This window comes from Hetaerina americana, unplaced genomic scaffold (genome assembly GCF_022747635.1).
Source record: "Hetaerina americana unplaced genomic scaffold, ioHetAmer1.1.p SCAF_3, whole genome shotgun sequence".
Lineage (NCBI taxonomy): Eukaryota > Metazoa > Arthropoda > Insecta > Odonata > Calopterygidae > Hetaerina > Hetaerina americana.
The window spans coordinates 102,600,362-102,744,540 of record NW_027286874.1 but is presented as its reverse complement, the minus strand read 5'-3'; the positions used below and the strand labels follow the sequence as shown (position 1 = coordinate 102,744,540).

Below are 144,179 nucleotides of genomic sequence, written 5' to 3'. Positions count from 1 at the left end.
AGGAGATAGTTGAACAATTTAATTTATTCTGTTTTTGCATTGCTTTTATCTATTGTAGATTTGGCAATCGTTACGAAAATGTTATTCTGTTGAATTATTTTCAAAGTGCCCCTTGCCAACTTCTATGACAATCCCAAATTTCTTGGAAATGAGCTTTTAAAAACAAACGCTTACTACAGAACTACCCTTGTTCAATTCGAAAATCAATTATTGATGTGCTCTCTCTCTATCTCTCTCTCCTTATAACAACGTTAAGCAGGTACAAGTCTAAAGAGTAATGAACAAAGATAAAGAAAGTGCAGGTCGAGAGGCCCAACATAATATTCCTCAATTTTTGTCGAATCCAAAACAAAAAATTGCAATCAGACATTTATTCTCAATTAAAGATTTCGGTATAGTTTACAGAACGGAGAGCAGACTAATCGAGGATATTAAGGGTAGTTGCGGACAAATTTGGATAAGTTAGGAAAAATGGGTGATCAATAGCCACGCTAAGATTCTATGGGAACGAGTACCAGAGACTAACTGCAATAGCAGGTGTGCAATGAATTCAGATATTCCACGTCACGAGGAAAATCACTTGATATGCGAATTGCTCGCTTTGGAAGGTGCTGTTATAGCGAGGTTCAACTGTACTTCCTCCCCTCATCACGTCCAATAACCCTATCCTATTCCTGTCCCTTCCAAGCTTACCTAACAATGTCTATCTGCACTATCCCTTTGTCGATCAAAATGGACTGCATCTATCTGTCCTACCCTCTTTAGATTTCTCATAACAATCCTCTCCCCTCCCCCACTATGTCTATCTCTTACTCATTTGTTTTGCCTTCTGTCCACTTCACCTTTTCCATCCTAATCCACACCCAAATTTCAAAACCCCTTCAACCTACTCATATCATCCTGCTTTGGTGACCATGTTTCCGCGCCGTACATAACTACACTCCATATCAAAGTATTAGCAAGCCTTTTCTTAAAATCCTTGCTCAATGGCCCTGTCATCAACTCCGTCCTCCTTGTGAAAGCCTCTTTCCCAAGTGAAATTCTTCTCCTTACGTCCCTACTACTTTCACCACTTCGATCCCAAACACTTACCGAGGTATGTAAACTGTTCCGCCTGCTCTATTTTTTGCCTCTCTACAGGCATGTATTTTAATATTTAGCTTAGCCTTTTTCTTTCTGGAAAATTTCAAAACCATTATTTTATTTATATTGAATCTTATCCCATATCTATCGCAGTACAAATGGGAGGGAGTCCTTTGCCACATTTCTTAGAGTGAGCTTGAAACTTCAACCCGCCATTTAAATAGGACATTTATCCCTTCGAACCGCATTGTCTTCGGAGTTCGGCCGTCCGTCCCATTGACCACAAAACGTCAAGGGCTTCCACCATCTTCTATACCTTCCATGCATTCTTAGGCGGCAACCCGAGGTATGCCAATTCATAGTATCATTTCGGGCTTATCACAATTGTACAATGATTAATCAACATTGTCTACATCATCACAAAAACGTTAATTTCATACTTTTGTCTTGCCTAGTTAAAGTCACTTTCGTGGCTTTTTTTATGGTTTCAATTCATCATGAACGATTGACCAATATCAGTAAAGGGGATGTTGATAAAACTTGGGGAACATTGCTAGCTCTAGTAAGAAAAACTAATATCTGCTCCGTAGGTAACTCTGGATCGAAAGAACACTGATGCATAGAAGGTAGTAAAGAGTGCTGACTTTAAATTGGGGTGTTCCATTCATCAATAAACTGGGAAATAAATTAAAAATAAAGGGGAGAATCAGGCAAACGGCGACCTTGAAGCTTACTTTTACAAATACGGCGAAGGGGTCCTTACCTTATTTTTGGAGAGTTCTTCCGGGTGGTAAAATATTAAGAAATGTTGAAAATGACTGCAAAGGGGAAGTGGGCACGGGATATTTTATGGAAGGGGCTAACTTCTCGACTGCCCTCCCAGATGCTGAATTTGGAGTCCAAAACTGGAGGCACCACAGTACACGGATGCTTCCTGGGGAGCGGGAGGTATCGCACCCCCGTCTTCGTTGGTGTTTGCCGGGGGCCTTATGTCTTTCGCACGTACCGCCGAATTCCACGATCGGTGTCAAGGTTGCGGATACTTGGAGTAACCAATAACTGTTGGGGAAAATTCGGCACCATCGAATCGGAGGGTCCTGGGTATTACCTTTTGATGATCTCATTGGAATTCCAAACAATGCAAATTGCTAAACAACAAAAGTTTGAAAGTTTAGAAATTAGAACTTTTATTTTTGAGCCATTTCGTGAACAAAGTTGAATATTTTATGCTATTAGTACAAATTGGAGGGATTCCTTTGCCATATTTCTTAGAGTGAGCTTCAAATTCACCCTTTGGATGACCCGCCATCTAAATAGGATGTGTATCGTACGGCTTCGGATCCCGTTGGCACTGGAGTTCAGTCGTCCATCGACCACAAAATGTCAAGGGCTTCCAGCATCTTGTATACCTCCCGTGCGTTCTTAGGCGGCAGAATGCCAAGGCAAAAATGAGAATATGGCGAATCGTGGTATTGGAAGAGGAGGAGGAGCGTTTGTCATCTCTTAATCACATTAAGTTAAATTATCTAAATGATTGCAATTTCGACGAAGATTTTCTGATTGAGGGTATATTTGGGTAACATTCCTTTTACAGAACTATAATAAAATGTAATGTAAAATAACAAGTTATAAAACATTCATCCATTTAAAACATTCATTTCAATTACGAAAAAGATAATATTTTTGTTATTTCTTTTTTCGAATTAATGCATTGCTTGAGTCTGCATTAGATGTGGTAATCATTACGAATAACGGAATCTGTTGACTGATTTTTAAAATGTGCCGTGACAATTTTCATGGTCGTCTCAATTTCAAGGGAATTGAATTTCTAAGTTATTAGTTTCGTTCAGAAAAACCCACAAAGAGAAAGAAAGTGCAGGCCTAGAAGCTATTCATTCGGCAGATGTGTCGCCTTATTTGCCCGTGCCACGCTCAGCTCCCTGCAAAGTTTTGGTCTCTAGCAGTTTCCTCCATTCGTAATTTAAAAGATATCGTCAAAAAGTATTAGCCCGGGTACTCAAATCCCATTTCATAATATCAATATCAGGCTAATTAAAAATTTTCACTGATCAATCAATATTTGCTTCATTTTTTATCTTCATAGAACCATAATTTTCATACGTTCTTCATACCTTTAGAATTTCACTTCCGTTGCCATTTTATGTTTTGAAATTAATTACACATTTGTTATACTTAGTGATTGTTTTACTAAATCAGCTCAGAGTTAACTAGGGCTTAGTTTTCATTACGTGCGCACATTCAGTCGGAAGATGTGTTGCCTAATTTGCCCGTACCACACTCAGCTCAACGCAAAATTTAAGTCGCCAGCAATCTTCTCTGTTCTTAATTCAAAAGATATCGCTGGAAGTTATTGCCACGGATACTCGAATCCTCTCTAGCCGACTTTTCTACACACTGGCCTACCATGGCCTGGTCCACTGGTTCAATTATACTGCTCAATCCATCGTTCCATAACAGTTATTGGTTACTCCAAGTATCGGCAACCCTGACACCGATCGTGGTATTCGGCGGCTCCTGCGAGCGACGGAAGGCGTCACGGCCCGGAGAAACACCAGCGAAGACGGGGGTGAGATGCCTCGTATGCCGCTGACCTCCAGGAAGAGTGGTGCTTTTACTACTGGAATGCCGATGGTGCCATCCTCGTTCCCATCGCTGTGCCTTTGGTCTGTATGTAAAAACAGTTTAGGAATGAGAATGCGTTTTTAGTAAGGGCGAAAGTGGCAAGATTGAGTAGAAATACAGTCAAGGGGGCGTAGAGAAAGATAATTCCGGAGGGAGGATAAGCCTCCTGCATTGGGAATAGAGGTATAGAGGGAGGTGACGTCGATGGTGGCCATAAGTAGGTTGGGGGTGGAGGGAATAGAGACAGAATTTAGACGGTTGAGGAAGTGGTATGTGTCTTTCGTGAAGGAGGGCAAGGAGAGTACAAGTGGTAGTAGGTGGTGGTCAAGGAACGCGGAGATCCATTCGGCGGGAGAATTGCAACTGGAAACTATATGGCGAAAGGGGATGTTTGGTTTGTGTATTTTTGGGAGGAGATAAAACTAGGGTGTTCGGGGGTTGGGGGGTGAAAGTAGGGATATTTCTTGGGAGGTGAGGCCTTCTTCTGGTCCAGAGTGGAGGAGGAAAAACCAATCATATAAATTATAAAATCTTTTGCAAAAACGATTATTTGGACTGCGGAAAGAACATTATTATATGGATACGATACTTGTATTTTGGGAATGAGGAAACAGGTTTGGTTGGAAGCAATGAAACCGTGAATTTGGAGCAGAATAACAAGAACAAGATGGACGGACAAGAAAAGCAATATAGAAGTTTTGACATAAATTAAAGAGGAAAGTAATTTTGTATAAGAGATAGATTAAATGAAAATTAATATTGTTGGACATGTTCTCAGACATAACAACCTGCCGGAAAACATAATTGAGGGTAAAACAATGGGAAAAAAGGAAGATGAAGGTCAAGAAAGAAATTTATAGATGAAATTAAAAGTACTATGAGAGTGACAACCTACAGTGAACTGAAAAGTACGGCAATGGAGAGGGTGACCAATGGCTGCAACGGCAAGGCTCCACCTTCAGAAGATAATGATGATGAAATGCTATGAATTAGAACAAGGAAACTCATTCTCCCTCTTTTTTCTCTGCGTTTCAGTAGTCCTGCAGAGATATGGTCAACCCCTACGGCCCTATTTGATTTCGATGCCCTTATTGCCCTTTCTATCTTGATCTCAAGTAAACATAGACCTATGCTATCCTAATCTAAGTCATACTTTTTATGCCCAAACTTGCTGACCTCCTGTTTTTGCCATACAGTTCTTCTATATATTCCTCCTATCTCTCTTGGATATTTTCTGGTTAAACTAATAATTTTCCCGACTTAACTCTGATTGTTCGTAATTTTCCTTCTTGATTCCCGACATTGTTTTAACCTACCTGCAAAGCGTTCTGCCCTCTATCACATTCTTCAACATGCCACTGCAAATCAAAATACTTCCCATCTATTTTTCTGTGTTCTTATAATTTCTCCCCGCAATCCCCTTTCCTCCACCACCCCACCTAGCACCTCATTTGTTTTCCTTTCTACCCTCTTCACCTTTCCCATCCTTCTCTATGCCCACATTTCAAGTACCTCCAGTCTACTTCTATCATCCTGCTTCAGTGACCACGTTTCCACGCCGTACATAACTACGTCTCATATCAAAGTTTTAACAAGCCTTTTCTTAACATCCTTACTCAGCGTTCCTGTCATCTAATCCCTCCTCCTGGTGAAAGCCTCTTTCCCATGCGCAATTCTCCTCCTCACTTCCCTTCCACTTTGATCCTTTTGGTGTAAAACATTTCCGAGACACATTAACAGTTCTACCTGCTCTATATTTTGCCCTCCTATTTTAACGTTTAACTTAGCCTTTCTCTTCCTGAAAATCAGCATAACCTTTGTTTTATTAATATTGATTCTCATCCCATATCGATCGCACTGAATCTTCAATTCACTCAAGCCATTGGCTGACCAACAAACCAAAGCTTGATCATCAGCATACCTAACTGATTTTCTAAATTCCTCGTCGACTTTCATTCCTACCTCCGGTCCTTCCCATGCCTCTTTAATAATTTCCTCCACATATCCTTTGGGCAGTACGGGCAATATTTGGCAAACCTGACTTACTCCTCTTCCTAACACTACCCATTCGGACTCTCCGTCCCTTATTCGCACACGTGAGCAGTCTGAGACATGCACAGGTTACGGATTAATCTCCTATCCCTCCATTCTATTCCTATATTCTGCAATATATTCATTAGCTTTCCCAATTTACTCTATCAAACGCTTTTTGAAATCACCGAAACCAGCAAATATATCCTGAATGTACGAGGGTCATCCGGAAAGTAGTACCCGTTCGTGAAATAAAGACACAAAAGTAAATATTAACAAACATAAAAAATTTTATTTGAAAGAGGATACTTTAAACTACTTCTCAACATAATCTCCAAGCAAATTAAGGCATTTGTCATAACGTGTGACAAGTTTCTGTATTCCTGCTGCATAGTCCTTCGCCGCCAGCTCATTGAGATACGCGAGGGACCCATCTTGCACAAATTTTTGCATAATGCAGATGGTGTTTAACAATTTCATGAACAATTGTTCGAGAAACATTGGGAAAATGCTCACAGATGTCATCAATTGTGACGCGCCGATCGTTCCTCACGAATTCGTCAACTGAGCTCACCAGTTGGTCTGTAATGACAGACGGTCTCTCCGAACGCTCATCGTCGTGTGTGTTCCCCCTCCCCATGTTGAAGTTGCGACACCACCGCCGAACAGACGACTCGTCCATTACATTGTCTCCATACACCTCCTTTAATTGGCGATGAATATCACATGGGCGAACGTTTCTTGCATTGAGGAATTTAATCACTGCCCTCACTTCACAACTGGCGGCGTTCTCAATTTTTTTAAACATTGTAAACAATCACAGAAACAACACAGGCAATGCTAGCGTCACGCAACTTGGCTCAGAGAAGGCAGACAAGCCACTGAAGCTATCTGACCTCGTCCAGCGGCTACTCGCGTCGTCAGCACTTCATGCGGCACGAACGGGTACTACTTTCCGGATGACCCTCGTACTTCATATTCCTCTTAATTAGTGACTTCATGATTGCAATGACGCGTGCCTCTCCCTTTCCTAAACCCAAACTGATTATCTCATAAGTAATCATTTGCTCTACTCTCCATTCTTTTGTTATGATCCAGTAAACTACTTCAGTTGCGTGCGAAAACGAACTTCTTGTTCTGTAGTCCTCATATGATGTAAATGTTGCCTTTACCTTTTTTGGAACAGGAACTTACTCTGATCTGACAAAGGCTTTCGTCCTAAGTCCTCTGTCATAGATGAACGATTTAGACCATGAAAACTCTTTCACTCACTCTTTTTTCTGAACGCTATACCCCTATGCCTTTATTTGATTTCATTTCCCTCAATGCCCGTTCTGTCTCGCTGTCAAGTAAGCCGAGATCTATACGCACTATCCTCATACGTACGACGTCAATTTACGTCATATTTTCTTTATGTGTTTAAACTTGTTGGCCTACTCATTTTACCATACAGTTGTTCTATATATTCCTTCCATCTCTCTTGGATTTTTTCTGGTTCAACTAATCTGTTTCCCGACTTATCTCTAACTGTTAACAATGATCTTCCCTTCTTATTTGCCGATAGTGTTTTAACCTTCTTGTATAGCGCACCGATTTCACCCCCCCCCCCTCTGCAAACTTGCCAAATCCTCGCACTGCGTCTTCCACCATGCTCCTTTTACTCTATTTCTTACAGTCTCATTTTATTATTGTAATTTTTGTACTTTCTTCTGGCTAACCCTGTGTTTAAATTCTTCAATTTTCTTCTGTCTTTCTAATCATTCCATCCCTAATCCATGGTTTCATTGTCCTTTTGCTGCCAACACTTCCTAAGGTTTCTCTTTCGGAATTCGATATCCTTTGATCTAAGTCTGCATCCGCTCGCGGCAGCTGTGCGAATTGATCACGCTGTTCCTAAATCTGTGCCTAACCATGATATATCCTAACTGATCTATTTCTGAGCCCCGTGGAGTTTTCTATGGACACTTACGCGTTCTGTGGTGTCTAAAAACTGAGTGTTGGTGATGACTAGCCCCTTTCCCATGCAAAATTCAATTGCTTTCTCTCCGCACCAAAACCGTTAGTCCCCCACCCCATCATCATCTCTGCGTTCGCCTACCGTCACATTTCAATACCCTATCACTATCAAATGTTTCCCTGCAGGAACCCACGCTATTATTTCCTCTAACTAATCGTATACCCTATAGATATTTCCATCCTTATGATTTTTCGGTGGTATGTATACATGAATGATGACCAAGTTCGTCGGTTCTTCTTTTATCTTTCCTAGTAATATTCTATCCGTTGCTTGCTCTTCAAAATAATGGCAACCCCTCGCTGGCCCTCATCCCCTCCGCTTTTATCATTACTCTATATTTGTCACTAGGTCGAAGGTTAGGAGCCAGATGAAAGGTAGTCCACGCAGCGTCTGTTCCTTAGTGAGGCAGCTGCAATGGCGTCTGACCCCAGAGGGACGGCCAGTAGGTGATGGTGTCACGTTAAAAACACTATTGAGGAAGGCAACGGGAAATCACCTCGATTATCATTCCCAAGATTTACATGATGGACAAAACAGAGATTTTGAGTCCTGGCAACTACGGGGCTCGGCCCAATCGGCCGTGTGTCGTGCCCGGCAGCGGGGAAGGCAAGGCTTTCGCGGTAGTCATCCCACGAAACCCTTGCAAGGGAAAACCAGCAGCAGCAGGGAAGAAGACGCAGGAGAAGAAGACAACATTAGTTAGAATAGGAACGTGGAATGTTAGGAAAATGATGAGGACAGGGAAATTGGAGAATGTTAAGCCAGAGATGGAAAGGGGAAAATAGATATTTTAGGTCTATGCGAGGTGAGATGGAAGGATAGCGGGGATTACTGGAGTGATAATTATATAATAATATACAGCAGGGACGAGAGCAAAAGAGGGGTTGTCATAGTATTAAAAAGAGGTAGGAAGAAGCGTAGTCAACATAGAACAGGTAACGGATAGAATACTACTAGTAGAGATAAAAGTAGAACCGATAAACTTGGTTATTATTCAGGATTACATGCCACCGAGCAACCATAAGGAAGAAGAGATCGATAGGATATACGATCAGTTAGAGGACATAATCGCGTGTGTTCCTGCAGGGAAATATTTGATAGTGATGGAGGATTGGAATGTGACGGTAGGCGAAGGAAGAGATGGTGATGACGTCGGGGACTACGGTTTAGGCACGAGGAATGACCACGGGGAGAAAGCAGTTGAGTTCTGCAGGAGACAGGGGTTAGTCATCATTAACACTTGGTTTAGACACCACAAAAGACACAGGTACACATGGAAAATGCCAGGTGACTCAGGAAGATATTAGCTAGATTATATCCTGGTTAGACACAGGTTTAGGAACAGTGTGATAAATTCCCACAGCTTCCCGGGAGCGGATGCGGACTTAGACCACAATTTAGTTGTTATGAAATGTAGGGTCCGTTTCAAAAAGATAAGGCAGGGGCGGCGAGTTAGAAAATGGAATGTAGAAGCATTAAATGGCTTGAAAAGAAAGGAATACAAACAGGCGGTAAAGAAAATCATGGAACTAATCATGGAAGGTACTATCGAAGAAAAATGGGAATGTATCAAGAAAGGGTTAAGTAAGATCTGGTGCTTTCCCGGCGTATTTGATTCGTGAATGATTCTCGGGTCTTCCACCGGGTCAAGGGTTCCATATTGGCCGACGTTTCGATGCCCGACTCGTGCATCGTCTTCAGGGGGTCCCCCCTCCTCGGGCCAATCACAGGTCACCTGAGGCGGGAGCTCAGGTATATAAGACGGCCAAATACGGAATGGCAGCCATCAACCCTGAGGACGATGCACGAGTCGGGCATCGAAACGTCGGCCAATATGGAACCCTTGACCCGGTGGAAGACCCGAGAATCCTTCACGAAGAAAGGGTTGTCTAAAGCCGCAAAGAACACTATTGGAACCGTTAACGCTAAAAGGACTAGGAAACCATGGATCACGGATGAGATGATTACAAAGATGGATGAGCGGCGAAAATGGTAGAATGCAAATACAGAATTAGGCAAAATGAAGTACAAAGAATTAAACAATAAATTGAGGCGGGCAACAAATAAAGTAAAAGAAGCATGGTGGAAGACGCAGTGCGAGGATATGGAAAGTCTGCAGAGGAAGGGTGAAATCGGTGCGCTGTACAGCAAAGTTAAATCGTTATCGGGAAGTAAGAAAGGAAGATCTATGCTAACAGTTAGAGATAAGGCGGGTAAGGTAATAGTTGACGCAGGAAAGATCCAAGAGAGATGGAAGGAGTATATAGAAGAACTGTATAGTAAAGAACTCAGACCAACAAAGTTACACATAGAAAAGGAACATGACGTAGAGGAAGATAGCTTAGGTCCAGGCATACTAGACAATGAGATAGAAAGGGCATTAAGGGAGATGAAACTAAATAGGGCCGTGGGGGTGGATAACATTCCCGTGGAACTTTTAAAATGCTTAGGAAAGTGTGGGAGGAAGAGGCTATATGGGCTGATCCGTAGTATTTATGAGGAAGGAATTTGGCTGGAAGATTTTGTGAGATCAGTTTTAGTTCCTATCCCGAAAAAAGTAAAGACGACATCACGTGAGGACTACAGGACAATAAGTCTGATATCCCACGCCGCCGTTGTTCTCAGAATCATAAGCAAAAGGATTGAGAGTAGGGCGAATGATTACGGGCGAATGATCAGTTTGGGTTTAGGAAGGGAAGAGGTACGCGTGATGCCATTGCAGTAATGAGATTATTAATCGAGAGGAATATAGAACACAACCAGGAGGTATTTGCCTGTTTCGTAGATTTCGAAAAAAGCGTTTGATAGAGTGAATTGGGAAAAACTAATGAGTATATTGCAGAAAATAGGAATAGATTGGAGGGAAAGGAGGCTAATCCGCAACCTGTACATATCTCAGACTGCTCAGGTGCGGAAAAAGGCTAAGCTAAACATTAAAATAGGAGGGCAAATACCACTGGAGCAGGTAGAACTGTATACGTATCTCGGAAGTGTTTTGGACCAACACGGTCAAAGTAGTAGGGACGTAAGGAGAAGAATTGCGCTAGGCAAAGAGGCTTTCAGAAGGAGGAGGGAGTTGATGAGAGGGAAATTGAGTAAGGATATTAAGAAAAGACTCGTAAAAACTCTGATATAGAGCGTAGCTATGTACGGAGCGGAAACGTGGTCATTGAAGCAGGAGGATAGACGTAGACTGGAGGCTTTTGAAATGTGGGTGTGGAGAGGAATGGAGCAGGTGAAATGGACCGAGAAGAAAACAAATGAGGAAGTTCTTGGTATGGTGGGCGAAGAGAGGGGTTTGTTAGGAGAAATCCAATGGATCCAATGCAAATCCAAGGGGGTATTGACCGGCAGTGGGATGTTGAAGACTGTAATAGAGGGGAGAATGTTAGGCAAACCAGGAAAGGGAAGGAACAGGATAGGGATGTTGGACGGGATGTTGGACGGGATGAAGGGAGGAAAAGAGTACTCAGAGTTGAAGAGGGACCTGATATAGAGTAGGATACTGGATTTTGTATAAAAAGAGATGTTTTCCCCCTCCCCCCTCTTCCCCTCTTTTCCTCCACCCTCCCATTACTTGCCTTGAACCATATATATACTGGGCGCTGAGGTTTCACTGTCACCTGATGATGATGTAGTAACATTGAAACCGGTCGCATTAAACTTTAATTAACTGGATTTTGTGTTTTGTGAGGACCCCAAATATGTTTATTTGGTAGTTGTGTCCATCCAAAAACCTACCTTAACCGGTAGGTTACCTTACAATAATAAAATATTTGTGTGTATGTGTGTATTGACAAATTCGAAAACTCGCTAAATGGCGAGAATACGTTCACATGGATAGAGATATAAGGAAAAGGGATACATGTACTCAAGCACAGGACAAACACAAGATTGGTAGTCTCTTTAGCTAGAACTCGGGAAAATATCTTCCGCCTACAAAGGACTGGGAAATCTGTTTGTGGAAGGAAATGAGGTTCTCGGGATTTAATACGACGGTGAATATAGGCTAATACAAACATTAGGATGCATATTGCAGTCATACTACAGGTTTATCATAGGTGATAACATTTTTTTGCGAACGACAGTGATTTGATATCGGGGCAAATACTAAACCAAATTGAGCAAATATTACCCGGCTCGCAGTTCATCGACGGAATAAATATTTGCACCGCGGAAGGAAGTGAATATTCTCGCCAAATGGTCAATTTATTTAAACGAGAGTGTTTGACTGATTGATTATGGTTATTAGATATTGATGTTTGTATTATATTAATGAGCATTAAGGGACAACGAGACGCGTGACAACAGTTCCACGCTCCGTTTAAGGAATTACTCTCAATATCTAGCCTCTCTATTATTAGCTGTAGGAACGCTAGCAGTAAAATCGTGCGTTAGCATAACACGAACACCTCGTGAACACCTTATTCGTCGGAGTGGAGCTACCTTACGAAGAATTCCTGCGATTTCCAAAAAGGGACGAAACAATTGGGCGAAAGTTCATTCTACACTGCCTCTGACGACATGTCTAACGTTTTGGAATGAAGGGAACTGTGAATTGTAAAGTTAAAAAATGTAAAATATGGAAAACTATCCTAATCAATATAAAACGTTTACCAAGTTGGCGGAAGCGCTCGATTACAATTGGATGAATAGCGACGAGGAAAACCTGATGGGAGGCTGCATCGAATACAACATGCCTTCGGCACGGAACGAGAGGTCATGTGGCAAGAGGTTGCTTTGAGCCTAGGGGATCATCAACCTCAATCGTTAGAATAAAATTGGCACGTATTTTTTAAGACCAATTGAGTTTTGTGCATTTAAATTTTCGATAAGATACTTAAAATTTGAAATAACACAATTGACCGTGTTCTTGACTAACAGGGAAGAAATGGGACACAAAGTCATGCTTTTTCTTAACATGAATATCAAGGAAGTTATAATGGACGCCACATCACCCATACTCAATTCTGTGGCATATTTTAGGTAAAATATTTGGAGTAGTTTATAAAAAAATACGCAATAAAACTTTTTGGCAACTATAAAAGTAAGGAGAAGAAGAGGTAAATTATTTCCGATAAAACGAGAAACACAGTAATCAAGCCGAAGGTCGTTTTGAAATGAAATGGTTGAGTTCGGTTAATGCGATTTCTAAGCTCGACGGAGTTTGAAATATATTTATTTATTTATCGACTAAATAGGGCGAGGTTGAGACTTATAGTCCCTTCTTCCTCCTCACCCTTACATTACAGACATTGCATTGGAGAAAATTAGATGCAGCCAAGCCCTAGATGGAGAAAAATCCACCTAGAGGGGAATTGAACCTCGTCGCCATTGGGGCCGATAAAATTTACACGACTGGGTAGAGGGGAGGGAGCAGCTAATTTCCCTATGGTTTCTCAGGGAGATCTAGTACCCAAAAAATGGCACAGCTTAGGCGAAGCTGAGGGTGTTCAGAGGTGTCGCCAGTAATTGAACCCTGCCACTCCGGCCAGTAGACTAGGGTTTTACCCATTGTACTACCACACCTCTTAATTAATATGAATAACAGCCATTTTACGGATGAATTTCGTCTTTGTTCGTCCACATCTCCATCTCTGGTCAAATTTTTGGTTGGCTCGTTCTGAAACATTAGTCAGAGGAATAATAAAGTAGTTTCAAATTAATATAATTGCAGAGATGTATCACGTGTATCCCAGCACATCTTCCTTTAGGCAAAGTTGTTTCGACTATGTCTTGGAATTAACAATTTTTAGGTCTGACAAAACTAATACCTCCCCCTTCCTTCAAGTATTTCTGTAATCTGTCTGCGAAGAGCAAATACTGCCTTAAAAATAAAAGAACTTCTTGATTTTTGAAAGATTGATGCCGAATGACGAAGTATTAATTTCCGTCTGGGAAATAATACTCTGTCAGCATTCGTTTTGAATCTTGGGTCAATTGTGAACGGTAATTTATGGTTGGAATTAAAAGATAAGAGGTTAAGGAGTATGCCTGTTAGAAAATAGCCGAATTATCGATGGCAATACTATCTTGAATACTTCCCTCTAAACTAAATAGGCACATCGCCTTCCGCGTTTAATCCTTTTTCTTCATTTTAAAGATGATCGTTTGAAAAAGACAAGAACTCAGGCAAATACAAAAACTCTCAGAGATTGATCATATGCAGGTTTGGTTTGAATTCGGACAAGTGACGATTCGTCCCTCCGAAGCGCCACACGATCATCACGGCAGCCGTCCGAAGCAAAGAGCGCTGTTGTTGACGGCGGCAGCCTAAGTGATCGTGCTCCGTCGCTCGCCTGTTCCCTCTCTCTCTCTCGAGGGGGAGAGAGAATAGATATATCAGTGACCTCCTCAGGGGGAGAGAGGGGGCCAATCGTGATCGAGAGGCCCTCCGGGATATTAGACTGCCTCGGGCCGGGACCATCCGCCTTCGGCAGAAACGCCCTCCCTCTATGAGCGACACCGGGACACGGAAGGCGATTTGTGTACGCTCCCTGCTAGTGAATAACGGCGTAACCTGCTCAGATTGCACTAAACCCACCCACCCCTTCTCCATTTCATCCTTCGGGAACTCCAACTTCTACTTCAATCCGGGACACCGTCGCTTGTTTTCCGTGTGCGCAGTCGTGTTGTGTGCGTGCGTGTGTGTATCGGTGTGTATATGCTGTGTTGTGGTTTCCTTGGCGACTGCCGGCGTTCGAATCGGCTACGAGAAGGAGGAGTAGGGTTTATTTTTCTCTTAAAAGTTGGGCAGAGTGCTACCGCGGAGAGAGAACTGGTGATATCGTAGAGTTCGGGGTGTGCGGGACGAATTCCATTATTCCATCCATCTCAACCGTGGTGCCCCGACGTCTCTCGCCGGGACCGCCTGAGGGAGGAGGAGGAGGCGTCGTCCCCCCAGTGCACTTCCGCTTCACGAGGTGAGTGACTTCGCCGTCCATGATGTTATGTATGTGTGTGTGTGTGTAGAAGCCTCTTCTCCACCCCTAACCTCCCTCCCACTCCCCACACCCCTCTTTCCGTGTGGTGGAAGGCACGATTCGGGAAAATCGAAGTCTTGAATCGTGGTGTTGTGCGAGAAAGGTAGGGAGGGGGTCGGGATGGGTGGGGTAGGTTTTGTCCCCCCCCCAACCCACCCCCACTACTCCACCCCCGCCTCTTCGGGAAGACTTACTCGTCTCGTTTGTATATGTGTGTGTGTGTGTTTTCGGGGCGTGGGTCCTCTCTCTCTCTCTCTTCGTGAGAGAGAGGCAGGGAGATGGCGTTTATCGATCTCCCTGTCGGCGGACCGGCGCAGGAGAGAGCGACGCCGCCGGGCGCCCCCGCCCCATCAACCCTCCCCCCCCCCCGTTGGGTCGACTCGTACACGAGACCCTCCCCCACCAGAAACCAACGTCGCCTCCGTCCTGGGCGGCGTGAGTGCGTTCTCAGCCCCCTCGATCGCCACTCCCCCCTCGCTCAGCGAACGGTGCATTCACGTGCGTGTGTGTATGTTTGTCCGGGTCCACGTGCAGCACGGCGAATGACAACTCCCGCGGCCTAGTCCCGGAGATTGCCTTATCCGCTCGCATACACTCCTCCCCACGCCTACCGGTTCGAAAAGCGTCTTTTTAACCTTGTCAGTCAGAATCGGAAAACGATTCCGGGATAAATGAGGGGAATTCATCGTCATAACAGCTCCGGGGATTGTTGTTTCATCAACAATGCCGTGTCTGTGACGTCGAGGTCTCTCGATAACTCTAGTCATGTCCGCGTATTTCTCGTCATTTTGTCGTAATCGTCGAGGCTCGATAAACTTGATAATTACTCACTGGTTGTGGAAGTCTCTCAAAAATTAATCCACACGTCTAACTTCCAGGGGAGGAGAGCACGTGACTAAACACGGGAGCTTAGCCATGGCGATTTAGGTCTTCACTTCTTGAAAAGTGAATTTCGGCCTCACGAGAAAATTTAACTGCGGTTTTTCAAGCGCCCGTTCCTTTTCTGAGACAGGAAGGACGCTGGTCCAACGACAGCAGCTGGCCCCAGTACAAAGGCGTCGTGACTGAGGCCTAGTGGTGTGGGGATTCGGGCGGGGGGGGGCCCATTGATGTGAGGGCCTTTCGTGCTCGCTCGCCCTCCGCCCGCCGACCAAGCTCGGTCTGTAAATAATGGCCTGGAAGCACCCTCCCCGACGTTGTCACATTTCCCCACGTTACTCCCTCTCGCTCATTCGTTTCCCTCGGCTGTGTGGAGATTATCAAATTATACAGAAGTGCGGGCGTAGAAATAAATTCGATGCCGAAGTCAATCGTTCATCGGATGAAGGGTTTGAAGTCGTCGTCATCGGAAGGAAGCTCGTTGGGTGGACACCAGACATGACCGCTTTCGACGCACCCCGTTTCGTCCGCCAGACGCGGGCGAATTGATCGCGAAACTCGACCGGGTGCAGTTTTATTTTCAGCTGGTTGGAATAGTTTTCCCTAGTGGGTTTGCTGCATTGCTATAGTCACAGTTTCTCAGGTCGATCGCGGGTCGAATGTTTGCGACCCTGCGCAGTTGGATCTATGTACTCTCAGATTTATTTCACGGGAATATCCCATTTGTAATTTCATCGAGAATAATTTAATGAACCATAAATACAGGAATCAACTCGAAGTTCGGTTTAATATATGTTCGAGTTCATCCAGGACTAAGCCCTAAATGGCGTGGGAAATTCACACATCAGGATAGGGAGGGCCAGTTCCTTTCCCTGTGCCGGCGATGGTTTCCCAGGAGGATCTGGTACCCGAAAAATCAAACAGCTTGGGTGGAGCTGAGGTTCCTAAGAGAGGCATTCCCGTAAATCGAACCCGGGCTCTCCGGTCAGTAATCCAACGCTCTACCCACAGACTACCGCGCCCCTATGAATAATTGATACGCAAGTATTAAAAAAATTAACACTCTTTTTGGCAAGTAACGTTTCTAAGATGCAGCTAGGAATTATGTTTGAATACACGATGGTACATTGTAAGCATACATGCATAAACAACTATTTAAGAAAGATACTTGCTCGTAATTATAAAACCAATGATGTAATTAACTATCGATATGATTTTACAAGATACAGGAAACAGATTTAAGTTTATTGAGGTAAACGAAATGAAAATTGGAAATGCAAACATAGTCATAGTCTGCCATTCTACATCCACTTAATACCCCGCAAGGGCGTGTGGCGGGTGGTGTTAGGGCACCACCCGTAATCAAGAAAAAATACCTCGTGCAAAAGCCACAAATTTATACAATCCACAAACAAAACATGGTATACATTTATGCAAAAACCCTTACATCCCACACAATTTAAGTACCAACCAACATACACATGCATCTACAGATATACCTGATATCTCTGCAATGTTTTGTTCCGACTTGTAAAGTAAATTTTTTTAATATTTCTAAAGTGACTTCGGTTTCTTTTTATTATGATTCAGAGGTAACTCTTGAATTTAGGTAAGGTAATCGAAAAAATTACCGATACACGGAAAGTTAAAAATTAGGTTGAACGCCCTAGGCATAGTGTTTGGGGATTCCTTTTTAGATCCAACACAATTGTTGATTTTGTAGGCCGTGTTCAATTTCCACCAACCAACTAAGCTTACCCATTTCGCGAAGAATCGTCATGAAGGAAAGGAAAGCATTACATTGTTAAATGCATGGCTTGGGAGACACGTGAAAACGCGATGATCAACATGCCTGACTTATAAAATGTCTTATACATTCAAATAATTCACTTCTGCTCGAATTTAAATTTCATTCAGAAGCCATTATTTCAGCCGTACAATTTCAGCCACCTCCTTCAAATTTCCCTCGAGAGAGAATATTACGTATTATTGGTATTGTGAATTATTTTTTTCTTGCGCGATATTATGTATTATTTTTCGATATCATTTATTATTTTTCCTCCGCAAAATTCATGACCGTGACAGTAATAAATATAGCAAATGAAATTTTGAGCATCCCCAAATTCCATTGTTAAATTACGACGGCAGTTGGTGACATACCAACCCCTGAAACATGTCTTTGCAACGGCTTGCGGGGGAAGATGTTTAAAGATGGGGAAAAGGTTTTCTCGTATTGCAACTGTTTGCACCATGGAATTTTAACCTCCCTTAAAATTTTCCGGTTTGTTTTATATCCTACGAAGGTAATATCGCTGGATTCTCCTCTCCGCGACGTCGTCATAGTAAAGCTACTTTCGTCCCCCCCACGGTGCTCTTACTAAATTGTGTTTATTCGTGGTTCTCCCGTCCGCCGGACATTTTGTCCGGCGTTCCTTTCGCTCCCGGGAATCCCGATGAGCTGTGCACTTCCGACGCGAGTGCTTTCCCCATTTTGTGGAGGTCTCCAAATCCAGGGTCTGTGGGCTCCCACCGCCCCCTGGGGCCGTGATGAATGCAGTCGGGAGGGTGGGGGGGTGCATCGCGGGTGCTAAGCATCTCACGCCGGCACTGCTTCACGCCGGCTGAATTCTGTAATGGAAACGGACGCCGACGTTGCTCGACTCCCCTCGGGCCGCGTTCAGCTGTCTAGGTGGGAGCGGGAGCCCCTCGCGAGCGAACGAACAAATGAATGAATGAATGAGGTGCAATTTCGCGGCGCGGAGGATTGGTGTGGACCGTTGGAAGCTGATCGTGATGGGAATTAGCGAGTGTGTGTCACGTAGTGAAAAAGCAGGGCTGCCACCTATCTGGAAAATAGTAAAAAGGGAAAGAAGTCGTGGATATATTTGGGTATTGAATGTCGGGGTAAAGTCACTGGGGAATTTCTGAAGAAAAATCACTGTAGAAAATTGTCCTGATAAAATTCTTCACCTTCTCTTCTGTGATACGTACGATTGCCTATGCAACAGAGTTGGGTTTTTTATGGAAGAAGAGAAAGTCGTTAATTTTTCACGAAACGGGGAAGTTTTATTCAATTTCTAAAGTAAGTATGCGTCTAAATATTTTCTATCGAGGTTATTTTAACAAAATTAAAACTTTGATTTTCACATAATGTGCTGGGGAATGGTAAATTTAGTATGCACATGTAGATTATTCATGATGATTATACTTGGAAGCCATGCAGCTCATTCATGACCCTCTCAAGTAAAGTTTTAATGTAGGGTGGGGCAAAACATGGCCTGGGAGACCTGGAAAGGTCAGGTAATAAAGAAATTCAGAGGTAAATGGCAACCGTTAAGAGGGTATAACATCATTCAAGTCCATAAACAAAACAGGGAAAAGCATTTCGAAACATTTTTCGACGGTAAAATGACCTTGAGATAAATATTGTAACTATCCGCAATTTGTTCCTAATACATCTCCAGTTTGTGTTCCGTTTTTCTCTCTAAATGCTGAACCGATTACTGCAAAGACAAATCAGCGTCGCTATCTAATCCTGCGTTTTTTTATCAAGCATGTCTGAAACGACTTTGATGAATTTGTTGCCAATATTTTTCCAGAATCAATCGCGGTTTCTCACCGCCAGGCTATATTGCAAGTCCATTGGGGGTTAATAAGCATCTCCCTTCGGGATGCTCATCATTCAACCCCCTCCCCCCCTGGGCGGGGCGGGGGGAAGGGTGGGAAGGCGGAAGAACGGGGCCCCACCCCCCGTGCACATCCTTCGCGCCGCTGTATGAAGCAAGTCGTAAACGGCCCTCGTGTCGAATAACAAGTTGACTGACCTCCCCATCACATGCACACCTGACTCGCCCGCTAATTGTCGGGTGCTGCAGTGGTTGCCAGGAAGCGTGGTGTACCCACACACATCGCCCGTTTAACATTCAACCGCAGCGATCCATTGTTTCCTCTCCCGCTTCCCATCCGCCTTCACCCCCCGCCCCCACCGATATCATCCCTCCTCTCCTCACATTTCGCCACACGTCCTATTATTCATCGGCATCATCCCCTTCTCCTTCCGCCCCCCATACATACCCCACCTCACTTACCTTCTCTCAACGCCGGGAGAGTTGACGAGAGCGATTGCGACGTTGCCGCCGTGCTGAAGAAGCTGATGCCCCTCTGCCGCGCCCTCCCCCCCCCCCCTACTCCACGGGGCGATTGACTCCTCACTCTTCGCGCGGGGGTCTCTCTCCCGGGTCCGGGTTGTGAAGAGGGGGAGATGGAGCGAGGGTAGTCATGTGCTCCAAGTGGCGGCGGCTTCGGTCACAGGCGCCTCTCCTGACCGCTGCCCTCTCTCTTCCCCCCTCCCCCCTGTCCTCCCCGTGATCCAATTCTCGGGGTCGAGGGTCCGTGTACTCCAAGCGGGGAGAGATTCGATCCAGTCGCACATTCCGAAGCTTCGATCTCTTGAACGTTTCAACTTCCTTTACGTTTCGGCACCCGCAAGAGATTTGGAGGAGGATTAGCTCGTTGCTAGGCGGTGTCAGACTCATAAGAAAAAACTTGAAAAAAATTACGTTACAAATAAATTTATGGAAAAGTGTAAATTTGTTTTTCTCATAAGGACGAACTTCCACTACATCTCCCCTGAATATGTTGTTCATATTCGGTGTCAAGACTGTCGTGTTACTCACGCTTGTCCGTAGTACTTACTACTCCACCCACTTTCACTTGTCGCTTGAGGAGCGATCTCGATGGATCGTTCCAAAGGAATGGTTAATGTCGCCCGCACGACAAAGAGAGAAGCATCGAAAAAACTCCCAAAATGACGGAAATTAAAAATCTTTTACGATCTCCATACACATTCGCCATCCACATATCTCGTGAACCACTCAAACGTTCGCTCACAAAAAAATCTCTCTTCGGAAAAGTTACATTGATGCCTGACAACGTTCAGAAATAAAATTTGGTCGAAAAAAATGAACGGTCTACATAAATGAAAATAAAATTATTGCGGGAAAATATATATCTCTCGGGTTCATGACTTACATTACGTTCATATTACTTACAAGAGAAAGAGAAGTACCAAAAACGGAATGAGGAGGCCTATGAGGGTTCATTGGGACCCGAAAAGTATTGGAGAAACCCCTGCGGAGTATCGGTGGGAGAAGCAACTTTCAACTTGCCAGCGTGAAGTGTTAGGGATGATTTCCGATCCATTCTTTTTGCTTGAACCCTTCCCTCCCTCCTTGCATATCGAAAGGTTCGATTAGTTTCACTCCGCCCCTGATCCAGCGTGTGTCCCAACTTGTGCGTTCCTCGGAGGTCAATTGGGAAGTATGCTGCCTTAGCCACGTCATCCCCGATATGGTAACAAAATAACAGTGTCACAATTCATGTTCAGATGAACAAATTAAAAACAAGCTTACCTGTACCTTTAAGGTGCCATTAATCAATAAAGGCACTAAAATTTACCTGCTCCTTTTTTATGTGAAAAATGAACTTATTTATAACATTTTATTCAGGCCTTGGTTGGCTGTGATGGAGGGGAGGATTTTTATCAAATTCACTGAGGCCTTGAGCTGGGGCTTACTCTAAAAAGTCCGGAGAAACGAAAACTCTGCTCTTGTCCAAAATTTGAGTCTTAAGGCTGAAATGAATTTTTTTAAATGAAAAAGTGATCGATTCAGTTGGAGAATCAAATGAAGGACGGGAATGCGATTATATGATCGCCTGCGGTTGAATAACCACGCATTTCAAGTCGTCTTTTGTTCATGAGTGCCGTCTTCATTGAAATATATTTTTGCGACCGTTTAAGCTTTTTTAAGCGCTATCAAATGGATTTTATTTTCAATGTCTCATGGGTATGTAGGTTAGTGCATTAGGAATTCTTGATTTTGTTAGTATTCGAAATGAAATTTTGGAGAATTATTTATAAGGAGGGACACGCATATGTATGTGAGTACGCATTTTGCCAGTTAACGTGAAACAAACCGTAAGCCGAATTGATTTCGCGAATGGAATCACGAATCACGTGATTCATTCCATGAATGTATTTAAAATCGCATCCCTGACAGAATGTACGAAAATTTATATGATGGCCTGCTGAAGTAACATGAGTAATTGTAATTGATGGACCTGTTAATAACACTTGGAAGAAGTATTCATCCATTACTTGTAAAAGTCTGCAATATAACTTTCAAATGCGATACTTCTTCACAACGTCATTAAGATTCCATGACAAATTTGGTGATGAATTGAAATTGTTAATATATTTTCCACCTAAAGCGAAACGTTCACTGCACGCATATAGCATCTATGTAGTATACTGATTTTTAAACGCATTACAAGTCTTATTATTCTAGTAGGTTTTCCTATTAACCTTTTTATTTTCGTGACATGTATTGTTTAGAATATTATATTTTGTAAGCATACCATTTTAAACACAATGATCTCTTTATCTTCCTGTTTTTTTTTGGAAATTGGGCTTTGTACGTAAGATTGAATATTATTGTTTTTATTCGATGTTGTTTTCAACGAGTTACTTACCCTATACATGCCATGGGAGTGTTTTTCCCACACTTCTTGTATTTCAAACCAACATAACCTTTGCAGTTAAAAAGATCCTCCCGACGTGCGACTTCAGTTGCTATTTCCTGTCGAACGGCAAGATCAAAGTACGGTTTGTCACACTTGAGAATTAGCCATCACCTTGGCTACTCTCCAAGCTATCCGGTTAACTACCCATATTTCATTAATTCATTTCATTTATACGTTGTTCGTGGTAAAAATCTTCCATTCTCGTAATGGATGCTTGTTCTTCCTTTGTAATTCCTCGCCTCATCGCTTCCTCCTTGGTTTGGACGCTTGGCTTCCCCTCCCCTTTGAGAGCCCTCCTTAGGAACCGCCGTTCTCTTGCCGTTGATTCATCGGAGTGCTTTTTCATTTGTCACTCTATGGGAATGTGATGTGGCAACACGATAATGCATGTAACACGCATCATCGTGTTGTCAAACCGCATTCTCATCGCCTATTTATCTTTTTCTCTGCCGCTCTCTTGTCACGCAAGCAAATGAATGTACACTCCATATATACATAAATACATACATACATATATAATATATATATATGCACACACACACATATATATATACATATATATATATGCATATATATATGCATATATATATATATATATATATATACATATATAACACTTTTTGAAAGTCTCACGGACGTGAATAATAATGTATAACACTTAGCACTAGTGGACACAGACAAAAACACAGAAACACACAAAAAAAGAGACTCACTATTTTTCGAATTTTCGGTGGTCGTTGCCACCTTTATCAAGGAAGAGAGGAACAGAAGAGACAGAGGGACAGAGTTCTGTCCCTCTCTTCCTTGATAAAGGTGGCAACGACCACCGAAAATTCGAAAAATAGTGAGTCTCTTTTTTTGTGTGTTTCTGTGTTTTTGTCTGTGTGCACTAGTGCTAAGTGTTATATATTATATATATACATATATATATATATATATATATATATATATATATATATATATATATATATATATTATTGGGGCTTTTATGGCTGATAATAGGGAACGGACATCGTATTTGAAGGTTAACAGTTTCGAGGACCTGTACCTGTTTTGAAAATGTTCCAATTGATTGATTAAAGGGAATCATTATACGCTTATTATGCTTAGAAGAGAATGCCGATATCTTAGTGTCTAGCATGTTAAATATATTATTATTTTTTGATGAGTACTGTTCAATAAAATGTGAAGATAAATATATTATTAGCACATTTTTTGTGCAATAATTTTATTTTATATTTTTAGCATTAATGGGTAATGCATGGCTTGCGGTAGTCCAGGGGGTAGAGCGTTGGACTGCTGACCGGAGGGTCCCGGGTTCGATTCCCGGGCAAGTCTCTGTGCACCTGTAGCTCCACCCAAGCCATTTGATTTTTCAGGTTCCAGATCTTCCTGGGATACCATAACCGGTACAGGGAAAGGAATTGGCCCCCCTACCCTGCTTATGTGTGAATTTCACTCGCCGTATAGGGCTTAGTCCTGGGTGAACTCTGGCATCATCACCTACCAAACCGACCTTCGGATTGTTGCTTATGGTTTTTTATGGGTAATGCATGTATGGTGCAAATTTCACTGATTTGATTACACCAAAATGGTGTGTGGCAGGGGGTGCAAGCATCTGGTGGGATGGGTGTGGGATAAGGGAGAGGAAGGGTTAGGAAAAAGGTAAAAAGGAGGAGGAATGTTACTTCCACATGCCACCAGGAGTGCTTATGAAGGTCATTTTGTTTGTGGTCTGTGAGCATGTGTGCATTATATCTCAGCCTACCCTTGTATCATTGTCTACCAGTTTCACCACACTGTAGCATTATCAGGACTGGTGAGTCCAAAAGATATAGCATCTAGAAGATCTCGTAGCACAGCTAGTAGACGATTTCAAATGTTTAAAGGAAAGAGACAATCAATTCCAAATTAAGGTGAAACCGACCACTCCAGTCAATGTTCTTCAGCGGAAGCGTGCACCAATGCTGCTGTTGAGAGAGAAGATGGCCGAAGAGCAGTGTCGCAAACATTGAAAGTTTCATTGGACGCCACCCACAAGTTGGTGCCTGAAAAATTGCATTCGAGACATTTGCGCGCGGTCCGCGACACCACCTCAAAATTGCGACTCTCTCGCGAAAATCAATGGGAGATGTGTTCCTCGTCCTCCTTAGCGGCCATGCTCGACCCCACGTGACTTTTTCCTGTTCCACAATGTGAAAAAACAACCAATTGGTAAGAATTTTTCATTTTCAGAAAAATGAATAGGTGAAGTTTACATCATCATTAAATTTGCAACAGCTCTCTTTAAAGATATCATGGAGTCAACTCATTGAAATTTATGCCACATATACGTTAAACGTCAATGAAACAATTTAAATATAATGTATAAAACTTAAAACAATAAATTATATGAATGAAAAAAATTATGACTCTAATCTGAATATCCCTCGTACAATGGGGGACCTCGTCGGGAATATTTTGTCTTGAGGAGTCAAGTAGTATATGATTTCCCATAGTTGGGGAAGTGACAAGTTGGCATGAGTTCGATTTAAAAGTACGCAAAAGTTATTCACAAACATATTTTTCCATACCCTTAGTTTTCAAACGGTGAGTGATGAATGGATAGGATTTTGGATTCTCCACCGTTTATTATACCCAATTGCTTTTTCTGACGTGATAAGATAATTTATCGCCTGTCTGCTTCGTGCGAGTGTATGCTGAAAACTATTGCACACATTTCGTGGTTGCAAGCCTGGAAAAGCCATAAATGTTAATGAAACACGCAGGGGACGTCCAGAAACTGCCACAGACGATAAACAACGCAAACTCGTCGAAGATTTGATTCAAAATGACCGGCGAATCACTCAAAAGCGTATCGCAAACCATATTAAAATATCCAAGGAACGTGTCGGCTTCATTGTTGAACAATTTGGATACCGTAAAATATGCACGCGATGGGTTCCACACCGTCTCACAGAAAAGAGAACAGACCAACCCCTCCTTATTCCCCCGATCTTGCGCCTTGCGATTTTTATTTTTTTCCTCAACTCAAGATACACCCCTAGGGTAATAATGACACCTCGGACGATGAGGTGAAGGCAAAAATTCGATAACAGCACGCTGTTTAACTCGCGTTGGCATAGCACTAGAACACCTCTCCATACTTCCGCTTCTCAAAATACACTGGATGAATGTACATATCTCAAACCTGCGCATGCGTGTTGAGAGGGAATGTTACTTTCACATGCCAACAGGAGTCCTTCTGAAGGTCATTTTGTTTGTGGTCTACAAACATGTATGCATTAGCTGTCAGCCTACCCTCGTAATATTTAATAAACTCTGGCGTCTGGTGGTATGCAAAAAACTGCGCCTACGTAGACATGGTCGAGGATTTTCAATTCAGCACCTAACACTGTAAAACTGTTATCTGGAAACATCTGAACTCTGCTGGCGCACATGTTTTTACCTTTAATAAACACACCACCCCCGATGTTATCTCCTCTTTATCATTTCTGTCTATAGACGAGGAGTTTGGGAAAAATTCACTGTCAGCGAAAGAAGGTCTGGTGGGGGTGTTCTTCCATATGCCGCTCTGTCGTCTTCACTTTTCAGCGTGCTTATCTTCCTGCATTGGAATGCCATCTTTTAAAAATATGGCACCGTCGTCAACAATTCGCAGAATGCTGCTCTGGTTGCGTAAGTATACCGCCCATTATCATTTCTCAGAAATTGTTCTTGGCTTTCTCGATTGTGCTAATTAAGGGTCGAGGCTGGTTACCTAGGACCCTCACTCACTCGATGTTTTGGTTCATTCTCTGCTTTCCCTCTATTTGATCATTGCTGCCTGCTCTGTAAATACGGAAGTTGGCTCCTTTTTAGTCTTCTGTCGTCCTTGGTCATTCCAAATTATTTTTCAGAATTCCGTTGGAATCCTCTTTCTTTTTTAAACTCTCTGTGGTACGATTGCAGAAAAACTCGGTCGATAATTCTGTATCGCGTTCTCCTGGATCGTGGAATGCACAAAAATTGCTCCTTCGCAGCGATTCTCAAAATATTTGTACGGAATTGTTAATGTATCGTTTTTTTCGACCAAGTATCGAAAACTATTTTTATTTTAAGCTCTTTTGATAAATCGCACGTATCTTTATTTTTTTGATCGTATCGGTTGAATATTGTATTACATAATGTTTTACCCCCGAGTGTTAACGCTGCAATATAATTCTGTTCCAGTTTGTACAGAAATATTTAGAAATGAGTTACGTTATAATATTTTAACGTAAATGTTCATTTCAAATATGCCAATCTGTAAATATAGCTAAATATACCTTTATTTTCCATTATTAAAGCACAACAATGGAAAAGATACGCAGTATTTACACAATCTATTCTGTCTAAACTGACCCGTGTAAAATAATTTCGCTCAAAATAGATAAACGTCTATTGTGCAGAAAATGTGTAACAAGAAGGGGTCGTGTTTTTCATAAGTAAAAAATTGAACGAAAGTTTAATTTATCCAGAAAGGGAATAAAGTGGATCTAAATTACAATAGGATAAAGTGGATCTAAATTACAATCCACGAACGATAGGGGATCATAATAACATTGCTCGACCACGGTGGGGACATGTTCGGAAAAATTATTCGGGTGTTTATTGATCCCCTGCCACACATCCTGGCGGTGGTTTGAAGGGCATATATAAATAAAAAAATAAATGATCACTGGACGTTCATAAAAACGGAAATTTCGACTGTGAAATTGGATAAAGGGAAAGTACATCGCCGAAAAATAGTGCGTAGGTACCATTCTTTAGTACAATAATTTATTTTCCATTTATTCACGATCGCAATAGTATATGATGACGACATTTTGAGCATGAAAAATAAATAGGAGTTCGTCAAAGTTCAATTGCGTTCTGGAAAACCTTTCTCGGTAAAGTATGCGCAGATTCAATACTCAAAATATCTTACTCGAATTGTTGGTCCAAAACTAACGGCAGAAGTCGATTAATCCTGCTTTTCAAAGGAGGAAGTAAAACAGTGGCCGAGTATTTCCAGTGCAGTGGGTTTTCTATGGAATATGTCGCACAACAGAATGATTATTAATTTACTCTATGCCTGATCGTCCAAAAATACTTATTTTAATGTTTTAAAAACTTCATTGCAGGAGAATAAACGATCCAATTTGATGCGTCGAAATCTAACCGTAACATTGCTACAATTCCAGGGATTCAGTTTCAACATCTGATGGTGAATCATGGTGAACATTTTGTTTATTCCGAGGCAGTAGGATCTCTTACACCTCAACCATCGAAAGCATGTGGTCGTAGGCCTAGCGTCGCGACAATTACGACGCGTCGTGACAAGAAGAAGAGAATGGCAAAATTCGCATTGTGTGGAATCCAGTCATAATGAATTTTTGTGATGGCAGAGAAATTAAAACAATGACATAATTGACATAATAACGGGCTAACTAGGCAATTTTTGCGAAATTGCCGTATGAATTTAATTTGTTGTTTATTATTTTCGTATTGTTACATTCTTAATAATGTTTAAACGAATGTTTAAAATAACTATTACTAACTATGAACTTTACAAATTAGCTGACATAATGAGCAGGATAACAGACACATATTTTTATTTTATAAAGAAGTATACGTTAGCCTACAGTAAGCTGAAATATTAAAGTTAGGTAAAAAGTTGTTGGTATTTCTAAGTAGTGTTAAATTTTAATTAATATTTCGCGTTGATTAATTTAAATTTCCGAATTACTGATGATTATTAGACAAACTGCGGGTAGATGGAAACCTAAATTTGTCATGAAGTTCCTTGAAAAATTGTATAGCCCATAAGACTGAAATTTTAACTTTGAACTCAAAAAATATATTTTTCCAGATGCTAACTGACTGGTCTAATTAATTTTGAAATCCCCGTTTGTACTTCTAATCAAAATATCCTCCTCCTTCTTGTAATATGAGTGCTAACCCTTGCACCCTTTCTTGTATTTTCTCTTCATGAGGAATTAATGTATTGTCGGGGATGTCAAATAGTGTTTTGTTAGGGGAGACAAAGAAATTCATCGTTCAGTTTGTTTCCATTGAGGGCCTACCATAACGGATAATATGACAATAATAGCATTGTTTGGAATTTCATATATTCATTTCTTCATTCGTGTGTTTAATTGTGTTTTTGTATTCCCCCGTCGCCCGGCATATATGCATTCAAATAGGAAGGTTTCGGATGGACATAGGCCAAACAAAAATTCATTTGTAGGCTTAAGCTTTACACGACGCAACCTGACACTGCAATACAATACACGACAACAAACTTCTAATTCCGTATACTTACTGCCTCCCTTCATGCGGTTCAATATGTATGCTTGTTATCTCTTCCCTCCAAATCGCATGCCTTACATTCTCCCCTCTATCACAGTCTTCAACATCCCATCGCATCGAATGGAAATGCCCTGCATCCTTTGCCATTTTCTTCTGCCTCCTTTGTATTTCTCCCAACAATTCCTTTTTTCTCCCACACCATACACATAGCATTTTGTCATTTGTTTCTTTTCCGTCTATTTCACTTACTCCGAAGAGACCTCTCTATAGTTCCTAGGTTGCAACTATTATTTTGCCTCAACGACCAGGTTTCCCCTGCCTTCTAGCTTCTCTATCTTATCTATGCTCCCAATCAAACTCTTCAATAATCTTTTTCTTAAAGCCCACACTTAAAAGTGCTTATAATCAAATCCCCCCTTTTTTGAAGTTAGTCTAACGCAATTCTTCTTCTTATGTTTTAGCTACTTTAACCTTCCAAAACACTTTCTAGATGAGTAAACTTCCACTTTCTCAGTTTTATATCCTCTTTATGTTTAACTTCTTCCTATTTCGCTAAAATCTGAATATGCATATTTATTGTTTTTATTGGGGATTGTCCAGCAAGTAACTTACGTTGTAAAATAAAATATGAACTTGGTGTCAGGACAAATTTTTATTATGTACGTTTGAGAGGCACATTCTTAAAATATTTATCTACATAGCCGCTATTTAAATTGAGACATTTATCATAGCGATGTACTCAAGATTTTCAATTCAGTCTCCGAAGAAATCTGTCGCCTACTTAAATTTAAACCAATTGTTTCCACCGGAATGCAGTTCTGCGTCACTGTCAAAGCGCTGTGTGTCGCAAGCCACGTCTTCAACGCTGGCTGGAGTTGGTCATCGCTCGGCCCCAGATGTGGGCTGTGCGGCGGGAGATCAAACACCCCCCTCCCATCCAAATCCAGACAAGAGCTCTCGGTATCACTAAGCCGTGTGTGGACGTGCGTTGTCGTGAAAAAAAAACTTTTTGAGCTCAGTTTTCCTCGACGCGTGTTTTCTATCGCCCGCCTTAGTTTTTGCAATGTATCGCAATATCTATCCGAGTAAAGGAAATCAACCAGAAGCACACCCTCGGCGTTCCAAAAAACCAGTTGCCATGATCTTTCTGGCTGGTGATGTTTGGAAACATTTCCTTGGTTTCCTGGGAGAAATCGTGTGTCTCCGTTCCATAGACTGCCTTTTTGTCTCTCAATTGACATGCTTTACCCATGTCTCATCCCCAGTTAAGACACGGTATCAAGAGTGCGTTACCATCTTTGTCATAGGCTTCGAGGAAAGTCAGCGATGCAGCAAGACGCTAATTTTTGTGGTCTTCCGTCAAGATTTTCGGCACCCATTCGGTACAAAATTAGTGATAGCCAAGCTTTCCTTCTACGAACCAATTTTGATGGGGTGGACTTAATGACATTTGGGGAAAATGGAGCGAGAGATCCATAATCGTTAATCGGCAATTTTCACGAATTTTTTCGTTGATGTTCACCGTCTGTTCATTTGTCACAATGCTAGTGGCGACCACTGCGGTGTCCTCGTCGTGAACATTGGTGCGACCATTTTTAAACTCAATACACCACTGCCTCGCTCCGCCTTCACTCATTTATTCCATCTCCGTACACTTCACAAAGTTGCCTGTGAATTACAATTGGCTTGTGGTTTTTTGCCAGTTAACACCTAAATACAGATCGCACTTCAAAAGACGCGGGATTTTCTATTGCAGAGCACATTTAAATAGTTCCCAATGTGAGCAAAGTAGAAGAATCAAAGTCTGCACCCTACCACGCGAAGCGAACTGTTTCGGAGCGAATCAAACTGTTTCGATTATTAATAGCATAATTGAAAATTGCAAAATGTGGCTGCCTCATTCCTCATTTTATTGGAGAGGAAAATTACATCTCTGGAATGGTATTTTTGAGTTAAGGATTTATCCCGGGATTAGTCCAGAAAATAGATTTCTTTGCGGGGTCAGATCCTGAAAAAGAAACTTGATGGGAGGGAAAGATAATGTGTAGCAGTTAGAAGGGATAAAATAAATGCTACGAAGTGCATAAGCTTCCGACGACCATTTTATTTACATTTTTGGTGTTTTCTAGTGAATGATTTCGAAGAGCCATCGAAAATTTTACATTCCCCACCATTGACAGCACCATTCATTGGTTGTGATGAAGTCACGACATGTAAACCAAACATACTTACTTATGTATCGCGAGGTTTATTTCGTTCCACTGGGGAAATCTATACAAATTTAAGTAAATGGTTCACCCAGTTAAAAAAGTATTTTATTTTGTAATTTTTCATTTTGGAAAGTTTTCACATTACTTGAATCCGTAAAAGGGATTTGAGAAAAGTCATACATTCAAAGAACTAAGGGGGAGGCCGCGACGGTGACTTTTAACTGAGGCTACCGCTAATATGCATCAAGATACAACAATTCGCGGATGACTCCGTTAAAAGTTACTGTCGATATTGATATTTTAGAACCCTGTAAGCCACCACAAGGGTGTGTGCAGGGGGTGAATACACGCCTGACTAATTATGACCCGAATTTGACCCTACCGCAGTCGGATAGTGTTATTCTGATCCCTTATTATTCGTGGAAAAATTGCATCTTATATATATCTGTTCCACACTTAATCTATCTAATTTCGCTATCATGATCTCTCCTACTGCAGTACAGTGGGGGTAATAACACATTTTCAACATCACTGCTAAGGAGACGTACATTCAATTTATGTAAGAGCTTCAATCTGTAATTTAACCTTCGCTCCGTGAGTGATTCCCAGCCTAGCTGCTCTAATATTTTGGATACGCTACTCAGTTTCTCATAACAACGTTTTACATATCCAGTTCCTCTACGCTGCACGCGATCCGATTCGGCGATCAATCCAACTTCGTGAGGGTCCCATATACTTGCAGCTTATTCTAAATGAGTCCTAACCAGCGACAGATTGCATTTCTCTGCGGCCTTTCCATTATATTTACCCAGTGCTCTTCTAATAAATCCTAATTTTTTGTTAGCTTGTCCACATATTCCCCGTATGTGTTTCACCCGGGAGAGGTCGTGAGTGAGTGTAACGCCTAGGTATTTAATCGAGTTAACACTGTCTGAGTCTGTCGCGCAATCTCCCGCAGTTCTTCGAATTTGCCCAAGAACACCTCTGTGTTTGAATGTTGGCTCTGGCCTCGTAGACTGTGGCGCAACGCGCACGACTACGAATACCTGTGACACTCTGTGTGCAGTGTTTCATCATGGCATCTTGTTCCTTTCAAGCCTCCATTATTTCGGAGTGTAAGAGAAGGTCATGCTATTTTTCAAAGGTGTAATAAATATTCTTGATGGCAATTTCCAATATATTTAGTTCTGATTGCACTCGGACATTTTAAATATAAACGTCCGCGCAGAATGCAGTAAGCCAGCTATCGAATCGATGGAAGGTGTATGACACTTAATCTTATTTTTCATAAGTCGTCCTTAAGCAAAATTTTAAAAGTAAAAAAGTGCGTATAAATTCCATCTGCTGGCCAGAGATACTCTCAGAACGGCAATCTATGACCCTAATTACTCCTTCAACTGTTCGAAAATAAATGCCATACAAGGACACCAATAAGCGCCCTGGCTTGAAAGTTTTCTTATGCTTTAAGAACAGAAGAGCGCATTTCACACTGGGTGCCCCTACCGCTCTTCCCACGGGGAAGTTAAACTCACGAAATTGCCTCTGAAGGTCTTTCTTCTGATATAAATGGCCTCGGCCCTCTTGCCATCCATTTTCCCTTAACGCGAAATATTTTATCTTCTATCCGAATCATTTTGATTGCACGTTTTTGTAACTTCAATAGCACTTATAAAAATAGGTATATTAGCTGAAATCCTGTGCTGTGAGCAATTATAATGATTTTTAACATTCTTTACAGTTCAAACCACATTTAGTACAACGTTCACGCTATTCCCATGCTTCTATATTTATTTAGAAGGGTTGTATTTCATGTATCAATTGCGATTAGGTGCATAATAGTTGCGGAGTTTCCGTTCACATAACCCTGCTTGGTTGTGGCACATCCTCCTGCCCTTCCCCCGGTGCTTCATTATGCCGGCCGGCTTTCGAAATTGTGTCTCCTCTTAAAAATCAATCTCTCGAACTCTTTGAGAATGTTTCTGTTGCGCTTTCAGCAGCTTATCCTCACGATTACCTGCTGCTTATTTACTTTGCTGTGAAAAGCTTCCCGTATCCACTACTTAAGATAAGGGTGTGGCAAATCATTATACAAGTACATGATCATGATGAGTACCGCATTCGTGATATAGATTGTGCATTCGCTGTATGATAGATGCTCCGTCGTTCTATTTTCTTGGTAAAACTCTTTAATGCCGGAACCATTATCTGTGTTTACTGGAATGTGTACAGATACAGTTCCACGCATCACAACTAAGGAAACGTGTCGAGTACATCATTAAAAGTAATCTTTATTCAGAATGCGACGATTTTGACATTCGGACTTATGGTTGATTATGTTCGTAATCGATGGTCTTGAATGCCGAAAGGGAGAGGGAGAAAGGGGTGGGGAAATGAGGATCCCATCGTCTCCCCCTCCTCCCCTTACCCACACAAACTAACCTACTCCCCCTCCGTCCTCCCCTCATCCCCTTCCCCCCTCTCTTCCCCCTCCCCTCCGCTCTACTTCCACGCCCCCTTTCCCTCCCCACTTCATCCTTGCCCGCGATCAGTTGATTTGTGCAGTCATTCCGTAATCATACCTCGTCCGATGAAGCCATCAAAACGGTGTTGCGACATCCTCTCTTCCCCTCTCCTCTGATCATTTCTCCCCCGGGCACCTTTCCTCCCCACCCCCCGCGCCCCGTCCCCGACTTCCTTAATACAGATTTCTTTCCCCGGTGACCACCCCGTTACCTTGTGCCGTTCTTAAGTAGTGAGTGCAAGTGCCCTCAACATCGAATTGGCTCCTGCAGAGGCGTCCTTCGCCAGCGGATTCCGTCTTCAGATGACGGCCCGGCTCCGTGAGTTGCCATTCCCCTGTTCGATCCACTTGCCCCCCTCCCCACTCGTGCTTCTACTCCTCCCCATTCGCTCCCCCCAATTTCACCGATGACGCACACATTTAAATTTATGAATCTCTATTCCCTCTCGGAATCGCCATTCACCCGGGATCCTCTTCAGAATTTTAATTAAATTAATATTAACACTTCAGAATTAAGTGTTAATATTAATATTCGCATTAATAAACGACTTCGGGGGAATTATGGCATTTACCGAGTATCGAATGACATCATGCGTACGACATCGAATGAAGACAAATAAACTAGTTCCTCCTAATTGTATCGTCAGGGTTTTAGTCATAGAACAACCGTTCACGGTCAAGTACTCGTACATTGCTTGTGTGAAATCAAGAGGTAAGACTCAAAATTTCCTTCCTTCGTCTCACTTCTTTCTGTCTACCCACGTATTTCTTCTCTTTGGTGTCTGTCATTCCTCGCTCTGCATATGTCATATCTGTACTGGCTTATTTAGACTTTGACGTACCCGAGGAGCAGATTTTGGGATTCTCGTTAATTAAATCAATTATGCTCAATCTATATTTACATTACCATGTGAAATTAAATATAAGCTGCACAAATGAATTCATATTTCTTATAATGCTCATGTATCGTACATATAGTACATATAAATACAATGACCTATCGGAATTATATAATCGTATATATTTAAGTAATTTTTTTAAATGAAATTATTAATTATTTTATATTATTAATACTGCCACTAAATATGTTTATCTTGGAGAGATTTTTCTTTGAAAAGACACTTTTCTTCTTTTAGATACAGAAAATATTTCAGTGATGCTTTCCAAATATTATTCTCGTATGCCGTAGTCTCCGAGGTTTTAGCAGGTTTTAATGATGATGAATATTAAAACCCTGTGGAAATTGAAACTTAAATAGGAGTGAAAAGTTTAATATCGGTTAATCTCATTATCTCTTGTATAATTGTTAATTTTTTTCTCACTATTTTACCCAATACTGTTCCTCATACAATTTAGTGAGTTCATGTTCGGAAAAAGATTGTTCACGAATTGCATTCCATATTGTTACTGTTATTCAAATTATAATTATTCCAATTTGGGAAAGGTTAATGGAAAACCCTCCAGTATTATTCTGTTCATTTTGAAAGGGTTCGTATTATTTTTTCTTTGGTGCATCTTGAAAAAATGATCCATCGAAATAGCATTCATCGATATAGTTTACACATTTGATTATTTAAAATTAGGTACTTTTTTCAACATTGCTCATGTCGTGATCGAAGGGAAACTGAAAATAATTTTAATTCTGTCCTGTTAATGGCAGTTAGAGTTGAAATATACGTATGTGGTCATTTCATTGCCTGCAGCTTGATCGGTTTCTTCCGCAAATGGTTCGTATCCCTCAGGAAGTGTAGTATCATTCGTACTCGATTCAACACACTGTTTTTTACGTTAAATTTGGAAGACATTTCGATATAAATTACATAATTAGTTCTGTATATTTACTAACTCTTCTACTCGCTCGAAATCAATTCTAACGTCCATAAAGGAATTTAAAGAGATGCGTGACTTGCGTGACTCACTGAATTGCTTGCGTGATAATGAATCGCGTGAATTTGTCGTAATACCCGACTCCTGCTGTTTTTTTTCAAATATTGTATCCCTTAGGACTGTTAAAATGCAATTGCGTGCTCATGTAAATAATCAGATTGCTTCTGGGTTTGTAATCAGTTTGCATTTACGTTTTATGCAATGAGGTCAATTCTGTTTTCGTTGCCACCCGGATTTTGCACATTTGCAAATTACTTCAATAAATAAATTGACATTTTCATTTATATTAACAAGAATGGTTTTGCTGTTTTTATAGTTAATTTTGTAAAGCATAGACTTTCAGCTCTTGCCAGCAGGTGTTACCAAGAGTTTTTATTTTTTTACGCTAGGCATTTGGATGCATTAATCAGTAAGCGGAGTCCATCGATATGTAGTGAAGAAGAAATATTTTTAAAGGTAAATGTAATGACAGCTGCCGAACAGGCCTCCACGACTCAATTCACACTTAAATGAAGTGTGTGACTGAACAGGAATTTTCAAATGGCAGGTTTTTTTAAAAATTGTATTCTGTCTTGCAATAACAAAACGAATAGTTGGTTTTTGGATTCAATTAAATTTATTAAATTGGCAAGAAAAGGGTTTTTACTCGAAGTTAAATAAAAATCAGGATTTTGGAATTTCAGATTCGATATAAAAAACAATGATTCGAATCAAAAAACTTGGGATACAAATGGAATTCGTTTTCCATCGAAATTTGCATTCAATCTCTCACAGTATGAAATAAGACATAATACAACTGGCGCTCAGTTTTATGTATCTGAAATAACGTGAAATGGATATTATGGATATAATGGAAACGCAGAGCCCAGAATGCGTACCTTTGATTTCGGATTTATCTGCAAACCTGAAAAACTGATTTTACTAACAGGGAAAATTATTTTTCAAGGTTCTCACAAATGTAATAGTGTTATTACCGAAACTTTGACGTAGAATTATACCACATTTTACTTATAGTCCGAAGTAATTCTTCAGTAATATTTCTAAACTCAAATTTACCCAACAAAATACTAATATATCCCAAGGAAAAACACAGAAAATCGCATGCATTCAAAATTAAAGACTAGTTTGTGTTGTTTTCCAACCACCACATCTCTCTACTTCCTAGGAATTTCTTTCGCGCAATGAAATCGTTCGCCATTTGCTTTAGCCACGTGATTCATGAAGGTTTTTCAGGAAGAGGTGGTCGCTTGCATGGTCTCAAAGGGAGGAAGAAAGGAAGGAAGATATATGTTTTCCTATCACCGTTTGAGACATATCACCCATGTGACTTTTAACTCTTTGAATTTGCTTGGAATTCACGCTCACCGTCCTGATTCCTCGGATATCGCCTCCCCGTGGGGGTATTTTGTGAACCCCTCGCTAGGGTTTGACCCAAGGGAATCGAAAGAGGGATGGGAGAGTTGGGGAATGGGGATGAAGTGCAAACGCATGGTTGCCCGACTTCCTGTCGTAACCCAAGATGGCCACCAAAATGGACGTTTTTTTTTTAAGAGGGATGTTTGGGACAGCGGAGGGTAATCGAAATGAGACGGAAATTTTTCCAAGCGGGAACAAAAGAGCATCGCACATTGAGAGGTCACTTGGACATTCAATGAGGCCATGGACTTAAGAGGACACTTGACACTCCATGGGTAGAACCTTTCCCTCCTCCCCATCTCTCCTGCCAAACGTCACGTGGTCACCATTATTTCTTCGCCGGCTGTGTCGTATGGTGGTTGGGATACGCTACTAACCTTAACGGATATTTGGGCATCGTGCGCATTCGCGAAACACGGCAATATAAAGTGGTATATGAGCAATATTTGCCCCATTATTCCCCATGTGATTAAACTGGAAGAGGTAATTATCTTTAAATCCAAAGTGACTGCAATCATTCCGGCGTCCCTTTTCGTGCTCAGAGCTACCGTTCGCCGACTTTAAAGGTTTAAAATGTGGCGGCTTTATTGATCGATACTTGGAGTTCTTTTTAAAAGGCAAATAAAAGTTTTACCGCGCGTTGCCTTTTTAAATAAATCCGTTTCCATGTACGTAGAGATGCGTGTTTGAAATGAAATATCTCGGTCGCAAATGGTGCTTTGTAGTATTTTCCTCACTTATCATTTCGCAAAGGGGAATTAGCCAGAATTCAATCTTTTTTTTTTTTTAACGACTCAGAAATATAATAGACGCACCTTAACCGCTGGATAGGTGATAATTTTTTCAATTAAAAAAAAATTCATTTCAAAAATTTTTGGTGAACGGAAAATAATTTACAAATAGACCTGCATAGTTGGTTTTTTCGATGCATGTGCGAGAGACGTTTACCCCATCTACTGGCATTGATGCCGCCTGTAACATCAATCTAAAGAAGCACTTACGTGTTCACCCGGGTACAGAGATAGGTATTTTACCAATGAATTCCCGTCAGAAACGGTGGGGTCCCCTACAATGATGGGTGGCATATACAAAACCATTGCATTATTTTCTCCGTCTTTGGCGTCCGTCGCGGTGTGTCATATAATTTTGGAGACGTATTCAGATGGAAATATATGTACGAGTAAAAACAAGACCATAATTCAGCTACTTGGTAAATTACAAATCCCAATTGGAATGTTATACCCTGTGTTGTTGTTTTAATTCTAACGACCCCTTAAGTGGGGTATAGTATGTCGGGCCGTTAAATGGCCGTCGCGTGACTACAAACAATTTCCATAAAACTCCCTCGTTTCACCTAGAATTCCCGTCCGCTGAAGCCATTCGTCACTTTCCACCTCGAAGCAAATTGAACGTGCAGTCCGACGTATATGTGAAAAACATTATTATTTGCCACCAGCTTCCTCGGAATTTCTGATTTTCCAAGGAAACTCTTCCGAATACTATATGCCTGTCGATTGCAACTTGTCCGCAATTATTCTGTATAATCTCATTGTCAATGTGTAAGTTATCCATTGACGAGGAAGGTGGTCCTCCTTAGAAAGTTAACCTTAAATACAGCCGTTATTACCAATTCGAGATGCCCTTGGTGTTGGGCTTAAAAATATCTCCACAATGGTCCACTGCGAATTTGACAACCATTTACAAATATTTCGCCAGTTTGAAACAGAATTTCACCCTGAAGCATAGCTGTATTTAACACTTCATTGCTTAATTCATTGAAATACATGTACGCCTAAGGAACTAAATGTTCATTCAAGACGTGGTGTTGGATGAATAATCGCCGAGATTTCATGAAATGTTTGACAGAGCAAGCAAAACAATGAACCAGTGATCGATTTCGTGAATACATGCGTACTATATAAAACTTATGTAAATTTATTAACGCCCAGTACGTTTTTTTATGTCATTTCATTTTTAATTGCGTTTACAGCTGTCAAGAATCCACGTCATGCTTAACGATGCATGGGCGATGACATCCGAAATAGAAGGTTCCCGTTGTTCTCATAAGAGCCTTCACCAAGGCTTACTTCTTGGTGTTTTGGAATGCCACGATTCTATTTTACGCAAACTGCGGAGTAGGCGAATTCGGGACTTCCCTCCCCTGCCTTTTGCCACCTCCAGACTTTCCACGAGTGCTTAAGCTCACCAACGTGGTACCAAGCAAATTTATCGCACTCGCTCAACCGATTTACAAATTGGCTGGCTGAGTTTCACGCAAGCACACGGGATTCTGCTGTAAAGCCGTTGGAAAAATTAAGAGCCGTGTATCCTGCACCCCTAGCCATGGGGAAGTCTTGAATCCTTTCCTTTCAGCTGGCAATGAGAGGGAAGGGAAAAAGAGAGATGGTCATCGATGCACACGGGCAGTGGGGACTTGGCAACGGAAGCCAGTAGAATTAAATCAATAGAAAACGCTCCAGTTTCAAATGTTTTGACGGAGGTTTAATTTCTCAGAAATAATCACTGACCAAGCACTGCCACGACCTCTCGAGGTTTTGGGTTTTTTGCTCATCTCCTAGAGTCGCAGTCGTGGAAAGGACAGAGAGTGAGTGACACCGCGGTTTTTGGTTTTTCGACGCATTCATTCCTGGAAAAGCCATTACTGTTGATGAAACACGCAGCGGACGTCCGATCACTGCCACAGACGATAAACAACGCAAACTCGTCGAAGATTTCATTCAAAATGACCGGCGAATCACTCAAAAGCTTATCGCAAACCATATTGGAATATCCAAGGAACGCGTCGGTCTCATACGAGTATGTTATGAGGTGAGGGCAACTGACGGTAACGGCACGCTGTTTAACTCGCGTTGACATAGCACTGGAACACGTCTCCATACTTTCGCTTCTCAAAATACACTGGATGAAGGTAACGACCTCAAACCTGCGCATACGTGTTGAGAGGGAATGTTATTTCCACGTGCCATCAGAAGTGCTTCTGAAGGTCATTTTGTTTGTGGTCTACAAGCATGTGTGCATTAGTTTTCAGCCTACCTGACCATTACCATAATACTTCGTTGCATTTTTAACTGGTGTATTTCGCGCAGGGTCGAATATCACAGTCTGGCTTTTGATCATATGAAAGTGTCTTCTTGTAAATTCCGAAATACTGAGAGCTCATAGTTATGGGCACTATGTTTTCTCTCTTTTTTCTCGTCGTCTTTGACCTATGATGAAGGATGTTGATCAATGAGTCATTCTTTTTTCATGTAACTGTTCATTATTCGCCTTCATCACCCTCATACGAGCCCCGTTTACCCTCGTTAACATGCGGTAGTGGTGAATAAAGTCTTGGCCTACGAACCGATAAGTCTAACTCGGGCGAACTTAATGAAAATATTGGTAGTTTTGTAGAAATTAGAATTGCAATAAGTTTGGAAGATTCAAAATTAGAAATGCCAGCTTTTAACACCAAACTTCCAAATTAAGTGTACAATTAAAATTCGGTGTTGCGTGAAAAATTAGTTGGTTTTCAAACAAATCCTTAGCTCGACGTTAAGATTCTGGTGAAATGCGTAAATTACAGAAACTCGGAAGTTACGCTTTACTCTTGTCAGCATAAAAAGTTAGTATTATCTTGCATTATTGTAAGTACACTCAATATAAATACATGAAAATACGGAAAATTTACATTTAATAAGGTTTAAACAAGCATACCTGCCATATGTTTTGATTAAGGAAACAGTTTCTGGATGTTACCGTAAGTAAAGGCGTAAGTGGAAGGTATAAGACGGTTATTTTGCGAAGAACATATCTGGCTAATATAGCTATGGTCATTTATGACCCTCAACTTTATGTGTTTAAATAGAAATTAATTTTTTAAAGAGAGCATCGTCCAAATTGCCGTAGCATAACCTTCCAAATGTGTTCATATTCAGCAATCACTTTAATTTCTTATTGGAACGATTAAAAAATGTTTAGTTTTCATATTCCCAGTAATAGCGTAAAAATTGTTAGTTTATCATTCATACCTTTAAGTTCTACGTTTTTCTAGGGAGTGCTTTTGGGAAAAACCCTTGGAGCGTTGAATTATTAAATTGCTTGACCATCCCAGAAATAATTGTTTTTTTTGTGATGGTAGATCTCCTATCTTTTTTCCAATGGAAACTGAAACACGATTTTCGTTGGAAATGAAAAAATAGTAAGTTTGTGATTCCGCAGCAAATTTATTACGATACGAGCCGAGTTTCGACGTTCAACGTCATCTTCAGGTGGACACGTTGAGCGTCGAAACCCGGGTCGTATCGTAATAAATTTTCTGTGTAATCAAAAATAACTATTTTTTCATTTCTAACATGAGTCGATTCCATAAAGTTACGCCAGAAACCATCAATTACGATAATTTACGATACGATACGATATAAAAACTCTTTGAAATGCAGTTACATTCTAAATAATACAACTTATGAAGAAAGTAAAACAATTAAAGTAAAAAAATTCTTGTCGCCCAATGAACTCGGAGCACTCTTCTTTGAGGCTCTGAGACATCGTATGAAATGCATCCACCTCGGTCATTTTTCGTTGGACATTCTACGACCGCAATTATAGGTCTAATAATTGTAATGAGAAATTTGAATTCACATCAATCCTCACTTCTCACCTCAGACATAATACTTGAGTGACTCATCCTCCGACTGAATAATTTTTCACATTCCTACGAAACTTTGGCAAGGAACATTGAAATGCATTGACCCCCCCATTGCATGGCTGCCTCACTCCTCCGTTCCGTTCGCTCTCAAGACAGACCCCTGCCGCCATTCACAGCCGCATGCTTGGTCGCCGGTCGTTCTCTCCAAACGACCGGACTTAACATTTTCTCCGAAGTGCCCTTTGGCGGCACGGCACCACGTCCGATTCTTGCTCACTCGGACCAGCACGTCGTATGCTTTGGTGTTCCGTATGGTGCGAGTACCATTGGACCTTAATTCATCCTACACATCGTAGCTCATTCGAAACTTATTTTTAATCCAAGAATTGCGATGAAAAATTTCCTCAACTAAATAAATACGAGTACTCGTATCTCTCTGAATGATCCATGAAGAAAAGCATTCCTTCATGCAGCCGAACAAGTCGATGGTTTCTCTTCATTAAATGAAATCATTTTTATCCTTTCAGTTAAAGACTGAAGCGCCATTTCTCATTCCAAAAATTCAAGTAAACATTCAAATTCATTACCAGTTAGGAATTGCGCTGGTGCGCCGAGGTTCGTCGGTATTATAATGTCGTTTTCAAAAGTCTATAGGCAGTCACAGGCCCATCGTGTATTGTGGAAAGGTGAAAACGTTCATTATGTTGGCATTATATGGTTGGCTGGCACTTTGACCTCACAGAGTTACGTAAAATTAACTATTGCAGGCGTAGAGACTGACAGCCGCTGAATGACAACAGAAGGAAAGTTGTCACCATCTCCCAATACTCAGCATGTCGGTGACTGCTGGAAATGACAAGGACATTTTAACCTCCGTGATTTGTATTAGTTCTTATTCTGCTAGTTACATTGTCTTATAAAGAAAAACTATAAGTGTTCTGAGCGATGATTAAAGTTTACAACTTATTACGACATTTTTCACCACATCACACGCCATTTCTACGTGTACTACCGCGAGGAATATTCGAAAAGTAGCGGACGTTTTGTTATATTTAGATATTGACAGGTCGGAACAAAGTTGTTGGCTCGTATTGCCATCTATTGATTGTTTCAAAAGCCACTTAAGTAATTTTTTTGATTTAGTAGTCGTCTGCCTGTCGATAAATGCAGATAGCAATGTCCGCGAAAATCGTTGCTCCCGCCAGTTGCGAAATGCGCGCTGTTTAAGATTTTTGTTGGCAGAAGTATCATCGGCTGCCCAAATCTTTTTGTAGTTGTGCCTAGTTCATGAACCTAGAGTAATGAGTGAAGGAAAGGTTAGACAATGATGGCGAGACTTAAAAAATGGTCTCACAAATGTGCATGATGAAGAGTGCACTGGCAGACCCAGTATCCAGACCGATGAAATCGTTCAACAAGAGGACTCAGAACTCCGACGTGATCGAGGATTGACGACTAGTGTTCTGGCTGTTGAACATTCTATTGTTGGACGCCCCATTGTTCACACGATTGTTATGGAAAAGCTCGGATATCACAAATGGTTTGAAGAAGGGTGGGCACCGAAAATGCTTGAGAATGCCGAATGTTGAGTGGACGAGCGGTTTTGGATCGCTATCAACAAGACGGGCCTTGCAGCTAGCAACTATTCCCTCTTCTTGGGCATGAAACAGTGGTTTGGTGGACAACGGTTTGAAGACGACGAGGAACTCATGGCCGCCGTTGTCAGCTGCTTCACATTTCCCAAATGGCAAACTTCTACTGCTGAGCGATGAAAGAATCTGAAGCAGCGTTACGAAAATTGCTAAGAAATGAACAGCGATTATGCAGAAAAGTGAAGTAGGTTTGTATGAAACTAAAACTGTCAATAAAAAAACTTTTCTTAACGAGTGTAATATTTTTATGACCAAATGGTCCTTACCTTTTGAATATGCCTCGTAATTTGTAGGCATGGGCTTCTATTTTTTGCTAAGATCTCATTCGCCGACTCTCGTGTTAAAATGTCTGACCGAGGCATAGGATTTGGAAAAAGGCTCGTGTGAAGCTTTACCCCGTCCTCATATTCGTGGCAGAGTCGCTGGAAAAAATGTGTAGAGGCCCAAGGACAGTCCTTTGAAGAATTTTAAGTGTTTGTACAAATCTGTTCAATAAATTACTTTTTTTAAAATAATAATTGCATTACTTTTGGAATGCATCCTGTAAAACACCCGCTTGTCTTTGATATATGGGGTCACTAAAGAACAGACGGAAGCTGAATAGACTGTGTGCCATTTTTAAAATATTGAAAGCTGACGGAGGCTGGAAAGAACTGAACGAGAGTGTAAATAAGCCATGTTATCTCGGCAGGAATGATCACCCGCTTAAAATCAAATACATGCCCCAAAGGACAAACACCGCCAAGTTTTCGTTCCTAAATATGGGAATCAAAGAGTGGAACCAGCTGCGTGATGAACTCTTTAAGCCCTTACCCAAAAGCATTAAATCATTTAGGCGTGAATGCAAAAGGTATACATGATGGGATTGTTAAATGCAATACGGCAGAAGGTGTATGGCTGTATCAAAATATATTGTTTTTTCTCATTTTTTTATTTTGTAAGTCTACTATACGACTATTTAATGACACTGTGATATGTTTTAAGAATGACTACTGTTTGTTATATCATGTCATTGCCATCCGCCTTATCGCCTAACAGCAATGTATCCCAAATAATAATAATAATAATATGTATTTCAAATGCATTCAAGACGGGCGGATCCCTCGACGGGATCTCCGAGACTGCACCGAATGTGGACCATTTGATGCTCGGCTCGTAACGTGGGAAACTCGCTCTAAACCCAGGTTCCTGTACCCCCCCTCCCCTCGCCCCTCAATTCATTCGGTCGTGCAGGTCTCCTACTCCTCCCACGCTAACGCATCCCCTCACGCCACCCAACTGACTACGTAGTCCTACTTCCCATCCATCCTCTCCGGCAGCGCCGACTCAACGAAATAATTATAGCTTGCCCCTTAAGGCGACACGCGGGTGACACCATAATCATCGCTGCTAATGGCTGCACATGGCGACAATAATAGCCATAGGCAGGAAGAGGTAGACGGTGCATACAATCAAAATTAGTTATTAATTGGCAATTGAACAGGTTTTTAATAAAAGAACAAGGTTTTATCGTAATCCATAAAATATTCGCGGCCTTTTCCGGAGACGGCCACCTTCTAATTATTTATTTATTTATCATGAATCCGAAATCAGTAATTATTTGGCCTTCTCATAGGATTTTGAAACGTTAAAATAATAACAAAGGTAATAATTAAACGTCCAAGCTCTAGGTGGAGAAGAGCCCACCTTGGCATGTGTGTGTGTATGTATACATATATATGCGAGGGTATTAAACGGAGGCGAGAGTAACCTCCGTTTTCACATAGCGTGAGAACTAGTGGACAGAGCCGAATGGTCGCTGTATTGACGCAAACAGTATAGGTCAGTACGCCTCGAACTGCAGCGTTTGGAAGGTCGCGCCTTTTGTCGTTTGTTTACAATAGCAAGTCAAAAGGAAGATTAAAATTGAAATTCCCGCCAAATTTTAGTTAGTTCCGTAATTCCCGCCAAAGTTAGTTCCGTGATAAGGTTTTTACTGATAAAAAAACTTCAAAACTGCTGCAATTCATCGTAAAATTATTGCTCTGCACGGGCCATATGTGATGAGTGACAAGAATTGTGCGTCAGTGTTGTCGTTCGTTTAAGAATGAATTTAAATCTCCATGATGGCCTGTGGTGAACAATGAACTGCACCTGAAAATTGATGAAAAATTTCGTGAAAATCATTTTGCGATAGCTGAAATCTTTAGAAAGTTTTCCTCAGATTATTAGGGCTCTGTTGCATGGATACACGACGGGAAAGTTAGGCCACCACGTATCTTGTACAACGGAGGTCACTTTCTGGACAGACCATATGGCGGGAATTTCAATTGTGTTAAATTGCATTGTATTGTAATAAAAAATATATATTATATATAGTTATATATATTTATATATATTTATATTCATTTGGTTATATGTGTAGTATATATATAGTATAGATGTGTATATATATATATATATATATATATATATATATATATATATATATATATATAGTATATATATATCCTCTGTTGCATTATATAAAAATCATGCGTATACTAAAAAAGACGAAATTTACTCTGGTGGGGTACGCCCTTACCTGACATTCCAAAAAGGTAATGGGTTCGAATCCCTCCTCGGGCGTGTACAGGTATGTTTCGTGAACTCTGGTGGCTCGGTCCCTGGGACTCACCTAATATGGCATGCCAAAGACTAATCGGGGATCCATGGGGCCCAAGGACCACCGGAGGCGTCCAGAGAGCAAATAAAAGTACTGTAAACATGTAATGCACATTAATAATGATTACCACTTCAGGTGACCATTCAGCAGTGAGAGTGATTGGTACATCATAAAGTAATCTACGTAAATAGCAAAAAAAATGAGTACCGGAAATGACAAATTGTGACCCTCTAGGTATCTTCAGTTGGGAGTACTCTAAAGCTCTCTTGCGCGCTGACGCATTTTTCATCTCCGGAGTGCACAATTTATTCCGACCCCAAGGATTCCATGGGATCTGAATGGTGCTGCGGCTAATGTGCTGGATTTCCACCTCAAGGATCCGGGTTCAAATCTCGCAGGTGGCTGGATTTTTCAGTGGTACCCCAGTCCCTACTTGGGGGGCATTATGGAGAACACTTCAAGTGACGTGTTACAGTGAACATCTTGGCATTAAGGATGGGCTTAAATCCGACGCCGGGTTTCTCTCCACCCTTCCTCCGTTCCCTGAAAATCCTACCTTTACCAAATCACCCGCATCCATCCCTCATGGCGCAAATGGTAGTATTCCGTCCGTCAGATGAGACGTTAAATTTAATGACCCCTTGGCGGCATTCGTTAAAAGAATTGGCAAATTTCCGACGCCGTTTTTCTCTTTCCACCCTCCCCCTCCCATTTCCTGAAATATCTATCAACACAAAATGACCCACATCCATCCCTAATGGCGCAAATTGCCTCAACTCTCTCGGTCGCCATCCCACCCAAAGAGATGACTGCTACTGTTGCGTAACGTTGGTGGGAATTGTGCTTGGTGGGTAACCAGGCAGCTAGCTTTTCCTTGCCCTGCTCACTCAACGGGCGCGGGCACCCTCCCGAGTTGCCCCAACCCTCATCGCAAGGGCGAACGGAGGGGCGAGGTTGTCTTTGGGGCGTGATCATCAGGAAGGACCTCCCCGAACTTCCCATCGGCTTTCATTCCGAGCAATATCTTTTCCTTGGCCTCGGAGGAAGTTTCATTTCCCCAAAATGCTGTCCTTTTCTTCCTCGGGGGCCATTTTTGCGTTCGCAAATGAGGGAAGGTGGTCTTCGGGCACATCTCAAATATTATGTGCCGATATATATATATATATATTGTTTTCTTTTGACTTTCCCCTTAAACTGTGTATACCTAAATCCGCTCAATTGTCTTATTTATTTCCAAAACTATCCAAGCATCTGGTGGTCTTGTGGGTAGAGCGCTGCTTTACTAACCGTAGCACCCGGGTTCAATTCCGGCTGACGCCTCTGGGCATTCTCTGCCCTTAACCCTAGCTGCGTGATATTTTTTTTAGGGTTCCAAATCATCCTGGGAGGCAGCAGACGGCAGAGGGATTAAGGAAATGTAATCCCCCCGTAATGCCCTGATAAGTGCAATTCACACGTTCGGATTGATTGCTCTATTTATTCTCTAGTGTTGCACAACGTCTTAAGAATTTAATTTCTTTCAATTTTATTGGTTGTACGTCTTCACTATGCCACACCCATGTCTCACTGTTGTGGGTAATTGTTGGTGCTGCTGTTGCCTCGTACGATTCGATTGGAGTTTCTTTCCTTGTTTTGCTTTTTTTATTTGCCTATTGAGGGTTCCTCGTATTTGACGGAAATGGTTCATTTTGTTATGCATTCCTTGGTTTTTATCATACGTAATATGGAAAGCTAAATATTTAAATTTAGATACTTGTTCTAATTTGGTTCCAATTTTTGATGTTCTTATTATTGTTGAAAAATGGAAGAGTGCTTGTAGACTTCTTTGGAGTTATTTTTATCGCCTATATTGTTATTAAAATCTCGGCGTAGGCCAATAAATCAAACAAAAATTTGTTATCAGCTAGGTCAATAATACCCTTTCATTCGCGGACAACTTCGTCCATAAAAACAATTCTTAACCCGAACATAAACTTCCTAAAACATATCTCAGGGGCCGTCCTGAAATGACGTAATATCGATTTTATGCCCCTTTTTGACCCCTCCCCTCGTCTTCTTCCTGTCAAATTTTTTTCCGATGTCACCAGCCCCCTTAGAAGGGCGTTTCAGAATTCTGCAATAAATCAAAGACCGTTTAAAAGAAAAAATGATAATTTTCTATCGCAATTTCTATTTCGTACCATCATTGACTGCAGGTCATCATAAACTGATATGACTGATTGGGTGAGAAAATGGCCAAGTTCAAGACGTGGATTTCCCAGTGGTGATCGCAATTATATTAATTATCCTTTGATATATCCATTATCTCTCGACATTTTTAATGTGATTACACTTTTTAAGTTCGGAAGATCTTTTAACCAACTTCATCTTCAAAGAGCCAGTTTTTAGAAGTCTTCTCCGACCTTGAGGACTTGGTTCAATCAAAGCGCTCTCCCCACATAAAGGGTTAAAATATAGTTCGTGGAAAATTAATCTTAAACTACAACCTTTCGTAACGACACCATTTCAAGCTAAAGCTCAAAAACATTTTACTTTCCACAGTTTGCATAAAGTAACAATAAATCTTTACATATAAAAACATTTGACTGATGCAATTCTTAGAAATAAAAAAAATCTTTCGGACGCCCGGTTCCTCTTCTCTCCGCCTGGTGTGTCTGCGTCCGGTTTTGCTCCTAAGCAAACCGACTGGTATCGAAGACTCCTCACGGTTAAGTTGAATACGCAATACCGCTGGCGTTCTCTTAACCCTATGGATATTCAGAAAATTATAATGCTACATAAAATCGATAAAATTTGACGTTTTCGTGTTGTAGTCATTAGTTCACCTCGAACATTTACTTTTCAAGTTGCCCATCGTAGAAATTGGAGGCAAGAAGTAAAATCACTACTTCAAATCTCCCGTTCTCTTTTCGACGCTGTATTTGAAGAAAAAGCTGAGTTTTATTTGACGCAAATTTGTAATATTTTTTGATTGCTGCCATTGCGACTGATTGGAGCCGCTCCGATCACATTCTCAATCATATTCCGACCGCAGTGGTCTGATCAGTGATGAATGCCACCGCCTCTTAAACAAGAGGTCGCGGCCGGAAGCCTTGTGTTTGGGAGGAAGCGGTGACATTTCATCAATTCAGGCCGTGGTGCCCATCCGTCCTCAGTCGCAAATCCAAGATTCATTATTGGCACAGAAAATAGGATTGATTTCCAGAAAATTTAGCCTCTGCGATATCCTTGCAGTATTATTCATGATATATTTTGGGTTCAGGTGAACATACGTAATTCTCAAGTTGACGCGGCATTCTTAGGTTTTAATGAAACCATTGATAAAATATGTCATAACTATTCAGTCGCGAAGTCATAATATGATGGACATATGTTTAAGAATATTATAAGCTGTAAAGACGAGCTTTTTAAGTGATCCCGTAGTATTGGGAGGCTTAAAATATTATATTATCGGTAATACAAGTATATTAGGTCAAATTCTAACTGGCATTCCTTAAAGAAGGGTAATCAGTTTGTATTTAACTGCATATTCTTAGTATACATGCTATAAGTGCTAACGATTTATTTTAAGTTTTTCCTTAATTTGCTTAGAAGGAGATGCATGCAATTAGAAATGTCTGTATCTTGGGAAACACTTTATCATCTCCCATCGATTTTACGAACACTCCACGCTGGTCCGCATTTGTCTTCTAGCTTCTTCCCTGCCGCAAGAGGGCGGGCCGTTTCCTGAACGACGACTCTCAGGAGTACAACGTCGAGATACTATACGACCACCGTTCAAATATTCGACCTCACTTCGCTTCGAAAGAACGCCCCCGTGGCGTCAAAAATGAACATGCTTGCGCCATTCGTCATTCTATCTGGTGTTTCGAATGCGTTACTTATATTTCTGATGACCCGGCGAAAAGCAGATTCCCCACTAAGGAATGCGGTGGGAGAAGAAACGTTTTGCCATGTTAGGGAAGGCTGGCGGCTCGCCGGAAGTCACCTGACACGCCCCCAACCCCCAAAATGGGTGACCGATTGAAGTTTGTTCGTCGCAAGGGGGTGACGCCCCTCAAACTGACTGGCTGACTTTTGACTACTCCTGGTTGCAAATAACGTATCCGCAGGTCGACCGCGCGCAGCCAAATTATGACTCCGGAGATCACTGACGTGCACGCCACCATTTCCCCCGATGGACCACGCGCCTCGGTGAATGCATGTGTGGAGGGATGAAGGGGAAGGGGTTGAGCGGAGATATTTCTTCGCATGGCGTCCTACATTTCTCCCCTTGTTCATCCAGGGCCGGCTGGCGCTCGCGAGGACGGGAGGGGGAGTGTGGAAACTCGAGCCGGATCGAAACACGCCCGCTCGATCGATAAACGCACGGTTCCCGCCGCATATCGACTGGCCCATCTGTCACTCGGGTGTGTTTGTGTGTGTGTGCATTCATTTGTTTTAATGTGAGTGAGAGAGAGAGGGGGGAAGAGGAGGAGGTGTACCCCCCCCGTCCTCCTCCCCACCCCCTTTCACTTCTCCGCCCGTCTTCAGATGCAACTGCGGGATGAGAGCGCGGGAATGTTGCCGTTTAAAAGAAATATCATGTAGCTTTTCACTGCAGTCATATTGCTAATTATTTGTTACGAACATTAACTGCGCTAATCTGGTATCAAATACCAGTGGAATTTATGCGATCGCTCCAATGGTAATGTTTTTCCGACATCTCATATAATTTTAATTTTTAAATTCTTTAATTCAAGGTAATATGCCGGGCACAAAGAACAAATAAAAATATTCATTTCTTGATAAAACAATTCTTGATTGGAAGATTTTACCTGCAAAACTATTCGAGCAATTTCCTAAAAGGGTAAATAATTTTAATAAAAGATGTAAACAGTTTATATAGTCATTTGATTGATGTGTTGTGTAATAATCGTATGTAACAGCTTAGTTTTGATATTTCTCCAGTTGATTGGAATCTTGTTCCTTTAAAAGCCCCAAAATTTCAGAGTTTAAGAGGATGCCTCGGTAGCTGAAAAGGCTAAAGCACTCGACCGGATGTTGAGGGATCTGGGTTCGAATCCCAGTCTAGGCGAATGATTTTTACACTCTGAAATTGTTGCATTGAAATGCACATTAGCGGATGACTCCGTTAAAAGTTACTGTTGCGGCATCTCCCGCAGTTTCTTTGGAATTTGGAAAACTGATATTGATGAGGTGGTGATTTTCTTTTCTTTTTGTGATAGAGATTGGTGGTATGGAAGTTTCCTTAAAGTGTATTTTTTTTCTCTCTCTGATTTCATTTATTACTTCTGTGATATTGATTGGATTTGAGATTTCATGTTATTTTTTCAAGACACGTTTGATTTTAATACTTGGGACTTGTGTGCCACCTGACATTGTCTATCTGCACATGTGAGTTTTAATAATAATATACATTTTTTTTAATTTATGAAGTTTACCTCCACTACGAAGTTCTTTTTTGTTTATGTTAAATGACTACGGTAGGGAAATTGTTGCTAATTTGTCTCTGATAAACACGCCGCTGTTGGACGCTTAATGTTTTTTTTTTGACTCTCGTGTGGTTTTCAGACCGGACTTCGCATATCTTAAAAATTAATCTCTTCGCCATCGCTCCCCAAACGGGAGCTGGATTATTAAAATTTGCGATTATTCCTTGACCGCGACCGACACGAACTGAAACAGTTCTCTACATCTGTAGGACATGGCTAGCCCAGCGGCGGTTAGTATTCAGCTTCTGTCCGGAGGACCCGGACTCGCTTCTTGGTGTCACCTCCCAGGGGTAACTCTCTCCACCTACCTTTTCGACCGAGCTGGGTGATGTTTTGAGTGCCAGATCTTGCAGGGAAACCACAATTGCCACATGGAATAAGGAGTCGCTTCCCTCCCCCCCCCCTTCTAATTGTGTGGATATCCAGAGGGCTCAGAACGTGACGAACTCCGCCCTCACCTATCAAAGCCAGCGCTCGAATTCATATACACCTTATATACCTCATATATACCATATACACCTCAGGGTGTCTAGCACTCGGTAAACCAAACAGTATGCCGGGAATTCGACAGGAACTGGGAAAAATCCTGAGCTTTATCGGGGCGTTGACCATTTGGGGGGGGGGGGGTGTTAGTTATGAGTGAACTATTTTTTCTTATTAATACGAGTATTAAGCTTCAACGGCAGAGTTGCCATCCCCTTTCCGTGTTCCAATGATCCGTACACTTGACGTCGAAAGCGTTCGCATTGAACCGGTGTAGTGGGCTGCTCTTAACACGCGACAGGCGACTGGGCCACGGGCGCCCTCATGGTGAATTGATCCATACCCTTTTTCCTTTTAAGGAGCGAGTCATGATGTCAATACTCGGCGTCGGAATCACAAAATGAACCCCATGACTTGATGGTGTGGTGATGCGGGCGGTTCCTTCATGCATGGACTACTACGTAATCCATGTTTGAACTAGTTATGGGTGGCTCGTGAATGATCGTATCATGAAAAAAAATAAAGAAAAAAATACTAATTTTTAAACAGAACTATTAGTTGAATGGAACCAGCTGCCTGGAGGTTTGTTTGAGCCATTTCCATTCAATTTTAGCAGTTTTAAGAATAAGTGTAAAGCAGCCACAGGGTGATAAACTTCATTGATCAGTGATTATTTTACTATTTTACTTATTATAAATATTGTTCTGTGCGTGATGTGGACGGCGTGAGAAGTTGTATTGCAGTAGTGAATGCTGTGTGATAACGTTGCGTGATTTTTTACGGTATATAAAATTGAAGAGTGCGTGATTATGGACGGAGTGCGGCGATGGATGGAGCGTTGTTGTGGGTATGGTGTGAAGAACCTAGCCCTTGTGTGATGGTAAAGGTGCGGTTTGTAATATGAAAGTGTCATTTTTTTATGAGAGCATTTTGTCTCATATCTGTTCTTTTTGTGTATGTACATATGTTTGTGCATTATAAGAGCGACCGTTGACCAGACTTGACCGTTGCCGCCAGGACAGTAGCCTAATTGCAAAAAGATTTGTATAATAATATAATGAGATCCGGCTCTTCTGAAAGATCGATGGATGAACTCGGTCGCTCAGATGATCGAAGGATCTCCTCATTGTCGGTTCTTGTGGTCCGATCGCGATTGAAATGACCGATCCCAAGCATGAAGGTTGTCTTACTTGAAAGCTCATGGCTAACAGAAATCACACATCTCGTCGAAAGAACGCGATTGAAATTAAATTACGTCAATCGCAGCTCTCGTCGACCTTTGATCTCACTTCAATGGAGTTCGCGATTGGTGTGACTCACCGCAGTCCCAATTGTAAATAGAGTCCGCGATTGATTTACAAATAGAATATTAAACATAAATAAAGAGATTGATGCGTATCTAAGAGTGTCCAAACTCCTAAATATTGTTGGTAGCAATAGGAATGTTTTTATTTTATCTGTTAACGTAATTATATTGCTTTCACATTCGTTTACCGAAGATAGTAGTAGTAAAATTTGTTGTCTCAGGCGTAACTTTGTGGAATTTGCATAGCATATTGAAATGTAATGAAATAATTGACTTTGTAATTCCACACACTTTATTTAAAAACACACGACCCAGGTTTCGACGTTGAACGTCATCATCAGGTTGACCTGATGATGACGTTCAACGTCGAAACCTGGGTCGTGTGTTTTTAAATAAAGTGTGTGGAATTACAAAGTCAATTATTTCATTACATTTCAATATAGTAGTAGTAGTTTTTAGGGGAGGCGACCGACAGCCGAGGTCATTTGCGCCATAGGGGATGGACAGGAAATGATTGAAGGGTGGAGAGAAACCAGGCGTACTCTTTATGAAAGGCGCCAAAGGGTCCGCAGCTTAACGTCCCATCCGACGGACGGCGCACTCACCCAAAATGCCCTCCACAAAGCCCCTCAAGTAGGGATCGAGATACCACTGAAAAATATTCAACACCGTCGGGATTTGAACCCAAGCCCTCTGGGTGGGAAGCCAGTACGGTGGCCACCGCACCATCTCAATCCCCGTTTACCGAAGATATGACCATCATTAGTCATTAGGATGCTTACAAATATTAATGGATTTGTATAATCGATCAAGCGTAGTGCTTTGCAAAGGTTTTCAGGGGTTCGGGTTGATTCGGTGACTCGTGTACTGACTTCCCACCCAGAACATCCCGGCGGTGGTAGGATTTTCAGTGGTATCCATATTCCGTATATGTGGGTGCTATCTAGGGAGTACTTCATGTGGAGTACCCCGTACATCAGGATAGGACGTTGTATTGTGGACACTTGGCACTTTGTCAAGGATGTCTAGAATGGGCTAAAACCGACGCCGGGTTTCTCTCCACTCCTTCTTCCCCCATCCTCGAACAATCCTACCTCTGCCAATGTATACTAACCTATCCCTAATGACAAAAATGATCTGGGCTGTCGTTTGCCTCTCATAATAACGAGTAATATAAAATTGTGTGAGGAAATATTAAATAAAATCACATTTTCTCTGAGAGAATTTCACGTAATTCATATTGAAATTAGCAAGTAAATAAGTCTTTAGGTAATGCTGAAAATTATTTCAGTTAAGAGCCTTGGGACACTATGGTACGTAGATGGTCGTTAATTATTGAAGTAGAATATGAAGGCCCTGTGGGCAGAAGGAAAGAGCATAGTAATTCATATGTACACATATTTCCTCTCGTGGCGGATGTGGTAAGCGGGAAATGAGAGAAAAGGCTTTTTAGACGGCACGTAGAAGTTCGGCAGAAGTTGCAGAGAAGTGAAGAAGGAAATATAATGTTGGCAAAGAAGGAAGGAGTTCCCACGATACTTTGAAAAATACTTTCAAATGGCTAAGTGTAATGTTTAGTATGGCATGTGGATATTGTTTCGCAAATGTTGCACTGTTGTCCAGAAATGTGCGAAGGGTCCATGATTTTTGATAAAGTTTTGTGGAATAAAAGATATTCTCTTACACATTGAATTTCAGTTTTGTCTTGCAGGCTTAAAAATGTCTACAGGTATATTAATCCTACCCCTTCAAATGATTATCAAACAAACACTGATGAAAAATTCTCATTCGTAGATAAAAATATAAAACACTCAAACCAGTTCATTACTTATTAGGACTGTATTGTTTGTTTCACTTATTTTTTCAGAGAGAAAAAATATTAAATAGATAAAACAATGTGTGCATCCCTAATTTCCAGGCTAAAAGTTCAGTGTTTCCACCCACGTTGATCAACAATATCATCATCGTCTCGATCAAAGACAAGTTAAAAAGTTATATGATCCAAGTTCACCAAACCCTAGTGACTGGAATCAATCATTGGCATCGATCGCATGTGTAGAGAGCGGATGAAATAAGTCACGAACGCGTTGGCAACTCACTCGCTTCCGTGCCATTCAGTCATGGGCTTTCGACCGCAACAAATCATTCAGGCGGACGGCGGTCGTGATTGGGATCACGCAGTGGCGTGGGATCACGATATGCGATAATTGTACGATCTGAGAACCAAATAAAGAATAGAGTTTATGTCACGATGGTACAATTTTTACCATTATTACCTGCGAAAGGTAGGAATACGTAAGTTACGTAAAGGCAAAAAACACGCTTCGTTTATGGGAACGACATTTTTGGTAAAAGGCGAGGTGTTTGCGAGACTCGTCATATCAGTCGGTAAAATTCCACCAGTATTCTCTCAATAAAGTGATGCAATTCCTCCTCCCCAGAAATAAGTAGCAATTCCTCGGGTTTATTTTGCTAGACACCCTGTGAGATTAATTTCATAGGGTTAATGGAATACGAGGTGTGTTCAAAAAGTAACGGTAATTATATAATTTTACTTAGTGCATATTGCTCCATGAGTTCTTGCCACAAGATCAAATGGTCAATAAAGAGTGCTACGTACAATTTCAACGCCGTTTGCTTGAACCATTACGAGGAAAAAACACCCGCATTTGAGGCGAAATAATTCATGGGTTTTTGCTTTTCTGCTAGTTCGTGAATTTTTGGCCAAAAGCAGCACTGTGATGATGTCCAAATCCTCAATATTTGCCAGACACCGCCCCGCGTGACTTTTTTCTGTTGCCAGAAATAAAGAAAACCATAAAAGGGCTGTCGTTTCACAAACATATACGAGAAAACGCGTCGCTGACAGAGCTGAAAGCTGTATGAAAGATCGAGTTCCTGGTATGTTTCGAGGATTGGAAAAACCGCTGGCATAAGTGTATAATATCTAATGGGGACTAATTCGAAGGGGATAGTATTGATATAGATGAATAAATAAAATTCTTTCCAAATTATTCGAAATCCCGTTATTTATTTGACAAACCTCGTAATTCTCCAATGAGTGGAATAGGAAAATGTTTTTGCGCTCCCCGGTGTGAAGATTTGCCCAAATGTCCTTTACCTAGTCCGTTGCCTTTCCCCCCTCCCTTGTCTTCAAACCTTATCCAAAATGGTTTGCAACAGTTTGAACCCCACACTGTTCCCTTTGCGCAAGCAGAGGCGGGGCAGTCCATTGAATAAAAAGTGTTGGGTTGCTGGACGGAGGGTCCGAGTACGATTCTGGGTGAATTCCTGGACACCCCCATGTTCACTCGCGTTGGAAGTGATTTCAGGTCTTCCTTGGAAACTACAGGTGGCACATGGGACAGGAATTGTCTCCATTTATTACTATACCCACACATTCATGTGTGACATTAAAACGCCGCCTCACTCTGTACTAGCTTCTATCATCTCCTATCAAAACCTCCATACGATGTACTATATTACTGTGGTGTCTAACTCTTCATATACCATTCGTCGACACCGTTCACCTCCATCCCTCCCCGTTTGCCTGACCACCGTTCTCCCCTCAACATCCTCATCAGCATCAATATACGTATCCTCCTTCCGTTTTTTAGGCCTCCTTCGAATTTCTCCCAGCAACTCCTCTCCTCTAACCATTCCCAACACGTCTTTCTTTGTCTTCCGGTCTCTCCCCCCCTCTCCCCGTCGGCTCGTTCCCTCCACCGTTCTCTAAGCGCGCATCTCAAAAGCCTCCGATCCTTGCTCATCCTCTTTCCCAAAGTGGGTGCTCATTTTTTAATAGTTTGACGCATCCCTCCATATTAAGGTCTCCACTTATCAATTCTTGACGGCAATATTCACTCCTTCCTGGAGTCGTGTCCTTCCTTGCTTCAGTTGCTCGTGCATATGAGGGCATGTATATATGTATATATATATATATATATATATATATATATATATATATATATATATATATATATATATATATCTTCGAAATGGAACGCTCTTAGGCGACACACAAATATATAAAAACACAGATGTAGATTTTTAAAACAGAAACACAAAGAAAGGACACTCACATATGTTTTAAAAATCTACAACTGTGTGTATATATATATATATATATATATATATATATATATACACACAATGATACTGAATGCTAGCAGATTAATTAAGACGAAAATAAATGACTCCCCGTACCCTGGTGAAGGTGGCTGGGACCAGCGAAATATTAAAAAAAGATTAATTTTAGTTTTAATAAATCTTTTTTAAATCCAATTTTTTCTTTCAGCTATATGTATGCGTGTGCATCGAGCATTACTGATCGCCTTAAAAGTTATAATTACAGTATATAAATATATATATATATATATATATATATATATTTATATATTTATATATATATATATACTCTGTGTATATAAATATATATAATGTATATTATTATTAGGTAATCTACCGATTAAGGTAGGTTTTGGATGGACATAATTACTAATTAAATAGTTAGTGACCCCTAGCAAAACACAACATCCTACTCTACACCAGGTCATTCTTCATCTCATTATATATATATATATATATATATATATATATATATATATATATAATGTAGAAGTATATAAAAACTTTGTTGGAAACATTAATTTATTGTAGTAGTAGTTTTTATGGAAGGCGACCGACAGCTAAGGTCATTTGCGCCATTAGGGATGTATGGGAAAGGTATACATATATTTACATAGGCACATTCTTTTTTCCAAAATATTATGCATTTAACGGAACTATTTCATCTGTTGTAGTTTGTGCCCCTATGCTTGAATATTTAACTTAATCTTCCTGCTTCCGCTTTCTCTGTAATCTCTCACTCTGACATTGCAACCCCTCACTTGCAAAAGTATAATTTGATCACCCGTGAAAATCTTCCTGACTCAATCCGATAATTTCGCTCCCTCGACAACTATATCTCCATGGTGCGCTAGTGAGGAATGACCAATTAACGATGAAGCGATAATAAGCATGGATAACGGAAGGCTTATCGCTACCATTTTCATTTCTCTTCCCACCGCCACCGGTGCTTCTACCGCTCGATTCGAGCGGCCTCTTCGAAGAAGGCAACCTTCGATCACGGCGACGCGTTAAACGCCATCAATTCAGTCTCGCTTAGGAATGACTCAATGAATGCCTCGAGCCCGATTTCCCTAGATGCGATTAAACGGACCGGAGTCTTGATATCTGTCAAGACATCAGGAAGAAATTGGAGCGAAAAGATGTATGAGGGCATTATGGGAAGAAATCATCCCCCATTGACAAGAAGTATGGGAAACAGAGAGGAGGGAGAGATGTTCACGAGAAAAGTCTTCCCAAGGGCCATGATTATACTGGAATTCTATTGGTGAGGAATGGAGAGTGAAATATCAGGGACACTTACTTACCCGAGGATGGGAAGATGCCCGAAATAGCCTTAAAAAGACCGGGAAAAATAATTCCAACTAATGCGACCTTCGAAATGAATGGGACACTTTAGACGTCGTGCCTACCACTGCCAGAGATATAATGAATGAAGGATTGGACTCGAAGAGCAGCCACATGAATATCCCACAGCTTTAAGAAGTATCAGCGAATTAGCATCCTAAATCGGAGACGATTGAAAAGGAGGGGCTCCGAAGGTCGGTTCCACCCGTTTTCCTCTTTGGAGGCTCCGACGAAGAGGAAAACGCCTCTAAGGGAATCTTTAAGGAGAGGGTGAAGACGGCGGTGTACACACAGAAAGAGTGAAGAGAAGATAAAAGAGATGAAAATCAATGTATAGAGCAAGCAAATGGGATTGCAAAGGAACAGAAGAAACACCCTTCCGCCCAATAAAGCAGGACACCAATCAGCAAGCAATACGTGTACTCGAATGCTGTCTTTTCAATTCCTTCGTCATATATTCCAGATCTGGGCACTCTGGCTAAAAAATAATTATTTTTATGATTATCGATTTGAAGTAATAATTGCTCATTTGAAACGGGTGACATCATCGCAGAATGCAATGCAAAGTCGTCAGCATTTCTGTGTGTACAGCGTGAACAACAAATAAATGAACGACTAAATAGTTGGGATTGTCCTCTATAACTTAAATACGAGTACATTAATTTGTAGTGGAGAATTTAAATTATTCAATCGTTCATTTTGTCCCAATTTCGCCATATCACACTTATTCTTTTCACTATGGAACAATATAGCTTGCGGTTTAATCAGATTTTCCTAATACGTTCCATGAAAGCCTGCGAAATAGCACTAGTTTTTTTTTCATTCTTCTTTAATTGCATCCGTAATAAACTGGAATATCGTGGATAAGCTTCCTTCAGACAGTAAACTTTTGTCTCAACGGTAAAGAATTTGAGTGGTGAATTTACCCTGTATATCGTGAGTGAAATTTACACGAAGTCTACATGCGCGATGTTTTGAAGTAATATCATGGACTGTCAATATATTCTTTGTATTAGTAACCATAAACCCTCTTTTTAGTTGTTAATTTGTGATCTTGTACGGCGTATCTCAGTTTTAATTGCATGATTATCTGTATTCTATGGTTTCTGGCTGAACTTTGTGGGAGTTCATGTTCGTGGTACCTGATGATGATGACGCCCAAGTGTTCATTTCATATATTATTTTCACTCATTATTACAATTACTAAAGTTTTATGGTGTACTAATTCGATATTATAGGCATGATAATGCTTAGATATATTTCCGCCATCTCCAATTTGGACTGAGCTGTTTGGAAATTGATAATGACGAAGGCGAAAGAAACTAGGGCCTGGTCTGTCCTTCTTTCTAGTCGTAGTTCAGCGAGCGGGCAACCCGCACGATAAGGTTTCGAGAGTCGATGATGTCGCCCAGGGTTCAATTGAATCCATCGATTCGACTAAATCCTCGAATGCCTGAAAACACTTGAATAGCCCCCCCCCACAAAAAAAACCATTCTCTGCATTACAATTGTCAAATTTAAATATTCGCATTTTATTATAGTGTAAATAAATGTATAATTTGTTAGGAGTAGGCAGCTACCTCAGTAATATTGCATGGCGAACACAGGAAGCAATGGAAGGGAAGGAACAATCTCCGGCGAAGGGATTCCGGCCGTGCCCATAGATAGTCCATCCACGCCGCTCAACCCGCGTCAGTATATGAATAATGATAAGATCATCTACTACGAAGGCCATCGGGGGTTGGTTACTAGGCGTGCCCATTACTTATTGGTGTTATCGGTCACGTTGCTGTCATATTTTAGGCAGCAAACATATGAGTCAAACATGCATACCTTAATCGTCTACCCTACACATATCTCTCGAAACACCGACTCGCACACCTCATCACACTAATATTGAAGGAAATGTTGATTGACTCTAAGAAAAGTCATTTAACACCAGCAGTCATTCGCATTTCTCGCTTTTTCATTGGGTCTACGGTCGGAATACGTTTGAGCGTCCTTTTTTCTGTCTGTCTATATTTATATTGGCTAACGCCATCTCGCTTCCTCGTTTGATTTATTATTCACATCCGTGAGACTTTTGCAGATATATATATATATATATATATATATATATATATATATATATATATATATATATATATATATATACATATATATATATATATATATATATATATATATATATATATCCCTGCAAGGGGTGTGTGTGTGTATATATATATATATATACCCCCCTGATGGTATATATAGGTATATATACACTTATACATGTACATCCCCGTAGAGTATGTGTAACACAAATTCAAACGCGAATACCCGCCCGACCGAGGAAACGTTTTCACACGGATACAGATTTGGTAAAATGAATAGAAACTCAAGGATAGTGGGGAAGGTGGAAGCGCTTGTATTCTAAGCAGAAAAAGGTCTCCTTGACCGGGATTCGAGCCTCGGACATTCGCCATGCCGACCCGATGCTCTATCTAATTGATGAAGGAAACAGAGTCACCAACGAAATCCGCTTGGGGTTAATGCAACCAAGTGCTCTGTTTCTTTGTCCAAGAGACGACGCTCCGGAGATGTTTCTCCGACCACCAGGAAGTTACACGTACAAACGAGAGAGAAGGTTAACATGGAAACCAGTCATATATTGTCATAAAACAGTGCGTTTAAAGGCATACCACGGAGAAGGAAATGGGTCATTTTGGCCCAAACGTTTGGCGGTGTTTGCGTGGCCTATCTTTAACATTTGAAAGGTTTTTTCATCGATCAATTACTTGCCATGCTTCACAACAGCGCGGCTTACGGAAAACAATCCATAGGGCCGGATATATAGTATATGATCTCATATGCCTTGCAAGGCGGGGAAGCCTTCCCCTTATGCTCGTGGGTGGGCGAGTGAAGAACTTAGCTGACCCGAAGGTCGAGGGTTTCGAAACCCTCGGGTATCGTCGGCTGTTGCGTCGTCGCTTAAAGAATTTATTATTGGAAAATGTACCATCGATTTGACCTTTGGAGCACCTTATGAACCCAACTATAAACTATAACAAAACACAAAGAAAAAGGAAACTCATATCGTTGCATCATAACGACCAGAGCACGTCCCTACTGAATAAAAAAATATCCTCAGAAATTTCCCGGCGCTCAAGCCTACACAAAATGCTAACTTAGATACCCTCTCGGTCTGCAACACATACACACCCTGCATCACACCTCGTAATTCCCAGGCATTCAGTCTCTCAATTATATCCTCAAAAGACCTTTTCACCATTCTGACAAACCATGAAATAACGGCTAACCAATTGCTTACATTTCCCTCCGCAAATTTTCCGGAACGTCCCACCAATATATCTGATTCATTGCGAAATTATAAACGCATATTTCAACCCATCGATGCCTAAAAATTGACACAGATGCTTTGTTGTCAACCCAGATGAAAAACCTGTTCCTTCTTCACTGCTCTGCTTTCTACAATGGACAATTCACTACACCCCTCAAGCATCTACATAAACAATGTCCGCACCCACTGGAACTTCAGCATCAACCTCTCTATTCGTTCTCAAACATGCAAACATGCCCTCCTCCACTGTGTTTTGTTCAATGACTGTTTCAGTGTCTCAATTATCGCCTCCCTTCCCGCCGTATGCACACTATTAAAGCTCAGAATACTTGAGGCGGTGTACATTTGGCTTTAAGGAGCATGGTGGTACCCGGGCCTAAATCTTGCCCTCTCACTTCCCTTCAACCCACCAACCTCCTACCACTTGCCTTTCGAAACCCTCCCTCTCCACTCCCCTTTCCCTCCTATTATGACAAATTGACGAGAGGTTAAACTGCAGAACAGATAGGTTTAAGATGTAATTTTTCCCACGAACGGTAAGGGATCAGAAGAAATTGACGTTGTTCCGACCGCGCAAAGAGGGAAAGGTGTTTTGGGCCAAGGGTATTCTGGTGTGTAATCACCCCCTGCCACACAGCCTGGCGGTGGCTTGTAGGGTACTAAACAAGTAAATTTAAAAATCAAATAAATACGAGTGCTATCCAGAAATTAACTTACGCTTGCGTGTAAGGAGCGAAGTAGTGGGGGAGGAACCGAACTGAATTGACACACCCACTAGTGCAGTACGCCTCGAGATGCAGTGTTTGGAAGGCCGCGCCGTTTGTCGATTTTTTTACAATAGCGAGTCAAAATGAACAATAAAATTGGAAAACCCCGCAAATGTTTAATCCGTTTCGTGATAAGGATTTTACTGGCAATAAACTTCAAAGCTGTTGGCATTTTATCATCGGGAAATTTGTGCTTTGTGCCGACCAAGTGATGAGTGGCAGTGTCAATGGTGTTGTTAGTTTAATAGAGAGAACGGGCAAATGTCCGCGGTGTAAGAAATAAGATGTCCAAGACCTGGCCATCCATCAGTTCATCTCTCACAAGGATAGGCCGACCACTGCGGTCCTTGGCGTGAACATTGATGCGGCCATTTTTAAACTGAGAATGCACCACTGCCTCATACCGCCTTCACTCATTATTCCGTCTCCGTACACACTTCAAAACGTGCGTATGAATTTCAATTGGCTTTTTGTTTTTTGCCAGTTAAAACCCAAACACAGATCGCACATCAAAAGTCGCGGGATTTCTTATTGCCGCGCTCATTTTAACAGTGAGCAAAGTAGAATAACCACAGTCTCTACACATTACCACAGGAGAAAACGTACTGAGTATAGGAACGTTTCGACACCAAAATGGTGCCTATAGCCCTACGTACAGCCACGCTAGGCCGAAAAGTAAGTTAATTTCTTGATAAACTTCGTACTTCTACCCATCAACCATGCCCTCAGTCTTCTTTCATCTACATACATGCATGGCGCCCTGCAAGCCGCCAGTAAGGTGTGATGCAGGGGGTGACTCACAAAATCACTTTTGGCCCAATATTTCCCACCCCCCAACCCGGTCGGACGCATTTATTCTCATCCAGTATCGTTCGTTTGAGAAAGGATATCTTAAATGCATCTCTCCTACACTTCTTCTCTCTGTTTGTTTTCACATGATCATTTGTGTGGTTATCAATACAGCAAGCATTCGGTTCCTCCCACTACTTCGCTCGCTACACGCAAACGTAAGTTACTTTCTGGATAGCACTCGTATTTATTTGATTTTTAAATTTATTTATTCAATACCCTGCTAGGCACCGCCGGGTTGTGTGGCAGGGGGTGATTACACCCCAGACTACCCTTGACCCAAAACACCTTTCCCTCTTTAAGCGGTCGGAACAACGTCAATTTATTCTGATCCCTTATCGTTCGTGGGAAAAATGACATCTTAAATATATCTGTTCTGCACCTTAAGCTCTCGAATTTTATTGACAAGGTCTCTCCTACCATAATACGAAGGAGCTAGTAACACATTTCCAACATAAATTGCTAAAGAGACATTCTTCCAATTTTGCTAGATTTTTAATGTATAATTTAGCCGTCGTACCGTCGGTGATTCCCAACCCAGATCGTCTAATAATTCTGTTACGCTTCTCAGTCATAAAGTTTTCCAAATCTAGTTACCAAGTGTCGCATCAACCTTGTATGGCAGTTAGGTCATCATCTAAAGCTACTTTATCCTCAGGACTGCGGATACACCTCTGTAATCCTCTTCAACGTCCGCAAATAAGCGTATCTTTCTAGTAACAACGGCATTAATTTCGTTAGCTTGAAGAAAGATTAAAAGAGGCCCGAGAACACTACCCTTTGGAGAAAACACTGAAAAATAAAAATAGTAAAAAAGAAATCCTTAACAAAATACTAAACACCTGAAGTGAATTAGATCTAACACCACCTATGAACACCGTGTTAGATACGACCATTCCTTTCAGGGAAAAAGGTGATTATGCCACCGAAATTTTAAATAAAATCAATATCGTCAGTACAACACTAGGATGACATAGGTGTGAGATATCCAAGTGAAAGAAAAAGTATGAGCAGAGAAAAGAAACCCGAGGTTTGATAACCAGTCTCTATGCCACAACCGTCATCTTCGTTCGAAGGGATAGTAAGAAATTGAGGAGAAGGGGTCGAAGGGGAGAGTGAGGGAAGAATTTGTTTTTTGGGCGGTAGAAAGAAGGGGGAGTAGGGAAAAAGTGGAGGAAGTAAATGGGCCTGGTAAGCAAAATTGAGTGATGGGTGACGGTAAGCTTCAGAAAACCATTCGCAGGCCTGTTCGAGACATTTAGCCATCGAGAGTTTCATCTGAGAGTCGATGGGTGAGAGTGAGGCAATTACTGAAACTTCGTCAAACTTATCGAATCGAGAGATGTGTTTTGAGTTTGGGAGGTTGACTGACGGAAAAGGTAGGCGGGCAGAACGGAGGTTGTTGATACGGATGGTGTGGTGTGGCACATTGTCCTATGGGGAAAACGGAGCAGAGAGCATTGTAGCAGATGCACCGCATTGTTGGAAGTGCATCCGGAAGGGAAGGATGGCGTCAAGAGTTGATTAGTGGGTGGGGGAGGACAGGAGTGGTGAGGATGGGGCAGGTGTGACTTCTGGTCCAATTGCACGGAGATGTGGATTTAGGTGGCAGGGGGGTTGGGCGGTGAAGCTTCAACGAAGCTTCACCGACATCCATCACTCTTACTAATCTCGTTCGCTGATTTGCAATTTCCCTCTTTTCCACTACTTCAATAAGACTGCGCGGGTAATTTCAATCTGTTCGGAGCTATTCGCGCGGTTGTTTTCCTCGGGGTGTGTTTAAAAATCAGCGGAACGCGAATAATTTAAGAAATATTGAGAAAAGTATGACTCTTATACTCGGTTATTAGTCATTTAAGTACCCTGCAAGCCACCGCTAGGGTGTGTGGCAGGGTGTGAATACACACCAGACTAATTATGACACGAATTTGACCCTACTGGGGTCGGATAATGTTATTCTGATCCCTTATCGTTCGTGGAAAAATGTCATATTAAATATATCTGTTCTACACTTATTATTTATTCTCTAATTTTATTGACATGATCTCTCCCACGGTAGTTGGAAGTAATGATGCATTTTCTACATCACTGCTAAAGAGACGTCCTTCCAATTGATGTAATATTGATTGGAAGGATAAGTTGGCGGATATGAGTGAATACCTGTAGGTAGACATACCATATTTTCTAGAGCTTCTTGAAGGCATGAATCATGTTTGACTATTAATAAGTCTTTCCTTGAATTGTTGCAACAATATGGGGGAAGTTACCGCCGCAAAAACTATTTTTTCAAATCTAAACCTTTGTTTGAGAAAAATTCAGTGTAGTCTCTGCCGTGATTTAAACAATCAGTTAGTGGATTATATTTTTTTACTTTCTTAGTACTTTTTTATTACCTTTTTAGAATATCTTCTTCCCGAATTTAGACACTGACCATCTCTGATGATTGCTTTATGCGTCGAAACCCGAGTCGTCCCTAAAAAAATTTGGTGAGGAAAGAACAAATGTTTCAATTCAATTGAATAGAACATTTGAGACGGAAGGATTTCCACTTCCTTATTGTTGGCTCTATCTTTTGGAATCAATCAAAACCTCGGTCATCGTTTCAATAGATAGGTGTTGCCGTGTGACTTTCCTCCTCTGGTCTATCAATGTCATTATTATCCTGCATTGACTGTTCGGCGCTATGTCATGTTAAGCCGTTGCCTGCCTTAAAAAAAATGGCAAAATGAAATATTTAATTCGCCCAACTTCATTTCAATCCAAAATTCATCCTCATCTTAATTTTGATTTCCCCTTGAAAGTAACTCCAAGTGATAGCTTTCAGAATGTTAACATTTTCACTTCCTCGATTTTCACTTCCAATTGTTGTCCAATGTTATTCCTCCGACGATATTCCCTTCCTGCAGTATTGCTGTAATATTTTATCACCCGGAAATTATATTCCATGCTTCTGCACCACGACTGAAATAAAGGTAACCTCGTCTAACGTCTTCTGTCGCTAACGAAGATCAATTTGGCGCAGCGAGTGACCACCAGCGACATGTGCGTTTGTGCACTGGTGACTAAGAATTCAAGTATAAGGAGTTCCAGCCTGTAGAATTTCACGTCGAAGAGCGTGGTGTGAAAGAGTATCCCCCGACCCCCTTCTCCGAGCAGAAGCCCTTCGCCGCACATATGCGCTCGTTCGCCGGATGGTACAGACCTCGCTCTTCGGTACACTGTTGAAAAAATAACCCTTCGCCTCGCCTCCGATAGGTGTGAACAGACCTGAAGCCAGTCGTCACCCGAAGCGCTTGATTACTATCGGTTCGTAGAGTCCATTTTAGAATTACGTTCATTGAGGAGAGTGCATCTCGCAGGCTCAGGTAAGCAGGGCAGGTAATATCAGGTAAGCAGTTCCGATGAACAAACTCGTTACATTGCTCAGTACCCTGCAAGTCATCGCTATGGTGTGTGGCAGGGGGTGATTACACCTCAGACTACTTTTGACCCAAAAAGTTTTTCTCCCCTAGCGCAGTCGGACAACGTTATTCTGATTCGCTGGTGGAAAAATAAAAACTTAAATTTATCTGTTCTACACTTAATCTCTAATTTTTTTACATAATTACGCTCACTGTAGGAAGATGGGGCTGATAATACATTTTCAGCGTCATTGCTACAGAGGCATCCTTCCATTTCATGCAAGAGATTTGTAATTTAGCCTTCGCTCCGCGATTCTCAAATTCCAATAAACTGCCGCAAAATTTACTTTTAACAGGTTCATTCGCTGAATGTGCATTACAATGCATCAATTTAAGAGGGCAAAAAATCATTCGCCTCGACCGGGAATTGAACCCGGATCCCTCGAAGCCCAGCCGAGTGCTTAAGCCAGTTAAGCTACCGAGGCAACCTCTTACACTGATTCCCAGCCTAGTTCCTCTAATAATTTTGATACACCACTCCGTTCGTCATAACAGCGTTTTACAGATCTAGCTCCGTTGCGCTGCGCGCGATCCTATTTAGCAATTAATCTAACTTGGGAGGATCCCATATACCAGCAGTATATTCGAAATGGGGTCTAACTAGGGGGAGAAAGCTCTTTAACCTTTTCATCACGTTTCCCCAACACTCTTCTAATAAATCGCAATTTTTCGTTGACTTATGCACATATTCCACGTATAGATTTCCCTCGAGAGAGGTCGTGAGTCAGGGTATCGCCTCAGTATTTAATCGAGTCTACTACACTTTTTATTTCAGTATTCCTGATGCAGTGGGTGTTCGGGTGCTCTTAATCCAAAAATTCATAGCTTCGCATTTTTATTAAGTGTATTTATAATTGCCCCGTGTCACACCAACGTTGTATAGATTTTTAAATTATCCTCCGCGGAAGAAGGTAGAAGCGTGTCAAGTGTAGGTATTCATTAACTGATAATCGAGTACCCGGCTGAATGCACGAATTCTTGAGTACCTGGATACTTGTGTTCCTCGTATGATTTCATGAGAATCTGGATGAATGCTCGAGTCCGCGCTTGGACGCTGTCGTATGATTACTCCAATGCATTCATCATTCGGTCGAAAAACTGGCGGATACCTGAATAACTCGGATGAATATCCGATTTCTTGGAGTTTCCATTCGAACGCGATGTACGAACTCATTTCCGGGTTCCAGACGCGTTCAAATGAAACATACACTAGGTGTAAATATTCCATTTAATACCCGAAAACTCGGATGCTTGAAGGAGAGCCTAAAATATTGAATCAAATGAAAACTTGAAATTTTGTACCGGAAGTATCCGAGTGAGTAATGTTTAACACTCATATTCGGTGTTCATACCTTTATTCGTGTGAACATAGGCACAAGAGTGTTCCTGTCAAATTCTTTTATGAATATGTTCAATTTAAAAGTCGTATACCTGCTGAGTAATGTCATTGCCTCAGAAAAATTTTAATCGTGACCTCATATTAATCTAAAAGTTTGTTAATTGAACTAACATAAGAGGCATATTATTTTTTATTAAATGTACTAACTCATATTTTGAAAAAAATATTTTCTGTTGTATCTACGTACATATATTTAATTTCCCTTTTCGCCTAAATGAAAGCTCAAGTGCGTTGTAATTAATTAAAATGTTGATGTTTCTTCTAATTGTTTTTGTGAATCTAATAGGTGGAGTTAAATAAAAGTAATCGTAGTAAAAATTTATAAATGTTGAGTCGTCATTCAAATTCAGTATTTATTCAAAAATAATCGTGAAATACAATTTTCAATGCAATAGGATATTTTTAAGTTACCCTGAAGTGTCCTCCGGAATTACAACTTCACATCTCCCTTTCAAATCCTGCGGATATGGTCGAGTTCTGTAGCCCCCTCGATTTTTTTGCATTCATTGACGCTGCTGGTTCGAGCGTTGGGTATCCGCATGCCTCCACGGCCTATACGGCCTCCACGGTCTATAGCCTAGTGTAGCACAGGACTTAAGCGTCCTGCGAAAAAAGAAACAAGCATAAAAGTAAAGAATTAAAGAATGAAGTATCAAGGCAAAGATTTCGGCCTTAGCTTAGTATTATTCATTGAGATACGTTTGGAATCCAAATATCATCTCGTTTATTTTATTCACCTGAATAGCATATTCTAAATGAGGTCTAACGAGCGAATGATGGCTTACCTCTTAAGCCTTCTCTTCACATTTCCCCAATACTCCTCTAATAAATTCTAATTTTTTGGGAGCTTGTTCACATAGTCTCCGTATATGTTTCACCCAGGAGACGTCTTGTGTAATGGGTAACGCTTCAGAATTATATCTCATGTGCACTCTATACTATTTTGGTGTTTTTATGGAGTTGGCGTTCGGGAGAGAACTGTTCCTATTCCAAAACTTCATCGCCACGCACCTTTTGAAGTTTAATTCTATTTTCCAAGTGTCGCACCAACGTTGCACAGTGTTAACGTCAATCCACTATGGCTACTTTATTCTCAGGACTACTCTGTTGACCACTGCAGGCAAACAAGCGCATTTTTCTATTAACCACGGAGTTGATGTCGTTAACGAAAAGAAAGAATAAAAGAGGCATCTAAGTTTCGTGTTATTTTTTTATAAATTTACCTGAAATGTTAACTGCCCGTGATTTCAAGGAAGTGATTCCATGTATCCTCAGTATTTCGGTGTTTACTATCTTTCTTAAAATTTGCAAGTACAATTTAAGTCATTACAGTCTCTTTTTTCAAACGGGTAAATTTTTCTTTGGGTTTCTTATTTCGGATCCTTTTTAGGGAAAAGTTAGCATTTACTGCTCTTTGGTCACTAAATCCTCTAATAAAAACTTTTCCGGGAACGTTCATTGCTAACAAATCAAGAATATTATCACACCTAGGGACAAGTTAATGTCAAGAATGAAACGTAAAAGACTAGCGACTCGTTGGCATCTTTGTCTTTACCCCCTGTTTTACAAGTATATGTCAATGATTAGGCCTTTGAAATCTCCCCTGATTATTATCTCTCGTTTGTTGTTCTGCGATGAAAAAAATGTTGATTTGCTTGTCTAGTTCTAGAATTGCATTGACAATATCGCTCGGTGGCCTGTAAAATGCGCATGCAAATATATAGATCGGGGAATAAATTTTTACGCCAAGCACTTTTAAAATCGTCAAATGGGATTATATGAACCCTACTGGCTCATGAATTCTAAAGTGAAATTCAAACACCACCATAAAGAAAATTTCGGAATTGAAGGAGTATAAGAAAATGGAATTTCGAAGCCTGAACTTGGACGAAATGGTACGAGTACCTTGAGGAAGTTGATAAAATACTGAGAAAGGATAAGGAGACGACTACGTACAGTAGAAGAAATATGGGAATTTATGTATATAACAGGGGATGGAAGGGCCGAACGAAAAAACAGGAAGGGGAAATAGAAAAATGATTAGGTAGCCGTTGATTTCAGGAGATATGATGAGGATAAAGAATGAAAGAAGGAAAGAGAAGATGGTGAATACAAAATTGAATAGAAGAAAGCACGAGGAGCTAAACAATAAGCTGCGGCGAGGAGCTGAAAGGGTGAAGAAAGCATGGCGGAAAGAAGAGCAGTACGAGGATTTACAGAGAGGGGGCGAAATGAGCACGCTCTACAGAAAGGTGAAGGAACTTTCGGAATGTACGAAAGGGAATTCTGCTTACATTAATTGAGATGAGTGGAAAATCATTAATCGGAGTAGAAGAGTTTTTGGAGAGATGCAAAGAGTATATAGGGGAACTATAAATCATAAACACAGTAATCAACTCGAAGACTGGTAAGTGATGGTAGAGTTCACCCAGCCCGACGGCGTGTGAAATCCACACATCAGGGTAGGGGGGCCAGTTCCTATCCCTGTGCCGGTTATGGTTTCCCAGGAAGACCTGGTACCCGAAAAATCACTTTAGCTTGAGTGGAGCTGCAGGTGCCCAGAGTGCCTTGCCCAGGAATCGAACTCGGGACCCTCCGGTCAGTAGTCCAACGCTCTACCCACTGGACTAACGCGACCCACAGAGGAACAATACAAAGTGATATCAAAATTATCGGGAAAAGTTTCGAAAAACATAGATTTATTTCAGATATTGCGACTCACTTTAGGGAATAGGAAATAGTCTGCTAGTGCTTAGTCAGGACTGTAAGGGGGTTGGGGAATCGTCGCAATGCCTTTGCAGAAGGTCTTCTCAAACAGACGGTGGACTCTGCTCTTGGTCGTCCTTCCAGACCTTCGGGACGAGTTTAGCAGATCTTTCGTATCGCCAAATTTTCAGTGATAATAGTGTGTACTGTCATCATATCAATGCCAGTACGATCTGCTCTCATGCGAACACTTAACTGACGGTCTGAAGTCAGCCCTTCACGCACACCTTATCGTCGGTTCTTGACGCCGACGGCCGTCCAGGGCCGGGCTCGTCCTTCGCACTCTCTCGGCCATATTTGAAGAGCTTGTAGGAAAAGTTGCGGGAAGATATTATGTCCCTGCAGAACTACTCAATAATTTAGGAAAACAAGTAAGTGAGTTTTTTTTATGTTCTCATTTATAGTATTAATGAGGGATGGATCTGACCGGCTAATTTATACAATTCGAAAAAGTGTCACCTTTTGAAACGGTGACATTAACGATCTTTCAACTTCAATATTGAAAAATACGTCAACGATTCAGTAAACTTTGTATCAGTACCGTTTTTTGGAATTTCCAGTTTGCAGAAAAAATGCCTATCTTTAACGTAGTTTGTAATTCAGCCAGGGTCCAGGCATAATTTTACCCAAAATTTGGCTGAGCTACACTCACCAGTTGATTCACCAGCTCATAAATATCCACGTAGCTCGACCAAATACACAGCGAGATTGTCAAACTATAAAACAAATGACAGCAACGGTGCCCAGACACAATCGATTAAAAAATCGAACCGAAGGAAAGATAAAAAAAAGCTAGCGATTCAAATGTTCTGTACTCCGAAATCGCATTTGATATCCGAATGTTAAATTCCGCGGTATCCCTTTCTTTTAAATTCTCGGTTGTTACGATGCATGAACTTCACAATAGCAAAGAGGGAAATCGATAGCGTTTTATATCTCGAAGAACTTCCTTCAGAACGTGGGTAAGAAAATGTTAGTGCTTCGCCGAGTGGTGGTAATGTACAGAAAACTTCAAGCGGGCTTCGAGCAAAAGGCCTCTTTTTAGAACTTTAAAAAAGAAATTGCAATACAATCCGCGGTTTATCAGGAAATCGCCTCTTCAGCCCTGCCCGTAAAAGTCACTACATCACTTCCGCATTCTCCCATTCCGACAAGAGTGAACTCCCGCCGTACCCTGTGCCGACTGTGAATTCCCAGGAAGGTTTGGTACTCTAAACATCACACAGTTTGGGTGAAACCGAGGGTGCCCAGAAGTATCACCCGAAATTGAACCCGGACCCTCTGGTCAGCTAGAGCCCAGCTCTTTGACCACTGGGCTATAGGAAATCTCGAGTTCCCAGGATGCCAAAGACGCCGCCGAGCTGAGCATCTAACTGTCTTAGGGAGGGGAGGAAATTAGGAAGGTAAGGCGAAGTCCTTAAGTACTTGAGGTCTTCTTAAAAAAAAAAGAAATTACGCATGTGCATTATCTTGGGCAGAGGTGGGTGCATGAAGTTCCAAAATATTACGGTCACTTCCATTCTTAAAACGACTTCTAACTCTTCATTCGTTTAATCCTACGTCCTATATGTAAAAACTTCATCCTTAGCCGTCATCTCTGTCCAACTTATTTTATTCATTCTTCAGATTTTTTAATATGGAGTCACCCAGACGTAAAACTGGTTTCTGCGCTCGAGCTACGGTCTATCAATCGGTCTGATACACCAACCAAGGTGTAATATTATGGCTCCTGACGAACTAAATGCCTAAATCTAAATTTTTGGGTGATCGGGAATGAGCGGTGGCTAAGATACTGGCTTCCCAACAACCCCGTGGTGCCCCGATTTTTCAGTGGTATCTCGATCCCTAGTTAGGGTGCTCTGTGGAGAGCACTTTAAGCAAGTACGCTGTCCGTCGGATGGGATGCTAAACTATGTGACCCCTTGGCGTCTTTCGTTTATAGTATGTTAATGCCGACGCCGGGTTTCTCTCCACCCTCCAATCCCTGAAGCATCCCACCCCTAACAAATCACCAACCTATCCGTTCTGGCGGAAATGACCTCGGCTGTCGGTCGCCTCCCCTAATAACTACTATTTCCACTAAATTTGTCTAAATCACCCTATGTGCAATTTATATGAATAATTAAGGTTGTTCTTGGCTCAGCGTCACTTAATCAAGATACTATATTCTGAAAATTTCAATATGTCATCTCTTAGGTAAATTTTATCGCCTGGAAAAATGAAAAAAATGGGTTTCCGTAGTTACTCTTTGCAAAATCCATCCTTAAATTTGACGGAGTCCCTTAAAATAAACTTTTATCGGCCATTCTATGTTAGTACCCAAGTAACTTTCTGTTGAACGGGTAAATGTATTCCGGATGTTAAGAAAACTTGTAATGAATTAACTTGATTTTTCCTCATCATTGGAATGCAATAATATGCATCAACCAGAGTTGTTTCTGCAGACATTGCATTTTGAAGAATTGAAATTATGAAATATTCCGCCGTCAGCCAGAACTGTATTCATATGTCACAAGCACGTTTTTACAGAAAGCAGAAGGTGAACAATTTAAGGCAAATCATACTTTTCATCATATGGGATTTGGTCATTAGGTAATAAGATGTAATGTAACAATTAATATTGTAATTATTTAAATTGGATTTCTTGAAATAAACGAATTATGCGGGGAGTGGATTTGAATTCAAATTACACACTTAAGCATGTCATATCACGACCATAATAAATTAATAGACATGGTCGTCTACCATAGTTATTTTAGTATCCTGCAGGATACTGCGAAGGTTTGTGGCAGGAGGTGAATACACGCCAGACTAATTTTGACCCTACCGCGGTCGGACTATGTTATTCTGATCTCTTATCGTTCGTGGAAAAAATAACATCTTAAATCTATCTCTCCTGCACTTAATCTCTCTAATTGATGGGTAAAAACCATTTCTTCTTACTATGAAGTTATTTATAATCAGTATATTATTTTATATGTAATCTTTAGGATGTGGACGAAGTTAATGGGCTAATTCACGTAGGCAGGCCAGTGGCACCTTTATTTTCGGGACTCACTTGTTCTCGGGTAGAAGAGGAGAAGGGTCCGGGGCGTTGTCACGAGTCAGTCCGCGGGTTCGGCTTTAGAACGGCCCCCTTTTTGGAACGCCTCTCCCTTTCTTCTGGATGGGGTCGCCATTTTTATGGCACGCGCGCATCTGGTGTTCACCCTGCGAAAAAAAATTCTGCACCAACTATCCCGTAGAGCGGATAAGGAATCCCAAAAAAAAAAATTCCAAGGAATTTTCCAAGATTTTCTTAAAAATGTTTCCTTGTTCGGTGTTATAAGGAAAAATACACATAGCTGGTTTCCGAAATTCTAGAGAATTAAGAGAAGACTGGAAGTTTTCTACGGAAATTTTTCCAGAATCCTCTCTTTTTTTAAGGAAGACATGGCCGACCTCCGTAATCCCCCCGAGGATTTCATAAAAAGTGGATTTATTATTGAAAAATGAAAGTTTTTGAAGTTAGTTACAATTCCAAAACAATCTTTATTCGTACGTATTGTATTGCGGCAGCATGGATGCCTATTTTTGTAATTTGTAGTATGCCTGAACAGAAGTTCTCTCTGCCTCTCTCTCTCTCTCTCACACTCTCGTGTCTTTTCTCCAGCAGGCGGCGGCGGCTGGAGGCGGCCGAAGGAAGAGGAGCCCATGGCCCCGTGACCCCCGCACCACCACCCACCCATTGGCGATGGCATCCGCGGCGGCGGACGGCGCGGCGGCGACTGAGGAGTACTCGCCGCCTCTCCTCGCGCGCCTCTTCCACACACTGCCGCACCTCAACATCGCCCTCCGCGCCGTCAACTCCACATTCAACCCCGCCAGCGAGGTGTACCTCGAGGTGAGAGGCACCCTCCCATCCCCGCCCCCGCCTGATTCCCACTCCAGACAGACGAGGGGTGTGTGGAACCCCCGGGAAGGGACCGTCCAGGATAGACCTCCACGGTTTTTGGCCGCTCTGCGACCCCTTCTTTTTGTTCGATTCATCGTCATATGTCTCCCCCTCAAAAGAACATTCAAAATTTGGTCAATTCCAGAAATTGTATACTGGTGCGGTTTCTTTTGCTGATATTAAAAGAACAATTATTTGGATTTTCTCTCCCAACTCCCTTTTACTTATTCTGCTGATTCCTAAAGCTTTTTGCATTCACTGCATGCATGGCACTAATACATTAATGAAGTTGATCTTTATTTCCTTGGTTTTTGACTAGAGAAAACTAATCAAGATGAACGAAAAATAAGACTAAAGCGGCTCTGGTAACCTTTTCGCGACTGTAAATGGAAAGATGTAGTTTGGAAGTTGATGGAAATTTCACTTAAAACAAAGAAAACTGCGGTCTTAATGTTGGTGCCTGATTGATGAAATTTTATGGATTCCTTCGAGAGATATCGACGTGTTCGCAGAGTTGTATCACTGACTCCTTTCAGTTCACTAATTTTTGACTTGAAACTGCACAAACTTGTATCAAAAGATTTATAAGGAAAGTGTGACCGTGAAACTGAATGAAAGTGTTCAGATTACTCACTTTCTTATTTTGCATCGCTGGACATTCTGAACGACGCCCCCTTCAGTGAGGCTGGGAGAAAAAAAAGAGTATTCGACTCCTTCGGCTGCGGGAAGTTTAAAATCAGACCGCAATAACATTGATTGAAAGTTGTCATTGGTAGTGCCTTGTAGGCATTGTACATCGCAACCGTTTTCATAGGCGGCATCTGGCATTTAGTCGGTTATGACGCAGGACATCCGAGATGAATTTCTTCTAAGTGGACGTGAGGTCTGCTTTTATGGTTGGATGCTCTGCGGAATACTCGCTTAGTCACAAGAAAAACCGCACCCTCTATATTACCAAATAAATTAGTATTTACGAATAAAGATATATTTATTAATAGATGTTTTGACGGAAACGGTGGGCGCACACGTATGTGTATGATAAAACAAATAGGCCGAAGTCGCGCGAGTTTCCTTGATGTGTCCTTTGGCTTTTTTCGAAATTGATATGATAAAATATAAAAATAAACCTGAGAAATTCCTTCTTGGAAGGTTAATGGACCCTTTCGTAAACCGGGATCTTCACTGCCCTTTGTTCCTCATTTGCATCATGAAAATTTGTAGGTACTGCAATGAATTGTCACAAAAAAATTTTTCATTTAAGGATAAAATATTATTCTGAGATATATATTATATATATATATATATATATATATATATATATATATATATATATATATATATATATATATATATAATTACTTGTGCTTACGAAATACCTTCATTATTTAAAGTACTTACGCAAAAATTGAAATATTTTTTCTTCTCATTGCGGTGGATTTTTATCTTAAGTTAAACATCGACATTTTCCTAATTATATTCGAGATATGTTAATTAGCCTTATTATTGTAGTAATTTTCCGGATATTGTTGAACTCATAATGTTTCAGGTGCCCTGGGCTGAGGGGAGAAGGGCACGTGAAAATTTTGGGTGGAAGGTCAATGAGTGGTCGGCTTGGATAAGGGAAAACACAGGTCACAGGAAAGAGAAAGTATCTCTTGGGGTTATGCTAAAAGGAAAAACGGCGACTGGTTTTGGAAGCCAAAATAATTTAAGCTCAAGCGAAGACATAAGGGCAAATTTTACGATAGAGCCAACACACTTGAATGCTTGGCCCTCCAACCTGATATTCACTCCGATTCGGTTTTTCGAATATTTTCGGCTTCCTGTAAACCCAAGTCTGCCTCTTATTTTCCTTTTTGGGTTGTTTATTTGCTTTTGCGCTTCAATAGCCTTGCTCTTTTTTTTCAATTAATTCCAAAGTTTTCAATTATCGTTGGAAATTTCCGGAGAATATTCTTTGCAAGCGTATACTGAGTGTTCAAGAAGTTCTCTCAGCTTTCCCACCGGGTCAGGTTGCAGTACACCGACGTTTCGAAGGCTGACTCTGCCATGAAGTGACTTAACCCTGAAGACGATGGCAGAGTCAGCCTTCGAAACGTCGGTGTACTGCAACCTGACCCGGTGGGAAACCCGAGAGGACTTCTTGAATACCATACGCCGGGAAAACCTGAGATCCTTCGGATCCTTCGTATACTGCTCTAGCATCAGTGTTCGCGGAGAACTGTGGTAATGTGAAAGTTTGCCACCGCGGGCGCCGAGGTGATCCCCGATTGTGTGCCGAAACGTATTATGTTTTACGTCAGAAGGAAAGGTCTCCTCGCTTCTTTTAGGGGTTGGATCGTAGAATGAGAGAAGGGAAAGTGGATGTTCTTGTGTTGTAATTCTAACTCTGTGAAGATCACGTTTGCGTCCTTCCCCACTCTCCTTTCCTCGCGCGAAGAGATTTACCTTAGGACATCGTCTTTAACTCCCGTCTCCTCACACAGTCCCTTAATTTTTCTGTGTGTCGTGTCACTTGGCTTTGGAACCAACAAGACATCCCGCTGCTACCTCTAAAATACAAAATATTGTCTTAAGACTAAATGCTGCACTGCCAAGCGAATTCCTTTACCAAAACGCCGGTCTCTTAGTCAAAACAACCATCGAATATCAGTCCTGATTCCAGTTAATATAATGGCTTAATTTAACGAGGCCTAGTACATCTTCCAAGTTCATTTTAATTCTCAATGTGCAAGATATGTGGTGCATGCATGGAAAGATTGGAAAAACTGAGTGAAATTGTTTTCTTGGATTAGAACTTAGGAAAAGGTGCAGGAATTAGGTATTTTACTTATTCTTTCGTAAATTGCAGAATGAATGCAAGCATGGTCAGTTTGTTTAATTATATAGCATAAAAAATGAAAATCATCGCATATCCATTGAAGGTCTCTCGAACACTCTTTACGTATTCCTGGGGTGAGCAGATACTGGCAAACGGCGAAATCAAACAACATGCAATCGAACAAAACTGCGAAATCCTATTAAGGTTGTACATTTTGCGGAAATGCAAAGATTGTTTAAAAAAAATAATAAAAATTATTTTTGAAATGTCAAATATTTTTTTACCATTTTGAAGGAAGTAAACTTAAAAAAATGACGATATCTTAGGGATAGTATTGAACCGCGGTCTATACTTGCTAATGCGCCAAATAATAATTATAGCATTATCTAGAACAGTGGGGTCGCGGTAGTCCAGTGGGTAGAGCGTTGGACTGCTGACCGGAGGGTCCCGAGTTAGATTCCTGGGCAAGGCACTCTGGGCACCTGCAGCTCCACCCAGCTAAAGTGATTTTTCGGGTACTAAGTCTTCCTGGGAAACCATAACCGGAAATGGCCCCCCTACCCTGATGTGTGAATTTCACACGCCGTATAGGGCTTAGTACTGGGTGATCTCTACCATCACCTACTAAACCGACCTTCGGGTTGTTTATGGTTTTATCTAGAACAAGAAAATTGTTCAGAAATTCTAAATTAAAATTCTTAATTTATTTTAGCAAAATTTTACGTTATATTCAGATAAGATATGTAAGATTGCCTTTAGAAGGGTTTCAAATTTATGAGAGATTCCTGCTCGAGGTTCGTTTTTTTATTTCTGCCCCAACCCTTCAGATTAATCTGGGAGCAAGACGTCTGGAAACGCTGCAGAAGAGTCATCTAAAATCAAACCCTTTGATTCCGTCAAATTATTAAAACTCAGTTTTTTGCTGCTACGTACCATAACAATGTGCAATAATGAGTGAAAGCGATAAAAACAATAGTATTATTTGCGAGTATTGCGTGATGGTTTGTGGAGTCGGGGAACCTTTCGGGGGATCATCGAGAAGTGAGGGCATTTTGGGATATTAGTCTTCTGACCACCCAGATATTCGAATTCTTTTTCGTCCGCACCAGTAAGCCGTCTCTGCAAATGATATCGTGCCAGGGCCTCCTCGCACAATCATTCCGGAGGAAGGGTAACTGAGGAAGCACTCGCTAAATGAACTCTGATTTCATAAAATTCGATTATATGCACAGTTTTCATCAGCCATCCTCTTACTTCTAAATTGCTTTATGTCATGCATGAGATGTTTTCATTCTCTAAGTTAATAACATTTCATTTTTAAGTTCATTTCTAAACCGTACGAATGAGAGAAAACTCTATAATTAACTTTTGTTAATAATTTTTCTGAAGCCTCTACCTCCCATTCTAATTATTTACATGTCTTATCAGAAAAATTAATTCATTTATGAAGAATTACATTTCCCAAAAGAAATCAAAGCTTGGAAGCTCAAATTTCAACCCCCTGTATTTTTACCAATGATGGAGAAACCTTACTTCTTCCAATTTATGGGAAGCGGAAGTTTTTTAGAGGCACTAAATATATTTAATGTAATTTAAAATATGCATTTGAAATATGGTCAAATCTGAATAAATTGCACATTTTATCCTAAAATTCAGTCATTTAGGGGAATTATTTATTTGACACCCTGAAGCATCACCTTGAAAGTGTATTCCCATCTGCAGCTATTAAAGGGGTACAGTTGGATTGTAATAGGATGAGTGAATGCCAATGAAGTTTTGATGGAATCTATCCCATCTGATAGGATGTGATCACAGTGAATGTTACTAATCAAAAATAATTTATAGTTTGCATGACCGTGTGTTCTTTTTTTTATGGAAATACCAGTTACCTAATGAATAATCTACTGTACATCTTGAAATGGAATCAAGAATGATTGAGTACAGTAATGTGAGGTAAAATTAATTAGAATCATCTGAAATAGTTAAAATGGAAAAATAATTCTTTTCTGAAATCTATTCTCACCGTGATGCTTGGAACTATTTTTCTACAATTTTTTTAGGTTCTTGACCACAGTAAGATCTGGTGCTTTCCAGGTGTATTTGCTTGAAGTTTTCTCGGGTCTTCTACCAGGTCAGGGGTTCCAGATTGGCCTATGCAGGGGTTCCATATTAGGCCAATATGGAACCCTTAACGTGGTGGAAGACCCGAGAAATATTCATCAAATACTTGACACCAGTTTTGTTGAGGGTATCTGAATTGATTGGTGTCAAGTGCTCCCCTTCCCTAATAAAGACAAACATTGTTACAGATACAGTAGCTATATAGGTATTTATGTAAGTTCTTGCTTGAAAGAGTGAAATTAAATGTCAGTGACTGCGTGGCCATTTTTGCTCCTTTGGACTTCATGAATGACTTCTCATTGGGGTGGTATGTGTGTCTTGGTTCAGTCACTGGGCATCTTGGCATCGCTGCCGGCTGCCTGGCTCATCCTCTCACTCTTTGTGCTGCTCATCTACCTGCTGACGAGGTGCTGTGAGAGGCACCCACGACGCAAACGGAGTATAGCTGCCCTCAAGTGGACGCTGGCCATCTTCACACTTCTCTGTTGGTGAGAATTTCTGTGTATCCACTTCTACACTGGTTTTTCCATTTAATATCAACTTGAAAGTGATTGAAATCCGTGCCATCCTCTTTGTAGGAGAGATATTTCAGTATGGCATTTTGGAAATTGTTAGAGCCAAAGAGGGTGGTGGTAATTGTATTCATTCCCCTCTTGATATTAAAAAAATCAACATATTAAAGTTTTTCTGTTGGCAGAGTCATCATAAGAACAGATTGAAGACAGTTTATTGCACTATTATATATTTTGGACATCATCAAATGGTATGGCACCTTGAGATTGATTTCAGTTAGAGAATTAATATGGTGGCAGCCGTTGCCTCTTAACGTGGTCAGTAAGAAATGCTCAGCAGTAGCAGTTGTGTACGTACATCAAATGATGAAAATCAAAACAAATGTTTGAGCTTCTTGAATTGCAAAGTGGTGCCAATCTCTCAACTGCGTCTCACAAATTAGGATTAATCAGATCACCCAAGGATTAAGAAAGGCCATGCTACACACAGAAGGATCAAGCCCAAGATATGTTAAAGGAATCCTCCCCTTGGACAGGAGTTAACGAGGGATGATAGTAGGATTTCTAACAGCAGATGATGAAGCAGCATACTTTTATATTTTTCCCCTCTAACTAAGATTTTTGTACGCATTTCTAACCTTTGTACATTTTTCATTCGCTACTCTCACTTCCATTGAATGAACCAAATTGATTTTTATCCTTCTTGAGCTGTTGCAAGATCAATCACTCTATTTCACAGAGAGGGGTAGAAAACTACTGTCAACTGACATTCCTTTAGACAGTCATTGGCAAAGCCGGTGAGCAACCGATGGATTTTATTAAAATACAAATACCAATTTTATGTTTTGAAGGAAACTCAGTCAATGACAGCATTTCAATAATTATTGATTTTTTAATTATGGCTCATGGAGAGATATGTGGCAGTTATTTTTCATTTTCTAATGTGAGTCTGTCGCTTTGTAAAAATGGTTCCCATATTCAAAAATTTAGTATTTTCCCAATTTATGATGTATATGAAGTCTCCTAAGGTTTTCCACCAGATCAGATATTTTAATACTGATATTTTGATGGCTGACTCTGCCATTGTCCTCAGGGTGTTTAGTTGATCTATCCACTCAATGCCATGAGGGTGATGGCAGAATTATACTCCAAAATGACAGCAGCGATATATGTCACCTGAAAGGAAACCTAAGAAGAGTTCATTCATGTAAAATTCCCATATTTCCTTATCACACTTATACCATGTTCCCAGATCACACTTAACTCCATTTCTATGATTCATTACACATTTAGGACTTTAGTCTCAAACATACGTTATCTCATATGAGTACATCTTTTCTCAAAATAGCATAAAAATCACATTATTTCTTATGGAAATACACCCAACAGTTTTCAGGTTATTTCAGTATACCCAAGTAAATTGCACAAATCAGCAAAATCTAGATTTCTTTTTATTGGGAAGGATGCACATTGTATGCCTTATCTTCCTTCCAGTGGTGCTGTGGCCTTGGGACTCTATGGCAATGATGATGTCCACAATGGACTGGTGCAGTTTGTGGCCGCTGTCCGAGGGGCACATGCTGTGGTGTCCAACGTTGTCAACCAGGTGAGTAGAGACTTGTGAGATGTCATGCAATTGCCTCAAAAGGTTCCCAGAGATGTCTTCCCTAGCCTGGATTTATTTAAATTCTTGGATATATCCATTCTTGTAGGTTGCTAAAGGTGCCTGTTGGTCAGTTCATCACACTGCCACCAGAAAAGGAGCATCTAGAGAATTTTGTATCTCAGGAGAGGAAATTCTTCCTGTCTCCTATAAATCTGTTTTAATTTATTTGAACCCAATTTACAAGTATTTTGAATCAGCAGATGCTCTCCAAATCCCTTGACTGAGATTTGTCTTAACCTGGCAATGGAAAATGTATGTAAAATCAAAAACTAAAATTTTAATGAACAAGTAATGATTTTAGAATCCAAATGGCCGTATACCATTAATTTATATTTAAATGGAGGAAAGGTTTTTGACTAAAGACATTGAAGCTTACCCAAGGATTTAACTTAAAGAGTCTACTGAAGGATTTGAATTCTTTTTTGAATTTTCGATCAAAGAAGTATTCTGGAAATATGTATTCATGAGGTGGGATTATTAGTATTCAGCCATGTATCATCCAATGGTGAAAACTGAGGTGTTTACTCTAATAATCATGATTAGAACTTGCACAAGACCAAATTAAAATTTTTATGAGAGAATAATTATTTCTTATGCAGTAGAATAATCCTTTTAAAATTTGAGAAATACAAGTTTAATAGGTTTTGTAATAACATTAATGGTATTTTCAAATAGGAAAATTGAAAATGAAATAATGCAATGAGTTTGCATTCATTGGAATAATAGGAACAGTATCAGTGGACTAATTCCTTTACTTGTGACATGATTCACTCTCCCATTAAGTTCTAGTCACCAGAAAATCTCATCATTTGAATTTTTACGTGGGGTTGTCCAAAGGCACTGCCCAGGATTTGAACCCTGGACCTTCCAGTCAGTTGTCTCTCTATTTACTTGGTTAAAACACCCCAAAATAATCTATTTAATTATAACAGCATCGTCCAATACCCATAAGGAAAGCCTTTCTCACTTACTAACTACGTACATATGCATTCTATTTTTGAGCTGAAGAATACAAGTAAGAGAACTGTTATAGCAATGGCCTTCTGCCCCATTCGTGTTCCTCACTTAATCAGCCCCCCTCTCTCTGCGGCGTCAGTCTTCCGCATTGGAGGCATCTGTGGATGGAGGACTGCGTCCACAAGTGTCAGAGGCTACGGCTGCTATGGAGCGCAGTTCAGCCCCCATGAATGCATCGGCACGGGGAGCCCTGCTTGCCCTGGTTGCTGCTGCTGCCCGCAATGCTACTGCTGCATCAGCTGCATCTGCTGGTATCACAGCACCCCTGAGGTCTCTGGCTGCGTCGCTGGACAGGGTCGGTGGCGTAGTGGAGATGGCTGAGGCATTCCGGTAAGCATTCATGTTTGACAGTGAATGGATGATGAAGGTATGCATTAATGGGAAGTGGTTTAACTGTCTATCTCTCCAGTAAACATTATACTCACCATACATGGTTTATGGGAAACTCTCAAGGGATGCCAAGGATTGCTTTGTTGAAGATTTCAATTGGAGGAGAGAATATAAGATGGGAGGACTTGGTAAACAACTTTTCACGTATTCACTTTGGCTATTTTGTTCATTTCACTGCTTACACTTTAGTCAATTAATGAAAAATTACATATCATACTGATTTCTATTAGAAATGAGATCCATGGAAGCATAAACCTTGAGAATTGACATGGAAACACAATGACCAGTACTACAATGGGGGGGGCAAGGAGGGGTGAGGAGTCAACATGGGGGAAATAATTGAGATGATGGAAAATGAATTATGAAAGTTGGAGGAGGTGAATGAAAGAGAAAATTACAGGCCATAGTCCAGCACTAGACAAAGTAGACGGCATGGTTTCTTCCTCCATGCTAATATGGGTGAGTTTCCCAGGTATTCTGGAGAAGCCATGTCCATATTCTTCAACAAGATAGAGTGGGTTTTAAGGCTGAGTGAATGACCAGATGCAGAATGACTGCATGTTGTAGTGTAACAGTTAGGCAGCAACTTTACAGTCTCCTTTTGAAGTTGGCAGGGATGCAGTGAGGCCATTATGTACAAAGGACTGTATACCCTGCTTTTGAAGTGACACTGTGGTATGCAGAGCAGCCAGTTCTTCAAAGAGTAACTTATCCAACTTAAATTGAACCCTTAGTGGGCATTAGTGGCCTATATATTCTGTGAGTGTAAGAAAGTTTGTTGTGCTTATGAGGCATTGGGGATGCCCAATGAAGCTATTTCATGATTACTGGATCTTCAAGTAATGACGGAAGTAACTTTTGACAACAGCACTAAATAAGGTTGCAGTAAACAACCTAAATCTTTGAGTATTAAACAAGGTGAAGTTGTTGAGAAATTGGATGTGAAGTTTTCTGATGCGAATTTGGTATTGGTTTATACAGGTACACAGTGTGATCTGAAAAAGAAGACTAAGGTCTATTTGCTTTACTTGGTTTGGATTAAATTTCAACAAAATGGAAATGTAGGTTTGGGAATTTATACTACAGGAAGTTGAAAGAAAGCAAAGTTTGTCCAAAGGTGGTATGCACATAAACAATCACTTGGAGTAAAAATGTGCTGACATACAAGATACATCATAAAAATCTTGCCATATAATTGAGTATGGAGAAGTTTTATGCAAGTAGCGGTTGGCTTTTGTGGTTTGGGAGGCATATTACTTAAAATAAATATGCATCACAAGTGCTGATAGCATGTACCTGCACATCTGTGTGTGTTACTGTCAAAGGGGTCATTTTTGGCCCCAACACATTCTATGCAATAAATGCACGAACTGGTGCAATCTGGCGGCCATGATGCGGACTGTAGCCCAGCCCACTAGTTGCCTGAGACACAATGAGCCGCCTGTGCTTGGTGGATCTTTGAGCTGTGTGTGTGGTGCCAGTTATGTTAGTTTCTGTTGTCTTTGTTTTTCCTCTTTGTCGAAAATGGATAGTGATGAAATCTCGGAGCAATGAATCAACAAGTTTTTGGTGAAGTGCGGTAAAAGTTATCAAGAAATCACTGAAATATTGACAGCTGTTTACGGTGATAATGCTCCAAAGAAAACTTTCGTTTTCAAGTGGATTAGGTGTTTTAAAGATGGCCGACATGATGCCACAGATGATGCAAGGCTGGGATGACCTTCAAACTCACGTGTTGACGACAACATTGATCATGTGCGGTCCCTTGTCCTTATCGATCTTCGAAAAACTGTCCGAATGATAGCTGATCAACTGAATTTAGGAAAATCAACAGTGAACACTACTATTTAAACCAAACATGAGAGATGGATCCTTCACCATGACAGTGCACCTGCACATTCAGCATTGGTTGTTGACCAGTTTCTGGCCAACAATTTAATCACCATCCTTGATCATCCTCCTCATACACCAGATCTCACCCCCTGCGACTTTTTCCTATTCCCAAAATGCAAAAATGTGATGAGGGGGCATCACTGGGAAGATGTGGAAGATAAAATAAAGCAAGAAACGAAGAAACAACTGAAAAGCCTAACTGCCGAAGACTTCCAAAGGTGCTTTAAACAGTGGAAAAGAAGATGGTTTAAGTGCATAGCAACGAATGGAGAGTACTTTGAACAGGAGACGAAATCGATGTAGACTAAATTTTGCAAAGTGAAGTTTAATGGTCTTAATTCATGTATTTATTGGACAGGGTAGTATATATCCAACCTTTTTATGACTTGGGTCTGGCCTTCTTGGGCGCAACTACATCTTAATTCTTCTTTGAAGTATTCCAGGTGAATGTGTCCCACTTGTCTATATTAGTATTGAGTTGATTTTGGCCTCTAGTGAAAAGTGGTCATCAAGTACCCTTTGCACAAGCCAGAAAAATGTTGTGTCCAAATTAAATGCAACAGTGAAGATCTGCAAAGAGATTTTCAAATCCGGCAATTTTTATAATGTTTGTGAACTCAGTGCAAAGTAACAAACTTTTGAAAACACCTTTAATCTGCCAGATTTAAAAATCTCTTTGCAGAAATTCATGGTTGTATTTAATGAATTCTTAAAATTTTTCTTGCCCTTCATTGGAATATTTGTTGTATTTAATGAATCACTTTAGATTAGTTGTGAAATAAAACATTTTATCTGGCAAGAGTTGGGGTCATTATGCATTAATGTCATTATTAAAGTGAGATGAAATATAGATTTGCTGTTTTTTTAATTGAAAAAGATTCAATTAAAACTTTAAGCTACCAAATTGGCTCACAATTAAGATGACACTGAATACAAGGAGTTTGCCTTGTAAGGCAATGAGACTATGTTCTATAAAAAGTTACATTTCAAATATTGTGGAGAGAAATCAGGGAAAAAGGATGGCACATTAGTTGGGAAAATTTGAAAATCACTTTAGTTGAGGTTAGGGTCTGCTCTGCTCTCTTTTTGAAATTTAGAAATGGGGTCAAATTGTAAAGTGATGTCATTCTTTCCCTTTGCTGAGAGTTAAACCCAAATTTTGCTAATAAAGAATTTCATGAGAAAGTAATGCATAATGGGGATTGTCTTACAGAGGCTGATAGAAAGACATTGCAAATCTATGAAAGCTGATTTAACCTCCAGTTAGTTCATAGGTAGAATACGTATACAAAAAGGATTGATGGAACCCATCCTACAAGGTTTTCCTATCTTCACCCTTTGAGTGCCTTGAGTAATTGCTTGATTCGGTTTGGAAATTGCCAGGATATTTTACTGAAAAATGTGTGTAAAAACATTATTATTCATAACAATTTGCTGCAAATTTTACAAATTTAATTACATTATAAAACGAGGTGCAAAAATGAGAATAAAGCATAACACTATGAATCAATCAATGTTTATTTACAATTTTAGCATCAAGCATCAATTAGAGCAATGGAGGCACTTTTGGAAAAATTGTCAGCATTGTTCCCAGTGATGTTGGCACTCGAAGGGTTAAGAGTTGAAGTGGCCACCTCCCTGGTAGCAAATAATCCTGAGGCCTGCTCAATTATTCATATCACAAAGGTTTTATGCATGGGATAGGAAAGGCAAGAGATTAGAAAGAGAGAGCTAATATTATAAAGACATGGTTTTCCTTATTCATAAATTGCGGCTGGCATTCTTGGGATTGGGTTTGTGCATGTTACAGCTGAATTACTCAGAAACCTCCAAATGTAACAAGGGGCAGATTGCTCTATCTAAGCAACTAATTTGGCAATATGATGGCATTGGAAGTCAGATGCTAATTATCAAGTTTCCAGAGAGGGAAGCCACCAGAGTTTTGATTGATTTAATTCACAATTAAGCAGTGTATGTACTAAGTCAAATCAAAAATATTTTCACCCTCTTTTGGTGCTGCCTTACCCACTGTTGTCTCATTAATAGTAGGCAAAATATCCTGTTTATACCCTTTGACCTTGGGGTACTTGATGAGACTGGGGATGTTTTAATACGAGGGTCATCCGGAAAGTAGTACCCGTTCGTGCCGCATGAAGTGCTGACGACGCGAGTAGCCGCTGGACGAGGTCAGATAGCTTCAGTGGCTTGTCTGCCTTCTCTGAGCCAAGTTGCGTGACGCTAGCATTGCCTGTGTTGTTTCTGTGATTGTTTACAATGTTTAAAAAAATTGAGAACGCCGCCAGTTGTGAAGTGAGGGCAGTGATTAAATTCCTCAATGCAAGAAACGTTCGCCCATGTGATATTCATCGCCAATTAAAGGAGGTGTATGGAGACAATGTAATGGACGAGTCGTCTGTTCGGCGGTGGTGTCGCAACTTCAACATGGGGAGGGGGAACACACACGACGATGAGCGTTCGGGGAGACCGTCTGTCATTACAGACCAACTGGTGAGCTCAGTTGACGAATTCGTGAGGAACGATCGGCGCGTCACAATTGATGACATCTGTGAGCATTTTCCCAATGTTTCTCGAACAATTGTTCATGAAATTGTTAAACACCATCTGCATTATGCAAAAATTTGTGCAAGATGGGTCCCTCGCGTATCTCAATGAGCTGGCGGCGAAGGACTATGCAGCAGGAATACAGAAACTTGTCACACGTTATGACAAATGCCTTAATTTGCTTGGAGATTATGTTGAGAAGTAGTTTAAAGTATCCTCTTTCAAATAAAATGTTTTATGTTTGTTAATATTTACTTTTGTGTCTTTATTTCACGAACGGGTACTACTTTCCGGATGACCCTCGTAGGTGTGTGTTAACAAATCCAAAACTCTGTAGCCAACTACTGGTGCACCAAGAATTGCAAAAAGAGGAAAACATTTGTTAGGTTGACCAGGCATTTTGGCTCAATATTCTTATGTCGCTCTTAGAGCCTGAAATGATTACCATCCATTTAATGCCAACATGAAGAACATTTCTGCAATTATTGGAGTTAAACTGACTGCCTACAGACTTTTGGAAATCATAGTTCACAACTCATACCTTGGGTTGCCTTCGGTCTTTATCAGGATGTGCAGATTTTAATAGGTTGTGCTTGTCTGTTTCTGGCAGGTGGCCTGTGACGATGGCTGTTCTCAGTGTACTGCTGGTGTTCTGCATCATCCTACTCTTTGGTGTGGCTAGACACTCTCGCTGTGCCCTCATCACGTAAGTGCCCATGTTCATGCATTGCATGCTCATTGCACTGTGACTATTTGACCTTGTCTGTTTGATTGCCTCTTTCAAATATGGACTAAATATAAAGAGGTGTTAAGTAATGAATGTAAAATATGTACTAAAAGGAATGTAGTACATATTTTACATTTGCAGTAAAGTACAGTGCATGGTTTTACTAACGAGTAATATTTAGTTGAGATTAAACTTGATTAATTTCAGTGATAAGGATGCGTATTATGCATATGCATATTGCTAAATTTAGATTTTGGGTAGTTGCACAAAGTGCTAACTTATATATCCCCTTCACGAAGATCAAGTCAAAAAAAAACTGATTTTAGGTTATCCCAGTAAACCTACTCTCTTTGACTGAATTTTTGTTAAGAAGAAGACTCAAATGTTGGGTTCCATATTCACTGTATATCAAAGCATATTTTAATAATTGCTTTGATGAATCACTTGCAATGCATTCACAAAAAAAATGACATACTTAATCTCTCTATGTGGCACTTAAAAGCTCTTGTCTGATGCCTGAATAAATGTGTGTTTTCAATTAATACCAAATAGTATGGGATTTCTATTGGTGTTTTTTTCTTTAGTTTATTGTGGACTGCTGATTTTGGTACTCCCTAACTCATTGCATGTAGCTGGAAGTGTCATGCTTCCATATTTTACAGACTCAACAGCTGTCTCAATGTGCCTCTAATAATTCCCATATAAGCACTGGCCTCCAATAACCATTATATACATTATCACCGTGCTGCCCCCAGAGTTGCATAAAATCGAATTTTGTTCTAAGAAATAGAATGTTCCTGGGATTTAAATAAACCAATTACTTAGGATTTAAATGAAAATTTGAATATACAATGAGAAATAATGCAGCTAATGAAGGAAATTAATTTAATAAAACTCTGAAGCACTTTCCAAGGAGTACAGTAATTCCTTTTTGTAAATGCAAAATTTTGCCCCACTGTTCCACTGTAAATTTATAGAATTAATTACAATGATAATTCACATATCCTTTGCTTTTATATGGAATTGCTACACTGTATGTGGGTTGTTCAATAATTCCTTAGGAAAAAATAGAAATGTAAATTATTTGGGTAGATTTTTTTCTCTTGTTCAACAGAATCTTCTTTTTGGCTTGATACTCTTTTCCCAGTGTTTCTCCAACTTTTTGAGCCATCTAAAAAGTAGTGTTTTAGATTTCTTACAGCAACTGCTTAAAAGTGAAGAACAAATTAAGTTTTGATGTGAAAATTTAAATATTGAGTAATTCAGTCATTCATTTGAAATGAAAAATTCACAAATGACATATTGACACCTTAGTAAAATTTATACTGGGAAATAATAACTCCTTGTGATACATTTATGAATGATATCTCATTGTATATCGTTTCTCTGGTTTCAGCTTCTCAGTTTTTGGATTGTTTGCTGTTATTGTATCATGGCTGTTGGCTTCCTTATATTTAGCCTCATCTGTGGTGAGTACAATTTTTATTATAGAGGCTTTTTCTGGGCTTAAGATATTTGATGACCAATTAAATGTTGGTTTTTTCAGTGAATAATAATTTACATACATTTATTTACGTTTTATATGCATTTATTATGTTTCTCTCTTTTCTGTTTTGCAGTGACCATTAATGGTCCTTTGCCAAGTTGCATGTTCTGTGTATATTTTGCCGAATATCCAGTTTCTGCTTGATATTCAATGTTGTTATTTTCCTTCAAACTTTTAAAAGTAATAGTAATCAATATTTTAATATGAAGCAATATGCAATTAATTGTAAGGTTTAGTTAACAGCTTATTTGAAGTGATCTTTAAAAATGACTCTGCTTGATAAACAATAGTTTAGTTGCATTCAGTTCAGATTTCCACACTGGCAGATAACTAGGCTGATGATCATTTTTCAAAACATTGATTAACATACTTCAATGAGCATTAATTAGCGTGGGGAAAATTATTACAATTGTCTCATTATCTCTGTGAACAGTGAGAACATTTTTTCCTTTGTTCCAGGAATGTAAATTTGAAGTTTCCATTGCATTGATTAATATAGAGAGCAATCCAGACCAAAAGGGAATTACGTAAATTCAAGTGCAATGTGAATTTTGGGTCTGTAAAGTCAAGGTTTCACTGTATTTAAGAACTAAAAATCTAAGTTTCATTTTTATCAAGTATTTTCTCTTATTGAGACAGCTTGAGTAGTAATTTCTAGTTATGTTCACTCTCTTTGGCTCAAGTCAATTGATCTTTCCTGATGTGCAGGCCCTTGGTGATTTGTGTGTGGCACCGGCACCATACTTGGAACAGCGGGCGGCATCGGGCGCAACATCTGCAATAGAAGCTGCAGTTCAAGTGCGATTGGCTCACTACTACCTGCGCTGTGACCCACCCATTGCAGTGGTACCGGTGAGTCACCCCTATATTCATATACATTATTGTTATGAAATAGCTGTAATAGCTGAGCTTGGGGTTCAGTTCAAAGAAACCGCAGGAAATGCCGCAGCAGTAACTTTTAATGCAGTTACTTTTAATTTAACACTTTGACGATATTTGCATAGGGGCTCAGTAATTTGGTCTGCCCATTTTGTCTGGTAAATCAGGGAATAAAATCAGAAATCACTTAGTTTCTTCATGAAATTGGGAGGTCAAGTTTCCATGAATATTTTTGAATTAATTATGCAAATAGGTAATACCTGATGACAATATGGCATTTTTATTAACATTTAGAGCAGTTAGTGGCTAGTGTAGTCTGTTGCCCATGCGGTGCAAACTGGGAGGAGCAGATTCAACTTCAGGGGTGGCTTTGGTGATGAAGGACAACTCTTTGACCTCTAATCATTTAGGCTAATTGTAATATCTAGCTGTCGTTAATGTTGTTTGAATTGCTAAATATTGTAACATGCATGTCATAAAATAATATTGAAAACAGCTATGAGGATTACATGTAATGAGGTCTACTAGTGGTTCTACACAAGTGCTATTCCATTGCTTTCTATTTGGTTATTTCTTCAGCTGATCCTCACCATTCATGGAGTGATAGATATAGGTAGTCCAGCCATCAGAATCTGAGAGGAAATTGGGTGGTACGCACACATTTTCCAATTATAATATTGCTTGTGATTTAGAAATAAACTGCATGGTTAGGGTTTGCAGGATCATGTCTTATCTGAGAATCTAATAGTTATATTTGAATAATCTGTGCTGAGCAGCAACATGCTAAATCCATCTAATGAAATGTGCAGGCATTGCAGCTGTGAATGCAGGCTGTGAACTGTGGAAAAGATTTGTATTTAATCGTTTTCCCTGGTGCAGACAGTTCTTCGGCTTCATTGGTATTATATGTGCATTTGCAATTTTTGTTTGTTATGAAGCTTAAAGAAGCATATTTATTGTTTCTTTGTGATAGTGAGGTAAAAAAATCATACAAAGCATTGAATATGTTACAATACAATCTGTGCAGGTTAAAAATTGAAAAGTATTTACCCAGCACAGTAATGTTATCTTTATAATAAAATTATTTTATACCATGCCTCTGAACATTCAGTTTAATCCACAATAATAAATATAGCTATTAATTATTTTGGTATTGGTGAATAAAAGTGTACATTTGTATTGAATCCTGGTATCAGAATATCGATATTCCAGTTTGGAAAAGCTGGCTTCAGCCTGAGTCTAGAAAGATTTCGATTTTTCTGTTATTCCAGTAGCATTTGACCAATATTCAATGTGGTGTTTGTTGTTTTTTGGGCTTTTTCAATTTTTTTTAGTTAGAATTATTTGAAAAATGCCACAAAAATGATAGAGTTAAATACTTCCAACACCATGAAAATCATAGTCCAATGCTCTATTGTCAACTTTTCAAGATTATGTGAGAAAAAGAATTTTGTTGTTTTCAAAGATTTTGAAGAGTTATTATACACAAGAGTGCTAGTTGGGACCCAAAACATTTTTGATTGCAAGTTGAAAAGAGCTGCTTTAATACCATGTAATCATTCACTGAATGATTCCATCTGCTGGATGGTTTTTTAGGTTCATTGTCTCACTTATTTACAACGCCCGATGCTAGTCCTACTCCCTTCCAAGTGGTATATCATACTTTCCCTCTTTCTACTTCCTTCTTGTCCAAGGTGTCTAGTGCTACAAAAACTTGGATGGCATTTCTCTCCAGGTGGCAGATTCTCAGCTAATATCATTTATTTCTACTATGGAAGGAGAATCTTAAAGGATGCATATTGTTTTAATCCAAGGAATGAAATTGTAGGGTTAAGATCATGGATTTATTAATTATTCTTTTCCACTTTAGCGTTTGTTACCCATGGACGCTGGTGGTGGAAAGGACTAGAGGGAAAACAATTTGGAAATGGTTATAGGAACAATTATCCATATTATTCAAGGTAACTATATACTTTGTTCCTCAAAAATATTGTGTTGAGCTCAACAGTAGTGGCTATGTAGTTTTGTTTGATCCTTGTACTGGCACCTCCAGGTGCATGTTAGGTTCACCTAGGTGCAGCACCTGTAGGTTGATGTCCAAAATCAATGGCAGCATTTTACATGAGATTATTCAATAGTTTATTCATATTTTGGTCAGTGATGTGAAACACTATATCTTCATCAAGTTCCTTCATCCAGTGACATCATAGAGTTCATAAGTCATGGAGTTCATTCATCTTGCTATTTATTTACAATAGAGTGAGTCTTTTTGGGGAAAATAGGCTACAACACATTCTTCAGAATACACCACTCGACAGTAATTGGCAAAGTTATCATTTCTTTGACTTACCTTATTAGTACGATTAATTATAGTCTCATGAATGGCCGTTAGTTAGTTTTATAGAAGTAACATGTAATGTGCTTCTGCTCTTCTTCCACTGTTGCTTGAATTCATGAAACCATCCCCTCCTGCCAAATACTGCCTGTCTGAAATTAGGCTTCTCAGGTCTTCAATATTTATGTCCTATTTCATTCTGCTATAGATATGCTTAACAAGTTCCATAAAGTACTATGATTAGATAGAAAATTAAGTGATTAACCCACATATAATGAATGATTCCAGTGTTTATTTTTTTCGAATTAAAATGAAAATGTGAACTTGAAGTACCTTATCTGATAGATTCAAAAATTATAATAGTCACAAAAATGTTATTCTGATTTGAATTCTACATTTCATGATGTATCGCTGGCATAAATGGAGTACATACTTAACTCTAGTGCATAAAAAATGTATTGTAAACTTATGGAATTGGATGCAAGTCACCTGAAGTCTGCAGTATGATAGTAACCTCTATAGTATACTTAATAATCTGAAATTTTATGAATATTTTTTCTTAATCAGTTGTGTCCACAATAAGTAACATTTAACTGACAAAGTAACCACTTCTGTGAAATAACATATTTTGTTTCTAACTCTTAAAGATTGCTATTATATGCTAAATGATGCTGTGCAGTGTGCTGTGAACATGCAGTAAATGTATTTTAAGAAATGTTATGGAAAAATGTGCATAGTATAAACAAAATGAAGTCATTGGCATCGAATTAAGTGTATAAATATTAAAGATGAGTACGATTTAAAATGAAAAAATCAAACCTTTTCATTTTCATGTTTGCAATTAAAAAAAACTTCAACTATTCACTTATATTTGAATCAAAGGCCCAGTATTTTGAGAAAAGTCTCTAAGGAGTCACTGATCGCAGAGCAAGTTTCCTCAATTATACTATAATATTTTTAATATAATATGAAAATTTTTAAATATAAATTCATCGGTTGCTCTAAGACAATTTTGAATTTTGCATAATGTATTTTCTGTCATGATGGTAACATACTGTGAGAGAAATTGTAGTGAATTTTAAATTTTTGTGTCACCTTACTTTTTTGATGATGTTTGCATCACTACTTCTTCCAATTAGCTAACCATCAGTTCGAATAGTGGAACACAGTCTGTGCGATTCAATTTGCTGGTTTTGGCTTTTGTGAGGAAACCTTAACTTTTGAATGACTATATCTCTTTTTATATAGGGATGCAGAAATTATTCTGAAAATGCAGGGAAATCATAAAATTGTCAGACAGTTAGTACACTTATCCTGATTGCATTGGATAAAGTTTTACTGGAGTATCTTTATGCATTGTACTTATCCTTAATCTATGGGTCTTTATAAAGTAATGATGCAGGTTACTGCTCGTAGAGTCAGCAGTATTGGCAAAACCAATGATCTAATGTTGGTTTAGGCTCAGCTACTGCTTCAAAAACTAAGCTTTTGGCAAATTTATCTTAGTGGTATAAATAAATATAATAAATGTAAATACAGCTATGAATCTTATTTGTAACAAGCAGTTTCATTTGCAGAGGTGCTGCTTGCCATTCATTAGAACAGATGATGCTAGTTTCTCCCTTAGAGGTGGTACCAGGTTTGACTTAGTGAATCCATTTCCTTTTTTTATTCTCAGTTTCAGTTATTTATAAATATAATATTTACATAGCTTTCCATATCTTTCATTTGAAATCTCTGGTAAACTGATGCAGCATTTATTTTACAGTGGAAAATGTTGATTAATATTATGCATTTGACATTAAATATATTCACCTCACTTATTTTTGTTATTATAACTCTGAAATGAGTATTATTATTATTATTATTAGAAATACACATGTGCTGATAGACATTGTCAGGTGGCACACAAGTCCCAAATAATTGCAAAAGATAATACATAAAACTAGACTTCAAAACACAAATCTCTTTAACAAAAAAAGTGAATCCCCATCCCATTTACAACCATTTATCAGCAAGAAAAAAAAAGATAAATTAAAAAAAAAATTAAGCTATTACATATAATACCATACACCACACATCAATCAAATTATTACATATATGCCTTACATCTATTCTTAAAAGTATACACTCTGTTAGGAAAGGGCTCGAATATTTTTGCAGGTAAAGTGTTCCACTCAACAATTGTTCTATTTAGAAAAGAAAATTTTTTTTTATTTGTTCTCTGTGCCCGGCATTTTATCTTAAATTTGTGATCATTTCTGCCTATAAAATTTGGGTTCCCCGCCTCTTTCCTAAGATCTGCCCAAGCTTTCTCCCCCTTCAAAATTCGGAACATTCCACAAAGTCTGCTTACTTTTCTTCTAGATTCTAGAGGTTCCCAGCCCAGCGTTTCTAGCATGTCAGACACACTCTCCATCCTCCCATGCTTCCCCAGTACATATCGGGCAGCCTTTCTTTGCACCTTTTCCAGTTTTTTAATATGACCTTCTTCATGAGGGTCCCATACAAGAGAAGCGTACTCTAAAATTGGCCTTACTAGGGTCTGATAAGCCTTCTCCTTGGTTGCTCTAACGCTCCCTTTGAGGTTTCTCATTACCCAATGAAGAGTTTTGAAAGCTTTCTTATAGATGCACTCCACATTTAGCCCCCACCCTAAGTCCTTAGTTAAATATACACCTAAGTATTTGACAGTATCACTTCTAGGAATGACATTTTCTGAAAATTTATATTCCCTATTGTTTCCATTTACCTTATTGCTAAAAGTGATTGATTTGCATTTGTTAACATTAATATCCATCCCATTTTTTGTCACCCAATCTGCCATTTTATTAATGTCCCTTTGAAGTTTGTCACGGTCTCTGTCATTTTCGACTTTCCTGTAGATAATACAGTCGTCGGCAAAAAGTCTTATCTGAGAATTAATATTTATTGGGAGATCATTTATATATATTAAAAACAAGAGCGGGCCAAGTACGCTTCCTTGTGGGACTCCCGATGTTACCCTTGCTTTTTCAGAATACACTTCTCCTAATTTGACCCTTTGTGTTCGACCTTCCATGAAATTTCTGACCCAAGAGATTACTCTTCCATCTGTGTGTAGTGGCAATTGGCCCATCTTAAGCATTAAGAGATCGTGGTCAACTTTGTCAAAGGCTTTTGACAGGTCGACTATTATAGCATCCACCTCTATTCCCGCATCCATAGAGTCGAACATTTCTTGGCAGAACCCTAATAGCTGAGTTTCGCAAGAGTGCCCTTTTCTAAAACCGTATTGGCGACTATACAACCAATTCTCACTCTCCCACAGGTCCAAGAGATAATCAGCCATTATCTTTTCTAATAGCTTGCATACAACTGATGTCAAGCTTACCGGTCTATAATTATCAACTAGTGCCTTATCTCCTCCTTTGAAAATTGGCGTAACATATGCCTCCTTCCAATCATTTGGCAGGGCATTATTGTTTAAGGTAACATTGAATAAATGATTTATATAATTTGAAACTACACTACCGCCCAATTTAAGCAAGTCAATTGAGATACCATCTGGCCCTTTTGATTTATGTGCCCTCATTTTCATAATTTTTTTATAAATTTCTGCGCTCGTCGTTTTAATACTTTTGGTATTTAATATTTTTTCGCCTCCTTGTTGACTCAGAGTTGAATCTACAGGATCCTTTTTATTTACCATAACTTTAAATACACTTGCATACCAATTGTTAAACGTATTAGCCTTTTCCTTATCATCAACGATTAGTGTCCCATCCTCTTTTTTTAAAGCTGTTATGTTTTCCCTGTTGTCTTTCCTCCTCCGGAGGTACTTGTAAAATTTATTTCCATTATCTATCCCGATTATTTTCTGTAGAAAACTATCTTTGGCTATTTTCTTTTCTCTATTTAATTCACGAACTAATTTTTTGTAAATTATGAGCCATTCCGAGCTCTCGTTCCGTTTTTTGTGAATCACTCTCAGTTTTTTCTTCAAGGATCTAATTTTGCGGTTGTAGAACTCTGGATCAGTATTTTCTTTAAGAATTTTTTTCGGGACAAATTTATTTAATCCCTCCTCCATTATCCCCTTAAATGTTTTCCAGATTTCTTTTACATTCTGCCCGCCACTTACCCATTGCGAATACTTTTCCCTTAAAAAGGTCTGGAACCCTTCCCTATCACCCCGTTTATATTGCCAAACTATCTTTTTGTTTACTAGCCCCTTATACTGAGCCCTCTCCCAGTTTATATACATACGCACAGCTGAATGGTCACTTATTCCCGGAAGGACATCGACTTCCCCTACCCACTTTTTCGGTCTCACAAGTATGACGTCGAGGATGTTTCCCCCGCGCGTGGGTTTTTCCACCATCTGTACAAAACCCTCCTCGTTTATAAGACGACTAACGATTTCTTGGGCCTTCCCACCCCCCACCGTGACCTCGTCTGCCGACCATTGAATACCTGGAAGGTTCAAGTCCCCCGCTATGAGGGTGTGATCCTCAGGGTTAGCCGAGCATATGTCTGCTAATACCTCGACTGCGTGCATCCCTTCGTTGGGGCTTCTGTACATAGCAACTATTTTTAAAATTTTCCCTCCATTCCTACCTTTAACATGAACACACATCATCTCACAATCATTTCTTACCCATTCCAATGTACTTATTAGGTTTTTATCTACACATATGAATATCCCCCCTCCACGACCATCCCTATCCCTTCTGTAAACTGCCAAATTTTGGGGAAAAATCTCGTTTGACATAATATGATCACTTAGCCACGACTCCTTACCTATCACAATATCCGGATTACATGCATCAACTAACGTCTCGAAATGGCATACTTTATTTAGAATACTTCGGCAGTCAGTATTAGAGTGGGGCCTCAATTTACAAAGTTAATCCATCCCATAGGGTCGATTGTGGAGTGAAAATATCATAAAGTCAATAATTAATTGATTGATTAACCATTGATTTTACCTAATTTGTTCTGGGCAATCCATTTGACCCCAAAAATGTTTGTGAATATGTTGAATTACATATGACAGAGTTTTAGGGGAAAATTACTTGGTAGTAATTGATATACAAGTCACCCCCAAATTAAATACAATTTTCTAATACTGACTACATTAGTCAGTTCCATTTAAGATATTTAGCCTGTGAATAATACCATAGACCAAAGGTTTCTATCAGAATTTTTTTTTGATGTGGCAGAAAATACCTAGTTAGTATCACAATTCTCCAATAAAAGCATGTCATACAAAGTCAAATTTCACTTGCCTTTAAAATTTGGACTTTTTCTCTGTGGATGGATGATGTAGTGGCTTTATTGAACCAGTGGATTTAAGGCCAGGATTAAAGATGACAGCTAAATCATGCTCACTCGAGGGCCCCTGATCAGTTTCACACAGGCTTACATATCCTTTCACATTCATGTTTCTCACTGGAAGCCAATGGCACCATAGCCACCTCAGCCTCTGCATCAGCTGCTTAAGATGTGGCAGAGCTTTAAAACTTTCATGAAGATTTTGTTCATAGACTTTGGCCCAGATGCCTTCATGTTTTCATAATGCATCTCTTGGTAGCTGGTCATGGCATCTTGAAGTGCCCTGTTGACCTTCATGAACTTTTTACCATCTTCTATCATGTTTTTAATGCAGCATGACCTGTTTTAAGGCTTCAGACTAATGTGTGGTAATGATGCATTATTTTCACAAACACATCATCATCATCTTTGCTCTCCCCTTACTCCAACTTAATCAAATCCTTGTTGTTCTCAAATAAATGGTTTGAAATCATCTGCTTACCATTCCTTAGATGGATTTTTTAAAAGTGGCTTACCATTGTATACTTAAATTGGCATTTTAAGAGTTACATGCTCTCAAACTCATGATGTTTTTGACAATTATTTTCCCTGTGTTTCTTGTGCTAAATAATTCTTTGAACTCCTGTGGCATCATAGCATGTCATATTATCAAATTTGCCCTAATAGATAGATGCCTTTGTTAATGCCATTCTAAGTTTTCCATAATTCTTGAAGCCTTTTGATATTTAATCATCTCTCGTGGTCTTGAATCAGTCCTTTCTGATAATTAGCTCAGGAACTGACTTTCTTTGGAATTCATTTTCTGTTAAGTTTCCTTTCAGTAAGACTTCAGCATCTAAAAATACCATGCATTCCAAAATATTTATATTCCCTCTGTCAGTTGGTTACAACAGTTGGTACGCAGCTATAGGATGATGATGGTCACCTGTCTGGTGCCATCCCTCATAGACCTTTTCTAATTTTGATGCATCAGAGCCTCAAAGCATAAGAAGATCCCAACAAGATATTTATAAATCCGTATCCCAATGAAATAAACTTATCTAAATAAAGTGTCCCCAATTTTCTCCTTAAATTATATCAGTAATAAACAATAAATATCTTTAAAAACAATAATGGTAATGAGTGCTTAATTGCATTATAATATGTATTTAATTAGTTTCAATTATTGAGATAACTATTTGGTCAAATTTTTATTGAAATAAAGGAGAGCTTAACTTCAGAGTAATGGCTCTAGTTTTCCTTAGTGTTTTTCATTTTGTTGATGAAATGTACGGTCTCAGCTGTTCTCCAGCAAATTCAAATTTTGCCATCCGCAATTGAAAAATAAACTTTCATAATAGGTCGTTATTGCTAAATTAGTTAAGAACATAGCAGCTGATATTCTGTGGTGTTTTAAGACAATATGGTTAAAAAGGTACTTGAATTCTATTAGATTTCATTGAAGCTTCTATGGATGAATGTTGTCAATGGAGTTAGTCTGCTGTCAACCAATGATTGTCACTGTGAGAGTGATTTTTTGCTTTTTGTTATGCATAATTTTGATGGAGATAATTAGTTAGGATTTTCACTTGTCCACATAATTATAAAAAAGTACTTCTATGTATTCTTAAAAATTTCAGAAAATCGATTATGTGTTTCATAACTTAGAGAATGAATGATTATGGAGAGATGTTCGTTCGAAGGTTTCCGCGGCGATGAGTAGGTGATTTCCACATTTTTCGGGCTGCGTCCGCGTATGTCGTTTAAAAGTACAACAGTTTCGCCAGCTATCCTGCTGGCGTCCTCAGGTCAAGGATGAAAAGAAGCTTGTTGTCCCGTCTTATATAGGAAAAATCCGGCGCCAATACCGGGAAATTTCTTGGCCAATCAGGGAACGTCCTCATATTTGCGCGGGATTATTCGTTTCCACGCACTGTGGAGTGGGTATCCATCCTCTCTGTTAAAATTTTTTGGCCTTTTAACGATTTCAATGGCCTCTCTGATTATTCTCTGGAAGTATTTTCCTTCTTTCGCTATTATTTTAGCGTCGTCGAAGAGAATAGAGTGTCCAGGTTCACTCCAGGCGTGCTCAGCGATGGCCGATGCTCTAAACTGTTTGGCCTTGGTTGCCCTCTGGTGTTCACTCATGCGTGTTTTCAGCGCTCTGCACGTTTCACCGATGTACCATTTGCCACAGGAGCATGGCACTTGGTACACGCCTTCTGATATTAACGGTGAAATTCCATCCTTGGGTCCGGGTAGGGTGTCAGCTATCTTGGTGACGCAGTTGAATCTGGTCACCACATCATGTTTCCTTAAAGCCCTCGCGATTCTTTCCGAAGTCCCTGCGATGAAGGGGATGGTGACGTAAGCCTTCGGACGTGGTCTGGAGTCTTCCTCTCTGTCAGGAACAGCGGTGGTTTGTCTCTTCTTTTCTTCCTTCTCGGCCCTTTTTTGGATCATATGAGCGCTGTATCCATTCCTTTGCAGGGCATTTGTCAAGTGTTTCTTCTCGTTGGCAATAGAATCGGAGTCACATATTTTATATGCTCGGTTGACAAGTGTGTCTACCAGTGAGGTCTTCTGACTGGGATGGTGGTGCGATGCAGCATTAAGGTAGCGGTCGGTGTGAGTAGGATTCCTGTATACTCTGTGTCCAAGCCTCCCATTCCCTGTATTTCTCTTCACCATGACGTCCAAGAAGGGCAGTTGATGATCCTTTTCCACCTCCATAGTGAAGTGGATGGCTTGATGCTGTGAGTTCAGATGTTTCAGGAACTTTTTTAATTCTTCCTCTCCGTGTGACCAAATGACAAAAGTGTCGTCGACATATCTTAGCCACAGTGAGGGCCGCTTGTCGCAGGATTCCAGTGCTTTCTTTTCGAAGCTCTCCATGTAGAGGTTGGCCACAACCGGGGAGAGGGGTGAGCCCATCGCAGCTCCTTCCATCTGCTCGTAATGGTCACCATTCCATAGGAAGAAGGAATTGCGGAGGCAATGCTCCACCAATCCTGGAAAGTCCTTAGGGATTCCGCGGGAGGTGAGTTCCTTGATGATATTCAGCGATTCCTCAATAGGGACGCTGGTGAAAAGCGATTCAACATCGAAGCTGACCATGAGATCGTTGTCGTGGATGGTGATGTTTCTTATTACGTCAATGAAATGCGTCGAGTTTTTTACGAAGCTGGGTGTCTGTCCGACGTGGTCCTGCAGAGACCGCGCCAAGTACTTGGCGAGTTGGTAAGTCGGAGCGTCAATCTGGCTCACAATCGGTCGGAGAGGTACATCCTTCTTGTGAATTTTGGGCAGGCCGTACAGTCTCGGTGGTTTCGGTGCAGTCGGAAGCAGGCGTCGTTGCTCTTCTTTTGGAATAAGCGATCGTTTAATGATAGCCCTTGTGCTTCTCTCCGTCTTGGCAGTCGGATCGCTTTTCAATTTCCTATAAGTCGGACTGCTGAGGATGAGCGATATTTTCCCTTCGTAATCCTCTCTATTTATCAGGACTGTTGCGTTGCCTTTGTCAGCTGGTAAAATGATTATACTCTCGTTGTCCCTTAGCTCCTTCAGTGCTCTCCTTTCTTTGCCGATGGTGTTTGATCTTGGTGGTTTTGCGCCATGGAGGATACGTGCGACATCTTCTCGGATTTCGTCGGCGGCCGCCTTCGGAAGTCTCCGGATCGATGACTCTACCTCCGCGATGATCTTCTCAAGTGGTATCGTCCTTGGGGTCAAAGCGAAGTTCAGACCCTTAGATAAGACTGCGAAGGTGGCTTCATCTAAATGAAGGTCCGTCAAGTTCACAACCGATTGGCCATTGTCAGCCCCATTAATCGAGGTCAGTGGATGCTGCTTACAATGAAGTTTGTTGAATTTGTTGACTTGCTTTTCCCGCGTCGCCATTAGACTGGCTCGGGAAGAGTCGTACGTAATGCGCTCGGTTGTGTCCCAATCGTCAGCTTGTAGGGTGGCAGCCAGCTCCAAATGAATATAGTACAATTCTTCGGAGAGGCGGTCGAGGTTCCAACGTTTATCGTGAATTCTCTCTCTCAGAAGGTCTTCGCTGCAGCGGCGGAGGATCTTCTTAGCCTTGGGTGTGTTCAGGTGGTGTTTGACTTCTACGCAGGTAGGAATCGTCTCCGTGTCTCTGCATCGTTGAAGGAACGCTAACGATGTCAAAAGTCTCTCCTTCCTCGTTCTGAGCTTCTCGAATCTCCTTATCTTCCTGTGAATCTCCTCCCCGTAGAGGTGAGTAATGTTCGTTCGAAGGTTTCCGCGGCGATGAGTAGGTGATTTCCACATTTTTCGGGCTGCGTCCGCGTATGTCGTTTAAAAGTACAACAGTTTCGCCAGCTATCCTGCTGGCGTCCTCAGGTCAAGGATGAAAAGAAGCTTGTTGTCCCGTCTTATATAGGAAAAATCCGGCGCCAATACCGGGAAATTTCTTGGCCAATCAGGGAACGTCCTCATATTTGCGCGGGATTATTCGTTTCCACGCACTGTGGAGTGGATATCCATCCTCTCTGTTAAAATTTTTTGGCCTTTTAACGATTTCAATGGCCTCTCTGATTATTCTCTGGAAGTATTTTCCTTCTTTCGCTATTATTTAGGAGAGAGTTCATCCAGAATCCTCCTCAGAATTAGAAGTCAATATTATCCCATGGCAGCACTCTTCAACCTGCTGCTATGATGAGCATTAGCACAACTAGTATACAACACTTTTCTTTGCCAATTTTTCATCCTGGAACCTTGGATTCACTTCATAAAGCTTACACATGTTCTGTGAAGACTCTTAAGTACATGTTCATTTTATCTGTGTCATCATAGATCTCAGATATCTTTGAATCATATCCAGTCAGTGCTTGCCAATGTTCCATAAATGGTTCAGTAGCTTCATTATCAGCACTCATGATGCACCTTTATCTTAAATAATATGTCTCCTAAACAGCCATAGCCAATCACTACTTTCATTGAAGTTCTCCATATGCAATTATTCGGCAAGATTTTTATGCTGTGCATCTTGTATGTCACTGCTATGTATTTTTACCCCATGTGATCTTTTATGCTCATACTTCCTGTGAACAGTCAATTACAATCTTTCATCTTCTGGTAACAAAGGTAATTTCCTGGGGATCGAGAGATTGCGGTGGCTAATGTACTGATGTCCCACCCAGAGGGCCCAGGTTTGAATCATGGAGGTGGCAATTTTTTTTCAGTGGTATCCTGATGCGGTGCTTTAAATGAGTGCACCATCAGTCAGATGTAGTATTTTTTTTAGATTGGATAGTATGTAAAGGAATACCAAACTCCTAAGGTAAATCTTTGCATTCAATTTCTCAAGAAACTTCGTTTTTTAAGCTTGAAGTTTGTGATTTCTTTTACTGCCACTCTTCTTTGGTGCTGATTTCAAAAGTTACTTTATTTCATCTGCCAATATATTCCATAATCATTAAATATATATGTAGGTAAATGGAGATTTACAAAATATCATGGAACGTATTAACTATTTCAAATGTGTCACTTCCGCCAAATTTTTGGTGTTTAGATGAACATGGGAATTATATTTCATTTCATGTAGAGTTATTTATTAGGTCAATGTACAGCTGGAATAGTTATTGAAACATCATAATTATTGTTAACCATATTCATAGAAACTTACCAACTAAGCATATTTTGGAAGAGTACAGCAGTGCTGCTTCTCCTGACCCCCTTAATAAGCCACTCTCAGTTTGCAACCAATAGGGAGACTTAGTGACTGGTACATGATGCCTAAAATTATTCTAAATTATCCTTAGGAGTAATCTTCTAGAGTAAACCTGGTGCAGAAGTTTGAGTTCTCTTCTATGCAAGAAATTGTCTGTGAAAGCAATGGCAAGTGCTGATCGTGCCCCTGGGAAGACCATTGAAGGGAAAATGAATTCCTAAAAACATTAATCTCTTATCATATATTTTGAAGGCTTACGTTACTCAGCCTTGCTTATCTGGAGAAATATTATGGATGAATATAAAAAAAATAAGCTCTTTACAAATAATTTAAAAATTGAACTTAAGAAGCTGATGTTACTTTGAATTTGAGCATTATATAATCTATAATAATAAAATTTATATAAGAGGCTTATAGAATAGTGCATTTTATTCTATTACTCCTGAAGATCATAATTCATATCAAGTTGTTGGCCAATAGAACAGTAAAGTTATGAAAACTTCCACAATTGTAGAAATGTACCCCTGAATTTCTAGAAAATCTGGATCAATTTCTGCCACAATGGCTGGAGAAGCAGGTGGGGGAGTTTCACTGGCATGGCCATCTGGTGGCCAAGATGTGTCATCCCTGTAATGGCAGGTCATGCACATGAAAGGATCCACACCCCATCCCCCCTCCCCTCCCCTCTCTCTCCATACCCCACAACAACTGTGTATGTAATCACACACTTGAGTTCACTTTTCACCGGATGATGGTGTATCTACGTTGAAAACTAGCTTGTATAAAAGTATATTTGTACCTGAGGAAAATTGCAGCCATGTTTATGCAGATAACTAGTATGTTTCATTTCCACACAATATCACAGGAATCTTCTGAATTTCCATGGAAACTTACTCGTAAACATGGAATTTGTTAGGTGTTCTAGGGGAATGAAACAGGCTTGGATGTTGACTGCTGCCATGTAGTGGGGAAGGAATAATGCCATCAATTGGTGGGGAAGAAATTTTTCTGCTGAATTCTTCAGGCGAAACTCTACTCTCATAAACAATACAAATGATCTTAACTCCCTTCTCTTTCTTCCTTTAACTTTTTCCTAAAATGCTGAGTCTTTCTTCAGGGATGAAACAAATGCATTCCAAACCCTGACGGAGGTATATATTGCTTTAATTTTATCTCTGAAAATTACTAAGGGAAGAATATAATCCTGGATTCATTATATTATCACAGCACACATGGACTTTTGCTCAATGTGAATGATGCCTTAAAGAAGGAGTTATTAGGCATTGTATGACTATGATGCGTGTAGGTGGCCAACCTTATCACAAAGTGATAGAAGCATATGCACATCAAAAGGTGCAGCCCTCGGAGCATTTAATGGCCCTAAAACACTATGCTGTATTTTTGTGTCACCATGCTTCCTATTCCTGGGTGTGCATCATAAATCATGGAAATATTATGAATGACTTTGAACATCATTCTCTTCCCTGCTCAAGCAACAAGACTGATACCAAGGTTGGTCCATTCAGAGATGACTCAGATCAGTATTCATGCCGATTTGACCATGCAATACACAATTATTCACTTCTTCTACTTTTTTGCCCCTTATTCATTGTGTAATCCTTTTGGTGCACCTATCTCTTGCAGCCAGTTCCCACCTCTGCATCTGGTGGCAGGATCAGCCCACTGATGCCACGCCTGAGTGATGCCCAGCGGTACCTGATGGTGGTTGATGAAGGAGTGACGCTGGCCGAAAGGATGGCCCCTGCAGACATAAGGTTGCGACTGGATGCACTAAGGTCGGCACTAGATCGCTCTCACCGCCTAGCCAACACGATTGAGCCATTGCTCGACTGTCGCAACCTTCATCGCCACTACGTGCACGCTGCCAAGTCCATCTGTGACCTTGGCCTGTAAGTTAAATGGACATCCACACTTGATAACTGTAAAAACTCCACTCAAAACATCCAATATCTCAACTTAATAATGGACCTTCATTCTCACTTCCATATTTGGTCATTTACTTTTACAAGGTAGTTAAGTTTAACAACTACTCACTAATACAATTTATGAAATGACTGGAAATGTATTGGGTCAGTAATGAAGGGTGAATAGGGTAGTTTATTACATGCCATAAAAATTCTTCATTAATTCGTAGTGTTCTTTTTTAGTTAACTCCTCAATGAAATTGAATATCTTTTGAGGAAGTATTCATATGCAAGGTGTTGCTATTGAAATTCAATGTTTTGTTGACAATTGTTCAACTTTTAAATGGTTATATTTTTACTTGACTCAATTATTTCCAATCTTGTCTTAGTCCATTGAATACAATAGACGAAATTTTTGCAAGGTTATTTTTTTCATTTGAGGAAGGAAAAAATTTGAATTTTCCCTGGGTACAGCTCATGTGATGTCACATTGCTAAGTGATTTGGCATCAGCAACAAAACGAAACCTTGCTAGGCAAAGTTTTCTTTTGTTATTATAAAAATGCATCGATTTGGCATCATTAAGAAATTGCTTAGGTATTTGTATGCCATTATAGGATAGGAGTGTTGGCTGAAGTTAACAATGTTTCACCTGTAGAGGCTGCCATGTCTCTTAAAATTTCTCATGTATCTAGTGTTAGCATAGTTTGACTGGAGGTGATCCAAGCAATACATTTGTGGCAGTAGCATTCAATGATACACATGTTGTTGTAGTCACCATTTATCCTTGAATCTCTTTATCCTGGTATTGAAGCTGAACCTGACTGGTATAGAATATTTTTTTCTCCATGGTATTCCACTGTTGGGGATTTTTTCGTTTCACTCTTTAAGTAACTCTTGAACAGGCAAGGGACTGAGAAATATATCTGTTTTGTCATCTTCAGACATGAGGAACTTTTACTCAGAGTATGAATCCTAGATAATGGAACAGAGGGTAAGATTCCTTGGTATTTCTTGTTGCCTAGGTACTGGCGCCAATCTTTGTTTTATCCAACATTAAAATATTTGCATAATTGGAACAATCTTAAGTAATTTTGGCCATCTTGTCCCTTCAGGTATGGCTTGGCATTCATGCTGCTCTCCTGCCTCACTGCAGGCTTGTTCTTCACCGTGCTTGTGTGGGTAGATTCCCACACCTGGATTTACATTCGGAAAAGGTGAGTGGTGCGAGCTCTTTAGATATGTAAGGTAGATGGGAATCACTCCCTAAGTGTTGTTCGTGTTAATATAGAGTTTTATTCTCTCTCTAGTATTTTAATGCCCTAATATCATTAATATTCACTTATGCCAGATCGTGCGTCTCCTATAAATACAGGTGTCAACACCATTTACCCCCACAAAATGCCCAAAATGGTGGATATGGAATACTACTTTTATGAGTTCGCTCAATCTTCTTGTGGGTTATGGCTAATTCCTATCATTTTCTCTTATATGAATCATGGTGCCCTCTCTGGCAGTTCTCTTTCATTTCTCTGAGATCACCACTCTGGGTTAACTGATTATTTTATGTGCTTGCTTGAGCTTGCCAAGTAGTATTTGTGATCGTACTTCTCATGATAGTTCAGAGCTGTTGAGAGAGTACTCAGTTGGATGAAAATATAATTATTTCAAATTGCCATATCTAAACCTTAGGATAAAATATGTAAAACAAGGCTAAGAAAAATACAGCACAGCTTCGGATAAATTTTAATTAGTACTAAGATACAAATGTTAAATTGTACATAAGGTAAAGATGATGATTACTTACTCTGTAAAAATCCACACCTTCTACTCCTTGTCTCCTTTCCCTGTAAATAAATTCAGTATGATTTCAATGGGTCTCCTGAAAATGCAGTGGAGATTGACCTAACTCATCAAAAGAAACCTCATAAGCTATGATAGGCTAATTCCAAAATTTTATAGATTCCACTCCTAATTTTGATTCCATCAATAAGTTTAAGACTATTTGCTGTAATGCAGACTTAATATGATCACTACGTAAAACCTATTTGTACCAAACACCTTCACGTCATCAGTACTGAGTTGACAATACTATCATTAATAGGTGTGAATCAGGGTTTTTTTATTCAGTAGTATTGTACATTACAAATTCAAACATATTATATACAATCATTGACTCAATTGCATACAAATGCATGAAACTCTTTTTAGTTTAAAATGAAAATTCCATTATTTAAATATTTATTCTTCATTTTTAAGACAAAGAATATTATGAAACTTGTTATATGCATACATCTGTAGTAAAATTTAACTTGAGTTAAATCATAATTTGTAGGAATGAGGAGCAGTTAGGAGTGTGAGATGATACAAAATGGCCATTTTCTTGCTAATGCTTACCTTTGAAAAGATGTCGCTTTGGCAGCTAGGCTCTCTTAAGAGAGTATATTTATCTCTTATTTATATTTAAGTGTTCTCACAAAAAATCTTCAAGAATGCAGTCATGGAAATGCTTGCTCAAAAGTGTATGTTTTCAGTAATTAACTAAAAGAATCATCTTTTCAACTTGTTTGATACTCCTCTCTAAGTTTCTTGAAACTAGTGTACTCAACATGGAATTTATCATATATGCCCTGGAATTTGTTGCTTTGAGGTCATCAATGCTTTACATGACTGCAATTGTAAAGGGATTTCTTTTAATTTGAAGAACTCCATTAGATTGATTTGTAGCCTTTGCCAAATGAATTTATTTATCAGCATTTATTGAACTTCTTAATGCTCAGAATATGGTGCACACTTGACCTTTTAGTTATTGCTCTTATTCAAGGGAGGGAATCAGTTGTTTATAATTTATTTTCTAATGGCAGTTTTCTTTCTGGTTGATTTATTTTATGATGAAATATTACCCAATGCTAAAAGAAAAATCTTTTTAATGGTTGTGGCAGCATAGAAATGATAAGAGGCATGGACATGAAAATTCTGTATATGATGTAAAAATCATACCTTTCTATGTATATACTGTATATTTCATGTGTAACTTTTCATAAAGGAAAACAGAAAGAGTTGTTACTCGGTTTTTGTCAATTATAGTGATGTTATGGTATTGCAATCATACAATTAAGTATTATTTGTATGTAATCTTGTAAGAGATTCGTTTATATTAAATCTAAAGTTTATAAAGTGCCAAAATCTTATTTGAAGCTTGCACTTTCTGCTGATCATGAATTACAAGAATTAAAAATTTTTAAAACTGTAAAATAAGATAAGAGATAATGCCCAAAAATTCTTTGGGCATGAAGAAAATAATATTATTGGTGGGTTAAGGGAAATTAACAGGTTCTTAATGTGTGGAAATTTATATACTAGGTTGCTGAAGTTACATGTATTTAATGGCTTTTGATAGCTTAACACTTTCTTACATTGAATGATGGTGTGCTTTGGTTTATAACTCTCAGATTTTATGTTCACAAAATAAATATATGACTAGAGTAGGAGGGTTTGAGTTGGGAGATGGATCCTGTAGAGGACACGAGGTGTAAGGGGACTACATCATGTATCGAAGTATGTACCCAAGGTCTGTTAATAACACAAAATATTACCAAATTCCCGTAGTGTGTATACATTTCTCTGGGTCCGTCTCTCTTTTTATCTTGCCTACACATTTTTTGGTAGGAGTGATACAGTCTGAAAGAATTAAAATATATGATAAACTTTTGAGGTTTATTAGGTTAAATAGATTTTTCATCCATTAGTACAGATTTGTGCGAACATGAACAATCCAGGTGCTCTCTATTTTGGGCATTAACATACAATAGGATGGATGATGATTGTGCAGTTGAATTATTATGCAACACATACCCTTACACTTATATACATGGTGTAGTGTTGCTGCTGTCTATCAAGTTCTTTTAAAATAGCAATCTGGAAATGACATTTGTGCATTGAAACTGGTTGAGGGATTGTAATAAAAAAATGGAATATGACAAAGTGCCTTGCCACTTTGTAATATTTACTGGCCCCAATTTCATAAAGTGATATCCTCTGCAGGTTCTTAATTCTGGAAGCAGGTTCACAACCACGCCATCTGGTGAAATTTTTCCCTTCTAGAAGATTGAAGTAAAAAATAAAATCAAACCAACAAAGAATGTTTCAGGTTTTCAGTATAATGACATATGCAAATTGTAATTTCAGCAGTGAAAAAAATTAGGAGAATATTGCTCAAGGAATTGACCTTGGTCACAGAGTAAGTAATTAAAATCTTGCCACCACACTAGTTCCAAAAATAGCCATTTTATAAAATCAGTCTGGTACTTTGACCAGTGGTGCTGAGGTTGGGATACTAGAACTGACCTGTCTTTAATTTTTATACTGAACTTTAAATTCACATATTCTCTAATTTTTGGCATTAAAGTTGCATGATTGGGAAATAGAGGCATAATTTATTTTGGAAAATACATTGTCAATTCAAAACATTAGAGATGCATCCACAGCGCACAGGCAAACAAGTACATGCTTGCTCATGAATTATGTTGAGCATATTTTTAATGTGATGTTTTAGATGAAATATGTGTTTAAACTTTTGCTTAAAAAAATAAACATATTTGACAAACAACAATTTATAATTTACGAAACACATTTACATAAATGTACATTTTTATATGGATTAGGTTAATTTCTGAATCCATGTTACAATACAGGTATTTCTCACCAGGTTGGAGGCGAGAGCCTGAAATATTGTGGTCAAAAAAACATTGTTGATTAACCATGAGGTGCATGGGACACTAGGGGTTTGGTTTCATGGTCCATATCACTGTGAAACAAACACCCTTAACTTTGCTTGAATTACAAACTCAAGAATGTTTTTGGTATAGGTATTTGCTTTTTTTATAAGTACAGAAATAATTTAATACTAATTTAATTTGCGAAATAAAAATAAAATAAACATATACTTGACTATAGTGCCTTTTCTTAGTTTTTTGAACAGACTGTATGATTCATTGTAAAACAACAAGTATGTGAGAAATTATTGACATTTTAATCAGCAAGAGTAAGCAAAATCAGCAGGATATCTTGTAGTTAGAAAGGCAGAAGGAAAAATTGACCATCCAGGATTATGAGAACTATTTTCATCCCATACTTATTAGAACTAGATTTGTTTATTCTTCCCACACTGTTAAAGGCAGGAATATTCTTGAGATTCTAAAAAGGAAAATTCCTGAGACTCACTACTTTATACTTAGTTTTTTCTATTGAATGTTCAGAAACATTAAAGATATCAAATATCTGTGTAAGGCTCATCAGCTGTAATTTGGGCATGTTTAGTCAATTTTACTTTCGTAGACAGTAATAAAATGCTCAGTTGCATCTGTTAGCACACATAGCTAAGTGCTCAAGAGGTGGAAGGAATGGAGATAATGTTGATGACTGAATATCGTATGCTTATGCTGTATGTACTTGTTGAATGCGACTTAAGCGTGCAGCCATTTTTTTGCAGCAGTCATAATATATTTATTAAAATTTTAATAATAGTATTTTCTCCTGTAGCAAATCATTCTGATTTTGGTGTGGTTTAATTTTATAAGATTTATTCAATGCATGGTCAGAATGTATTGTCTCTTTTGCCCTTGCTGTGAAATTTGCTACGTAAGATTTTTTTTGTGCTTTAAAGGCTTACTTTCCTACTAAAAATATGTTACTCCCTGAACTTTAGTGAGCTCAACTACTCAAATCCACTTTTCAGTCATTTTAATAAGGGTGGAATTTTTGAAAGGGTAGTTTTACAAGAACACAAAAGTATCATCAAGTGAATAGCAGAACGTATTGTCCTCAGAAAACCAAGTCAATCTCTTAGCCAGGAAAAAGCAGATAATTGGCTAAGGGGTTCATATTTATCATATGATACCAATTAAAATAATGCAGTGAAGATATTAAATGACTAATGTGTTGCATAATAAAGCTATATATTCGCTCACCTTAAAGTAGTAGCTTTTATGGGAGGCAACTGACAGCTCAGGTCATTTATGCCATTAGGGATGGACATGAAAGGATGAAGGTTGGAGAGAAACCCAGCTTCGGCATTAGTCTGCTCTTAATGAAAGGCACCAAGGGGTTCGCAAATTAACGTCCCATCCAATGAACGACGTACTCACTTAAATTTCTCTCCACAAAGCACCTCAAGTAGGAATCAGGATACCACTGAAAATATCTGTTGTCTACAGGATTTAGACCAGGGCCCTCAGGGTGGGAAGCCAGTACATTAGCCCCCGTACCATCTCGATCCCTCTCGCTCACTTAAAATGGAATTCTCAGGGCTAATGGATGCAAGAGAAACAATAATGGGAAAGTACAGAAATATTTAAATGAAAACATCAAATACTATGGACAGCTTTTGATTTTGTGGCATTAAAAAATTTTTAGAGAGCCAAGGTATTTCATGCTTGTATTTTTTTAAAAGTATGCTGAAATTTCAAAGCATTTAATTATCTTTACGATTGTAATTTTATTAAAATGTTGAGATGCTAGGAAGAGAATGGCATGTATAATTCATAAAACGGATAACTTGCGCAGGGATAATTGAGAGTTAGCCGTCAGTAATAGGTATGTTTTCAAAAAATTATTTCAGAATATGTAATGATGATTCTCAATCGCCTGGATTTATCATATTGGTTAAGTTTTAATTGCAAAAATGTCTTAAAAATCCATCACACTGGGATAACACCGAATTCGGAATTAAGAATTTTCCTTTTTGGGCTGATGAAATATTTATATCTGTTGGCAATCTATTTCCAATTATTCTTGATACTAATTTTTGAAATGATAAAATAAAAACTGAGGAGATAATAATGCACTGGATGCCTCAGATTCATTTTTAATAGACATTTTTTCAACATGAGTTCGTAATAGTGCAAATACTTTGTTGATTTAATATGGGATTTAACTTTAAAATTGATTCAGATAAGATGATACTCAGGATTGTTAACAAAGGGTTTGGGGAGTAAGACAAATGATTAATTAGGTGATGATCAGTTTGGATTCAGGGAAGGGGAAAGATATGCATGATGCCATTGAAATAATGATATCACTGATAGAAAGAGATATAGAATAGAATCAGGATTTATTTTTATGTTTTGTGAATTATGAAAGACAGAGAAAATTGAGTAGAATTAATGAATGTATTCAAGAAGAGAGGAGTCAATTGGAGGGTGCATGTGGCAAATGGAGACTTATGATGGATAATGTTGGGAAGGAGTACATTATCACTTGTGCTTTTCAATTAATATGTGGAGAAAATGATAAAAGAGACATGGGAAGAGCTGGAGATAGGAATGAAAATTGGTGGAAGTATTCATAATATCAGTTAGATTTTCAGATGAAAAAGCTTTAGTTAGTCAGTCAATCAAAGCATTGCAATTATTGCAAAGTGCGTTAGAAAATCAGTGTGATATGCATGGGATAAAAAGCAATTTAAACAAAACATAGGTTACAACGTCATATGTCAATCTTTAATTAATTAGCTTTACCAAATAAAACAAAGGTTATGAGGTGAGGGTGAAAGAAAGAGAAAAAAAGGTTACGAGTTTTTTAAGGGTAGGAAAGGCGAGTTAAACTTCAAAATAGGAGTGCAAAGACTAGAGCATGCCATACAGTTGTCCTGTCTTGGATGTATTTAGGACCAAGATGATGAAAGTAGTTGGGAGATAAATTCAAAAATTTTTTGGGGTAAAGCAGCTTTATATAGGAGGAGGGAATGGATGACAGAGACATCGAGTATGGATGGTAAGGCTCACTGAAATGTTGCTATGATGTTTAGTTCAGTACAACTCAGAAGCTACAGTTATTGAGGTAAGATGATAGGCATAGAGTGGAGGGTTTTAAGATATGAGTGTGAAGAATGAAAAAGGTAAAATGGATGGAAATCCAAAGGAGGAAAGGAAAGTGGATGCAGAGCATTTTGATTGGCGATGGAATTTGGCTGTGATAGAAGGGAGATCATTGAGCAAGTGAGAGAGGGGAGGAAAAGAATTACCATGTTGAAAATGAAAAGAGGTACAAATTATGCAGAATTGAAGATGTCTTAATTTATTGTAAGGGGCTGGATGGTATCTGGTTGGGACAGGATTAGAAAGGTAATGGTATTCAGTTTGTGTCCATTGAAAACCTACATTAAATGGTTAGACTACCAAATAATAGGTTTTGTTTCTTTATTTGAAAATTATTTTTAAAAACAACTCATTTTCTGGATGCAGTGCTAAGAAAAAAATGACGAGAGGGCAAATGGCAAATGATTCATTATTCAATATGCATTATTCAATATGCGTTATCCAATGGCTTATCATTAATAACAAATATAAATATAGACAGTTCCTTGAATACAAGTTCTCATGTCAAGTAGCTATATTTTTCTTTTTCATTCATCTTATTCCCTTAAATATGGGAAGGAAAAGAATGTTTCCTATATTTTACCCAATAACTCATATAGCTTAATAAATTAATATGAAGATTACATTCAATTTTTCAAAGTTCCAGAAACACTTCTTTCATTGTTTTACAAGTTATGGCATAAGCACGCCATTGGTCATTCAATGATATGCCTTAGCCCTCTGAGGTTAAGGTGGAAAAGTAATGGAATTATTTCTTACCTTGAATGCAAGTAATTTAAACTCACAAAAAAGGAACATTTGCATTTAATTCTTTATTTTCTTAATGGAGATTAAATGTGACTAGCTGGTGGTAAAAGCATCCCCTTAGAATATTCAATTACACATTTTACTTTTTTGGTGCGTTTAGACCAAAAATTTACTGTCTATATGACCAATTTTAAATTTCTAGCTCTACTCAAAACTCATGAAACACACAGAGCAGAACAATGATAAGGAATTAGTGTGCATATCATTACTTATAATTACATTATTATTATCATATTGCTGCTGCACCGACAATTTATTAATTACCTACTAAGCCACTAAATCTGGTAGTATTTAAAGAGATGCAATATTTTATGATTTTCTTTCTTAATGGAAGGGTAATCGAAACTACCTCAGCATTTTTCAACTGGATTGTTTCCAAGTTTTATTCTATACAGGGCAGAAAACAGTTTCACTGTTAATTAAACAGAAGTTATGGAAATTTTTCTTTGAATTCAGTACTGCTATATTGATGGCCTTTATGAAAAAGACTTACTCTATGCATGTCCAATATCTTAATGTGTCTACTCAGTGCATGAATTGGTTTGCTCCACAGAATTTTTTAAATTACTGTTATCTTTCTCTCCAAGCCACCTTGTAATGAGGTGTAGGTGGCCAGGAGTTTGTATGTCAGTAGACATTAGTGTAATTTGATTATTGGCTTTTGGTATAATATTGTGTTTGGGTTGTTCAAATTGTAATGTGCGTTGATTTATACCAATGTGGTCACAAATTGTGCAAGAGGAAAGGATTCTATGAGTTGCTGTTTGGCTGTAAATTACACTCAAATTCTTGTTTTGGTCTTACTTAAATATGTAATTTACATTGAGAATTATTCCCTCTATGCAGCTGTTATATTTATACAGCTTGTACTTATCTAGTGGTGTAAATTCATAATGTAATTTCCATGCTTCCAGTGGCTCCCAGCCCAGGATTTTCAATAACAGTGACACTTTCTGTTAATTCAAAATGGTTTTTTATCTTGATTTATTTGGACCCTGGATCCTGCTACAGGGTGTTTCAAATGTTCATGCCTATTCGAAATGAGGTCCCACCAATACATCTCCTTAAACTTTTGTTTTTTAAATATTTCCACTATTTGTTTGATGAACTCTAATTTTTCAATGCAGCTCGGGAGATGCCCATGCTGTGTTATTCCTGGGTTAGATCCATTGTCAGTACAACTCTCAAGTATTATACTTCTCCACTCTATCTCACATCTACATTTCAGAGTCAATAGGTGCAATGTGAAATAGAGTCCTCTTCCTAGAAAGCATTACTACCCTTTTTCAGAGTCAACTGGAGACCCTACTCCCGACACCAAGTACTAATTTAGATGGATCTTTTGAAAGGGCCTCATAGTCCATTTCCTTTTTATTCCCGTCATGTCATTCTTGATTGAGTGGGTCTATTTATGTTGTTATGAAGTTCATTGAAACAGCTTAAAAATTCTGAATAAGTGATCAATTTGTATTGGTTTGTCCTTTTAGAAAACTTATTTGATCTGTTAGAAAATATCTAGATTGGCAGTCTGACAAAAAGTGACAGAACTTAAGTTTGTGTTAATTTATGCTGAGGTTCAGAGTGAGAGGGAAGATTGGAAACATCCAAAATCTATTATGCAAGAGGTGTGAGGGGCAAAGTTTCAGAGTGACATTAGAGAACACTAAGTGGCAATAGAAGGCACTACATTGACTGTCATGGCAGTCTTACAAAATTTGGACTCCTTTTCTGTGACATCCTAATGTTTATTTTGCTGTGTGCACCTATACTATGAGTATATCCCTGACATATGTACTCATTTTATTACTTATACTTTAGAGGTATAACTGATGTGGATTTAAATATTATGAGAACTTTGTAAACCATTAATGCTGGCAGTTGGGTAATTTTTGGGTGAATCTTTACTTATAAACACCAACCAGTCTACAACATTACTGGAGTCAAAGTATAGTGTAAAATTATTTCAGTGTCACTTATGACTGGAGTTGAATCTTGAAATATTCACTTAATGTGCCTTTGCAAAAACTATTTTCCAACATGATTAGGGGAGAGTGGGAAAGGCAAGATTATAATTAATGGCACATCATCTGGAAGAGGAGAGTGGTCCTCAAAGCCAGGACTAAGGTTAGACATCATTTAATTATCTTCCTCTTTTTCTTTATCTTAGGTCAAAAGAGGCAAGTATAAAGTTAAATTTCATCTTATGACACAAAGTAACAAGCAATAATTCAATCAGGTCAAATATGTCCATGTATTAACCTGATTTGTCATGTGCGACATCTTTCTCTTGTGACTTCCCATGTGTAGATCTGCCTTATAAAAATTATATCACTTACTGCTGGTCACATTGCACTCATATAACTTAAAATTCTGCAATCACTTACTTATAATGACCACTTTATGATGTGCATAGGTAGTCTTCACATAACTCTGATGTGTACTTCTGTTCTCTAATGTTGTGAGGTTAGCGGGTAAAATAATACCCTGGTCTGAGTTATCATCATTTTAGAGTTGAGCACATGGTATTTAATTGCATGTAATCACTGCAGTTTTTCTAGTTGCTTGTGTAGTTAATACATTCGGATGAATGGGATGATGGCTAGCTTTATGATGGAGCCTTGATTACCTTTGCAGCAAGTTGAGTTGCCTTTAAGGCAAGGGGTCAAACTGCAACCTTCCCACCACCCCTTCTTCCCGTCTCATGGAGAATATTAAAGAAGTAAAGTTGAATTTAGGCCATATGCATAATTTTTGTTTTGAATTCGAGATGAATTGCCTGAAAATCTATTATAATTATGTGAAGTATGCACATTAAGGAGGTCAAATGAAAAGGTATTTGGAATATGAGGTCGTATGAATTGACATTTTTTCTCTAATGTGTTTGCTTCATCTTTGGAAATTTGGACAAGGAAAAGCAATGTCTTATCTGCAGAAAATGCTTCAGATGAGTCTTGCATATAAGCCCCAAAGTTTTCCCTTAAACAGCCAGGATAGGTTTACTGTTTTCATTTTTATCCAATGAGCTATGTTGAAACATTTCCACTTGGTTTCATCTCCAGTGACTTAAGTCATGACTTGACTCATAACAAGAACTTTCTGATGATGAGAGAGGTCACCCCTCAATGGCATCATCATTTTCACACAATTATGCCATTACCCAAGCTGAATTCTAAACACTTCTAGGGGATCTTCTTTGAATGTGAGACAAGAGGGGGCATGTGTGTGCATTAGTGAAAGCAGGCTCTTTCAAGACAAAATATTAGAAAATTAGACCATAATCTACAGCTATCCTGGTAAGGATATAGTGGAGACTTAAGGGCTCCTCCTTGTTTCTTAAGTTGCTTGATGCAATATATGTTTAGTGATAGGTCTCATTTTCCATTTTCTGTACATAAATAACTTTACTTAGAAATGGGTTTTGCCAATATATTGACTGAAGTGTATAGCATAGGAGTTCTGAAGGCTGTTGAGTTCAGTGTAATTTACTGGTTTGGACTTGGGGAGCTCAGTGTTTGAATTGCTGAAACTAGATATTGACCAGCATCTTCTTTTACATTGAGCACCATTTTCACTGGATAATAAAGTGACATGCATATGTATAAATTTTGTCTGTAGTATTCAATCTTAGTTCATTATATGAAAAGGAACTGACACCAATCCGATGGTTTCGGTTGTCAAGGCCAGAAATTTTATTATAAGCCGATTCCTTATATTTCAGCATGCATTCAATAATTTAGTCATTGCATTTGGCAATATATTTAATGATTTTTGATTCATACAAAATTGGAGTAGAAAATTGGTAGGTTAGTCTGGCATTGGACCATAGCTTGGAATGTTGAGCATTTGTGGCCCCAGTGGTGACAGAAATTCAATAGAATTACAGCATTAGTAATGGTTGACTTGCTAAAAATTGCATAATTGTGATGTTTTTCTCACAAGAGTATCACCAAATCAAAAAAGTTGAATAAGGGTCAATGACATGAAATCATTGACCCTTACTTTCTAGTCACAGACATAATGTGTTGCTCATATAGTGCATCAATAGTGAAAATGGAAATAATGAATACGATGCTATAGGCAGTGATTGCTTTTAGCAAAGAGCAGGGACTATTCACTGTGGGAAAATGTGATTAAGATGTAGAGTGTGCTGCTCTATGGTAGCAAGACATAGAGAGTAGAGCAAGCAGAGAGGAAAAACGCTAGAGGCTTTTGTGATGTGATGCTGCGGAATGATGCTCAAGATAAGCTGAGTCGAGTGATTGACAAAGCAAGAAGTGCTGAGGGAAGCAGGCGAAAAATAACAGATTCTGTGGAAGACACTGCAGAGAAGATGTGATGTGTAGGTTGGTCATTTACTGCCGCATGAGAAGTTGACAAACACATTACTGGAAGGGATGATAGAAGGCAAAAACTGTGGAAGACTACTAAGATTGAAGTATGTGAAATAGATAGTGGAAGATATGGCATGTAGTCTATTTTTGGAATTAATTCGGATAGGGATACATGGAAAAGTATCAATAACCAATCCTGTTGAATTCATAACATAAAAAAGTGGAAACAAAACAAAGCATTTACGAAAAAGGGGTGGGTTTGACATTAAAAAAGTGGGTTTCAAGTGGTCCATAATCAATGGCTGGTAGTAGTTGTACTAACGAATATGCAACTGATTCAGTATTTGTACTACTCCTGCAATACCTAAATATGGTCATGTATCCTTTCCTGCCAGTTTGCCTTCTCTCAAGTTCATTAGGGAAAATGATTGCTTTGACCCACATATATTTGCAGCTACGTGTAAGGAAGGCAATGTGTCCACTGTGCCTGTCACACTTTGTGATAAGTAGTCCTGTGTGGTGTTTTCTTTAAATTCCTAGTTTGGTATCATAGGGAAAAGTTTTGCTAACATAATTTAGATAGAGTTGGAGGAAAAATATGAGTCTATGATTTCAGGCTCACAAGAGAGAGCAGTTATGAATCAAGTGTTCATTTGAACCTAAATCTTATGTTTGAGTTGAAAAAAAATAAACAATAGCTACATTGTGCTTTGGTAATTATTGGTCAAAGAAGTAATTGCTAAGGGCTCTGAGCTATTATTTGTAACTATCCATTGTTGGTGTATAATTTATATATAATTGGTAATTATCCAATTTTGGTTGGTATTTTGGGTTACTCTAGTGGTTGCAAGTCATCCTTTTATTTGTCAAATAGTCACACTATACTTTCATTATTTGATCACACAGAATGCCATCTCAGTTGGCTGATCTCATGATCAACCACACATTCAATGAAGATACTTAACCTGCTTATCGGTCAATAGCTTACCTGGCACCCTCCATGTTTTTTCATGAAATTTGCATTTATGAATTATCTGGCGTTTATGAATGATTATTCATATTGGATTTTCATACTTACCAATCATTTTTTCCGGGCTCTTCTTTTATAATTTGTATCTGGAGGGGTCAAATAACACCATACCATCTTGCAGACTGACAACCCTCTCTCCCACCCCCTCCCTCCCTCTGGTCTTTGCTCCATTGGCTTGTGCTGTATGCAATGTTATGCCGGTGTGTCTGCTCTGGAAGGAGGCTCATTGCGCACCATCTATTTGAATAATGTGTATCTGCTACCTTATTATTGGCATTACCTTTGTCACAGATTCACATGAAAGCAAATTTGGATATTGAATTCTCGTACTGGTGTGAAAGATGTACTTTCAAAGACTTCTCCATTCTATCACATCTACTTACTTATCTGGTGAACTTTTCTCCTTTTCTCACTAATTCTTAATGGGGACATTAATTAGTTCTAAATCAAATGGCTTTGTCCCAAAAATTTGTACAACAATTTCAATTCAAGAGCTTTGTAATGTCATTATTGTTACAGTGACAATCACTGTTATCACAAAAAATGCTACTAAAAAGCCTGTAGTAATAGCATTGTCTACATTTGTCTATGACAGCTTGATTAGTAGTTCATGAACATTGACATAAGAATTGAGCAGCATAGCTCACTATCCTGAGTCGAAACATACATGAAAGTTTATTTCTTGAAAATGGAATGGAAAATGTTGGATATTTCATGAGGTATGGAGTGTGATGTGAGGCTGAAACTCATGGGATAAGAAATGGGACATAATTGAGTTGGAATGGAGAATGATGAAAGCATCATCCATTTTGTAGCACCAATTATAATTATGCATTTAAATTATACATATTGCTCATGTGTGCTGCTAGACATATCCTTATCCTGTTTAAAGTACACATTTTGGAGTAGAAAATAAAAAATTGAGTAGTTTGAGGCATGATGTGGTGGAATTCGAACATAATAAAGAAAAGATAGAAACAATTTTTTACTAGATAATTTTAATAATGTGACCAGGTTTCGATGTATTACATCATCTTTAGGTAGCCAAATGAATTCAAGTGCCGTCTTATACACATTGTTGCATTCCAGGAAAGGGGGGGAGGTGGATGTGGAAGGAAAAGAGGACCCATGAGGACCTCTGAGACTTTGTGTATTATTTCTTCAACATGTTTAAAACTTTATATTTTGCAACCCATTGATTAGTTGGCAAACCTTTCTCTCCTCCGTCACTCCTTCGATATCCACCCCTCCCCCCCTTCCAAGGATGCAAAAAATTACGTAAGACAGCACTTGAATTCATTTTATTACCTGTAGATGATGTAATACATCAAAACCCAGTGGCACTATTAAACTTATCTGGTGGAAAATTGTTACTATCTTTTCTTTATTAGAAAATAAAGCAACTGTGGATAATTTAAATATTTAAGTGAAAATTTAAAACAATATTCATTGTTGCTACAAACCCTTTAAAACCTTTGAAAATTATGGAATGAAAATGTTTAATTACTGGCCAATTTTGAATTACCAACCAAGAGCATAGTATCCCTGCCTTAGCTAATATGTAAACAGAAACCTCCCTGTGGAAGGGCTCACTAAACAACCTAATGACATCCATTCACTGAGTAAGCCATTTACCATTTTTCATTGTACGAGGGTCATCCGGAAAGTAGTACCCGTTCGTGAAATAAAGACACAAAAGTAAATATTAACAAACATAAAACATTTTATTTGAAAGAGGATACTTTAAACTACTTCTCAACATAATCTCCAAGCAAATTAAGGCATTTGTCATAACGTGTGACAAGTTTCTGTATTCCTGCTGCATAGTCCTTCGCCGCCAGCTCATTGAGATACGCGAGGGACCCATCTTGCACAAATTTTTGCATAATGCAGATGGTGTTTAACAATTTCATGAACAATTGTTCGAGAAACATTGGGAAAATGCTCACAGATGTCATCAATTGTGACGCGCCGATCGTTCCTCACGAATTCGTCAACTGAGCTCACCAGTTGGTCTGTAATGACAGACGGTCTCCCCGAACGCTCATCGTCGTGTGTGTTCCCCCTCCCCATGTTGAAGTTGCGACACCACCGCCGAACAGACGACTCGTCCATTACATTGTCTCCATACACCTCCTTTAATTGGCGATGAATATCACATGGGCGAACGTTTCTTGCATTGAGGAATTTAATCACTGCCCTCACTTCACAACTGGCGGCGTTCTCAATTTTTTTAAACATTGTAAACAATCACAGAAACAACACAGGCAATGCTAGCGTCACGCAACTTGGCTCAGAGAAGGCAGACAAGCCACTGAAGCTATCTGACCTCGTCCAGCGGCTACTCGCGTCGTCAGCACTTCATGCGGAACGAACGGGTACTACTTTCCGGATGACCCTCGTACATTCAGTGCTATCTTTCTTGTGTATGCCACAGCAGTGTTTCTGGCCATTTCTGAGGAAAATGATAATGTATGATACATTAAAATGTGTTAGCACTAAAATGTTGGCATTTTTGTGAGATACAAATTCGACAATAGTTGTGACTGATGATTCTGGTTGGCATTTCCAAAGAATTGAAGTTCAGAAGTACTTGATTTGAGAGTAGGCTCTGTACTGATTGGACACGGTACTAAGATAACGAATTAATATGAAGGCTCAATAGCAACCATATTATGGCTTATTAGGGGAAGAGATGGGAAAGGCAATATGAGGAGGTGGAAACAAAGGGTTCAGAAGTAATCCTTGAGTGAAATATGGGCATCATTCTAATGCTTAGCATTGTAATGGATGTTCCATGGGAGGAGGATATGTAGTTTAGGGTGGCAGGAGATTTTATAGAAGTGGGATGGCTCAATCATGGAAAAATGTAAGTTTTGGAAAATCCTACCGCAGTAATTTGATGAGCTCTGCAAGTAAACCTAGTGTGTGTGTGCTTAGAAAATTATCTACAGTAAAACCTCTATTTACTTGTCAATTATTCCTCCACTGTCTTTATGATGATTCTTGAAAATCAAAACCAAATTAGTATTTACCACAAAATTAAAATTTTATTAAAAAGTTCAATTTCCTTTGATTAATTGTAATTTTATTGAAGCAAAGAATGTTGGGGAAGCAAGAAAGGGGGTAAATTGTTAGTTTAGTATTATTATTATTCAAATTAATGGACTTATTTAGAAATGTGGAGATACCGACACTGTCCATTCAATATATAAATAAGAATTTATGACTGTGCATCCCATTTCATAGTAGAGTGAAAAACAAGAAAATATTGAAATATAGTCCTTCGTTATCACCCAGCCCCTGTATTTAACTGAGTGGATCATTTATAACGGTGACTTTGTTCGTCTCATTTTGATATTTATTTTTTGAAAAATATTTAATATTGACTCAATTATTTCACCAAGTGTACCATTATGATTATTTTCTATTGTGCTCATAATATCTTGACTTATTTTTACTCATATCAAAATATTTTTAAATTCCCACACTCCAATGTGCACACAATTCACATTGACTTACAAATAATAAACCTTAGAGCAGGTACATCACCTATTTTGCATCATGTAAATTTTGTTGCATGGAGGTTTTACTGTAAACGGCAATGTATAAGAAACACACTCCCTGCTTGAGGAGCAGCTTGTCACTGGATAGGAAAAAACATTTTTAAATTGGTGAGGGTGAAAGGTTGGTACTCGTTATGGGCCATTGGAATAATTCCAGTGCCATGGCTGTAGCTGATGTTGGGATTTCACAAATCCTGTCGGAATTCTTTAGTATGTTGATATGAAGGAGTGAGTATGAAGCACAGGGATTATCATGGGGGAAGAAGGAATCAAAATGACATGCAGTCTGTTCATTAGAGGTGGAAGGGCTTCATTTTATGGGAAAGAAAGTGGTCTGTAATCAGCTGTTTTTTTAACATGATATCACACAAAATATTACATAGTTGCCATTGAGATAAAGTTTTAGTGTTAATCACATGATGACACACACTGATGTCTCAGATTTTGGGATAATCTGTTGAACAATAAAATAATTACTTTCAAAGGTTTCTTCTGTATATCTATGGTCTTTGTCCTTAAGCATTCCATCTTATTTAAGTTTAACATTCATTAAGATTCTATTTCACAGAGCTCATGGCAATGGTTAGATATTTTTTCTGATTATCTGTTGTAGATTTTTGGGAAAAAATTAAATGTCACATTCTTGATGGCATCAGTTAATGCTTACTATAGACAATTAAATACTCTGGTGGGATTTGGCAAGGCAGCAAAGATGTATCAGGACAGGTCTATCTGTTATTTAAAAACTTAGCAGTTAAAGATAACTGACCCCAATGCAACATTAAAATATATCTCTTTGTCACTGTCTCCTCTCATGCCTTTCTTCCTGGGTTGATAAACATTGCCATTTTGAGGTTTTACTATTATGCACCGAATAAACATGTGGTGAGCTTCAGCAGAAAAGTGTTGTGCATTAATTTATTGTTTTGGCTCCTCTTTGATGAGCATGTCACATTCACTCCATGAGAAGGTTCACTCCAGTAAGATAGAATGCTTTTCCCACAAACATTACCATATTTATTGTTCCCTTCCCCACTTTTGTGCGCATTGGGCAGCTGGAGATGAAAACAAGTGCTTGTGTGTATGGCACAGGGCAGGGGGAGGGGGGGGGAAGAGTTGTGTGTGACTCCGGGCAAAGATGCACAGGTGGGGCACCGTGTGTGTGTGTGTAACATCTAACGTGAGCCAATTCTCGTCTGTCCCCCTGCTGGGTGTGTCTCATGGACGTCTGCACGGAGAGAAGGCGGGCCTACCTGCAGGTGGACGATCGGGACCCCTTCCTGCCCCACCCCACGTCCTCGGCCTCCCTCTCATCGTCGTCTCGCCGCCGGAGTCAAGGGTCGTATGGAAACGCGGTGGGGCGGTACTTTGGGCCGCCCCCCCCACACCCACCACTGATATGGGCAAGCGCCCCTCCCCCCCCACCCTCTCCCCCCATTACCCCTCCCCCTCTCCTGTACGCTATCCGTCGGAACTGCCCCGACGATGCATGAATGGGGGAGGGTGCGTTTGCATTTTGCTCTGCCCAATGGTTTGCTGCTCCTCCTGCTGCTGCTGATGATGATACATGCGTGTGTGTGTGTGTGTGTGTGTGTTTTTTTTTGTGTGTGCCTGCCTGCCCTTGCTCTGTTTTGCTGAGTGAAGCATTTTAATAATTTGATACAAAGAACATTTTTTGAGAGTGATATATGCTGGTATGCCCTGGTTTACCCTCACCATTTGAAATGATGCTGTTGATCAATATGCATAAGGCCCTGAATTATGTCAGAGTAATAAAGAGGTTGCATCCTGTGATTTTTTTTATGAATTCGAGGAGCCACATATGGAATGTACACATTTTATTTTCACTGTTTCAAGCTTAGTAATCAGCAAAATTATTGCACAATAACAGCAAGAACTTGGATGTAAACACAATCCACCTTTTAATATATTTTATAGATAGTTGAAATGAAATATTGCAGGTATTTCCCCCATGTGTCATGCCAAAATTCATTTGATATTAGTTTAAAAATATGATAATTGCATGAATTCACATCTGACACCCAAGCATACCAATGTAGTTAATTTCTTCATTGATAAATAACTATCTTTTTAGATAGCTATTTTATTTATATAGAGACAAACTTTCAGATACAGAGCTCCTCCTTTTTTTAATTTATTTATAATCATCGATTGTGAAATAAAATTCAAATGATTAAGTTATATAAAAATTAACTAAGTCAGTGTAAGCATAATTTGACGATTAAGAGTTTTGGAGATATTTATTGTCTAATCCATAAAAATAATGGAAAGACAATGTAAATACTTTAAGGGGATATATTTTGGTGTTATGTTTTCACTTTTCTTTTGCAACCTTTTGGTTATTATGTTGGCTGTTCCAATTTGCATTTTTTTCTGGAATGCATCAATGGCAAAAATCAGGGTATGCTTGTGCACTTTAATGTAATTTTATGTTATTTGATAGTTATTTGAAACTGAAAGAGGGGCCTTTCTTTTGAGATGGTGATCTGCAGGGATGTTCTTGTGTTTTTAATTACATTGTGACCAAAGAATGACGTTATTATCTCTATTTCATTGATTATGAGATTGACATTAATTAATGTCATAAACTTCATTGTTTTTATTTTTTGTAAGCTATTGAGCATGGCACTATGGCTGACATATCTTTCTTTTTTCTATGTTGTAAAATGCTGAAAATATTTGATTTTGATATCTCCTTAAAGGGGCTTGCTGGTTAGATTAAAGCATCAGTGGACATTGTCAGCAATAATAGCAGTAATGCTAAAAATACTATCAGAATTCATATTGAAATACAGGTACAATAGTGATTTTCCACATATGTGTATTTGTTTCGTGTGTTTTACCAAGTTACAGCATCACCAATTTTAAAGATATCATATTAAATATCATAGAGTTCTAGTATATATTCATAAAATTGAGGGTTGGAGCATTTCACATTGCTTAACCCAAGAACGGTAACACTATTTTTTTCACCCTATTCTGGAAACGTGATAATTTTTAAAAATTCATATCTCACACCCATTATGACAACGAAAGTCCTATGGGGGCTCATTTTTTTGTTTTTTAATCTCGAATCACGTGACCCATTGATTGGCGTGAATTATGGTAAAGGTCCCGAGTCTCAAACATTAGCCGTTTTTGTTTGGTGCGAGATATCAACCTGCTCTGGAGTGTTTTTTCACCCGTTATAGTTCTATGGTTAAATTTAATGGGTAGATACATGGGTAACTGGGTTGAGAAGACCAGTCAGTAATGGCTATGTTGAAGGAAGTTCAGGTGATGGGGGGATTAGACAAGAACATTGCGTGAGAAGGAAGTAGGGAGTATAGTTGTAAGTAATACAGGAGTTCATCAATGGAGGAAATGTTTGTTCATTGCATATATTGACATTAGGATCTTCTTGTATAAATACCCTAATTCCATTATGTCTCTATACCTGATGATGCTATAGCATGGTGAAATTTATCATACCAATAAACATCTGTGGAAAATTATTATTTTAGGTGTTTTAAAATTAATATCAAAACTTACGCAAAGTGAAGCAGTTTGATCCATGCTACCAAACGAGGAATTTACCTATTGCATTGAAAAAATATTATTATTGTAAGAGCTAGTTATTGTTTATTTAGTATTGAGCAGGCTTTGTTTTAGAAAATCGACAAATTGCTATTCTCAAGAGAATTGACCCGACTGATAGAAATGACAAATGTTGTGCATGAAATGATGAATGTGATTTTATTTACATTTATACCTGCTATTGGTACATTTTAGCATGCTGTTAGTTTTTCTGTGTGTTGGAGTTATGACTTAGAAAAACATTTAATTGCACTTTGTAGCTTAGTATTTAGTGAAAAAAATGTAATGAAATATTTTGTTCATAATTAAAATGGCTAATAGATGTAAATGAGTGTATATCTGCTCCTGTAGTGTGAGTAAATACTAAAGGCAGTTAAATAGTTTTATTTTATTTTAATGCTTAGCCCATACTGCTTCCCTTGTCATGGTTGCTTTGTTGTTATATCAAGCATTCAGGAGACAGGTGTTTATTTTGTCAAAATAAATGTAAAAAATAGCTCACCATATAATGCTGATTCTATATATCTAGTAAATTTGGAGGTTATGTTAGTTTGCATAGGGGTATGACTTTATTATGATTCTCACCGTGTGAACTTGTTGAGATTTGATGGCTTTGTGCAGGAGTTACAATTGAGGTTTAAACAATGAATTCTTCAGTTTTGATGTGAATTTATTTTTCAATTTATGCCAATAGTTTCCTTACTGATCATTCTTTTACTTGTGTGAAGATATGAAGTGATATTAACGAAGTGACTGATGAGAATTCACAATAATTTGTTAGTGGATGAGGTTAGTTATTGGTGGAAGTCATGCTCACAGTGTAGACTGCATTGACATGATCAACTTTTTGTCTATGTTGTGTCAGTTTCATATGAGCTATAATATGAGAACCACCAATTCAACAGTCAGTTTGATAGGTGAAGGTACAAGCTCTCTCATGCTACGAGGCAGTACAAGCATGTTAAATTCAAATATCATGAATTTACTATATATAATTGATCCAGACTCCCAGGGAAATCTGGTACCAAGAAAGTCGCACCACAGGAATTCAGTTGGAAGAATCATCTAGGCATGGCCTAGATTTTGAACTGATAACTACTCTGCCAGGGCTGCCATGCTGGTCTGCACTGTGTGCTAAATGATAGAATTGATTTGAATTTGTTTGTTGATTATATTTATACTCAGGAAATGCTATGATGATCACAATTTTAGTATAAAGCAAGCATTTGCAAAATGATTAAATGTCTAATGAAGAATATGGAATTATTATAGAACAGTTTTAATTATTCGATTTTATTTTCTCATAGTTTCCATGGTTTATCTAAGCCCAACTTGCCTTGCGATTTCAGCTAAAGAAAGATTTTGCACACATTGGACATTGAGTAGGATTAATTTGCCTCTTAATATGAGATTAGTGGGTTACATCCCTCCATTTTTCCCATGTAATCTTAATTCCTTTAGGCCATAATAGCTCTTTTTTCTCGCTTATTTTTGTATTTGGATGACTTTTGTTATTGGCTTAAGTATTTGTCCCAAACTCTCTTGGTTGAATTCTTTGGTTTCTCACCATCTATTATATTTTCCGAAGAATCAAATCTCTCTTAAGACTTCCTCAGTCTGACTGTTTTTCATTCTCTCAATAGTGACTCATATGAGCCTTTCCTCTTTTACACATCTGCGTGCTTCTTTGCTGTCATTTTATCTGAGAAATACCTCCATTCTAAATTTATTTGATTCATTTAATGGCCTCCTCTCACTAATTATCTACCATTGATCCATTGAGGTATCAATTTACTTTTGGGTTAGTTTGCAGGAATATTATCCTGTATTTAGGAAATAAAAACAAAGATAGAATAGTATTAGGATGACTAATGTGGTGGTGTATCAGTGCCTTCCACATCACAGTTGTCAGATCAAGTTCTGTGAACTTCACTCTCACCCTTGGGTGTAACATTTCATATTAGATTCTAGTCCTAAGGGATGCAGTGGGAAAGCTGCTGAAGTAGGCAAAGCAGAAGAAAGCAAAGAGTTGAATGGTAGGAGGTGTTGCGCAGACGGTTTCTGATTACTTCCAGACTTTCTGCTCAATGGCATCTTAAAGAGATACACGTGACATATTTAGTCATAGCAATTAGAAATTCTGCCCATACTTCACCTCAAAGCCAAGAGCTTTTAGAGATGGAGTAAGTAATTATGCGGCTATTGTTTAAGTGAATTTAAATTAATACATAACCATGAACTTTCGGAGATCCCTTTAAGAATTGTAGAATCTCAATTAATTCATTAATGAGCATTACTGGTCATAACTCAATCATACACCATTGAGAGCCTATTGAAAGATGCTGAATCTGGAGGCTATTTGCCAAGTATACATTAAATGAAAATGAGAGTTTGTATAACATGACCAAGTCATGAAGTATTCTTATTTTCTGCTTAAAATTGTATTGTATGAAATTCATTTGACTATAAGAAAAGAAGAAAGTCCTATGAGAATAAGAGAGACCATTCAACAACTTATGGACCCTGACAACTTTTGGTCTCTTTTTTGCAGGAGGGTTTGGGAAGGGAGCTATTTAATTTGGCTTTTGGTTAAGAACTCTGAATAAGGATGCATATATTCATTGGATAACTTGCCTACCATAAAATTATTGATGTTCTAGTTAGTGCACCTTAGGCATGCCACTTTCAGAGATTCATTTTCTCACTATGGAAATGGGGATTTTATTACTTTGTGTGGACGAGTGTCAATGAAAGAAATGTCATGGACTTTAATTGCTCATTGAAGAATTAACAGTGAGTAACAGTGTGGATCACTCCAAAGAGTAACAACAATTCCGGTGTCTGATGAACATTTAAAAAAAATTAAAATGACTCAGGTTCTTCATAGCATAGTGGAGGGAGGGAAGTGGAATGGTGGAATATAGGGATTTAAAATGTGTAATTAAAGGATAAGTTCATTATCAGTCTGTAAATGCTAATCTGTTTGTTTAAAATGCCTTATCACAAAGGGTGCAGCATTGACAGCAAGCATGGTTTCACTTTCTTTCAAAACTGAAGGTTGGACTGTTGAGAGATATTCAGTCTCATGTTACATGCATATTTTCACCGCAGGGATTCACTATTAGTTTTGCAAGCTATGAGATGTTTTTAGTTGCTTTTGGTTAATTTTGACTTCACACACTACACTGTGGTGGTTACACCACATTGTGAAACTTAACCTACTGCATTTCCACCACACTTGGAACTAGGCCAGAAAAAGTTTTATCTGACATTACCTTCATTTGATTGGGTGCCTTCAATCAAGTGGACAATAAATGTACAATTATCAACTGCCAGCATATTAGGTGACATTATTCAAATATTGGAAAAATGGGGTAAATTTTTTTCTTTGAGGTATGATACTGTAGCTGTTGAAAATTCATCATAAAATGGAAACCTTTTTAAGTCACATATTTTCTCTCCCCAAGATCTCAGCTCAGAATTTAAATGAACACTCTTTAATGATTTAAATACCCTGTTGCAGTTGGTACCCCAGGTAAAGTGAGCCTTTGACACAACCCAGGTTTCAATTCAATTTCAAGGATTTAATGCATCATCATCAGGTGCAGTAAAATAAAACTTCACTCAGGGTTGTAATGGATGTACCAACTACCAATTATCAGCATGAGTAAATAATATTTTACATTCTAACTTCATGACATTGTTCTCGATACTTTGGGATTGCACATTGTATAGATATGTATTAATAATTTCATGTAGGTTTTTTCTAAATCAACTTCTTATCAGAAGTGAAGCACAATTCGAAGATGTCTGTTCAAATTGTGTTCTTTTTCACCTTCCTGATGGACTTAAGATAATTGACTAAATTGAGGTTGAATGTTGTAATTGCCATGGTAAAAATTTGAAATGAAATTGTTCCATCTACAATTTCCATTAGTTCATGGTGAATGAGAAGAGTAAAACAATAATCTATCTTGCAATTATAATTATCTTTATATTTAATCATCAGTTACTCATAAATATAAATAATGATTTCTTAATCTGTTATTTTGTCAAATACATACTAGGTTAAGAAGCTGGAAGGTAGAAGCTCTTGTCTTATTACAATGCCTCACAGCACTATTTTTCAATCCATATGAAGAAAAATTAAAATTGAGACTTTCAAGAGATATATGCTTTTGCAGCCTTTTCCAATATTTATTTCTGATGGTTAGTCTTGCTACCAAATTAAAAGAAACATGGAGGAAAAGGGAAATAAAAGGACTACATTATTTTTAATCATAATTACATTTTTAATTATATCATCATCGCATGGCACGTTTATAAATATGCATTAATGACTTTACAATAAAAACAGTAACCTCCTAAACATAGGATGCACTATACTTTTCCACAGAATAGTAGCTGGTTGATGCCTTTCTGTAGAAGAGGGTGGTCCTTCCTCTGTTATATGTCTGTACAACTTCCATGAAGTGAAGCCTGAAATCATTATTTGAAATTGTTAAGCATTTATTTTGTTTCATGGCTAAAAATAATATTCATGTTCCCTTGATATATTCCTGCAACAAAAAATAGTGCACCTAAATATGATTGTATATTATTGAACATTTTTAGTTTCTCCGAGTCTAAAAATTAATTTGCTCCCATAGGAAAAAAAGGTTCCCAAAATTTTAAAAAATATGCATAAGTTATCGTCAAGTGCTATTGAATAGTATTGTAAATACTTAGTGGTATCATGCTTCTTAACTAGAATTGACAAAGACTAGTACCAACTCTTTAATAAATAGATAAAGAACGTACTACGGCCGAGTGCATGGAAAGAATGTAAAACCCAAAGCCGTACACTTATTACTTACACCTAAGTGTACGGCTTTGGGTTTTACATTCTTTCCTAGTACCAACTCATTGCTACTAAATATATCTGTATACAAATTGTTATATAATGAATTATATTGACTTGTTCTGGATAATTCCTTTGGGTGAACAAATTGTAATAATTTGGGTAGATAGCAACGAGGAAACTAGGAAGTTGCCAACCAAGTGAGAATTGGAGGAAATGTGCGAGTGTTTGTATTGAAGCTGTTTCATGCATTTTACCACTCCATGTAGTTGATGTTTTACTGATTAAAAATAAAATTGGAGTCTCAATGTGTGACTCTCTTCCAAATCAATTATTTTTTTAAAGATAGAAAAGTATCTCCATTTGATTTTTTCATTCAGTTCCAACTTATTTTATTTCTAAAACTAATGCATGCCTCTTTATTTACCAGTCAGAATAAAAATACTCAATTTTTGAATAGCTCTATTTCAGCAATAAGTTTAAGAAACAAAATAACATGTTACTACTTTTGATCACTAGGGAAGTTGAGCTATATTTTGAGGTTGATTTAACCTTTAAAAATGAGAGTTGAAGATTTAGTTGTAGTGTTATGCCAACACCGTCTTTACCCCATAGTCTGACTACTATAATTGAAGGCCAGAATCTTTTCCCTTGGCTTAAAAGCCACAACTGTACATAATTACAGCCTTGCCACTGGTCTCCAGGGAAAGGATGAAAGAACTTGGCTGGGATTTGAGAGAGCATAAAGTGAAAAGACTGTTGACTGTTACATTAATTTTTAACTCGCTTTGTCTCAACAGGGTTATTGAAAAATTTGATGAGTATTTCAAAGGAAAACCCAGTTTATGGCAATTGCCACGTTTGGGAATTCAAATTACAGCCTTACAGAGAACTGTAAATAACTCAGTAGGATTTATGGGATCATATCACTCTCTTAATATCATGGTACCTATTTGCATCAAAATTCTGGAGGCTAGAGATACACCCTACTCCTTCAAAATAGACCAAATTGTGGCCCAGTGCCCTGTGAACCAATCAAATGAATACCATGGGCTCAATCCTCGAGCCCTGAGGGGTGCGGAGGGCTAGGGGCAGCAGTGAACACCTGAGCTTAAGGAGGAGTGTTTGCATGTGAGATATCTGTTGGAATCACCTTGAATGAGATCTTGTGTAATAATGACGCTTGTCATGTGGACCAACAGAGATGGCCGAGAGGCGAAGCAGTCCCACCACCATCACCACCAGCGGGGCCAGCACCATGCAGCGCCACACAGGAGCGCCGGGCGTGGGCCTTCCTCCTCCTCCTCCCACCATCGGTCCGGCACCCACACGGGCCCCCCTGCTCCTTCTGCGCCCCCCGACAGCGGCCCCAGTGGCCCCACTGGGTCCTCTGCAGTCATGCTTGGACCCAACAATGGGCAGTACCCGACTCTGAGCAAGCAGTGCAAGACACTGGAATCGGCAGACTTCTACTGACTGGAACCTGACCGGCCTGAGTATAAAGTCAGTGAGCTGTGAAAGTGGTTGCCAATAGGGGTTGTGCGCATTGTTGTACAATGCAGGCCTTGTTGCTGTTGATGCTCTGTTTCGCTGATTTGTTTTGGCGTCTTTCAACATACTACCTAGTATTTAAAATTGTCTCATCTTCATGCAAAAAAAAATCACATTCCTTTTTCTCCGCATTGTTGATTCGTAATCAGAGACGTGTCAGGGCCCAGCCATTCCGTGGGCCACCTGGTTCTGGTTGTACAAGTGGTCCAACTTTCCCACTCTTGATTAAGGCTGTTTTCCATGCATGTGATTGTTGGTATCAAATTTGTATCTGTGTATTTATTGATTGTGACACCCGTCATTAATCCTTTTATAGCAATCATGCTCAGTCATTTCAGGTATAGAAGCCAGGCCCTTTAGGAAGTATATAGACGATAAAAACTTCCTCAACAACCTCTGACAAATGTGTCTTCCACCTGAGTAATAGTTGGTTTTGATTGTCTTGTAGCCTCTCTCACCCTCTCTTTCTCCCCCCCTCTCTCCAATGTCATATTTGAAATATGAAATTGTGAATGGGGGCTAACAGGAAGGCTCTTTGGTGGCAGTCAATGTTTCTAATGTGCTCACTTAAAAAATACTGCGGTCGGTCCAAGTTTATGTCCCATGTGTGTGTGTGAGTGGATGAGTGAGTGGATGAGTGTGTCCGAGACTGCAAGAATGGGAGCAGTTAAACCAAAGAGAGAATAAATGAAGATGTACCTCCTTCAGAAACAAACAGCAAGAAATGTGCAGGTTACAAATTAGTGTAGTTTGCCTTACTTAGCTATTTAATGGCCCATAATGTCTATGGATTGAAAATGGGCTTTGTGGATTTGAGAGTGGAGGTTACCTTTTGCAATGTGGTGCAATCGTAAATGAATTTTGTTAATGCTATTGCTGGACAATGATTACGAGACTGGCTGTTAAATAATGACTATAGTTACAACTACTTTCCATGCATGCACGCCGATGAGCGTGAAGTCTCATATGCTAAATACTGTCAAATGCAACTAAGTGGTTCAACTTTTTCATTAGATGCTTAGTTGGGACAGGATTCTTCAAAATTATTGAAACCTAGCATGTCAGTAATGCTAGTTTACTAATAAAATAATGCTAATTAAACAATACTGCCATATTTCTAGATTTACAAATTGTGAATTGAATCTCCTAAAGTCGCCTGAAAATTGTGGAATACTATCAATACATATTTTATTGCTGTGTCCTATTTTTTACACAGAATGAGATGCCAATTTCTGAATTAATTTAGATTAAATCATTAGGAAATCATTTTTTCAAAAGGATTATTGGGATCAAATTTATGAATATGCATGTTTGTCAAAAGTTGTACGTTGCAACTGAAATGCAAATGATAAATTAAGACTTTTTTCAATTTTTTATGTGGGTATAGTATGTATTTCAGGTTTCCTTTTTTAAAAAGGAAAGTTTTTTGCATGTTAGCATGCAAACTTGTGTGACTGTTTGTATGTACGTGCATGTTGACATCTGTATGAATGCAACAAATATAAGCTAAACACACGGAGATGGAAATAGATGTACAATCACTAAAGAATATGGCAGGATATTTGGTTGAAACATATGGAAATACATTCCTTTGGCTGATGGAAGAGGCAAAATTGCATAAATGATTGAATACTACTGTGAGTGTCCTTCTTTTGTGTATTTTTGATTTTAAACACAGTATTAATTTTGCCTTATGCTACCACCCTCCTGTATTTTCCTGTGGGTGCATATTTATTCTTGCACAAACACACATACCACAATAGGGAAAGAGATGTTCTAATAAATGAAATAAATGGTGTACTTATAAGAGTCTGTCTCTCCTTCAATCTAAAGGCTGGTTTTAATGTCTACAGCTCTACCACACAGTGAAATTAATTAAATTTCGTAATAAAGTTTACCAAAAAAAACAGATATACCAAAATGATATTTACAATTGGGAAAAATTTCAAAATGACTTCCCACAAATAGTAGGTATATTCAAATAATGAGTAAGGCACAAGTTTCACGTGAGGATTTCAGTGATAGCAATCCCAAATGTAGTTGATCCAAAACTTTCCTCTTAATAGTTAAACCATTTAATTGCATGAAAATACCTGCAAGTAATTAAGTTGCAGAACCACCTATGTTCATTTATCTGAAAATTTGACAAGATAAATTTAATTAAGTCAATCTTTTTATTCACAGGTTATGAAAATTAGGTATCAAAAACTGATATTTCCTTCATTAAATACAAAAAGTGTGGGATCCAAACTGTATATGCACAAGAGACTGGGGTTTTGTGTCCCTCCTGAAAAGTGTACTGCTAGGATGTGACATGTTTTTTATTTACACACAGCTCTTATGTACAATCTTTGTATTCATATCATTTATTAAGCATCTATCTACATTTCTATCATAATATGGACCATATTTATTTGGGCACATGTACTCAAATGCATTAACATGAGCATATATCATTTTGGTCATGAATAAAAGTTTCATACAACATGGTGTAGACCTCAAATTTGAAGACATTTCCAACTATGTAGACTAAAACATATGTGGTGTATGCATGTACATACATATGAGATACATGCATATACCTTCAGCACAGTCTTCCTCTGATGAAGGCTCACATGCTGAAGAACACACGTGGAAGTTTTCCTCCTTTTCTTCTGTCTTCCCCTATTATGTAATGGCTCCAGTAAAAGTAGTTATCATGGAAAAGTGTTTGATGTTATGCATATTGGAATGGGATTGAAAAAATGTAACTTCATTATTGCTGAGGATTGCTTAGGGCCCAGAACGTATGCAAAATTCCTTTTTTTTTAATATATTTTTTTTCCGATGCATTCCTACAGCATCCCTCAGAATTTGAAATTCAGCATAAGCTCTAATAGATTTGTTGCAGATATTTCCAATTTTTTAAAAATCATTTTCAAACATTCTTTAATTTGTGATTTGAAGCTTATTAACTTAATTTTTTTCTTTCGGTGTTTAGGTCTTCTGTAGCTCAAAAATTATCTTCTTTAATTTTGCTTTAAACATCATCACTGCATGTAACAAAATATAAATATTGAAGAGTCATGCTTATTTAAGAGTGGAAGAACTTTGATTAGGAATAGAAAAGACTTTGTTTATCCGTTGCAATTAATTTCTAATGATTATTGCCGACTGATTCAAGAACAGAGCTGTGCTGGACAAATAGAGGGCTAAGGGGAAGATGATTTTTATTAATAATCTAGTATTCCACTACTTAGTGCCGCATGTGCTGATTAATCCAAAAAGGCCATGGATAAGGCTCATTAAAATCTCTTTATTTGCTTCCTAAGGCAGTCTAGCATATTTTTGTTCACATAAGAAAGGGAACTGGATTGGAATAAAGTACATTTCAAGTAATGCCTTAAATTGATTAAAAAAGAAACATTGCACACAGCTAGAGTAATACTTCTAATGATTAATTTGGTTATGAAAGTTATGGCAATCCGTTGGAATAATGAGTAGTGCCAATTTTGTTTCACATTTTAATATCCTATTTATTATTCCTTAAAGTTCCAATAAATTCAGAAATTCAGTAAAATATGTTTGCTTTCTATTCTGCAATTCTCAAATTTTTATGGATGTAAATCTAAGTATGCTTGGTATCATGACCAAATTCAGTGAATCACAGCATAAAATGTAAGTCATTTCAAATAATGAGTCCATAAGAACATTATCAGCCGAGATAGCTCGGACACTTGGGAAAAATGAACTTTAAAATTGTAAATAATAATGTAAAATCAAGTTTTTCCCAAATTTTTAAATATTAGTTATGCAGTCCTCATGAAATCTTATATTTTGATCTGTCATGGAATGACTAACAGAAACAAGCAAATGTATAGAATAATCTGACTTCTTTGTAAATTATCTGTTATTATTTTTTAAAATTGAAATTGCTGCAATTGATGTGTGTGGTGGCTACAATGTCATTTCTGATACACATGACCTCAACATTGGACATATGGAGGCACTTAGCTCAAAAGTTGGACACTGTAATCATAAATTTTTATAAGGCATCATGGCAACCTTTGTGGATTATATTGTTATCTGATACTTCATTCCCATGCTTTTCTTAATGGATATTCATATCTCTTCAGTTAGATTTTGCCCAAAAAAAATTGTTATTATATAAGTTTTCAAATTAACAGCCTATACTTTTTAAACTTGTAACCAGAGTGTGGCTTTTTATGAATTCTCTTCATTCTAGTTTTCCAGAGAAAGATTATTGAAATAAAATTCATTAACCTTGTTGCCATAAAGAAAGGTTCAACCAGGCCAGTTTTGAGGAGAAGCAGTCGTCTAAAAACAGGTTAAAAGACATGTTTATTACTTGGACCTTTTGATTGAGCTGATTTTATCACAGTTCTGGTATGAACAAATCAGGTCTGGAGAATTTAATCATCATACAGTTATTTAAAATTCTTAAGTGCCTGGGAAGTCAATTGCGTATTTGGAAACATTAAATTAAGCTGATTCTTACAGGGTGACTCTACCCTTCTATGCCATGATGTGCAAGATTCATGAAAGACTGGGAAAAACTATAGATGATTGATTGCTATTGGCTATTCTCTGAGAGGTAATTAGTTTATCGCAATTGTCTTCAGCTATCCTGGAACATAAGATTACATGCTGCAATTTTTGTGCTGATCACACTGTCCTAATAACCATATGTCATGTAGCTGAATTCTTCGAAAAATTAACTGAGTTTAGGAGGCAGTGAGGGTGTGTGGAGTAATGGAGTGCATTATGTAAGTCCAATGAAGTGCCATTTCACACCAAATGGAATTATACTTTCATAACAAAACCAAAAATGGTAATCCATTAAGGTTCACTGAGATAACTTTCAAATTGTACTTGCATGAAATGTTGTTTTACCCTCAGATTGTGAGTCTGTTGCATGGCACTCAGAGCAATTTATTGAATGGTTTCACTGGGTGTTTAGGCTATTGGTTTTCTGGGGAAATCAATAGCATATTGCTGATGACACATTACAATTGTACACAATCTCTTATTGGCTGACTTTGACGACATATGCAGGTCATGGTGGTGGCAAGACCACATTCCCCCCCGCACTGCTTCAGCATGATGCAGTGACATGTAGGGTTTGCATGAAAACATTTGAATTTTTGATTGATGCTTGTGTGAAAGTGTGTTTGTATGCATGAGTCTTCACTTGTACAAATAATTTTAAAAAGTTAATAATGTTATATACATATTTGTATCAATGATTGTTAATTTGAAAATGATCCTCGGATACAATTAAGATGCATCCTATCAGATGCATTTGGATTCCAGAATTTAGTATTTAATAAGAAATATGAATTACTTCTCTGTGTCAAAAAATAAATGTGATTTTCTTCTATCAGTTAGCCTCTAGTACATGCCAATCTTGATCGTTTTTCCAGCAATTTAAAATTCATAATTTTTCCATTATAACATTAATGAATTAGAGTTGTTTGTCTGTATCATATTTCAAATATGTTTCCAATTGCATGCTATCTTTTATTTTGTCCAGATACAATATCACATGATGCACATCATAGTTTTTTCAAGTAATAAGTTTGCATTATATTGTATGGATAAAATATTTGATATTGGCTTTACAATAAGTGTTCTTTTAATGTTGCTTTATGTTTTTATGAGGATACATTTCTAGTGTTTGATATATTCATATATTAGAGGCATTATGTTCCACAGTGAAAACTTAATTATAATTAACTGGGTTTTTTGCGACCTTTTTGAATGTACAACACCCACATGACAGAGCATATGACGCACCATCTTACTGAACTAATGATGCCACTCACCGCTCTTAACACTATCTATACTACTTTATCAAACATGAAGTAGTTTTCCATTGCAGTTGCTAAGGTACAATATTCCGGATAATTCTAATCACACACACACATACACACACACATATATATTAGGGGTGTGTTTAGGAGTACTTTTGCTAGTTGAATACAAACTTAATATTAAATGATTCTTGATTAACAAATGATTAATGATTTGAATCTATCACTTTTCCCTATTATGGGATTTTCCATATCAAGGGAAGGAATCATGGGATTTTTGGGGTGAATGTAGCACGCACTACAAAACGTCATTGTTGGTGCTGCAACTGATTAACCACTTCACCCTATTTTTTTCTATTAGGCATTATTGACAAACACCAAATTCATCAACGATAGAAATTAATTGATCCATTACATTCGCTTTCGTCTTTGAATTATAATACACATCAAAATGTACTAAAACAGGATAAATACCATATCTGCCTTAATAAAAGCCATGTTTTTTCCATATTTTGTAATGAAAAAATCACCGTTTACTTAAATTCAAGCTGCAGAAAAAATTCATTTGTGATGGATGTACAACATACCTTTATTATAAAACAACAATTTTTATAGCTTTTCATCCCAATTAGCCCCATTACTTTGATGACTCCTTGGAGCAAAATATGGTTTTTCCGAAGCAAACATGTGAGATAATGCAAAGAATCAATGTGAAGCTTATGTTAGTCATTCAGTAATAAAAATTAAGGTCTTCATTAAGGTTATGCCATTGCTGCTACTTCATAAATATAGGTTTGCACATGGCTGTATTTTTTAGATAAAATAGTCAATTAATTGTCACAATAGTTCTTGAAATTAGGTAGTAAAGTCACCGAATCTGATGTATAGTTGAATGCAACTGTCTGTTTGTGCAGTTTGTGAAAATAAGTACAAGTTTAGATTGTTTCATCTGTAAATCTTCAAAGAAGGCACTCAAAACTACGAGAATAGTTATGTTTTATCAATTTTTTCAATTAGAAACATCATGGAGGAAATAAATCGGTTTGTTATGACTACAGAATCTCATGGAATGCCTTTTTTCATATCAGTTTGCTAATTATTATGTTCATGATAATGAAGCACCTGTTGAATGAATGTAATCTGTCAGGGATGGGCAAATTTCATCTATTGTTTAGATTTGCAGCATGGTAATTAAGTTTTAGGGTAGATTCAACTACGTATATGAATTTGGAAAAAAAATAAAGGAGAAAGTATTGAATATAAACAGGATGTTGACAGCTGAAAGAGAAGGGTGACTGAAGTGAGAAGGTAAAAGAGAAGGCAGTCAGTATATGGAATTCAAAATATGGGGGGAAAAATTTTGCAATATTAACTACAAAATTAGGAGGAAATAACTGTACACATTAGACAAGTACATAATATGCACTACATTTAATCATCACTGATGTTTGTGGATATGTTCTAATTGTGTGCCATATTCTTTTGTGTTTGATAGCAAACACAAATGCAATCACTACTGTTTACCATATATTTTTGTATCTGATTCAGTTCACCAGAATTTTGACTGCTTTATTTAGAAGTATATAATAATTAAGCTTTGAACACCCTTAATACATGTGCAAACAAACACACACACACACACAAACATGCACATACACATCCACCAACTTAATAAATAAAAAGACTTTGTACTGATATTAGCCATAAGTAATGAATAATGGAAATTATAAGACACACCCAAACCTTTTTGGATTACCTGATTCTCTGTGATGTAAACAGAAACACATGTCTTGCAAGGTTTATCCATGTTGGACGTGCCATAGTTGGGATGCTATGTGTGAAGAATGTATGCTTGATGAGTGTTTCTAATCCACAGACCCTCTGCCTCCAATAGAGGTATTACTAGCTAACCAGAATGTAGACTCATATGTACATATGACTATATTCATTGTTTGCATTCATTGACATACTACTGCATACATAATAGTTTTCAATAGTGAGTTTGCAATGTTGCATGTCATAAGAATAGAGTTGCAATTGAGTCCTTAGTTATTTTTTGCTCATGTGATTGCTAATTGTCAGTTTTAGTGTGGCATATTCTATTAGTTAATTAAATTGAAGTTGATCCAAATCCTTCATCATTATTTAGTAGTTCACAAACTGGTTTTAAACAGTTTGAACAGGCCAATGACTAGTACAAAGTAAAAAAAATGTATGCACTATTGGCATGGTTTCAATAATTTTTCTGTTACACTGGAGAAATGCAGTTAGGACAAAGATTCAATTATTTCAGCTGCGCTCCTTTGCACTATTTAATTTATTTAAGTTTCAGAGTCTGTGTAATTTTCTTTTATTGCTAAGTAAATTGCAAATTGGTTGTTTAGTAAAAATGAACACACAGTTCTTTTTGTGTTAAGATAATGCTTGCATTCCAGGAAATGAATTTCATGGAGATAGCCACTTGCTGGTGGTGCAAATAAAACTTATTTTTGCATATACACACGTCTAAAACCTGATCAGTTTCTACAATGAAAGTTGAAATGACAGAAGCCACGAACTTGTTTGGCTTGTGGGTCTGGATCTGAAAACTCATTAGTTGTATACTATGAGAGAATAGGAATATGGTGACTTTCAATTCCCTTGTGTAATCATGGTGATAAATCCAGTACCTATCTGTTTAACATGGGAAACAGTTTTCCTAGGAAACTCCTCTACTTGTCTGGAATTGTGTGTAAATTTTAGTGAGAAAATTGTACTGTAAATGTTCTTTAACTTTCCAATTGGTGATGTCTGAACTGTTTTCATTGGTATCCTCGCATGTTTAAAGTGAATGAAAGGAAATTTTTGATATCACTTATTAAAAGCAGTTACATGGTTATTCTGTTAGTGTTGTGTTGAAAACACAATTATAAATATGTATATTCCATTATTTCTTTGTTTATTCAATTGTAAATAATTTAAATATGTGAATCGCAGTATGTGCTGTGATCGCAAGCATTTTACCAGTAGCACTGTGATTTGTACGCAGGACATAGTGCAAGGGAAATGGTAATACATAATGAAGTAGTATTAATGATGAGCTGATATTACATTTATATCTATAACTAGTCGTTCTGCTAACTGCCTTTTCATAAAATATGAGTGGATGGATTCACGTTGTCAGGTGTGGAGCCTCCTTGATGGGCAGAGAAACACATACAACTCAGTGGTGCCAAATCAGTATTTCAACTCAACCAGTGTATGGATTTTAAAGACAACCTTGCCTTCCCATGCATACATGTGTTTGTGAATAAGTGTGATATAAACTGAATACTATAGATGCCCATTATTTGGGGCATTCCTGTGTAAAATAATTTAGGTGTTTATTTATTTCTGATTATGTGATGTTTTTCAATTAAGATAGCCACTGTAAGGAGCTGGCTGGTTAGGAATTTTCTACCGAACCTTTGCTGCTACTATTTATTTATAAAATTTCAATAATGCTCAATTTTTATTCATAAATTCATCAGTAACAGTCATAAAACATTTGTGTTCAGATCCTGAGTGGGAGCACATATGAGTGAGTGATTAGGACATACTCTCTTTGTGAACCATTACAAACTCCTTGTGTCTGTCATGTGGCCTATTAGAAAATATCTTGAATCAGTGTTGGGAATTTTAAGAAGTACATACTGCAAATGTTCAAGTGGGCAAAATGACAAGTTGTGTGACTATTCTGCTGTATCTAAATTTTGAAGCATGGAGAGTATATGTACCTCTATGACAGATGTATAGATGGTATTGTGACCTCCGCTTTGCTTGATGTGGTAATTTTTGTTCTAAATGTATAATTATGTGGGCTGTTTTAATATAATATAGGAGCATAGAAGAGGGAAGACTGCACAACTCACCTTTACCACGTAAACATTGACTTCAACAAAGTTGGCAGTGTGTGATTTAAGTGGTAAAAACCCACTGGGTCATCAAACTCTTTACTTTTAGACTGACCACAAATCTGATAAGAGTTCAATTGCAGATGGAGGGTGACTGTATGAGAATTTTGATACAGACTTTCCATAGAAAAATGTATTATGACTATTGCTATTCATTTACACCTAATAACTATAAGAAATCTATAAAGCTCAGTTTTCTACATGTGGATTTATATTATTTAAAGCACAAAGGCCACTAGATCTTGTGTTCATTCTTTTAACTTGTAAATTTTCATTTCAAATAGACTGAAAATAAATTCTACATCCTCATCGAGGCGAGAATGGTGAAATTTTTATTGTTATCTCCCCTAGTGAGATGGATGCTCTGTCATTGTGTCATTTGTGATGCCAAAGAAGGCATTTGGCATAGGTTGTCAGTTGGTGTTTTAGTCATTTGCCTTTTGAATGTAGCACCATGTAAATTGTTGGGATTTGCTCAAATATCACTGGCTCTCAAGGTGCACCAACCAATTTCTAAGTGGTTCAAGGTCAACATCAAACATCACCCTTCCAGCTGAATTCTGGACATTATCTTTCTTTCCCATCAATTCCTGCAGGTACTGCTAAGAATTGGTTGGTGATGCTGTTGACAAGCTGACCCTGTGCAAGATCTGAAGTGCA

The 144,179-nt window shown here is 38.9% G+C and overlaps 1 protein-coding gene across 1 annotated transcript; it reads left to right on the top strand.

Annotated features, from left to right (window-relative positions):
* The first annotated feature begins 74,564 nt into the window (after positions 1-74,564).
* tty (tweety) lies at positions 74,565-134,991 on the top strand. Its single transcript, XM_071588496.1, has 10 exons — positions 74,565-74,735; positions 80,056-80,216; positions 81,735-81,846; positions 83,003-83,253; positions 88,379-88,474; positions 89,892-89,964; positions 90,750-90,893; positions 105,896-106,161; positions 107,291-107,392; positions 133,426-134,991. Exons 1-10 carry the CDS (start codon positions 74,586-74,588, stop codon positions 133,697-133,699), a joined length of 1,629 nt encoding a protein of 542 aa, XP_071444597.1. The 5' UTR covers positions 74,565-74,585; the 3' UTR covers positions 133,700-134,991.
* The last annotated feature ends 9,188 nt before the right edge of the window (positions 134,992-144,179 follow it).

Coding starts and splice junctions, on each gene's coding strand:
- tty (XM_071588496.1), top strand. CDS start 74,586: ATGGCATCCGCGGCGGCGGACGGCGCGGCGGCGACTGAGGAGTACTCG. Junction 80,217..81,734: donor ATCTTCACACTTCTCTGTTG/GTGAGAATTTCT, acceptor TCTTCCTTCCAG/TGGTGCTGTGGCCTTGGGAC. Junction 90,894..105,895: donor CACCCATTGCAGTGGTACCG/GTGAGTCACCCC, acceptor TATCTCTTGCAG/CCAGTTCCCACCTCTGCATC.